The sequence below is a fragment of the Carassius gibelio genome, chromosome B1, assembly GCF_023724105.1.
Source record: "Carassius gibelio isolate Cgi1373 ecotype wild population from Czech Republic chromosome B1, carGib1.2-hapl.c, whole genome shotgun sequence".
In the NCBI taxonomy this organism is placed as follows: Eukaryota; Metazoa; Chordata; class Actinopteri; order Cypriniformes; family Cyprinidae; genus Carassius; species Carassius gibelio.
In genome coordinates, this window is record NC_068396.1 from 7,396,530 (window position 1) to 7,523,794 (window position 127,265).

A 127,265-nucleotide genomic window follows, 5' to 3' on the forward strand; every position below is an offset into this window, starting at 1 on the left:
AGATGAGATGGCTGAAGAACAGACAATCTCAGCTTCACTGCAGCTATCTGATTTACACAGATACACAGACCACATTCACAGGTGTCTCCTCCTTTCCTCACTTTTTTTTGTATCATCCTCAAACTCTTGAATAATATAACTATTATTGCTATCTATTTATTTGTATTATTAATATATTTATAAAATTATACTTCAAGGTGTCTTAATAGTTGTAGAAAATCTCTCTTTAAAATACAACTCTAAAGTGTTATGGAAATGTCTATGTTTTATCAAAGTGTATCCTTGGACAGCCTTTATCAGTCTGTCTTTCCCACTACAGAGCTTCTGTGTGTTGGACTGACCATTCTTGTAAGAATTAAAAGACCAAAGACTGTTTTTTAACTCTCTGTCTCACAAATTATATTTATATTTTTTTTTAATGACACAAATCACTGGACGTGTACCAGACAAGTAGCTATTGCATGAAAATATAACACTTACATTTACTCCTCAATCCTATAAAATGATTTATTGTAGAAAATCTTCTCTCTTCCTTCAAAAAAAATCTGGAGTCAAGAAGTTCCAGATGGCAAAATCAGACTTTATTGTTAGAGAAGATCGCACTTGCAGCTGATCTCACACTTATACAATCAAAAATGAATCATACATTAACAAAATATTCATTATGGAGAATACTCGATAGCTTCAGGCAGTTAGAGAGACTGCTTGTACAAAACCAAAAAACTGTGCCGGGAATATTAGGGAGATTCCAAAAAAAAAAAAAAAAACAAGCACACCAGATCATTGGTTAAGAATGAAGGTGCAGTCAGATTGCAGTCTTGTTGTGCATCGTGGGTTAGTTGTCTCGCCAAATAAAATCTGATTTTGGCATCTGGAACTTCTTGAGCCCTTTTGTTTGACAAAGAGAGAAGATTTTCAGCTTTTGGATTAAGGAGTACATGTGAAAAATCTTCATAGGGAGACACCTACATGTCTGGTACATATCCAGTGACATATTAGCTTACAGAAGTTGTTTTAGTGCTTTAGTTGTTTTAAAATCTGATCCTGGACACTTGGGATTGGCTTGTTAATTAATTAGCTTAAAAATGTTTGAAAACCTCTACTTTTGTCCACATGCCCAAACCAGTTTTGACACGCACAATAAAATTCAAATCCTCCAAATGTGTCAACACTGTCAGCCGTTTCCTAATTCACTTATAATTAATTTCATTTTATTCAAAATATATTACAGAATCATCAATACAGTAATACCCAACTGGCACCAGTAGAACTGATTAAATAAAATATTAATATGATTTTCTTTTTTTATGTTATGACTTTCTGCAAACATCTACCATTAAAAAAGTAATTTATTTAATGTTTAATTTAATTAAGAATGTAGACCTATTCAATAAATACCCTCTCCAACACATATGCACATCAACAAGATTTAACTTATTTCAGAGAAATAGATTTTCCTGTCATCAAAGAAAATCTCTCTTTTTCAAAATAATCTTTAAAACCAATGAGTTTATTGGTCAAAACAACAAATCCCATATGCTCTAACAATCACACTCGCAACTCTCTTATTATACATTTTCAATGGGAATAAAGTTGGGTGGTTCCCAGTTTCTTAAAAAAAAAATCATCCCTATTTACCTGCCAAAATTATTGATGGAATATTTTTGTCTAACATGCAATAACAAACTGTAGAAGTCTCGGAATGTTTTTGTTCAAAGTATATTAAACAAAATTAGTTTGGATTAATTAAAGCCAGAAACAAGTTGAAGGCCTTGAAGCCAGTGTGACAGTGACTGTGATTTAAAGATGGTTAGCACTCAAGAACAGATTGTTGACGAGGATGTGGAAGTAAAAGAAGTCTAATCTGTGTGGTTGTATTAAACATATACACCAGGGCTACTGATATTTAATTGTGGAAAGCAGTAGAGGTGAAACTTGGACAAAAATGAGCTATATGATTATTGTTAACAACTGATAACAAAAATGCATGAAGCTACTTTGTTCAATAAAATCTTATTTTGATTTTCAGAACGCTGAATTCTGAACACAAGGAAGACTTTTCTCCACAAAATTATTTACCAAACTCTTTGGTTTCTCTTTAATGGTGGCTACAAAAATAAAAAATTAAAAAAAATCAAAAAAAAGTCACAGAGTTCCAGCTGAGTGTAAAGCCAAGATACCAGCTGCTGTTTTTACAGAACTGCTTCAGTGAAACATGCAGGGTCACAGTGTACCGAGAAAAATCTCCTGTCTTGTGATTGAAGTTCAAGAGGCAGAAAATGTATTGAGTTAAGCAATAAGGTCAAGATGACAGATGCCTCTGGTCCGTCTCTAATGGTCAGGTCTCAATTACTATTATTATTATTATTTATAATATTCTTCAGTTACTGACCAAAGATCATGCAATGGTCATGCACTTAATCATCACATAACACTTTTAATTCAGTCTTTTCTGATGGAAGTTTAATAAATAAACAAACTGTTTTGTTGTAATAATTTGCTGTTTGATGGAAATCATCCGTGTTTACAGATAGGCCTGCTATTAAGATGGAAATTACCTAGACTTCCAGTCTTTTGTTAGTAGACACAGACACATTTGGTTTTGAAGTACTTACAGTCTAATATCATTCCTTCCAATAACTTCTACAACCGTTTATTGTAACTCAGATAAAATATTACAACAATAAAATAAATTAGTAGACCTGATGTCTAATATTTGCTTTCTTGCTTTCAAAGATAGGATGCCAATATTTTTTTTCAATTACTGATTTTGGATTGTTTTTTATTTTTTTTAATAATACAACAAAAATAAATGCAAATATACAAGACACACAAAATATGCCTCAGAAATTCACAGTTAAGCTTAAGAAATGGTGTCACACAAATGTACTAGTACAGAATACAGAAATTAGATTTATTTAGAAATTGTATTTTGTGAGGTTACTCCATCTTGTTCAGTTTCTGGCTTTGGGGATTGATATTTTTCCCAGGGGTGTGGTGTTTCCTGGCCAGGCATGAACTCCAGCCACTGTTTGTAAAAACCACGGAAGCCGTCTATTTTGTCCAGGTATATGTTTCGTGATTTTAACTGAAGGAAGAAAGATAAAAGGCATAATTAATCCATGGCAGTCCATTACAATCCTGCTCATAGCGCAATTACATGAAAAACATTCACAAAATACATGCATTTGATTTTACTGAACCTAGATGTCCTTTTAAATTAAGTGAATAAATAATAATTTAATTTAATAATTATACTCCTTAATAATCCTTATCATTTTATTAAAATGTATTGTTATTTTCTTAATTCATTATATTTCGCTTACTGTTTTTATCTACGATTTGCTTGATATGAGATTGTCTCATATTTTCAGTTTCAGTTTCTAACCTTGTCATAGGATGGAGGATACTGAGTTGCAAACTCCAGCTGTCTGATGATGACATCATTGGGCGGCACTTGCAGTTTGTGCATGTGTAGAAGAAGTTCATGCAGATAAGCATAGTCCAAACGCTTAACTGCCTGGCTGATCAGGGCACTGTAAACATGAGTGTTCGGCACAAGTCCACAAGACTGAAAAAGAAAGAAAAAAGAACCTTCAAAATATTTAGAAGAAACTTGGAAATAGTTGATAATTCTAATAAGATGAAACCTTAAGTATAATAATAGTGAAAATGAATAATAAAAGGATGATACTGGATTTCATACCTCCATTTCAGTAAGCAACTGCCTTGCATCTTTTTGTCTACGGCAAGCCAGAGCAATACTACAAAATGTCTGTGCATTTGCCACCAGCCCTTTGTTAACCATAAGAGCTTTTACAGCCTAAAAAGAAAGAAATCAGTTATTTATTTATATTTTTACACATTTACATTTATGCATTTGGCAGGCTCTTTTGTAATTGTATTTATTTATTATTTACAGTTATGCATTTTGCAGATGCTTTCACCACTTCAATTTATATTTCACTGCAACATCAGCTGTCGTAGTACAAATTAAAGAATCTGTTCAACATCTGCTGATCCCGTGTCCTATGTTAACACACAATCACTTTTTCTCTATGATGGCACCTCTGCTCGTTTGCCCACTCTTTCTTGTCATTGTTAGTGATCACCAACACTTAAAATGCTTTTTAGCTCTTTATCAGTATGATGTAGTGAGTGGTGTAGTAATACTCATTGAATTAGGCCTGATGAACAGATGAATAATTGCATTTCTAACCTTAGCCCCATCCAAGTCTCCAGCTTTGGCTGCCCTTCTGATCATAATGTTAAAGAATGTCTCATCCAGCGTGACAGCACTCTTTTTGGCCACATTAATCAAACTCTGCACTGATTGGCTGCCGGGTTCCATGACATCAGCCAATAATGTGATGGTTTTGATGTTGGGCTCCAGTCCATCTTTGGCCATTTTCTCTAAAAAACCTTCAAGGTTTCCAATCAGAGCCAGCCTATCCAAAGCACCGTTTACGGGTCCCAAGGAAACCACACCTGAGTGGCAAGTGCTGGGGTCCAGAAGGTTTGGGAGGCGGGAACTTTGTGACTGACATGTGAGAGAGCCACTTGATGATACAGGCAGCATTTGAGTCTCATTTTGAGATGTGTCTGTTTTGCACAGATCTTTTTCCTTGGGTTGGCAGAAATCAGTCTCTTTGGCTTGTCCATGGCTCTGCGTGTGCTTGTCTAAAAGCAGCTCACTCTCAAATGCATCCATATCTAGTGGCTGGCTGGACATCGCTTCTTTGACTTTCATCCTATGGCCTTTCTTTCCACTTGTGAGTTTAGGGATCACTTCCTCTGTTCTCTTCAGTAGTAGCGCAGAAGCCAAACCAGGATCACCTATCCCACAATCCCGTGCTACCCGCAGGAGTATGTTGTAATTCTGAGTGTCTGGTCTTATTCCAATCCTAAGCATCTGGTGCCAAACCTACAGAACAAATGACAATAAAAGAAGTACTTCACAGGATTGTTAACCCAAAGATGAAAAATTGCCATCTTTCCCCTCACCCTCATGTCATTCCAAACATAGAAGAACAATAATGTTAATCTTCGAAACAAGATTACGATATTTTCTTGATGAAAGCGGAGAGGTTCCTGTCCCTTCATTGAAAGTCCAATCAACCCAAATTTAAAAGATCCAAAAAAGTCATAAAAGCATCATAACATGAATTCATATGAATCAAATCTCGAGAAGTCTTGAAAACAGATTTGCATTTGTTTAACATGGAAAGTCAAACATGCATACATATTCTTTCACTTGTGGGTTAATAATCCATTTAAGAACTCAAAAACTGTGCAAATAAGTAAGATGATAAGTGAGTAATATGGATTGAAATTTGGGTGGCTGAAAATTAAATGGTGTCTATTTCACTAAAAAAAAAATTCACGTAATACACACTAACACCAGAGAAGAGCTAATTAAATACCAATTGTGGTAATACTTTATTTTACGGTTACATCAATTAGTTGCTTATTAGCATGTATATTACTAGAATATTAGCCATGTATTAGTGCTAATTAAGAACATATTAATGCCTTATTCTACATGACTTTTTTCTACATCCCTAATCTTACCCAATACCTAAACTTAACAACTACCTTACTCACTATTAATTAGCAGAAAATTAAGAATTTATTGAGAGAAAAGTCATAGTTATTGGTAATAAGAAACGAACAGATGTAACTGTAAAATAAAGTGATACCGGAATTAGTTTTTATGCAGACAAATATTTTAAATTGCTGAAATTTATATCCATATTATTTAGAATGTCACCAAAAACGATGTTAGAGTAGCAATTAGTTTCAGCTGAAAAACTGATTGACTCTACAATTGAATGTCACAACAACTGGTTTATTTAGCACCTTTGAAAAACAACATGAGTTAAATTGCCAAAACTGATTTATTAAAATGGTTTCGGCTAAATGAACTCATAAATAAGTGGTGAATCACTATTAATGTGTGTTTCTAGTCAGGAGGTGTTTAAGTACCTGTAAAGCCAGTCTGAATCCATGCTGCTTGTCCTTCACACAGCTCATGAGCAGATAATGAAATGTCTCTTGTGTGATGGGTCGTCCATTTTGAAGCATCTCCTATACATGTATTTACACAGAAACCAAATGATGTTACTGTGTCGTTAGTGCAATAAGAATAAAAAAAGAATAAATCTTCACATCACTGGGTATTTTGACATTAGTTAATACCCGCAGAATTTGAAAGCACGACTTCAGATCTCCAGCAAGTGCAACTGTTTTGAGCAAAGCATGCTGGGTAATGGCTGTGAGAGGGACGTTCTTCTTGAGAAGCTCTTGCTTCAGCTTCAATGCCTGTTCCAGCCCTGACTGTTTCCATGGAGACTCCGCACAAGCGTTGAACAGCGCAGTGTATGTAGCATCGGACGGCTCGATTCCTCGCTTCTTCATCTGAGTCATAATATTCAAACAGGGTTAATCAAAGATCAAGTGTGTCTTCCATGCATCATCAGCAGAGCCTAATATTAATAATGACAAGTGAAAATGCATTGTCATCTTACATTATTGTAGAGCTGGAAGGCTTTCTTTAGGTAACCGACACGTCCACATGCACCGATGAGCACAGTGTAGTTATACTCCTCAGGTTGTAACCTCTCACCTTTGAGCATATCAGCCTCAAAGAGAACCAATGCCTCAGCCAGCTACACCCACACAAGAAATAAATCAATTAATAAATTAAAATGTCTACTGGTTTATATGGAACAGAGAAACATTTTGATCTACACTTGTATACAAAAAAATGGTGATAACACAATTATTTATTACAAACATTATACACTTTTGTGCATACTTAAGTGTGTATATTATATACTTATGTGTAAACTAAATATAGGATTTTTTTTGACAATTGCATGTTCTTTGAATTTAAGTGAAAATGTATTCTAATTTAAATGTACACCTAGGTACTGCCAAATGTACTGAGGCACTAATAGTAAACTAAGATGTACTTTAAATTTATTTGTATTGAAATTTGTACATCATGTATTATATTATATATAAATGATACTTGAAATGACAAAGTTGTGATTTAATAAAATATATTAACTTTAAATGTAACATTGAACAACACACTACAGTTAAATTATAACATCAGTATGTTAGTAAGTACATCAAAATAAATGTACATTAAATCTCAACAAAAGATTATTAAAACAATTATTATAAATATAATTTCAATTAAAACTTGTAATTTGACATTACTGCAAAGTGATGAAATGAAAAATTCTAATTAATATTCTGCACTGCAGTTTTTTTTTCAAGGGATAAAAGTCTGATACCATCACTGCGTCACAGTAAAGATTAATGTTATTAAATCAGATTTTTTGAACACGTACTTTGTCCTCTTTGATGAGCCGTTTGCACTGGAGGAAATACCAGTATGTCGTATTTTTCCGACCTGTTCTAGACTTGAACTTCTCCACCAGCTGCACATCATCTTCATCCGCATCTTTATATTTCAGATCCAGTTGCTGCTCTGGGGATGTTTTGCGGAAGGTTCGTCTGGAGGAGAACCTTCTGGAATAATCACCAAACACAACACTTGTGTCTTCCTCCTCGTGCACATGCTCAGATGCGTTTGGCTCTCTATTGTTGCTGTCGGTCCACCTTGAAGGTGTTAATTTAGCTGATTTGCTAAAGAATCTCAAGGGTTCGTGATGCAGGTTAGAAGGACAGACAGCTGAGCTGCGCGTATTAGAGGATCCGGCAGCGCACTTTATAGCATTAACACTGAAGTTCCGTGTGAAAATACCTCTCAGAAGTGCAGAACGCAACATTTTGGCCATCTATCTTGAGTTCAAAACTAATTAGACCATTCATATCACCCTTTCAAAACATAAACTGCGGTAGAAACAGGAGCTACAATGCCACACATGGTGCTTCTACTGGAAATCGCCATGATGCTACAACGGAAGACATTATTAATAGATAATATTATGATCGAGATATTTATTTACTCTATTTTATATAATTATATTTCACTTGTCAAAGTGAATTTGAATAATTTTATATAATCGTAAAACTTAGCTGACCAAAACTGTATTCTCGATTTTATCTAACGAAACGAAAAACAAAAATAAAGATGAGCGTGATCGATTAGTAGGGCTGATCGTGTGTTCGTCTTGACGCTGCAGAAACTGAATGTCACCGCTATCACAGAACTGCCATCTAGTGAATAATATTGAAATTATGTCCTGGAATAAAAAACTTCACTTGACAATGTAGTTTAAATTTATATTAAATGTAATTATTTGAATATAAGAATGCTTTTCTGACCCATTTAATATGTCTTTAAAACTGCTTATATATTATATAAAAGTTAATATAAGTTATAAAAAAAAGGCCAATAATTTATAAGTGAAAATATGTCAAACATAATATTTCTACTGAAACTTGCGTGTTATGTATTTAAATATTTTTGTAATGATGAAGATAAAAATGTAATAATTTCTTTAAAATATAATATATAATAATATAATAAAACATAATTATATAACTTAATATGAAATGTAAAATAACTCTACAGTTAAAATTCTAAATTAAAAAGTGCTATATGTTATTCAACATCAAATTAAGTGTAGTGCTTTAAAGCACCCAAAGAACAGTTCAGTCAGTTCATAAAGGAACCATTTTTTTCATAGTGTGAATAACATTTTAATAACCTAAATCAGGGGTTTTCAAAACTGGGGTTCGGGGACCTTGAGGGGGCCGCAAATGAGATGTCAATGTTAATCTTTTATCGTTTATCACCTAGACTAAACTGAGTGTGTTTCATAGCATGCCGTAAAATTTAAACCGCACACGTGCAAAGTCAACTGGCGGGAGAGAAACAACACATTCATGCCCAGATACTTTAAAGGAAAACAGGTGTAGGAACAAATATAGAACAACTGCAATGCCTGGTTGCATAAAACAAAAGAACTGAATTTTCCTGCACAGCATAGCCCAGGTCTATAAGCAGCAATGAGGAGATACTGGGGCAAGATGTCACACTTTTACTCCAGTTAATAATTCTCAGATTAGGTGTATTTTTAATATCAAGATTCAAGTGAATTTAGATATCAGTACATTATTATGTGCAATATGAAATATGAATTAAGTATTTAGATCTGTAAGAGAAAAACATTTGTAAGTCCTCTCTGTACTAGCATCTATATACACACAATTTTTTTAATGTGATTATTTATGTTCATTATTATTAGTTATGTTATAAGCATACATGACAACTCCAATGAATTAATCTGTCTCTTGACAGCATGAATTTTCCCATGTGTGAATTCTGAATTTTTTCCAGATATGTACTCTGACGAGTGGAGCAGGAATTAGCAGGGTAGAGATCTGTGTCTGTCATCACGAATTTCAGCTTTTGTCAGCTTCCAGAGGAGAAGAAGACGGGTAGAATAAAACCTTACAGTGCTCAGGGTGACTTACAGATATTTAATCTTTTTTGGTAATTTTTATTTCAGTTGTTTGAATTTTAATATAATATAAATTATTTAAATTTATTTTTTTCACATTATTAGCTTTTTTTGTCAAGTCACAAATTCCATGCACTTTCCTTACAAACACCCTGGGGTTTGCAAATCCTATTTTGGGAAACCCTGCATTAGTGTAAGACACCATCGTGCACAACACAAAAGAGCTGATTTATATGTATAGATAACAGGCCTTAGCTGCTCTATCATTGTAGTTGCTATTCATATAAGCTCATGTCTTGTTTTCAGACTCAGAGGAATCCATTCCTGAGCGTCTACTTTGCCATGCTGTTGGTTGGTGTCTGCTTTCTGCTGCCATACAATAGGTTCATCACCGATGTGGACTACTTCCACTGAAAGGTTTCTGTGGGACTGTGGCTAACTATTTTAATGGTCCCATGAAGTTGGAATATACGTCAGATTTGATGTGCCAAAACCAGGCACCAAAAGGAGTTGAAGATGAGCGTGAAGGGAAAAATAGGTTTAATCAGAAAATTGTAGCTCTTCATTGAACATACTACAAAATAAAGATATAGTTCACACAAATATGAAAATATACTGAGAATTTACTCACCCTCAGGCCATCCAAGGTGCATATGAGTTTGTTTCTTCAACAGAAAATTTGGAATAATATAGCATTACATCACTTGGATCAATAAATCCTTTGCAGTGGATGGGTGCCATCAGAATGAGATTCCAAACAGCTGATAAAAACATCACAAGATAACCCACACCACACCACTCCAGTCCATCAATTAATGTCTTGTGAAAAAGTATGCCAAAAGTTGTGTTTTTGTAAGAAACAAATCCATCAAGGGATTTTAGCTTATTTTAGGACTGTTGATGTTTGACATAGCATATGATGACTTTCTTACAGAGCTGCTGGGTCAGAGGGTTGCTGCTGCTCTGGTGATCTGACCCTATATGCTCTCAATTTTGGTGACATATTTTATCCATCTGTGTCTGTTTCCTAGTTTGGAGTCAGATTTACAGAATGATACACTGGGTGAATGGCTGCCTATTCTCACCATGGCTCTGTACAACATGTCATACTCATAGACGGGTCACACTTTGTGGGAAAGGGGAAATCAGATCGTTTAAGGCATTCTGCAAGCAAATAGTATTTAGGATTTAAAAATGGCAAATGTTCAAAGCTCTTTTTTCTCTCTTTAGATCTTGGTATACTGTCCATGTCCAGAAAGGTAAGAAAAACATCATCAAAGTAGTCCATGTGACATCAGAGGGTCAGTTAAGGGACCAGTGGATGGAGTTTATTTTTACAGAGCATCAACGGAGTTGTGCAAGTGTTTTTGTTTGTTCCCTGCATTTCGAAGATGCTTGTTTTACAAACAAGGCCCAGTTTGACGCCGGATTTGCATATCGTTTATTTCTTAAGGATAATGCAATCCCAACGAAAAAAACACGATCGTGTGTTGGAACCGCAGGCGGTGAGTAAAACTGCTTCAAATATCTCTGTGTTGTTAACTTAGCTATCGGCGTGTAAGCACATCAAGTAAACAACATGCGATGTTGGCATCAAACTGCACTTTCCACATGTACAGCTTAAATAAAAAAAAGACGACATAAAGTGGAACTTAGTCATTTTCCAAACCCGCTAAGCAAATATATACAGTTTCAGTACATACCACATAGAGACGTCGTTGCTGATGCTGCTCTTGTTAAATTTCAGCCTCTGGATCTGATTCTGGATCATAAATATACGCTGAATCTGACTGTTAGCCATGGTTTGTTTTGGATGATGGTTTTTTCCTCACGGTAATGTCACAGTTTCCAGACGCTCTCAACCCAAAAGCCTACTGGCGCTCGTGATTCTTTAGCTCCGCCCACACGTCACGCCTCCAGCCGGTCGTGTTTTTCCGGGAAAAAACGGTACAGACTATCTTTCTCTTATGAATATAATAAAACTAAAGACTTTTTGGAGTTATGAAGGATGCAGTACTACTCTATAGGTACTCAAGATTAACAGGATATTGAGTGAAAACGAGCATTTAGAGAGAACTGAAGATGAACACCAAGCCGAGCCGGATAACGAACAATAGACTGACTCATTCTCAAGTCAACAGAGAAGACAGTGCTGAATAAAGTTGTAGTTTTTGCTATTTTTGGACCAAAATGTATTTTCGATGCTTCAACAAATTCTAACCGACCCTCTGATGTCACATGGACTACTTTGATGATGTTTTTCTTACCTTTCTGGATATGGACAGTAGACCGTACATCGATTTTCAATGGAGGGACTGAGATCTCTCGGACTAAATCTAAAGTATCTTAAACTGTGTTCCAAAGAGAAACAGAGGTCTCAGTGGTTTGGAACGACATGAGGGTGAGTTATTAATGACATAATTTTCCTTTTTCGGTGAACTAACACTTTAAGTACAATACATATCACATACTTTAAGACTTTTACTCAAGTAATATTCTAAACATTGACTAAACTTCTACCAAAGCCATTTTCTGGTAAGATATCTGTACTTTTACTTTTGGCTTTCAGGTACTTTATACACCACTGACCTACTCTGCATATCAAATGAACTGCTAAGGTTTATATTTTTTCTAAATTAAGCAGTCTTTTTTATTTATTTATTTATTTATTTTTAAAGTTTCTTGCCAGTGTGACTTTACAGAAGTAATGAACTGCACTAAGCACTACTCCAGCATGGTATGTCTCTATAAACTATTTCAAGTCTTTTAGCTGAAATAATGATGTAGAGTGTAATATGTTTAATTCAATTTTAGATGAGGTAATATTTCACTTACTTGGGGTTCAATGAACTAACGTTTTTCATCCGTGGACTTGTGCAGCCCATTATCCCTTCAGTAATATAGGCTGTGTACAAAAGGCCATGTGGATCCTGTTGTCAGTGTCATAAAATGTTGCATAATAAACAACATTATTTCTCGTTGTGCAGATCTGCCTGTATTGTGGTTCAGGAAATCTTGTTGGAGATTTTCCATTTACAAAAAATTGACCACATTCACTCTTTAAAATCCTGCACATTATCAAGTTCTCTGACTGAACAACAGTCACACAATAGCTTTTTTTATATAACTAATAACATTTGAATAACAAACAAACACTTAGATCATGTAGCTGTACAAGTCAAAGATCAAGCTATTATCCATTTAGAGGCAAGAATAAGAAACATGATACATAACACCTTCTGTGTAGTAATTAAAATATCTATTAAAGATGGTCAACTAATACAAAATAAAATTCACCTTTAAAAATATTACAGTACATACTGACAACAAAGGTAAGGAAAAAGTGCTATTGTAGTGAGATGGGGGAGTATTTCTAACATCCTGCTTTGTCATTCAACACATGAACACTTTTTATGTGAATATAAGTTTTATTTAGAATAACTGACGTAAATAACAGAGCAGTACAAAATTACAAAAAAGAAAGGGAAAAGGTGATACATATGTGCATATAAAAACACCTAGGTAAACACGTTAACATAACTAGAGATATACTTGGATACATAAAAACATAATAAATATAGTATGTTATTTGCTGTTGATGAAAAAAAAAAAAGAAATAGATAAGAAATTAACAAATGTGCAGACCATGAAAGCAATTTATCTCAATTCAAAATAATTATTTTAAAGCTTGAGTCATATCACTCCAGCAGGAATGTGAACGCTTTTAAAGACAGACATGTACTATGAGCAGAGGCATACAAACTTGATCCACTACATATCTCCCTATAATACATATTAAAACAAAGTTAATTTAATCTGCCCAAAAAGCTTTTTTGTTGTTTATAAAACCTGAAAGATAATGCTTTGACGTAAATTATTTCTTGTTTGTCGCTACATGTAGAATAAAGTGGCCCTATTTTCTGCTGAAATGGTCTTTTAGCCAAGTTTTAGCAGAAGGGCTGAACACTCACAGCTGATTGACTTGGTGACCATTTTGACATAATCATTAATTTCTTTTCTATTCAAATAAATGTATCAATGGTGTTGTTTGAGCTATGGTTTCAATGACACATCAGGACAAAGGTTTTTTGGTTGTTCGAGATCATGTGCATAAACAACTTTCTAGAGAAAAAAGATCCATATACTGAGCATTAAACCATTCTTTATTCCAGATTAGTGTGATATGATAAAGTTCATTTATACACATTAAAACTGTTTTGATTATTCATTAGAGTCAAACATACAAGCTGTAAGACAATAGTTCTATAATGATTTATTTTGAAAGAGCATTTTTATTTTTGGGTTTTAGGTTTCTTTGCTGGGGGTTCTGTAGAGCTATCAAACAACTCAAAAGATGCAACTTTATAAAGCTTCGCCAACTCTATCTCTAAATTCATCACAGTAGGTTTTTCTTCAGGAGTGATGTTCTCATTCACTCCAATAAATCCTCCTGAAATCTGACATTTGTTATTGTTGTCTAGGCAGCAGTATGCAGTCCAGAAATGACTAGGCACATTCACTCTATTGTTTATTGTATTATTACCTGGTACCACCCCTGTCACAATATAAACAGTATAATTTTTCGGTAGACATTGATCGGACAGATTTTTTGCCATTTGTTCTTCTAGTACCCTCCACTGGCCTCGGTTAAAAGAGGAGTTTTGTGGAGCAGCATTGGTGAGAGTGAAGGTGGCATCCGCACAGCTCTGTGACTGTGCCTGGTAGACTGGTGCCAGATGACCTCTGTCATGGCCAGACTTTATATAATCTTTATTGAGAGCTTGATAGTCTCCAAGTCCTTGTTTTTTCACATCTTTCTCTAGTTTCATGTCTGGTGATGCATTATTGTCGTCAAGCTGCAATAGTGAATCAGTTGAGAGCATGAGTTTAAAGACAGTTCATATGAGATTAACAAAATCATGCTAGTTAATATGTGTCTGCAATCACGTTTAGGTCAAATCTATCTATCTATCTATCTATACTTCTTCCTTCTAGTTAGACACATTAATTACCACCCTTCCATATCACTCCTTCTGCTATTCAGCACTGTAATATGCTACACATGTAATATATTTCATCTGTTCATATGTTTATCTGTTTTAGGTTTTGTTCATGTTTTTATAAAATAAATTTGATGTTGTGTCCATAGTCTAGTGTGCTCCTCGTGTGATCTTGTTATTTGCATTCTTTGCTTCATGTGTTATGTTTTCATTGGTTTGTTGTCCTGTCAGGTGGTTATCAGTTCTCTCTTGTCATTGGTTCGCTTTTTTATGTCTGTTCTAGTCAAGTGCTGTGTCTCAAATCGCTCGCTCGTTCACTCATTCACTAATCTCTATATAATGTAAGACAGTTGAGTTCACTCAGGAAGGAGTGAACAAATAAGTGAACGGATTCGGACGGTGAGGTATACACTGTGCGTGAGACTTGGAGCTGTTGCAAAAACAACGGTGCCATCTCAGTAAATTAGTAAAATATTAAACTGAGTTATTGTCTACATAACATATTTTAATATAAACAATGTATGACAAAAAAACATCAAAACAGAAATAATAAAGATGTAAACGTCATCTCTCTGCGTTGGATTGTGGGACACTGGTTGTACACTCGAAATCAGAATGAATTGTGGGTAAAAAGTAGTGGACGAATGTAGGGAATGAAGTTGTTCTCTCAGAATTCAGACAGTGCTACCAAATGGCTGACACCCGAAATAGTGCACTGTATAGTGGATAGGGAGCGGTTTCGGACACAGTAAAGTTCTCATGTTCAAGTTCCAGTACTCATGTTAATATCAAGTTTTAGGAATGTGTTTATTCAATTTTGCTAAAGATGTGTTGACCTCAGAATCAGATGGATCTGAAGATATTCTACATGTTAGAATGATGTCAATCCCTTGTTATGTTTCCTTCAGACTTATTACACAATTTAAGAGAAGATTTAGAGCTGTTATCATAGAAAATGGAGGATGCACAACATATGACATGATAGGGTGCCAAAGTGTATATAAGAAAAAAGAATCTTAATAATTTTACTTTTAAAGTTATGTGTGAATATTTTGAACAAAATACTGAGAAAATGAGCAGCAATGACATTTTGCTATGGCATGTTTTAGCTTATATTTAGCTTGTAGGCATCAACTTAAATCAACCTTTTTCAGAATTAACTACACTTTTCTGAGTCATGTTTGCAATCGTTTTTAATATGTAGTTCATCTGCAGTTGTGTTAACATGAATATGTTTCTCTGATAGCTGATATGCAGAACAGTTTATCTGTTGATTTATTATCCAACGATTTGTGATACAAAAATAATTTGTGATATTTTGCTTTTAAATGAATGTAACTTTTATTTTCGTTTGAGCTGTTTTTATTATTGTCATTATTATTCATAGAAATTGTTCATTAATAATAATAGTACATTTGCCGTCTCCATCCACACTAAAAGATGAAAAAAACGTAATAAAAAATTCAAAACAATAATGAGATACCAGAAATAATTATTAGAGTAATATTTCACTTACCTGAGGTTCAATGTACCACTTGTCTAGTCTTTCGCAGTCCTTTAGTCCTTCAAACTTGAAGGCTGAGTACACGGGAATCTTGTTGTTAGTGTCATAGAATGTGGCATAATAAGGACCGTTATTATTTAGAGTTTGGCAGATCTTCCTGTATTTTGGATCAAGAAATTGTGTTGGTGGTTTTCCATTTGCAAAAAATTGACCACATTCACTCTCAAAATTCTGCACAACTCTGGCCGAACCACTGGAGAGAAGCGACACAATCAGCACATGAAGAAGCAGCAGCATGATGAAGAGATGATGAATTATCAAGTTCTCTGCAGGAACAACAAGCATGTGAGACTTTTTATTGCTATAACAGCTAAATATCTGCTATTAATTTCTCAACAAATAATAAACAGCTCTATAAATATTATAAATATTGCAGAACATACCAACACAGAAGGTAAGGATGCACTGGTGTTGTAATGAGATGGGCGAGTATTTCTAACATCCCGGTGTCAAACTTTACACTAATTTCCTTAAGTCCACTTAACAAGTGTGTTTGATTAGGAAAATAAACATTTAAAGTAAACAGTGTATGACGTTTGTTACAGGATACAGAATATCACACACTATTGTGGCCCTCTTCAACCAGATACACTTTTGGATGTTTTATTTTTTTGCCAGGTGAATGATCATGGTATTTTTAACTTTTTTTCATACCAAAATGACTGACTGCACCCAAGTCAGTCCACTTTTGTGACCATTTTCTAGTCATACAGATCTTGTTTACTTGAATAAGGAAAATAATTATCTTAAGGTGTTTTCCCAGCTTAAGTATTGATAGTACAGGACACTAAGCAAACTCTTCCTGTTCTTCCACATTTTTTAAGTTGAATTTGTGTGTAAAGTGATAGCAAAAATGAAGATCATACTGTATATCACAGATCTAACAAATTATATAACTAAAAAAAAAAAATGCTATGCTTTGATTCAACCTCCCAACTTTTCTCTTTTAATCAAAATGTTTTTCATACTTTGCCATCACATATTTTGAAAACAGGATGTTTTTAACACATTTCAAAACACATTCTCATGTTAACACAGATTACATTCTCACATGAATTAATTTATTTACATTTCCCAGATTCCCAGAACTGCAAAAAAAAAAAAAAAAAAAAAAGAAGAAATTTTTTTTTAGATGAAATTCATGTGGATAGCATAGCTCTATTCATTTGTTAAAACATATGATGTGCAGTAGGCTATTTGAGTTGATTTCGAAATATCTGAATGTTGGCAAATTGTTTGAGGCTTCAAATTATTGAATTATTTCAAACTGGGAAGCAGTAGACTTAAACTAAATTCTCTATTTGCTTACAATTTAATCTCATTTTTGTCTATGAGATGCAACTGATATATTACAATTTTCTTGTGATTTTTCTTCAACTATTTATTATTTCAATATTTTTTTACAGGGAACACCATGACTGTATCATATACGGCAGGACTGATGCTCGTGTCTGCGGTGTCTTATACAGCCTGACCTCACAGGCACATTCCACTCACACACTGAAACTCACATTACAGAGCTATATGCCCGGCCACTGAGTCTCTCTCTCTCTCACATGTACACTGTTTGTATAGTTGTTAATGTAAGAATAAAGAACATTATCAGAGTCTATCCCAGCTGAAAACACCAGCTTAGATCAGAGTTTATATACTGGTCCAGTCTGGTTTATATAAGGAAAGTCTGCTGGTTAAGTAAGTGAAGAATCCCAGTTTGGGACACCAGCATATTAATTTCATTGTGGGGATCAGCATCTAAAACAGACACATGCTGGTGAGGAGCTACATATGCTGATTCGTTCATTAGGGATGTTAACTTATAAAATGTGCTGAGATATTCATTAGAGTACCATCCAAGACTGTCTGAATAACCATCACCTTGTTAAATAAATCAATGTATGTCTGTTCCTGTCATGTTTAAAAGTAAGGCCAACACGTGAAATTTACTGTAAGCTATGCTTTACAGTTTTACTATATGACTGATGAATATAGTCTTGTTGGTGTCTTGTTTCAAATTATGACCCTCCACTTTAAACTAAGGTTAGGTAAATAGTTTAATTATTCGCAAAACATCTTATTCTGGTCAAAAGATGTTCTTTGACTGACATGTTAAATTGACCAAACTGTACCTGATGAGTTGTGGAGTCCTTTTCCTCTCATTATCCCGTCATTTACTGTTGTTTTTAAACTGTTTCTATCAAATAAAAAAGTGAAAAGGCTAGGAAAAGATTGGAGGTTGTCATTTTAAGAATGGCTATGCTTGTAGGTTTCGTTGAAGTTGGCAGGTTGTTTAGCAGGTTGGCCATGACCAGTTCAGAGTCAAGACCTGTTCAATACAGTGAATAAAATCCAAATTCAGTCATAATGAAATCTGTACTCATTTACTCTAATAAACTAAACTCAAATTCTCAAAATTCTCTTTTTCTCTAATTTTTATTGTTGCTTGTTTTTCTCCATTGATGTTAGTTAAATATAGAGCCCCTGCAATCATCACAAACATCACCTTGGTACAATTTATATGATTCTCCGTATAAAAATAAACAAATAAAAAACAAGAGCAAAGGATTTTCCTTTTTTTATTTAGTTGTACTTCGCTGCATTGTGTTTTATGGTTAATGGAAATGTCCATAACAATGATGACCTTACCTTACATTTTTTAGCGTGCAGTCTGATCTTGTCAGATACCATTTAATTTAACAAAATATGTAATCAAGTGCAAATGCACATGTATTTTTTCTACAAGCTTCCAGTACAAGGTTTGTGGTATGATTTTTATTAGAGATATAAGAGGTTATTAGTTTTACAGTTGAGACATTACAAGGATACAAATTACAATCAAATAATTTTCATTAATTAATTTATGCACTTTATAATTGCTTTAATTATTAATTACAAACAAACATCTAAGAATCTGAAAAATTGGGAAATTACATATAAAACTGGAGTTTTAAGGCTCTATTTATGATTCAGATGACAATTATGAACATTTAGTCAAAAATAAAACAAACAACACAGTTGGTTTCAAAATTCTTCTTAGTCTTAATCTATTCATTTTTTCCCTTTGCTTAGGGTTCTGTAGAGCTATGAAACAACTTAAATGATGTGACTTTATAAAGATCTTTCAACTTTTCCTCTAAATCCTTCACAGTAGGTTTTTCTTCAGGAGTGATGTTCTCATTCACTCCAATAAATCCTCCTGAGATCTTACATTTGTTATTGTTGTCTAAGCAGCAGTATGCAGTCCAGAAATGACTAGGCACATTCACTCTATTGTTTATTGTATTATTACCTGGTACCACCCCTGTCACAATATAAACATTATATTTTTTCGGTAGACATTGATTGGACAGTTTTTCTGCCATTTTTTCTTCTAGTTTCCTCCACTGGCCTCGGTTAAAAGAGGGGTCTTGTGGAGCAGCATTGGTGAGAGTGAAGGTGGCATTCGCACAGCCCTGGGAGTTTGCCTGGAAGACTGGCTCCAGATGACCTCGGTCATGTTTCGACTTTATATAATCTCTACTGAGAGCTTGATGATATCCAAGTCCTTGTATTATGTTTCTTACATCTTTCTCAAATTCCATGCTTGGTGATTTATTTGTATCATCAAGCTGCAATAGTGAATTGAAAATATAATTTTGATAACAGTTCACATTAAAGGAGAAACAAAATCATACAAATTAATAAATGACAGCCACTCTGTCAGACAAAGCTTACATTAAGCAGAGCAAACACTTTTAGGCCAAATCTATTGTTGTTCTTCATTCTATTTAGACACCTTAATTACTACCACCCTTCCATACAGTTCATTCTGCTATTCAGGATGTAATGTACAACACATTATATATTTGTCACGTCAGTGTCAAATCGGTAGTTATGTTTTCTTCAAACTTATTATACAATTAAAGTGAAGACTTAGAAATGTTAATCATAGGAAAAGGAGGATGAACAATGTATTAGATATTATAAGTGTGGCACACATATCTGATTTTATTATTATTATTTTACTTTAGAGGGGTCATGACATGAGAAATCAAATTTGCCTGGATCTTTTGGAATATTCATTAAAAACATCCTGCTAGTTTCATAGCTTAGAGTAATATTTCACTTACTTGAGGTTCAATGTACCACTTGTCTAGTCTTTTGCAGTCCTTTAGTCCCTCAAACTTGTAGGCTGAGTACACGGGGATCCTGTTGTGAGTGTCATAGTATGTGGCATAATAAACATTATTATTTAGAGTTTGGCAGATCTGCTTATATTGTGAGTCAGAAAATATTGTTGGCGATTTTCTATTTGCAAAAAATTGACCACATTCACTCTCAAAATCCTGCACAACTCTGGCTGAACAACTGGAGAGAAGCGACAGCATCAGCACATGAAGAAGCAGCAGCATGATGAAGAGGATGAGATGAAACTCTGCAAGAATGAGAAACACATGAGTTTGTTTTTATAATTAACATCTCTATATTATGTATAGGCTACATAAATAACCTACAAACATTTACCTTAAATGTATAGTAGCACAAGTCAAAGCTCAAGCTTTAAAATTAGGCAGCAGCTATTTGAACTATGTGAAAAGTGAAAACAGCAGTATTTTTAGTGGTATGCTATTACACCAAGTGCAAATAGCACATTGTATTTAGTTACACTATTGTGTACATAATATATCAGGATTTTCAGCTATTTATACTAATATATAAATAGCTGATTACGGCAATAATCCAAATGCAAATAGCGGCAATTATCTGCACTTCAGTATTGTAGTACATTATAAAACAAAATGCAATAATAACTTGTAATTTTAATTCAAATTATTAAAGGGATGCCACCTTTCTTCTTTGGCTCTCAATGGATGCGGAAGCATTTCTCTCCCTCTCCCTCTCCCTCTCCTTCCCTTGCCTTCCCTGCTTGCTCTCTCGTCTTGTCTATTCTGAGAGACTCTCTCTGCACTGCTCTCCAAAACTGGAAAACATGGATTTGATTTGACCGACTGGTCAATCAAAGCAATCGAGATGCTTGGGTTCCAGGGGAACCTGACTGCCCTGCCTGAATGTTCGCAGCTGGCTACTTTCAGAAAACAGGAACAGGTGTCCAAAGCCTCACAAGGCTGCCTTTCATGATTTGGAGACCAGAATGGACAAGAGAGTGACCGTGAAATTGGAATGTGGCTACTCGCCAAAAGACCAAACAATTGTTGACTCTGTCTAGGACCTGACCAAGGCTGTCTCCATGTCAACTTGCTGTGACGCAATCACAATCTGCGGACTGAGATATCTAGACTGAATCACAACTCTCCAGGCCTACAAATACACAAACTCTTACATACTGTACACACACACACACACACACACACACACACACATACATACATATATACAGATATGCATTCAATCTCCCGACCCCCCCATCCCTCGCCTTCGCCGCTTTTTACCGCCAGTCTGACAAGCGTGTCTGTGACCAGCGTCGAGAATGGCTGCAGGACCGGATGGCTGCTTGCCTGCGCTGGATTACCTCGACCCCCCAATTTCCATCCCCTGTTGCAAAGTTGTGTGTTAATGCTGTATTGATTATGTGCTTTTGTTGTTGAGGTGTTTTTCCTGTTCTCACACTGTTTTTTCTCCTCACTTTCCTAATGTTATGCTGTATTTCTTCCTCAATTCCCTGTCTGCCTGTCCTGTCTACCCCCTTGTCATATTGTATGTATGTATGTATGGACAGTTGATGGCTAATTTCGCTGGTACTTGTGACTAGTGACAATAAAGGGCCACTACTACTACTACTACCTTATTGGGACAATAAAGCCCTCCCTACACCTACTCTAACCCTACCCGATACTTTGTTTTCAACTTTGCGATTATTTCCTTGATTTTGTTGAAAATAAATGACTGTCTGATGTAAAATTAGATTTTAAAAGGGAGAAAAAAGGTTGGCAAAAGGACGAGGCGAACCCGGGTGGCTCGCATCAAAAACAACTACGTCATGTGCTTTAGCCTGTAGCATGATGACGTAACTAGACTATATCCACTACCAGTGGTTCTCAAACCTGGAGTACCCCCTGCCCTGCATATTTGGTATTTCTCCCTCAATTATCACACCTGATTCATCTCATCAGCTCATTAGTGAAGACTGCAAGAACTGAAGTTGGTGTGTCAGATATAGAGAGACATACAATACATGCAGTGCTGGGGGTAGACTTCATAGAGAGGTTTGAGAATGTTAAACATTACACAGTACGCGTATGCGCTGTAGGAGATCTCGAATAAATTCATTATTATTTACATTTTAATCTTTTTTGCAGACCCTTTTATCCAAAGTGACTTAGTCTAATGACTTGGTCTACCATATACTGTAAGTGAAGTCTAACGCAGTACATGTAGCAAGGGTTTTTGACATACATTACATGCGATAACCTACATTACATTACAATGTAAAAACTTTAATGTTTAAATTCATCTATTATGTTTTTGTCTATACTGGCAACTTAAAAGCTTTATTTTATTTTATTTTATTTTATTTTTAATAGCTTACATTTCATATGTTATCGCCAGGAGGTACATCAGTGCTGTATCCATTATTATAAGGATACAACAAGCACTGTAATAATATATTAAAAATAATTATATTAAATTAAAAAATCATGGACATTGAAAAAAAATGCAGTTTTGGTAATGTACAAGAGGAAGATTTGGACCATTTGTTTTACAGCTGTGACTCATCTTTAAGATTTTGGTCTGATGTTAGGGTAGTTTTTTTTTTCTTTTTTTTTTTCTATTTGTCCCAAGAGATGTTAATTATAAAATATTTAAAAAAGGTGTTATATGTTCTTACACACACAAAAGCAATATGTATAAATATGTTGTGAACTTTTACATTTGCATGGTAAATAGTATATCCATACACAAAAATTTGCAAACCATTTAACCAAATTGAAACAATTTTTAATAGAGCTGGAATCGTTAAAAAAAAATATTGGTGTTAATTAATTTCGTGATGTCCACCCGCTATGCTTCTCAAATATAATGTATTCTTTGAATATGTCTTCATGGAAAATAAACATCTGTTGTGTTGTTGTTTTTGCTAGTTTTTATTTTTCAGTTCTCTGAATGTTTATGTTCATGTTACAATGTGAACATCCTTTATGCATATATGTTGAAACTTGAAGTTAACTTTGTTTGAATTAATAATAATAATAATAATAATAATAATAATAAACTCTTGGAAGCTGCTTTATGTTTACGTGTATTATTTTAGTCCTGTACTTTCACTATGTTTAATGAAGATTAATAATAATATTAATAAAAATAAAATAAAAACTCTTGGAGGCTGCAGGGAGGACCACTTGTCTGCCAATGGAGCTGTTAGATTATAATTGTCTTTCCTAAGTCTAGTCCAATCACACACTGGTGGGCGGAGTTGGTGTAAATAGCTTCTGCCAACAAGGTGGACTTATTTGAACTATTGTAAAAGGAAGCCTAGTAAACAATATGGAAAAAAGTTACTCTGAAAAATGAATGAATGAAAATAAATATTTGTTATTGATCAGAAAAAAATAACATTAATTGGACACGCATTTAACTTTTTGTTACAGCCCAATAGCAGGTCTAAAAAGTATAACAATAACAAGTGGAATTAAAGATGCATTAAGAACTTCTGTTACTCACCACTAATAGTTGTTCTTCACAAGAAGCGCTTATTCACCCGTCCTTCTAAAATTTACCTCCCTTCACTATCATTTATATACCCTCTCCATTTAGTGAAATGTGCTTTCTCAACAATTTAATTTTAGCAAGTTAGCTAAAATACATAGGGAACTAAAACCCCAGCTTCTTCATGCTTCTCTTTTCATAAAATTGTATCATGTGTTAGCTTATTTAAAATGAGATGGTTTGAGATCATACACTTCTGCTTATAAGTCTACGTACACTTTTCAAAATATGCAAGATGTTAATAATTATTAAAAATAAAAACTGGATGTTAGTTTTTATTTAGCAGTGCCCTGAATAAGCTGTTGACAGATGGTCACTTATAGTAAACGAAATAATACTATAATAATAATAATACCTGAATAAACAAATGAGCCAGTTCAAAATATCAAAACGTAATGTAGTTCAAGAATGGAACACAATGCATTAGGAGAGTGTAAACCCTTTGAATTGGATGATCTTGGTAAGCTGCTGATTTTGTTGTGAATTTAATTTCTGCATTTTCTATTGCATTTCAGGAACGCAACAAGTAATGCTTTTACATTCACATAATTCACATAACATTTTTGTAGACAGATTATTACAGCATTTCAATACATTGTTTATTTTCACAGAAACTGCAATTTTCTGCCAAAATAAAGGATTGTGTGTTGTCGTAATTTTACTACTGTAAAGTAAAATTATTAATATAATTATGAAATATTCATTTTATTATATTTTTATCATATATATATATATATTTTTTTTTTATCAAATTAAATAAAAATGTTGTTAACCAATTAAAGGTCATTTCAATAAAAAATTTCTGTTCAGAACGATTTAACTTGATTTAATTTTCGTCTATGTTTCTACCCTATGAAAATGTTGTTTTTTTCATGTTTGTTTTCATTCCCTGAACCAGTGAAGAGCAGCTTCTCTGTAGTTAAAACAGGAACAAAATATGTTTTCTGTGGAATACTTAAGACTTCCCTTTTTTCCCCACGATCAGAAATTGCGTATTTTATCAGAATAATGCCACAACCATCGATTTAATGAATTCTTGACAAAATACACAAATTATATGATACTCAATATTTTTTACTTTAAATACACTGCTAAAACTGTTGCTAAAACTTGAAGCCAATATCATCTATCATGTATCATTAATCGTAAATTGAATCTTTGATTCCAATACAGAAGGCATTTATGGATGCTTTATTTAAGGTTTTGAGTTTATTTGAATATACAAAGATGGCATTTCAACCTGGTAAAGAGTTTGTTCATACTTTACTGGAAAATGATAACCTTAGTAAATATTGTGATTGTCCGTTTAGCTCAGTGATCTCATGTCAAAACAAATGGTTTTCCTTTCACCAGACTGTGCTTATTTATCAAATGGAGAGTTCTTACAATGCATAATTCTGATAATAATATTATATAAGAAATTCCAACATCCAGCATAGTTCTATTTTAGCAAGGGTCCAAACTGAACACTCACCAATGCCAAATGATAATAAATATTTACATTGATTAGCCAGTTAAGCTATAACATTTTTTGTAATAATAAAATAATGATTAGCGTCTAATGCTATGGTTCTTGCACAACCTTACCAAAAACAGCATAGTGTAGCAGCCTGAGAAGCTGCATTGCTTGTTTTGGGAAAGAGTTCTGGTTTGTGTCATCATCCCATCATTTACTTTACTTTCTACAATGTTTCTGTCAGTAAAGCTGTAAAAAGAGTTTTAGTTTTGTACACAACTCCAAAACAAAGAGCTAATTAAGTCAGAGCAAAGAACTTCACAATTACAATAATGCTTTATCAGTTTGATTAAATACATGACAGGTTAAAAACTAGCAAACTCCCAGAGATTCACTAAAATCAAAATATGACACAACAGATATGATTCATTGAAATATTTTCATGCAATTTAATGCTCTATTGACACAAACTGGTGAAAACAAATTATGAGGTTATACATTTGAGAAGTTTTAAAGGGGACATCAGATGCAAAATTCACTTTTACGTGAATTCTTTCAGTGTGTGTACACAACCACCTCATAATGATAAAAATCCACCCAGTACTTGATGGACACTGGTGTTTTAGCGTAGAGTGGAAGTCCTGACATTTGCCAAGTACGGTAACCCATACTCAATCGGTTCTCTGCATTTAACCAATCTAAGTGCACACACACAGCAGTGAGAAGTGATCACACACCTGGAGCAGTGGGGCGCTAAATATCCAGCGCCCAGGGAGCTACTCGGGGTTCAGTGCCTCGCTCAAGGGCACTTTAGTCATGGGTATTGAGGGTGGAATAGAGCGCTGTTCATTCACTCCCTCCCACCTACAACTCCTGCCAGCACCAAGACTCGAACCAGCAACCTTTGGGTAAATAGTTCAACTGGAATGCCTCCTAAGCAAATTCGATTTTTTTGTTTGTTGGATGTAAAAATGAACATAGCAGTTGTCATTTACTCCCGATATCTGAGCCATTAAAGTTGCAGTGGATTACTTTTGTTTTAAAAGGGAATGGGACCCCCAATCTACCTACAGTAAATGCATCGTGTTTACGTGATTCATTTCAGCAGACTGCTTTGTAAAGGATCGTCAGTACAAAGCAGGTTATGCTTAAAAGTTGTTTCCTGAAGGATGGATTGGTAGCAACTGTTCGTGATCCAGCTTAACCTCAAGAAGTGAGTGTAGGTTTTTTTTTTTTTTTTTTTTTTTTGTGAATGTTTCAAATGGACCTTTCCTAATAATATGCTAGAAAGCAAGTTCCAAGATGAATGTGGTTAAAGGGGGGGTGAAATGCTATTTCATGCATACTGAGTTTTTTACACTGTTAAAGAGTTGGATTCCCATGCTAAACATGGACAAAGTTTCAAAAATTAAATTGTACGTTTGAAGGAGTATTTTTGTTCCCAAAATAGCTACTCCTTCCGGTTTGTCACAAGTTTCTGAAAGTTTTTTTCGAGTATGGCTCTGTGTGACGTTAGATGGAGCGGAATTTCCTTATATGGGTCCTGACGCACTTCTGCCGGAAGAGTGCGCGCTCCCATATAGCAAGGCTGAGCAGCACAGACATTTCACTGATCAGAGCGATTCACTGTTCAGAGCGAGAGCGTCGCGAAAAGTCACAAAAGAAGTGTGTTTTTGGTTGCCAGGGCAAGACAACCCTGCACAGATTACCAGAAAAAAACAGCATTAAGGGGCCAGTGGATGGAGTTTATTTTTACAGAGCATCAACGGAGTTGTGCAAGTGTTTTTGTTTGTTCCCTGCATTTCGAAGATGCTTGTTCACAAGGCCCAGTTTGACGACGGATTTGGGTATAATTTATTTCTTAAGGATGATGCAATCCCAAGGAAAAAGGGTCACGATCGTGTGTTGGAACCGCAGGCGGTGAGTAAAACTGCTTCAAATACCTCTGCCTCCTTGTTAGTGCGTCCCCTCCCATGCCAGAGACCCGGGTTCGAGCCCCGCTCGGAGCGAGTCGTTGCTGCTGCTGCTTTCGTTCAGTTTCAGCCTCTGGATCTGATCATAAATAAACGGCTGAATCTGACTGTAAGCCATGTGTTATTTTGGATGATGGGTTTTCCCTCACGGTAATGTCAGAGCCTTTAATATGTTTTTCAACGGCTCTGGGTAATGTCACAGCTTCCACATGCTCTCAACGCAAAAGCCTATTCGCGCTCGTGATTCTTTAGCTCCGCCCACACGTCGCGCCTCCAGCCGGTCGTGTTTTTCCGGGAAAAATCGGTACAGACTATCTTTCTCTTATAAATATAATAAAACTAAAGACTTTTTGGATTTATGAAGGATGCAGTACTACTCTATATGTACTCAAGATTAACAGGATATTGAGTGAAAACGAGCATTTCAGCCCCCTTTTAAAGTTAACAGTCTCACACCATGTCTACACCGGACACAAGCGGTCAATACTGTTGACCTCATTATAATCAGTGATGTTGTCTACACTGGATGTGGTGCGACACGACAAATCCCTGACAGTGAAATTGTGGCTCTTTCTATTTATGATGTACTGACACAAAGTTTGGATGATTTGAAATGGTTTGTCACATCTCCTACACTACATTAAAGGGGTGGTTTACAATTATTATTGTTTTGTAGGCTTGATTGTGTTTACGGGGTTCAGTCTAACGTGTTAAAAAATTGCATTCCAGGCAAGTCACGCCAAACTGCCTGAGCGCAAGGAATTGTAGCTAAATTATTACATTTATTGGAACATTATATTGTCCTAAAGTCTATTTCTCACCATGTACCACATGCAAAAACACTGCATCCTTTATGCAATATTATCTGTAGGTACTGCTATTGTTATATCAGAGTTCTGAACTGGGAGTACATCGATCTAGTATAGTTCTGGGTGGGAAGTCACAGGTTTGACTGCTGTTCTGGTGCATTTTCACAGGTAGAAGGTTGGAAAAACCCGGGTTACGGGTTGCCTGTAACGCGACTTAAGAACCGCTGTTTTAGAACATTGGTTTTGAAACTTCTAAATCCATTAGAATCGTTAGAAGACAGAATAATATTCTAATATTCTCCCCCAGTTTTCTCTTCCTCTTTCTTTATAACAGGACAACATGGCCTCGTCCCCTTTGGTGTGTGTTCCCGGGGACAGGGTTTATCTGGGTTTGTGATGTAAGAGACCTGGGAAGAAGCACACTGTAGTCCCTTCCCAGCCGTTTTTGTAGGCATTAAACTGCCAGAAATTTAAAAGACCATATCTCCATTCTCATTGAACTTTCAGCACTGCAAATTTGCAGATATTGTTTATACTCAAACAGCAACATTACAAACTAACTAATGTTAAAAAAGTGAAATCGCTTTCAACCACCCCATTAAAGTTGCCTTTGTAGGGGGTTCATAGAGGTGTTTGTTAATGACTAATAAGTTATTTACAAATGTATTTTAAATCATTTTTGAGCAGTTATAACTGCATGAATAAGAATGGTGACTTTACAGCATGAATGGAAGAGAGGGGCGGGGGGCTGTTTTTGACAAGGTAAAATGGGTTTTGTTGAGAATTTTATCCAAACTATGTTACAGACTTTTTATGTAAACCATAAAGAATCGTATCAGCTTGAGGAAAATAAGCATCCATTGTTTTGGGAATCAAATTTGCCTTGATCTTTTGGAAGAGAGGTTAAGAGGCTTTTTTACCTGACAAATTACCAGACGCCACCTGATTCAAATATTCCACCAACGTTAAATAGTAATGACTTTATGAATTTCTTCACTGATAAAATAGATAACATTAGAAATACAATAGCGAATGTAGATTCTACAGCATCTAACACTTCAGTTCCATCCATCGCTGCAGTGCTTTACAACCATAGGACAGGAAGAGCTAAATAAACTTATCACTGTATCTAAACCAACAACATGTTTATTAGATCCTGTACTCACTAAATTACTGAAAGAGCTGTTACCTGTAGCCGAAGAACCGCTTCTCAATATCATTAACTCGTCGTTATCTTTAGGTCACGTTCCAAAACCATTCAAGCTGGCGGTTATCAAGCCTCTTATTAAGAAACCAAAACTAGATCCTAGTGTACTGGCAAATTATAGGCCTATTTCAAATCTTCCATTTATGTCAAAAATTTTAGAAAAAGTTGTGTCTGCTCAATTGAGCACCTTCCTGCATAAAAATGATCTGTATGAAGAATTTCAGTCAGGTTTTAGGCCCCACCATAGCACAGAAACTGCACTTGTTAAAATTACAAATGACCTGCTCCTTGCGTCAGATCAAGGCTGCATCTCATTTCTAGTCTTACTTGATCTTAGTGCTGCGTTCGACACCATGGATCATGACATACTCATAGATCGATTACAAAACTATACAGGTATTCAAGGGCAGGCTCTAAGATGGTTTAAATATGGAGTGCCACAAGGATCCGTCCTAGGTCCCCTTCTATTTTCAATATACATGTTGCCCCTTGGTAATATTATTAGAAAATACGGAATTAGCTTCCACTGCTCTGCTGATGATACTCAGCTATATATCTCAACGAGACCAGATCAAACTTCTCAATTATCTAAGCTAACAGAGTGTGTTAAAAATGTAAAAGATTGGATGACAAATAATTTTCTCCAATTAAATTAGGATAAGACAGAGATATTAATTATTGGACCAAAAAACACTACACAGAATCTTGTAGATTACAATCTGCAACTAGACGGATGTACTGTTACTTCCTCTACAGTCAGAAATCTGGGTGTTATATTAGACAGCAATTTGTCTTTTGAAAATCATATTTCCAATGTTACAAAAACTGCATTCTTCCATCTTAGAAACATTGCCAAGCTACAAAACATGTTATCTGTTTCTGATGCAGAAAAGCTAGTTCATGCATTCATGACCTCTAGACTGGACTATTGTAATGCACTTCTAGGTGGTTGTCCTGCTTCGTCAATAAACAAGCTACAGGTAGTCCAAAATGCAGCAGCTAGAGTCCTTACCAGGTCAAGAAAATATGATCATATTACCCCAATTTTACAGTCTCCGCACTGGCTACCTATTAAGTTCCGTATCAGTTACAAATTATCATTACTTACCTATAAGGCCCTAAATGTTTAGCTCCTGCATACCTAACTAGCCTTCTACCACGCTACAACCCATCACGCACCCTAAGGTCACAAAACGCTGGACTTTTGGTAGTTCCTAAGATAGCAAAGTCCACTAAAGGAGGTAGAGCTTTCTCACATTTGGCTCCCAAACTCTGGAATAGCCTTCCTGATAATGTTCGGGGTTCAGACACACTCTCTCTGTTTAAATCTAGATTAAAAACACATCTCTTTCGCCAAGCATTCGAATAATGTATCTTTTAAATTGTGAGTGTAGTTGCATCTGATCAAATGTGCATTTTTATTCATTACCTTGGGTTAAACTAATTTTACTTTGTTGGATCAGCAGCTATGCTAATGATGTCTCTATTTTGTTTCTATGTTTCGCCACAGGATTTACATCCCGTGGTAACTAGGATTTACACAAGCTCCAGTCTGGATCCAGAACACCTGAGAAGAGATGATGCTGACCCTCAGAGGACCCCAGATGATGCTAACCCTGAATCAACAAACAGAACTAACAATTATTACCAAATGTGTGGCTGCATCATATAATAACTTAATTAATAATATTGATAGTTCATCGTCTAGCTGACTACGTCTTGTATTATTATTATTATTATTTTTATTTTATTTTAAATCCTGTCAAACTACTAGCTACTACTAAATATTGTAGAAACATAATTTTCTGTAAAGTTGCTTTGTAACGATTTGTTTTGTAAAAAGCGCTATACAAATAAACTTGAATTGAATTGAATTTTGTACCATTAAAAGATCCTGTATGTTTCATAGCATGATTCAGGACTGTTTCCTGATCCTGGAAGAGTATACTACAATGCTGGCTGTTCTGACTCACAGTCTGTAAGTACGTTTTAATTTAAAGGATTTTCCACTGATGATTCAAATACGAGTTTTGAGCAATGTAGTGTAGCGCTTGTTGTTTGTCATTTCTCCTATCACAAATGCAGACATGGTTTTATGTTTATGTGGCACGATGCAACGCAATGTGAAAAAAAGACAGTATAAGACATCATAAGCCGTAATTATTTCACCACTGGATGCAACAACTGCCTCACTTATAATGGGTTTTAATGTTTTTGTTTCATCGCTCCGGGTGGGAGACTGCATCACAGTATGGTAAGGGGAGTAAAATTTCTGTTACAAGCTAGAGGTATTCGGCCAATCACAATGCACTAGATAGCAGGCCAATAAGAGCACATCTTGCTTTTCAGACTGCCGAGCTTTGTAAAAAACGACATGTTTCAGAAAGGTGGGCATTGAGGAGAAACAATAATGTACAGTATGTGGAAAATAATGTTTTTTTTTTTAACCTTAAACTGCATAAACACATTTCATAACACCAAATAATGTTCTTTTTAGCAGCATCATATGACCCTTTAAAGGTTATATGTGAATATTTTGAGCAAAAGAGGATAAGCAACATAGACATTTTGCTATGGACTATTTTGCTATTATTTACTGTTGAGGCATCAACTTAAATCAACCTTTTTCAGAATTTACTATACTTTTCTGAACCTTGTTTGCTTTATTCATACACAGGCGTAGTTCATCACTTTAACATGAACATGCTTCTCTGAAGGTTAACAGTGAAGTGTCTTAATTATTTTTGTCTTCAACAGTTCATCTGTTGATATATTATGTGAAATACTTTTGGTTAAATGGTCTGCTTGAACAAAAAAAAAAAAACATATGTGATATTTTGTGGTTAAGTTTATATGATTTGACTTTTTTTTCTGCTGATCTGGTTTTTATTATTATTATTAATATTGATAATTAATTAATAGTAATAGTAGCTCTAAGATGATTGTACCAGTTGTTTAGTCTTGTGTAGTTCTTGATCCCTTTAAACTTGTAGGCTGAGTGTATGGGAATCCTCATCAGTGTCATAAAATGTGGCATAATAATAATCAACATAATTTTGCATTTGGCAGATCTGCCTGTACTTTGCCCCAGCAAATCTCAATGGTGGTTTTTCATTTGCAAAAAATTGACCACATTCACCCTTAAACTTCTGGAGAGATGGCAACAGATTGTTCTCTGCAGGAACAATAACCATGTGATATTTTTTTAAACAGCTAATAACATTGACATTTTTTTTTTACCATTACACATTTTGAAGCAGTCGAAGTCAAAGATCAGGCTATTATCAATGAAGAGAAAATAATGCTGTTGTTGAAAATATATATATATATTTTTTTCCAGAACCAGTGCAGAGCACTGCTTCTCAGTAATTAAAACTGAAACTGAACACATGGTATTTTTATGACTTTTTCTGTGGAATAATACTTTGACTTCCTTTTTCTGCACAATCAGACATTGCATATTTTATGAGCATAATTCCACAATTACTGATTTAATGAATTCTTGACATATTCAGAAAATTATATAATTTTTAGCATGTACTTTAAATACACTAAAACTGTAGTTAAAACGCGAAGCCAACATCTTAGATTTTTGGGTGAACTATCCCTTTATTGACAATCAGCAGCATGAGTACTAACTACACTGTTGTCATTTATACACGATCATGTTTTATGTACCATAAATCAATTCTTTGATTCGAAAACAGAAAATTTATTCAAGGATGCTTTATTTTAAGGTTTGGGGTTCATTTGAATACAAAGATAACATTATAACGTAGTAAAGAGTTTCTTCATTCAGTGCTTGTGTTGGGGAAAAGTTGTGGTTCCCAACAACATTCTCATCATCCCATCATTTACATGTACTTTTTGCAATGTTTCTTTCAATAAAAGTGTAAAAAGAAACAGGCAAAAACATTTTTTTTTTCCGAAGAAGTGTTTGTAGGTTTTGTTGAAGCTTTAAGGTCATGTCAGAGACCAGTTAATTCAACAAAATAAATTAAACATTTACAAGATAAGGAATTAATTTCAAAATAAGGAAAACAGGTTTAATAAATTAATTAAGTCAGAACAAAGAAATTCATAATTACATTAATGCTTTATCAATTTCTTTAAATACATGACAGGTTAAAATCGTTCACTAAAATCAATATATGAAACAACAACAGATACAATTCATAGATGTATTAAGCTCTGTTCCCACATACTGGTCATTACTTCCCCTCCCCCCACAATACCAACACACCCACACACATACAGTATTGTTCAAAATAATAGCAGTACAATGTGACTAACCAGAATAATCAAGGTTTTTAGTATATTTTTTATTGCTACGTGGCAAACAAGTTACCAGTAGGTTCAGTAGATTGTCAGAAAACAAACAAGACCCAGCATTCATGATATGCACGCTCTTAAGGCTGTGCAATTGGGCAATTAGTTGAAAGGGGTGTGTTCAAAAAAATAGCAGTGTCTACCTTTGACTGTACAAACTCAAAACTATTTTGTACAAACATTTTTTTTTTCTGGGATTTAGCAATCCTGTGAATCACTAAACTAATATTTAGTTGTATGACCACAGTTTTTTAAAACTGCTTGACATCTGTGTGGCATGGAGTCAACCAACTTGTGGCACCTCTCAGCTGTTATTCCACTCCATGATTCTTTAACAACATTCCACAATTCATTCACATTTCTTGGTTTTGCTTCAGAAACAGCATTTTTGATATCACCCCACAAGTTCTCAATTGGATTAAGGTCTGGAGATTGGGCTGGCCACTCCATAACATTAATTTTGTTGGTTTGGAACCAAGACTTTGCCCGTTTACTAGTGTGTTTTGGGTCATTGTCTTGTTGAAACAACCATTTCAAGGGCATGTCCTCTTCAGCATAGGGCAACATGACCTCTTCAAGTATTTTAACATATGCAAACTGATCCATGATCCCTGGTATGCGATAAATAGGCCTAACACCATAGTAGGAGAAACATGCCCATATCATGATGCTTGCACCTCCATGCTTCACTGTCTTCACTGTGTACTGTGGCTTGAATTCAGAGTTTGGGGGTCGTCTAACAAACTGCCTGTGGCCCTTGGACCCAAAAAGAACAATTTTACTCTCACCAGTCCACAAAATGTTCCTCCATTTCTCTTTAGGCCAGTTGATGTGTTCTTTGGCAAATTGTAACCTCTTCTGCACATGCCTTTTTTTTAACTGAGGGACTTTGCGGGGGATTCTTGAAAATAGATTAGCTTCACACAGACGTCTTCTAACTGTCACAGTACTTACAGGTAACTCCAGACTGTCTTTGATCATCCTGGAGGTGATCATTGGCTGAGCCTTTGCCATTCTGGTTATTCTTCTATCCATTTTGATGGTTGTCTTCCGTTTTCTTCCACGTCTCTCTGGTTTTGCTCTCCATTTTAAGGCATTGGAGATCATTTTAGCTGAACAGCCTATCATTTTTGCACCTCTTTATAGGTTTTCCCCTCTCTAATCAACTTTTTAATCAAAGTACGCTGTTCTTCTGAACAATGTCTTGAACGACCCATTTTCCTCAGCTTTCAAATGCATGTTCAACAAGTGTTGGCTTCATCCTTAAATAGGGGCCACCTGATTCACACCTGTTTCTTCACAAAATTGATGACCTCAGTGATTGAATGCCACACTGCTATTTTTTTGAACACACCCCTTTCAACTAATTCAACTAATTGCCCAATTGCACAGCCTTAAGAGCGTGCATATCATGAATGCTGGGTCTTGTTTGTTTTCTGACAATCTACTGAACCTACTGGTAACTTGTTTGCCACGTAGCAATAAAAAAATATACGAAAAACCTTGATTATTCTGGTTAGTCACATTGTACTGCTATTATTTTGAACAATACTGTATATAGGGGTGTGGATCACAGCTAACAATGTTAATCGCGATGTTAATCGCAATGTTAAACTATGAAAAAGAAATTCTGTGAAAATGTTTAGTGCAGGTTTTCTCAATTATTTAAATCCAAACTGCTACAAATTCTGCAAAAATGAAAATATAAATGCTGTCATTTACTCACTTTCCAGTTGTTTCAAACCTGAATTAATTTCTTTCTTCTGTTGAACATAAAAGGTATTTTGAAGAATGGATAACCAGACAGTTGCTAGTCCTCAGTGACTTCCACAGTATGTTTTTCTTTTTTTAATGTCTATGGCGACTAGAAACCTAGAAACCCAAATTCTCCAAAAAAATCTTATTTTGTTTTCAGCTCAAGAAAGAAATTAATACAGGTTTGGGACAACATGTTAATGAGTAAATAATGACAGAAATTCAATTTTTGGGAGAACTATCCCTTTAATGACAATCGGCAGCATGTGTAGACTGCGGTCACTTTAAGACTTATTTACTTAAACAGTTTAGACAATCAGACATGAAAGATAGTCCAGTAATTTTCAGAACAGCATGTGAATGAAATGTTTTATCCTGCAAGGCTTCAGAGCACATGCAAATACAGCAGTTCTTACATATTGCTTACTCTTTGTCGATTTTGTTTGTCACATCAATAGTATAAAAGCCGACATGGGTCCAGACTTTGGACATAAACGTGGGGCATCTGCTATTTTACTCGCGCTGCTTTCTGCCATCCAGTTTTAAAATCTTTTTCTTAAGATAGGTTTTTTCTTATGTTTTCCGTCAACTCATATTGACTGAGTGGGACAAGTTTCTAAACAGCAAATGTAAATGTTTTTACATATGGCATATATTTTTCCAATGGTATTTTTGTAAAGTGAATTTATGATCTTACAATGTTATCAAACATTGGGTAAATCGTGATTCAATCCATGTCAATGGTGGCTTAGCTAGCTATAGTGGAAATGTAATATCGGATGTCTGCTTAATTAAAACTTTATTTCATATTGGTATAATATTTGATGCAATTCATTCATACACATTATAATTGTTTTAATTATTAATTATGACAGTCAAACATTTAATAGAGTTCTAAAGAATTTTCTTTATGATTCATCTAATCATTTAGTTAGAAATAACAAGAACACCAAAGAAAACATTGGATAAAGTTTCTCTTTCAGACAATAGCTCATTGGCGCTTTTTTTTTAAAGTTTTCATTGTATTCTGATTCGCTTTGTTTTTTTGGTCGGGGTTCTGTAGATCTATCAAACAAATTAAATGATGTACAATTATAAAGCTTTGTCAACTCTGTCTCTAAATCATTTACAGATATGTAATCAGGAGTGAAGTTCTCATTCACTCCAATAAATCCTCCCGAGATCTTACATTTGTTATTGTTGTCTAGGCAGCAATATGCGGTCCAGAAATGACTAGGCACTGTCACATTCACTATATCGCTTATGTTTTTAGTACCAGGTACCACTCCTGTCACAATATGAACAGAATACTTTTTTGGTAGACATTGATCGGACAGATTTTTTGCAATGTTTCTTTCTAGTTTCTTCCACTGACCTCGGTTAAAAGAGGGGTCTTGTGGAGCAGCATTGGTGAGAGTGAAGGTGGCATCCGAACAGCCCTGTGACTGTGCCTGGAAGACTGGTGCCAGATGACCTTTGTCATATTTAGATTTTGTATAGTTATCATTGAGAGCTTGATAACCTCCAAGTCCTTGTATTGTCACATCTTTCTCTAGTTTCATGTCTGGGGGTGCATTGTTGTCATCAAGCTGTAATAGTGAATCAATTGAAAACATTAGCTTTAGAAGGACAGTTAACCTTAGTCATACTAATATGTGAGACAGACTCTGTAGGCTGAAGTTTTAAATCAGTAAACAAACACTTCTAGACCAAATCTATTGTTGTTTTTTATCCCAGCAAAATTCATTACAAACTCATCACTACCACGGTACCACCCTTCTTTACGGCTACTTCTGCTTTGTACTGTTTACACATAAAAAAAGCAATCTCAATTTTATTTTATTAGCATTTTTGTGATTTAGTATCCTAACATTTCAGCAAAGCTGTTCGACCCATTATTTGTTACTCATAAAGAATGATCTTGAATTACTTGTAGGAATGTAATGTAGAAACATGTGGACCTCGGAATCTGATGGATTAAGTTGGAAATACCTCAGATCTTAATTGATAATTTATTCAAACTTGACACAGTGTAAATGAAGACTAAGAGCTGTTATCAAAGGAGGCTGCACAAAGTATTACATCACCGGGTGCCACATGCATACAAATGAGAAAAATATTATTTAAAAAATTATATATTTTTAATGATTTTAGTTTAAAGTTTAGCTGTGAACATTTTCAAAGTCCAAAAGGATATATAGAAAATAGGTTACTGTTATCAGTAAATTTGTAATAACTCCAGACAAAAAATAAAGATATACAGTTGCAATCAAAATTATTCAACCCCCTTGACCTGCAAGACATTTTGTCGTGGAGAACAGCATTTTATGAATTCAGTTCAACAAAGGCATCAGTAAAGTATTAGAAAAAGTTTGTTAATACACTGTTGAGTGATTCTGAGAATGGAACACTGATGAATCATGATGAAATTCAAATTGGCTCAAAACATTCATATTCAAAATTATTCAACCCCCTTTGTGCAATAAACACTGTCTGTAAGTGCTTAGATGCTTCTGTCACCTCTCTAATACAGTCTTGGACCATTCCTCGCCTGAAAGAGCTTCCAGATCACTGATAATCTTTGGTTTTCACATTGCCACTGCTATTTTTAAATTCAACCAGATATTTGCAAATGAGAATTAAATTCTGGAGACTGAACAGGTCACTCAAGTACATTTTATGACTGATCCCTGAACCAAGCAGTAGTAAATTTGGATGTGTACTTTGGGATGATTGTCCTGCAGGAAAATCTCTGATCATCAGCTTCAGTTTTTGCACCAAAGGCATCACAATTCTTGTCAAAATGGCCTGATACTTCAAAGAATCCATGATGTCCTTCATACAGACATGATTTCCACTTCCTTCTACAGTAAAGAAACCCCATAACAGGACTGATCCACCTCCAAGTTTGAGGATGGAGATGGTGTTCTTCTGCTTATGAGCTTTGCCTTTTTTTGCAGCAGACATACCGCTGATACATGGGTCCAAAAAGTTCCAGTTTGGTCACATCACTCCATATAACATTCAGCTCAGAGCTCCACAAGTCTACACAAATGAACTTTAGTTAGTTCAAGTCTGCCTTTTGTTCTTCTTGATCAAGAGTGGTATTCATCAAGATGTCTCAACATGAAGGCCATACTTGTCTAGTGCTCTTCTTACACACTGCTTTGAAATGGTTTTCCTCCTTTCATCGAGTCATCTTGCGAGTCTTTGGCTGTACATTGCAGGTTTTTTCTCAGTTGCTCTGATTAAACAATTTATGATATTGTGCTTTTTCTTCAACACCCTCAAAGATTTTCTGGTAAAACACACTATAAGCTAAGAAACAAGGCTGAGAGCTGTGTCTCTAGGAACTTTCAATGTCTTGGAAATCTTCATATAGCCTTAGCCTTTCTAAAATAATACAATATTTCTTCTCTTTTACTTTTGTGAGATCTCTGTTGACATTTTTGCTACTCAACTTCAATACATGCATGGGCCAAACTGTGTGTGTAACAGCTCAAGCTAATTCTGAGTTTCTAAAGGCTTAATTGTGTTTTGAGACTGTTTTATTCCCCACCATGCAAATAAGTGATTTAAAACAGCAATGTTGAATAGGGGTTGAATAATTATGACATAGCAGTATTATTAAAAAATCTTATAACTCAAATATATTACATTATATATTGACAATATCACTTTTAATATGCCAGTGAACTATTATGCAAGTTTTATTATATCCTGGATCTTCCAAAAAGCTTGTATTTGTAAAGTACTGCAGTCTCTGAGTGGTTGAGTAATTTTGATTGCAACTGTAAATCCCTAAACTGTAACATGGTACAATTACCTGAACCTATTTGGAGTAATATTTCACTTACCTGAGGTTCAATGTACCATGCATTTGTTCTTGTGCAGTTCATTAGTCCTTCAAACTTGTAGGCTGAGTACACGGGAATCTTCTTGTCAGTGTCATAGAATGTGGCATAATAAAAAACATTATTTAGAGTTTGGCAGATCTGCCTGTATTGTGGGTCATTAAATCTTGTTGGTGATGTTCCATTTGCAAAAAATTGACCACATTCAATCTCAAAATTCTGCACAACTTTGGCTGAACCACCGGAGAGAAGCGACAGCATCAGCACATGAAGAAGCAGCAGCATGATGAAGAGGGTGGATCAAGTTCTCTGCATGATCAAGAACCACAATACATAGTTTACATATAGCATATCTTTTGTAATATTCAAATCACATATAAATAGCATAACTGTACTTACCTCAAGATTTAGAGCTATTAACCATAATTCAATGGAGACATAATAATGTGATAGTGTACATAGCATAACACCTTTAGTTTAGTAATTAAACACAGGAACTAATATAATACTGGAAACTGTTATTAAACCAATAAAGAACAAAATACCTGGTCATGCAGGTTTGCGCTTAACAACAACAGTAAAATCCGGTCCTTCTTATCTCATTTGAAGGCTGGAAAACTGCAGTGCTCTTTTGGCCAGCGTTCACACAGCATGACTAGGCTTTTACAGACGAGCCACAATGTAGCACTGCGTCTGGTCTTTAACCAATGAGCAGGTCTTTCTTACAGTACTCATGGTCTCAATCTGTAATGAGACAACCTCCAATTGATCTGCTGAGACCATCACTACATTCAGAAAACAGCTGGAGACACAAGCATTAGTCTACATCCAAAATTGATTACAGTTACAGTTTTGCAATTAGAAGAAAACTTTCACACAATTTTCATTAAGTATAAGTATCTGAACGTTTGGTCAAGTAAAAAAATAATATGTTTTAGACTAAAATATTTGATTTTGACTTGTTTTGAGATTGTTTATAGTTGTAAGAAAAAGATGAATAATTTCATGAACTGCGTGTTAGCAACCAAGAAAAACTATAAAAACACTATTGAGAAATGATAAGTGAATGACTTTAAAGAGATTGTTCTCCCAAAAACGAACACTTTGTCAAATTTTTTATTGAATTTATCAGACGCTTTTATCCAGCGACTTACAGTGCATTCAGGCTAACATTTTTTACCTAACATGTGTTCCCTGAGAATCAAACCCTTGCGCTGCTAACACAATGCTCTACCAATTGAGCCACAGGAACAAAATTTTGATGCATACATCGTTGTACTCTGATGAACATGCATCGAAGACTGAAAGGGAAGAGAAGATTTTTACTTTTGTTTTCTTTGCACACAAAAAGTATTGTCATGGCTTCATAAAATTACGTTTGAACCACTGATGTCACATGCACATGTGTCACATGTTCTTACAGCCTTCTTGGGCCTTGAACCTGACAGTTGCATTGCTGTCTATGGAGGGTCAGAAAGCTCTCGGATTTCATCAGAAATATCTTAATTTGATTTCTGAAGATGAATGAGGGTCTTACATGAGGGTGAGTAATTAATGTCATACATAAAATTTCACCATATTTGACAATATTAATCTGTGAATGTTTTATTTGTAAAAAATTAAAGGCTTTATATCAAAAGTTTGTTTGAAACTCTAAACAATCAAACACCTGTCTGCAAATTACAGTTTACTTTTGTTTATGTCTTTCCTTGGTGTGTTTATGAGAGAAGAAGCAACTCACTGAAACCAGTTCTGTTAACCATATTAACCTATTCATTGTAAAGATGACTCAAAAAAACAGTATGTTCACAAATCTTAACTTGTGAGAACGAACAGATAATCTAAAGGTCCAACAAAACAGTTGTAAAAGCTGAACTGCTCATTAGTTTCAGATGGCATGTGCCTTAACAGTGGCTATAGCATTTCAAACTAAGAGAGAGAGAATATCTCAGTGAACAAAGCATGAAGATATGAACAAGGTTTTATTTTGGCACATAGTCAAAGATGACATGTCAACCTGATAAAGAGTTTGTTTACACCACCTCTTTACTGAGAAACGATGACCTTATTAAAAGTTGTGATTGTCCATTTAGCTCAATGATTGGTTTTTAAGTGGTTTTCCCAGAAAGTACAGACCAAAAGTTTGGACACACTCATTCAAAGAGAAAACTGTAGAGTCACACTGAAGGCATCAAGGGCTATTTGAGCAAGAAGGAGAGTGATGGGGTGCTGCGCCAGATGACCTGGCCTCCACAGTCACCTGAACCCAGTCGAGATGGTTTAGGGGTGAGCTGGACCGCAGACAGAAGGCAAAAGGGCCAACAAGTGCTAAGCATCTCTCGGGGAACTCCTTCAAGACTGTTGGAAGACCATTTCAGATGACTACCTCTTGAAGCGCATCAAGAGAAGCCAAGAGTGTGCAAAGCAGTAATCAAAGCAAAAGAAGAACCTACAATATGACATATTTTCAGTTGTTTCACACTTTTTTGTTATGTATATAATTCCACATGTGTTAATCCATAGTTTTGATGCCTTCAGTGTGAATCTACAACTTTCATAGTCATGAAAATAAAGAAAACTCTTCGAATGAGAAGGTGTGTCCAAACTTTTGGTCTGTACTGTATATATATAAAATAAAAAAAGGATAATCCCTACAATGCCTAATTCTGATTCCTCTTGCTCAAAGTAGCACAGGTCAAGCATTACCCAGGTTAATCCACCACACGGTTTCCATTTTCTGATTTGATGCGGTCACAGTCACTGTTTCATGGGATCTTCAGCTACGCGGCTTTTGAAAAGTGTGATCTCGTCCAGATGGCAAAGTGGCATACCTCTGATCACATGGGCCAGATCCTCGTGCAGTAAAGGGTATATCACCACACTAAGGGCTGGACGAGATATTGAAAAACTGCAGGAGGTAGAGAAAGTATTGGTAAATATTTGACATACACAGGCTGGAATTATTCACTAATTAAAAGATCTTTATTATCAGGAAATATTTAAAACAACGAACCTGTCCAGCAAGTTTTTCTGCAGTGTTTTACACGCCACCAGGGTACCACCCATGAACATGTGGCACATGATGACTTCAGTGCAGCTCTGCATGAAGGCTGCCACAGCGGCGGGCTGGAAAGTGCCATGTCGAGAAACTAAACACAGACGCTGCAGCTGGTGACACTGACTGAGTGCTTCAAAAAACGCAACGTTTGCATTACAGTAGGGTTGCTCCAGCCTGCAGTATTACACATAGACAAACAATGAATAAATACAAGAGATATAGCACTAAAATAGTCTATTAAAATGTTTAATAAATACATTATTATTTTATTATTATTAATTATATATTAACTATCTCTCCAACCAACATAGTTCTAAATCCAGAATGAACACACGCCAGAGTCAGCTGAGACAAAATATTTACTTTCCAGTAAAGCGGTAACATTTTAAAGAATTATAAATTAATTAATGCAAGATTATAAAACAATATTCCATTTCATTTCACTGATAGAAATACATCAAGAAAATACTAAAAAGCTTACTGTTGTGCTTTGTATTTTATTTTAACCTAATGAAGCCATTTTTTATAAAAAATATGATCAAAAATGTCTATTTTCAAGCAAGTGATTAAAAAAATACTAAAAACAAAATCAGTCTGTGTTATTGTGAAAGATGGCATTTAACTGTAACTTTAATATATGATGGTGTCATAATAGCATTTATTTTTTTCATGTGTTCATGTGATTTTTTTCAAATTTGAATGATATCAGTGTTTAAACATAATCATTTACATAAGGTAAATATTAGAATTTTCTAAAAACTTTGATCCAACTTCTACCATTCCTTCATCATCTTCTACTGTCTGTTTTATCAATTTGAAGTGTTTGCAACTTTTAGCATATTGTTTTCATTTTGTATTTATTACGATCAATGGGTCACTTTCATCTAACCGCACAGATGATATACAAGTGTAAATAATAACTAAATTATTAAAAACAAATAACGAAATACATTTTAAAAATTGCATTAATATAAGAATAAAAGGACCATTTAAACATACAGGATGTACAGAAGTTTTGTCATTATGTTGCTGCCCCCTACTGGTGAGCTACAGCTTTAACATGAAATTATTTGTGGCATGGTTGATAAAATGTCAAAACAAAACAATATAAAATATAAATACATACATACATACATACATGCACATATATGTATATATACATTATATATATATATATATATATATATATATATATATATATATATATATATATATATATATATATATATATATATTTTTTTTTTTTTTTTTTTTTTTTTTTTTTGTAACAAGTCAATAGTGGATTAGATTGTTGACTACATTTTGTGACTGGAGTGTGTAGTGGCATACGTGTTCACCTGAAGTCCCTGAGTTGCGTACAGTAGGGAAGAGCATCCAGCAGGGCCTGTGTGTAATTCATAGTCTTTAAAGATCCAAGATTTGCGAGTGATAACAACCGAAGATCCTTGCACCCCTGAACCAGCTCGATCAGTCCTGTCCCCTTCAGAACTCCCGGTAAGTGAGCGAGGGTGAGCTTGCGCAAATATTTAATCCCTCCCAAAGCAGCTAACTCACCATCTCCGACATTGTAGGACCAGGGGCATGCGGCGGGGTCCTTGCGGATGGCCGGCTCGTTCCGTGGCATTGCAGAGGAAAACCCTGCTCCAATCAGCTCCAGCTCCACTAGATATGGGCAGCCTTGAAGCAGAGGCTGAATGCACAAGCTTCTATCCTGCCGCTCTTCACCCTGACCCACTGTGACCTCTGTTGTTGGTCGATATGTGGGCACACCAATACGGCTGCTCTTTTTAAGCCCGAGAAGTAGTGATCTTGAGAAAAGGTCTGTGTGGGGGTCTTGAATGTTCACAGGTGCTGGAGGGGACTGTGCCAAGGCACACACCGGAAGTGCCAAAGAGCACAAGGCAGCGAGACGCCCTAAAGCACCACACAAGTGTCCATCCTCCCCAGCGGGAAGGTGGTAGTGCGTGGCAGATAAATTAAGGCAAATAAGATGCGGGCAACATTCAGTAAGTGCTTTGACACTCTCTGCATCCATCTCCTCCTCACCCTTCCCACAGCTCTCGGCGAGAGGTCCTCGGCCACAGCCGCGCAAGTTGAGACTCTTTAAGGGTGTGAGGTCACGACCCGCACTAAGGAGCACATGTAGAGGATTGAACCCTGGAGATGAACAGCGTGAGACATTTAGGTAAGAGGGGCAACCATGCGCCAAAACCAGACCAAGTATAGCACCATCCAACCACGTACGTGGAAGCTGGAGGGCGCTAACGGTGTTTCCCACCGTCGACGCCATGCTCTCCATTAACGCCGTCATTGCAACTGGCCTTGGTGGCACGGGGCCTGGAACAGACAGTACCAGTCCCGTAAGACCCTCCGGGACTCTCATACTGAACACAGCCAAGTAGAGTGCCAACAGAGTGCGATTGACTTCACCAGGTGCCAGGCGTGCGGAGAACCAACGCAGGTTCTGATAGTGCGGCACACTGCTCTGGCCCACCATCAGCTGTGTGCAACCGCCCGCTTCCCTACAGCCCTCGCTGGCCTCTAGATAGAGGTGCAGGCGGCGTAAGGCACTGCAGCACGGCACCACGCCATATGAGGGAGTCAGCAGTGTCTGCTTGAGCTCCTGCAGTCGAGCCAAAGCAGACTTACCCTCGGCGCTCAGCTGATGGAGGTCAAACCCTGGCCCCACATCCAATGCCAGTGAGCGTAGAGAACGAAGAGAGGTCAGCAGATGTGAGAGGCGAACTGAAGTCAACTGACAGCCTGAAAGGTCAAGGCTGACCAGAGCCTTACAGCGGGTGACCTGATCCACTGTAGAGCCGGCCAACCAGTAGCAGCTGCTCAAGTTTAAAGTCTGGATGTCACTGGAAAGTTTCTTCAAGAGCTGCTTCACAGCATCATCGTTTGCCTGTGAATAGGAAGCAATGCAAAGGAATGATTTTCAGGTCTTGGTTCCCAATTTTGTTTGTCAACCTTTTAAAACCTGTCAGACATGTAAAATTATCTGACTAGCTAAAATAGATTAGGATATTGGTAGCATATGAATAGGATTAAAATGCCAGGTATGACATTTTTTTTCAGAAAAAGTGTTTATGAATTTATGGAGTCTTAAAGGGGTCATATGATACGATTTAAAATGTTCCTTTCTCTTTGGAGTGTTACAAGCTCTTGGTGCGTGAAGAAGATCTGTAAAGTCTCAAATCCAAAGAGATATTCTTTATCAAAGTTAAGACTGCCACGCCCCCATAAAATGGCTCATTCAAACACACCCCAGATGTCTACGTCACAATGTGGAAATATGTTCGTAATGCCGCCCAAAAGTTCATGCAAAGAAAGAAGGCGTGGTTTCAGTAACTGCAGTTAGTGTTGAAGCAGTCATGTCAGGGAGATGCTGTGTGTATCTAGACGAAAGCAAAAGCTCTTTATTTGGTCTTCCGAAAGTAGATGCATTTAGGAATCTTTTAGATTACTTACAACAGAACAGCAACGCATTTCATAGACAACCGTTTCGTAACGCCAAGAGAGGAGGCAATTTTGAATTTGGTGTAATGCAAACATATAGGAGCTTCATCACTGTCTCTGTCATGAGACTCTGTTCCCTTTTTGGGCTTGAACTGATGATAAAACGAAGGACATTATTAACTTTACATTTATTTTGAAAGAAGAAGCTTGCGAAAGATTGAAAGAGCCGTTACATTTCCGACGAGTGCTTACAGTGTTCGGCCAATCATAATGCACTGGGTCAGTTGGCCAATCAGAACAGACTGTGCTTGTCAGAAGGGGGGACTTTGTAGAAAACAACACATTTGAGAGGGGCGGGGCATAGAGGACTTACAATGATGTACAGTATTTGAAAAATAATGTGTTTTTTTAAGCATTAAAAATTGTCAATATATTGTGTTACACCAAATACACAAAATAACGAGCTTTAAAAAAGCATCATATGACCCCCTTTAATTATACTAATAAAATTATAATATATGATAACAGTATAATTCCTAGTAATTATTGATTTTTTTTTCTATGTCCATTTGTTGTACATGGAATAAATTTAATTATGTGTGAAAAATATTTACAAAAATAATTAACATGTTTGTTAAATGTATAGTAAATGTTATTAATTGTACAATACATAATAACTTGATAATTTGTATAATATATTAAATGTTGAAATATAGATTAAATAACAAACATACAAATTGTAAAATTTAAAATCAGCCAAGCAATATAATAATGTGTACAATTTTAATTCACACACAAAAAAATTTATTTTAATATTGATTTTGATTTGACAATGAAAATGCTGGCAGGACAAGCTGAAAAATACTGGCCCAAGCATACAAGAACTGTTGAACTGATCAGGCATCAAAACATTATAATGCACAATAGACAAGATGGATAACTGTTCAGACGTTCTGGAAACTTAGATGGAATATATTGTTTGGGGGAAAATGTATACTTTCACCCTAATCAAACCTTTGTTTGTAAGAAATACTGTACATGAGAGACAGTAAAAGAGTGTGTGGGTGTGTGTGTGTGTGTGTTTCAAGCTTACTGTGTATTCTTTCTGCAAATGTACATGGGCTCTCAAGCTCTTGTCCAGACAGAGAGTTCGAAGTTTCCGGCACACTTGACTCACATTGAGCATTAAGTCATGGCTTGGAATGAATCGCAGGATATTCAGTAAAATCTCATCTGAAAAGTCTGAGATCGTGACAGAGGTCTGGGAAATGCTGTCTAAGCAGCACAGAGCCTGGAGAGCAGCAAGAAGAAACAGTTATTCATACAAAGCCCTAATTAGACTGGATTTTAAATCAAGAGTTCATTGTTTACTAAATATGACGGTGAAGTCCTACATCCTCAGCTTCTAAGTAATGTAATTACAATACAGATGAGGTCATCACTAGTCAAAACAAATGCCAAAAATGACAGAAAGCTTTCTGAACGCTGGTCAGTTTATTCTAAGATCCATACACCTGCTAGAAGTATCTAACGTTACAGTATTAAAAACTATTTTACAGAAGTAAACCCGTAAGTAATATACTATTAGTACAGGAATTATAATGATCATGTTCTGCTAATCTGCTCGTTAGGAAAACTGAATATCTTCGTGTCCAGATATCAAAAAAAAAAAATGTATCCTAGTTGTTTATAAAGTAATCTTTGCAGACAACATGCAACAGCTAACTAGCAATAGAATGATCAGCTCTCGGATGTAACTTACCGTTTCAATTTGATTATCCATGACGCTTTAGGGAAATCTGTTTGGATATGTATCATTCGGTGATATACAAAAACACATTGTCATCTCAGCAAAAATATAATAATTTATCAATTGAAAATGTGACTGCCACTGTAGGCAGACATATTAGAGGCAGCAAGATGTAGCACCATCGGAACGTTTGAAAGACGTGCCTACTTCCGGTAAGGTCCATCTAGTAAAAAGGTCCCCGGGTGTGGCATTCATTTCAGAGAATATCAAATGCCATTTAAAACCATATAAGTCAAACAGAAGTGGGGATCCCCGAGTGCGTCTAAACTTGAAACACTGAATAGACAAATACATTTATATCATTTTAGTATTCTATCTTATAACGATAAAGATGTTCAATTCATAGAGCCGATTAAAAAAAAAGTGATGGGAGTATATAGACTCGGGACTTATACAAATGGGACATTCACAAATTGACTTGGGTTGGAAACTGTTGAGTACTACCGTAAGTGTTCATGTACATTTTTGTCCATGAAGAAAAAAAATTGCTCCAACTTCAGGTTTCATGGACCCTGCTCTACAAGCTCTTCTGAATAACTGTCTATAGCTAATATATAGGATGTTATGTCCTTCACTTCCAAAATAAACTAAATGCATAAAAAGGACATGCTTGAAATTACTGCAATGTTGCATACTTTGAGGCAAAACATTCAACCAGATAAAGGCATGGAAATGTAACAAGCCCAAAAACAATTAGTGCAAACCATTTTTAAAGGTTTAATTTGTGACAATACAAAAAGCAACATTCGTCATAATTTGACTCATTTAAAGTCTACAAAAATTAAGTAAAAAAAAAAAAAAAGGAATTGGTATGCCTAAGTTTCTAAGGCTTGTTATAACAGGACGTGCAATCAACTACATGCTATTAAATGGAGGCCTTTGACACTGCTGGATCCAGGTTTGATGAAGGCATGCTTCTTGTCAGTTTAGTCCAGTAGACACCAGCTAATAGCAACGATTATAGCATATTGCCCTATTAAAATGTTTGAATGCAAGTGTTTATACAACTGAAGACAGAGACAGTGTGTGGTTTTACATGTGCACGTTTTATTTGAGTTTACTTGTCAGTGTACAGAGACACCCTGGCTTACATACACAAGGGACATCCCTCATTCACATACCCTAGGGGAGTCCTGCAAGATCTTCACGTTTAAAAGGTAAAGCTTTCCCCATCATTGCAACAATAACAAACTGTGCCAAGTTAAGGCTGAAGTACAAAAAGAACAATGCAGCGATTACATAATTTATAAACACTATAACAAAGGTCATGTATGCCCAGTGGTGAGGGCAAAGTGGTAGACGCTTCTGGAATGACTAAAAGAAGAAATGTACATTGAAGTCCTCTTGGGGAAAGCTCTTCCCCCTCTAAGTCAACTAAATCCCTTTCCAGTTTCCGCATCCTGAGTCAATGCGCCAAACAGAGCAGAAGCCATGCTGATGTTATCTTGTTCGAGAGGTTTAGACTGAAACCAACTGCATGGCCATTTATGGTGGCAACAGTTCTGTTTAGAAGCACTTCCTGTGGACAATGGAAGGGCCAGACTCATCATACTCCTGCTTGCTGATCCACATCTGCTGGAAGGTGGACAGGGAGGCCAGGATGGAGCCACCGATCCAGACAGAGTATTTGCGCTCAGGGGGAGCAATGATCTACAAGAGAAGAGATAGGTTAGCGCACCTTTAACTGCGAGCTGCTATAAGAGACAAGAAAAAAAAAAAAAGCTAGGGTCATCACCTTGATCTTCATGGTGGATGGAGCAAGGGAGGTGATCTCCTTCTGCATACGGTCAGCAATGCCAGGGTACATGGTGGTACCTCCAGACAGCACGGTGTTGGCATACAGGTCTTTACGGATGTCCACGTCACACTTCATGATGGAGTTGAAGGTAGTCTCATGGATACCGCAAGATTCCATACCTGTATGAAATAAAGGTATTGGTCTCAGTAAATTCAGCGATAGAGCACAAAACCTATGCATTTAAAATGCACAGCATAAAACTCACCCAGGAAGGAAGGCTGGAAGAGAGCCTCAGGGCAACGGAAACGCTCATTGCCGATGGTGATGACCTGCCCATCAGGCAGCTCGTAGCTCTTCTCCAGGGAGGAAGATGAGGCAGCGGTTCCCATCTCCTGCTCGAAGTCCAGGGCCACGTAGCACAGCTTCTCCTTGATGTCACGGACAATTTCTCTTTCGGCCGTGGTGGTGAAGCTGTAGCCACGCTCGGTCAGGATCTTCATCAGGTAGTCTGTCAGGTCACGACCAGCCAGATCCAAACGCAGGATGGCGTGGGGGAGAGCATAACCCTCGTAGATGGGCACGGTGTGGGTCACACCATCACCAGAATCCATCACGATACCGGTAGTACGACCAGAAGCGTACAGGGAGAGCACAGCCTGGATGGCCACATACATGGCAGGGGTGTTGAAGGTCTCAAACATGATCTGTAGAAACAAATGTATAGAATTAGATCTTGAAGTTTCTAGTGAATACACTAGAAAACCAAAAGGCACTGCATGGTTAGAGGAGCGAAGCCTCCTTGGCACACCATGCTATAACTTCACACTCAAGATAGGGTTAGAAAAGTAACAGGTTAGAAGCTAACATGCAGGAAAAACACTTCAGAGAGGGATAAACCTTTTGAACCTCTATCAGGAGATCATGGCAGAGGACATAGAGCCTGAGAGGGAATTGATAGAAAAAGTGAACAGAGGAAAGTCAAGAGTAGTAGGATTCAGAAGATTTGACAGAGACGCACCTGTGTCATCTTCTCCCTGTTGGCTTTGGGATTGAGGGGAGCCTCTGTCAGCAGGACAGGGTGCTCCTCAGGGGCAACACGCAGCTCATTGTAGAAAGTGTGGTGCCAGATCTTCTCCATATCATCCCAGTTGGTCACAATACCGTGCTCAATAGGATATTTAAGGGTCAGGATACCCCTCTTGCTCTGGGCCTCATCTCCCACATAGGAGTCCTTCTGTCCCATGCCAACCATCACTCCCTAGAGGAAAGAGTTTAAAGATTAGGCACCAGGCCACACAGCAATGAGGATAACACAAGTAACATTCAGAATCTATGCAAAATAGGTTTAAAGAGACCATTATGACTAAGAAACGTACAGTTAGCGCTGTATTAACAGCATTCAATGAAAAAAAATTGAATGGAATAGAGGGTTTAAAAACCCGACACTTATTGAACTGAAAAAGTTGCTGTACACCTGACGCTGCAGTTTAAGGCTTTAACACTTTGCTGTATATTATGGTGAAGAGGCTTTGCAAATTCGTTTTGTATTATACTAAGTATAGCTTAACATTCAAATGAGTGATGAAATCTAGGCTTTTGATGACACATTTTAGCGCATATATATATATATATATATATATATATATATATATATATATATATATATATATATATATATAGTTAAGTTACATACCTGATGCCTGGGTCGGCCAACAATGGAGGGGAAGACAGCACGAGGGGCATCATCTCCAGCGAAACCGGCTTTGCACATTCCGGAGCCGTTGTCAACGACCAGGGCAGCGATTTCCTCATCCATGGCTGTAAAAGGGAGAAATTGTTAATGCAATCGTTAGCATCTCTTGTAAGCGGCAGTGTCTGTCGATTGCCATTTGGCCAGTAGGCGGCGCAAAGGCGCAGGAAAGAAACCAAGCAGTGCGAGACAAAGGAAGTGGTCAGGCAGTCTCACTATTGCCTTATATGGCAATAAGTTCAAGCAGCTCAATGCAGCCGATTCAGCGCGTGGAATCAGACCAACGGACGCGACCACTCCCCGTTCCAAAGGCCGAGATAAGCGCTACGCAAGACGAACAGCATCATGATCCTGATGCTTGTGGTGTTAAGCGTTATCAAGAGACTTTTAGGTGCAGGCGTTTCAGCACAAGAGTGCATCAATCCTATTTAAGTGACTGAACTACAAGCCTGTGAAATTGCATTACAGCTAAGCTTGACTGTCTTGAATAAGAAACGTAATCTTTAGACCTTTCTTAATCAGGTCAAACGGCTCAGAAGAGATGCCGGTTAAAGTGTTATAGTAGCCACACCCACCATTCAAACTGCGAACACTGAGGATACTACTAAACCCACATTTAATTGCTTTATATATTAAATTAAACCGCTTTACATCCGAGAGAATAGATTAAGCCATTGTTTACAGAAAAAAAGAGCTTTAAAAAGTTAAATCCGTCCAGCTAAGAAAACTAAAAGGCTATTGGTTGATACCACAGAGATTAAAAGGAAAATAAGTGTTAGCTTTACATTAGCCTTCAACGTTACAGCTTTAAAACCCATAACGTAGTAAATTACAGTGTTTAACGTTACTCCAGTGGCATTAAAAGTTAAAACACAAGTCGCATACCAGTATACTCTATACTCTGCATAACTTCAACAATAATAAATTAACTTTCAACCAGCGTCGTTAGGGCCACTAATATAATATTGAACACCATCTAGTAGTTATTTAAAGCCAGTCTCACCTGTGTATTAGTAGGTTATTGTTAACAAGGGGTGTGAAGATCTTCTCAGCGTGCACTGAAAACTCACAATACTCTGCGTAAGGTGGAACACAGTTTTATACCCGGCGTTGCTTCCATATAAGGTAAACTTTCGGCATCGAACAATTTGATTGGCCAGCCGTCGTCCACTTGGCGAGTTTCAAGCTAGTTGCTTGAAATTCAAGTTCTGAATTGAAATAATGTATGGCAAGGCTAATCAAGCAGGCAAATTTACTTAAAAAAAAAAAAAAGACAGGAAAAGTAATTTTATTCTACATAGCCATATAAATGTATTACTGAGTAAAACATATTTTAATTTGACATGGGACGCAGTGACATTATCTTGCGATTCGGTGTAGAATGCTGGACTGCTAAGGTTGTAGCTTTTCACTTTGTAATGCATTTAGCGACTGAATAGATCGGTTACTAGATCACGAAACCTCTCGAATACTCAAATACATTTATAAAGTCTGTAATCAGGTTGCATAAACGACAGAAAGAACACTGCAGCCTAGTGCGACATACTGTATTCTCGTTTTAATACATTATTTTAAAATCCTTATAAGTAACATGATTTGTATTTTGTCATGTAGCCTACTGTAAATGACCATAGTGCTGTAGTCTATATGCGAGGTATCTTTATTGGTAAAACGGAGGAGAGTTGCTTTCTTTTTCCCACATTTTTTTTTACATAATCTAGTTAAAAGCGATTCATTTAGCATTAGTTCATAAAATGAAATTAATTGTTCTCCTATGCAAGTTACTCATTGTCAGTTTGTTTTAGATGAACTAATGAACTACGTGGGCGTGGCTCCCATTTAAAGTACATGCATTTCTCATGACCGCTTTAAGTTCAAATATTAATCAGTATTACATCGTATTAATCTGTCATCTGTGACACTATATCACGCAATCACAGGTCGCTTTGTGCAGATTGCTTTGAATCAGTTTGCCGTTTGCAATGCTGTGAATGTAAACAGCTTGCAGGCTGCGGATGCTTCAGAAGCCATTCAGAAATGAATGAAATGTTGAAGATTTCTTATTCAGACCTTTGTGTCATGTATACATAACGGCTCGGAAGTGTATAAAATCAACTAATTTTGAAATATTTTAGCCTTTCGCGCTGTCTGCAATGCAGGGGATACAAAACAATGGCATGCTGCTTGCCTGAAACGGGACACTTCCTGTCAACCCGGATTTTGCGTAACACGTCATAACCGATTACGTTAGACGCGGCTGCATCAGATCATGCATGAGATCAGAAAAAATACTGGGGTTGGGGGTGCCCACGTTACATGCTTTGTTACTTTGCATTAAAAATAAATTAATTCATTCATGAACTTAATAATTTAGCACTCACTATTATAATTCTATTCTTTAAAAAATTCTAACTACCTTTCTAATGTTTTTATATTCTATTCCCTTTTCATTTATTTTACAATTTTATTTGTATGTGTGTGTGTTTGTATGTATATATATATATATATATATATATATATATATATATATATATATATATATGTGTGTGTGTGTGTGTGTGTGTGTGTGTGTGTGTGTGTGTGTGTGTGTGTGTGTGTGTGTGTGTGTGTGTATGTATATGCATTTGTAAATAAAAAGACCTCTAACACTAGCTTGCACTATTGCACTATTCTTTTTTTATTCTATCTGTTTTATTTTTATTTATTATATTATTTAGTTAAGCTAACTGAGACTTGTTATAGATACACTTATATATCATTGCTCTTTTTGTTGTTTTTGATTTTTGTTTCTACTGTCCTCATTTGTAAGTCGCTTTGGATAGAAGCGTCTGCTAAATAACTAAATGTAAATATAAAAATAAAATAAAATAAAATTTCATATTTAAAATAGCAGTGTGCATCTTAAGCGTTTCCTAAATATTAAATGCAGCCGTTTTGAAAATCATATTTCCCTGGGTAACTATAGTTAACATTCAGCATTTAAAGTAAAACTGTGATAAAATGGTATAGCCTAAAATGTTATATATATATAAAAAAAAAATTTCAATGCCATTCTGGAATCTTTTTATACTAATTAAATGAGACCCCATATTAATTTATTATGACGTTACAGTGGAAACTCACTTTGTGAGTTTATAGGCTAGGCTATATTTGGTTCCATAAGTGATAACCACTATGTGCTGCCTTCAGCGTGGGCAATCTGAGACGCGTGGCAACATGTCTTGACTGGGCTGCTCTGCATTTCTTGGCTTATCAGTGTGGAATTGATAAGACAACAATATTGTGTTTTATGTTACTGAATTATTCAGCTGCCGGTTATATCTAAGCATCGGTGTTTCACTGCAGTGAAGCATTTAATCAACAGTCTAGTGTGTGATTTATCTAGTGATGAACATGGCTTGTCATCAGGAGATGGCCTGAATGATTCTTCAGTACAGTAGTGACACATTTACACCCACCTAACCTTAGGCATGCAATTGTATTCATAGTTTTGACTATCCATGTACCGGTTTCCACAGTAAACTCAACAGTGTAATCTTAATATTATACCTATAGTTCAATGAGCCATAAAGGATAGATAAGCTTAATCACAGAGGTGAATGAGTCATTTTTACTGTCTATTGCTACATCATTTTTCACAAAGTGCTTCACATTCCTATTGTATAGAGCATTTCTTCTCTATACGGGGAGTGTGAGTATCAGCTTGATGTTTAGGGTGTGAGAGTCTGTGACTCCATTTGTTGTAACATGCATGTTTATGATGGTGTTTTATCTGTTTTGAAATCTGCATTGTTTCTCTCATCAGCAGAATACTGTAGCCCTTATAAGGATGTTTCAAACAGAAAGAGGAAGAGGAAGAGAAATAGACGACTTAAAGTCTTACACCCCCAGCACATTGTGACAATTCTGAGAGGAAGTCACAAGGGCCTATATCAGAAAGGAAATATAAAGTAAGCCAAGTTTAATTTAGACTACTCTTGGAAATAAGTAGCATATAAACTGTGTGGTAAGCTTGTAAAGAGTGATTGTTCATTCATTTATTAGTTTAAGCAGCTGTTTTGACATATGGCTATGTTTATTGTGATGGAGTGTACCAACACACACGAAGTAACCAGAAATTAAATGTTTTCTCCCATATAGCCATATACAGAGTTCAAACATGTCACACTGCCCAATATAAAGGAAATGAAATAACCTTTGTGTATTGTTTACATAGGCACTATGTTCAGGGCCCCTTTAAGAGAAATTCAGCCAATCTCCAAATAAGGCAATCTCTGGATGAGTCACATGGTTTAGTACTTTGGAACGCCAAGGCGAAGTCACATGACTCCTTAAAGCGGAAATGAGAACTTAGAATGATTGGCACTCTCTGCTTCTCTTCTCCTGTCATTGCATTTATTCTGAAATTTTCGTTTCCTTTTTAAAGCATTATTGTGCTTCTTTACCGTATTTAACATAGGAGAATGTAAGTACACCATAAGATTAAATACAAAAACACTATAAGTGGCCTACTGACTGTCTCCACCCATCAGACCTAAAGGACCCTATATGGAAATACTGACAGGTAACACACACTCACGCTAAGATCTGATGGGATGGACTGGATGTTGCACTCTTTAAGCAATGTGGACAGGTAGACTCCCAATATGGAAATATAACCAAAATGACAAGGCTGACAGAAAGGATCTTAGCATTATAGGTTGTGTGAGTAAACTCCATGACACATGCCGTGATGTAACCCCAATGTTTGTTTTGCACAGGTACAAACCTTTCCCAGGTGTTTTCCGTGTATGGCAATGGATCAGTCCTGCTTAATCCTTCTCAGATCAGTTCAGAGTTCAAGTGCTTTGTATTTAGTTGATATACATGGTAGAAGCCAACTTTATGTTACCTAAATAGGATACAACAGGAGAGTGTAACAAAATAGCAAGGAAGTCTCAAACGAAACACTCATAAAATGCAACACGATTTATGATAAGTTCTCTGATTGTATACTAAATAAGGTAAAGAGGGTGGTCGCTCAAGTGGTTGTTATTTCAGGAATGTATATGTGTTAAAACATGCACAAAAATGCACGAAAAAAAAAAAAAGATTTAGTTTCTCTTTTCACATTGCTGCAAATATGAATGCAACCATGTCACAGGGATTCTTCATTTCAACACAGTATGTCATGTATAATTCTGTTTAGCAGAACATAATTGTATTTATATAATTAAAATGATTCATTATATTAATTATAAAATATTTTAATTCATATTTAATATTTGTAAAATAAAAATGGACTACTTTTCCTAAGTTTGAGGTGAGTAATCTTTTAAAAATAAATTAATTGTTTTATTCAGCAAGGTCATTAAATCAGTTTAATGTGACGGTAAGTCAAATATTATGTAAAAATATTTCTCATTCAACACTGTTCTTTTGAACTTTCTGTTTATCAAAGGACTCCATTCTTTCTACCACAAAAATATTAAGCAGCACAACTACTTTAAATAATAATAAGAGATTCGGGTTGGTGTACATTTTTTTTATTATTATTATTAAATAAATGTAGACTTTGCCTAAAATCTCACCAAACCTTATAAATTCATAAAAATAATGTTTTTCACATATAAAATTAATATAACCTTTAATCACATTTTCTAGGGACAAACTGCAAAAAGAGTTTCCACAACTACAAAATCAGCATAGAGAGTTGCTGAGTCTGAGTAACATAGATCATGCACAATTATGCAAGGATATGTAATACTTTCATGACTCATGGAAGTGTTCGAGATGCCTTGACTTTTTGGAATACCTGCCTTATCATGGGCACAAATCACCAACAGACAACAGGATGGAGCAGTCCAGATGTTACCATGTTTTTGGCTTTCTGTCTTTCAGGTCTTTGGACAAAGAAGGAAATGCAACATATGCCACGTGAGCTGATAAATGTTAAGCCGACAATAGCAGTCTTAACCTCAAAGTGAGAAATATCAGGAAATATGCCATGAGCATCAACAATATTTTAACTGATATCTTATTCTACTTATCTTTGGGGTAATTGGGAAGAAAAAAAAATAATCTAGCTCGCAGCGTTAAATATTTTAGGATTTTATTTTCACTTAATGGTTTCATTAGTTGGATTTGGCAGATGAACCTCACTAAATCCAGAGATTTGCACAGTGTGCATCATTTGACTGCTTCATTAGCGCAGTGATTATGAGTGTATCTCTGTCAATGCTGATTTTCAACTGACAGAGCAGTATGGAAGCAGCTTAACAGTGTGTGGCTCTGGGCCATACATGAGTTTAGCTCATTAAGACAGTAAATGAAGCTTGATTAATCCCTTGTATATGAATGCAATCTCATAACTAAACATCTAGTGTTATTTATCAGTGTATTTTTAAATTTGACATTTCATGTTGATTTTATTTGGAACTTGAATTTTAACTCTGGAATCTGGAATTATAACTTGTGATATAATTATATCTCTTGATTACCCACTTTTGTGCATGTGCAAAAAAAAAAAAAAAAAAGCATATGAGCAGAGAGATTTAATTTCCATCAAACAGTCAGCAGAGCATAAAGGACTCAATCAATATCCTGTCCTTTACAAGAGGAAGAGGAAAGCTGCTGTTTGCCCTGAAAATAACCTGAGCAAGTTCCTGCTTGCTTCATCATTTCCTTATTTCAGTTGAGCAGAGGATATGTTTGGGGAACATATGCATTATTTTATGGTATAAATCCAAAACATGAGCAGTCTGTTCTCAAGCAGACACAAAATACACTGTTAGATCCATGGCATATTAAAAGTAACTGCTGATTTCCTGTGTGCAGGGACTTATTTTACTCTTGTATTTTTCATATTCTTATTGTAATAAAATAATTACTTTTAAGACTCCTAAATAAGTCAATTCAAAAATGTAAATGCACTGAGGGAAGTTTCTGATTTGTCATATTATTTGTGATCTTGACAACCATACTATGTTTCTCTTCTAAACTTAATTTCTTTGATTTTGATTATTGTAATGCTCTAAAATGTGTAGTATATCAAATTATGTTTCAGGTGAATGTGAAGCAATAAGAAATCAAAAATTATTTTCTGCTTGTTCAGCTGATGCCTAAAACTAGGCAGGGGATTTGGAGTTTTCAACATGCTTGGGAGTTGGTTGGGACTAAAACAGCAAATTCACTCACTGAGACATCTTATTACTCAATCACAATAATTAAATAATTATACATTTTGTCATCTTGAAGTTTTTTGGTGGATATCTGGTATTTATTCCACTCAATTTGTAAAAAGTATAGAGACATCACCTTAAGTATAACTAGACTCTCACGCCCCTATATTTCTGAAAAAGACCTATGCGTTTACTGAAAACAGAGAATTAGAACCTTGGCTTAAAATCATATTTGAACAACAGTGCATTTGACATATTCCTATGTAATATTATCACTGTACTGAGAGCGTTAGAACCTGCACAGAGCAGATGATGAGCGCCCCCTTCTGGCCTTCATCCTGCAGCAACCTTAGCTTAGATTTCTCTGAAGGATTCTCATGATGTGATCATGTTCAAGCCCTCAGTGGAAAGCTACAGGTTCATATCTGTTGCAGAAGGTCTCTTCAGTGTCAATAGTTTTACAGTTGTAAACTTCAAATACCACACATTACATGCAGATTGGTAATCATTACTGCTGACTTAAATATTGCTCATATGGTGTGGACAAAGGGATATTCTACATTGTCTGGATTTCACTCATGTACACTAAACAAAAAGTAAAAGTAAAGTTGTCAAAACCAGTTATTTCATTGAACTCTGAAATTTGATGTGTATGGGCATGAGAGGATTTGGTAAACTTATTATTTTTAATTTTAGTGATTCCTTTTGAAAATAATTCATAAATTGTAACGAATATGTAGGCCTATTTGTAGTGTACTTCAATTCTTAGAACTATTAAAAAACTGTATTTTCAAAAAATATATAATAATAATAATAATAATAATTAGTGAAATAAAAATAAAAACATTGTAGCCAACAAGTACACTTATTGACTTATTCTTAATACAATTAAAACACTTTTTAAAAATGCACTTTTAGTTTAGCATAAATGCTTGACATCACTGCAGTACGCTTTAACCATATTTCAAAGACAATATAATTATTCAGTTAACCCTGTTGGGGAGGTTACTTTGGAAATGTAATAGGTTACAGATTACAAGTTACCCTATTTAAAATGCAATAATTTGTAACTATTTCAATTACTTTATTACAGTAATGTAACTATATCAATTTGATCACTTTTTGATTATTTTTTTGATTATTTTTCTAAATTCAAATGTCAATTTTTTTCAAATTTGTTTTTAAATTGTTAATCATTTTAAAACATTTAAAGCATGCAGGGTTAACAGTAGCCTTCTCAACAATGATTACTGTCAAAATCCTTCATCACTTGAATTTTAATAAGCAATTTTAATTTAATTACACATTCTTCTTAACTGTAACATATTTACATTTATTTTGTAACGTAATTCTGTTACAAGTTACATGTTATTACACTTCAATTACACATACATAAAGTTGCTCAAAAACACTATTTTTTAACATAAAGTAGTAAAGGACAGCACATAATTTGTTATACACACGTTTTACACATCTTTGTGCAAACCTTTCTGAAACATTTACTGTGTTAAAATCATCAACACAATAAATGAGTAAAAATTCACACACAAAAAAATGTTGTCCCAGAACTAAGAGTGTATGTTCAACTTGTATTTAATATAAATTGAAATAACAGATTTCCATTCTAATGCACATTACAAGTGTCATAAGATATTACATTGTTCACATTTTAATCAAATAAATATGTACTTCTTTTCACAAGGGAAGGCACTTTAATTTAGGATATCGCCCTACTCTTCCCATAGCAACAGCATCGAGATGACGTGGGGAGGCAGCGGTTCAAACTCTTTGCATTTTACAGTTTACAGGATAGAAATCAAGGGTTGCGAACAGCTATCAAGATCAGTGATGCTTCTGAGAGTGAAATAAAACAGCAAGACCCCTAAAAAGTACATACAACCTACATATCAGCATCACACACACACACACACACACACCCTCTCTCTGTCTCTCGCGCGCACCATCATCTCTCTCTCTCTCTCACACACACACTCGCCATCTCACTCGTCACACCCGCTCCTCGGAACCGCTGCTCACCGATTCTCACCGAACCGTAGCATCCGAACAGCTCCAGCATGTCCTCGGAAGGATTGGGCGAGACTTTGGTGATTCGCTTCGGGCTGATAAACGCCGGAAACAAATATCTGACAGCGGAGACGTTCGGTTTCAAAATCAACGCCTCGGCGAGCTCCATGAAGAAAAAGCAGGTGTGGACCCTGGAGCAGTCCGGTGACCACGGAGACTCCAATGCCGTGTTCATCAAAAGCCACCTGGGTCGCTACCTCGCCACCGACAAGGACGGCAACGTGACGGCGGACAGCGAGCAGCCCGGCCCGGACTGTCGGTTCCTCGTGATCGCCCACGACGACGGCCGGTGGTCCCTGCAGTCCGAGACCCACTCGCGCTACCTGGGCGGGTCCGAGGACCGGATCGCGTGCTTTGCGCAAAGCATCTCGCCTGCGGAGAAATGGAACGTGCACCTGGCCGTCCATCCTCAGGTGAACGTGTACAGTATCGCGCGCAAGCGGTACGCGCACTTGTGCACCGGGAGGAACGAGCTCGCCGTGGACCGCGATGTGCCGTGGGGCGTGGACTCGCTGCTCACGCTCGTCTACCTGGATCACCGGTATCACCTACAGACCGCCGACAACCGGTTCCTCACGTGCAACGGTGACCTGACGACCAAAGCGGGCACGGGCACCGGGTTCACGCTGGAATTCCGCGCGGGGAAGGTGGCTTTCCGGGACGCCACGGGCAAATACATCGCGCCCACGGGCCCCACCGGGACCATGAAGTCTGGCAAGAGCGCGCGCGTAGGCAAAGATGAGCTGTTTGTCCTCGAGCAAAGTCACGGGCAAGTGGTGCTTACCGCCAGCAACGAGAGAAACATCTCCATGCGCCAGGGTGAGATGTGCGACTGCAGCATGCTGATTAATAAATAATGCTCTTAAAAACGGTTATGCATCATATTTGGGCGAATGTAGAGCGAGTTTAAGTGAAATGGGCCAATTTTAGTTTTGGTAAATCATTGCGAGTTGAGTATAGCTGTTAAATATCTCTGCACATTTTCTAGCTTGCTCTTTTTGTGAAAAGCATGCATGGAGCTCAACTTAAGATTTTTAGATTCAGCCTTCACTGTAAAACTGGTGACTTGCAGCTGTTTGTTTCCTGCAAAATGCCTGCAAAATGATTTAATCCATGGAATTTGCTTTTACTGGTATACATTTATGTATTTAGGATTAAGCAATATGTGACCTAAAACCAGTTAACTTAGATGTAACCATTTTTAGGTTACAGTTTTTTCAGTATTAAAAAAACAAGTATTAAAAGCATTATAAGGACTTAAATTTAAATTCAGAATATTTTTTTAATTGTTAGGCTACTAATAAATTATAATGATAATGAAAATTATTATTATATTATTATTTTAATATAAATCAGTTTTTAAATCAGTTTAACATATCACAGAATACAAGTATTAATTTCTTTAAAAAATAAAATTTAAGTGGTAGTGTAGATTGTGTTTTGCTACAAAAGATAGGCCTATCTATTTTGAATAAATGCTGTTAAAATATTAAGCAGCACCACTGTTTTTAATATTGTAAAAAATCTGTTTATTTTAAAATATATTAAAATAGAAAACATTATTTTGAATTGTAATAATATTTCACAATATTACTATTTTTACTGTATTTTTGATCAAATGAATGCAGCCTTGGTTAGCAAAATAGACCTTTAAAAAAACATCAAAAGTTTTTCTAATCCCAAATTTATGAAGGGTAATGTTGTTTAAGGAACGAAGTAAGAGCTCCTGAATGCAACAGATGCAAATTTCACTTTTGTAGTACAGCTTTATGAAAATAAATAATATCTATTGATTAATGTCACTCTTTGGCTAAAACAAGCTCTGACTGAATGACTATATTTTAGGGGTTGATTTATCAGCCAATCAGGATGAGGAGTCTGATCAGGAGGTGTTTCAGATGGAGATGGACTGGGAGACAAAGCGCTGTGCTTTCCGATCTTGCAATGGGAAGTACTGGAGTCTCACCCTAAGTGGAGCGATCCAGTGCTCTGCCTCCACTAAGTAAGAACAATTCAATGTTCTTGAAGAATGTTAGGCACAGGATAGAAAAGTAGATTAGACATTTTGAAAGATTGGTGGAGTGAACCATTTGGCAAGAGGAATTAATAAAGGCAAGAGGGAATGCAAATATAACAGCTTGCCTTGGATAGATGTTTGTTTGCATGGTCATCTGTTTACTCAAGTTGTTAGACAATTATATATATAAAGACTGTACAGTGCATATAGTAAAGTACACCAGCTCAAATGTGCTCAATAAGACCAGAAATGTACATTACCAAATTAAATTTGATTATTTTTCATGTTGATTTTTAAGAAACTGACTGTTTATCCCAGATCCCCCAGTTGTTTCTTTGACCTTGAGTGGAAAGGGTCAAAAGTCGCACTGAAGGCTAGTAATGGTAAATACTTGGCAGCCAAAAAGAACGGACAGCTGGCGGCTTCTGTGGACTCTGCAGGTTTGTGACTGAATGGCTAATTAAATTTTTTGTTGTGCTAGTGTAAATCAATAGCAGCACACCTATCTTTCACGGGTAATGTATGTTGTAGCCGGTGTCGTTTTGTTTAACAGGTGAGCAGGAGGAGTTTGTGTTGAAGCTCATCAACAGGCCATTGATAGTGCTGCGTGGGGAACACGGCTTTATTGGTTGCCGCAAACAAGGAACTGGAACACTGGATTCCAACCGCTCATCCTATGATGTCTTCCAGTTAGAGTACAACAACAATGCTTACAGTCTCAGAGGTGAGTGATAGTGCTAATGCACTTCATGAAGATTTACTAACAGTTGATAGGATGCAAATAATTACTTAGGGTCGTATGAAATCTGTTTTTAAAAAATAAATTTTATTTTTCCCAAATTAATTTTTTCTAATTTTATTTTCCTGGATTTTTATTTTTTTATGATTAAAATAAAAAACAAAATGTAAATTATTTTAATGTTTAAATGTGTGTACAAATATTTTTATTTTTTCATGTCATTGAAAACTGTATGAATTCTGTGGAGCATAAACGCCAGAATTTTGAAGAATATTGGAGCCATTCAATTTTCCCTGAATGGAAAAAGAAAACCTTAAACATTTTTAATCTTAGGAATTTTTTTTTGCAATCAAAAAGACTATAATAACTGTTTTACATTTTCAAAAATTTTAGGCCATTCAGTTCTCATTAAAAATTATATTTTTAATATTATATTTTTTTAGATATATCTTTTCAAAGATACATATATACTGTTTAGTTTAATTTAGTTTTTTTCATTTTCCTGCAGTCCAATTTAATGGTTTATTAAAATGTCAATAATCAAAAGGCATGTGTAAACATTTAAATGTATAAAATGTGTACAATATAATGATTTATTAACATTTATTTAATAATACAGCCCTAAAAATCTTTTTATTTTCATCAGAAACCCTGTGTTGTCTGTTACTCATTATTTCTCTCATTTCTCTGTTCAGACTCAGTGGGGAAGTATTGGACGGTGGAGGCAGATGGCTCTGTGATCAGCAGTAGTGACACACCTGTCTATTTCCACTTTGAGTTCTGTGATTATAATAAAGTGGCCATTAAGACAAAGGAGGGCAAGTATCTTAAGGGAGACCATGCTGGGGTGCTCAAAGCCAGTGGTCAGGGCATTGCTGATGCAACATTGTGGGAATACTGAGAAACATTCAGCAGTCTACACACACAAACTAACATGTGTGTTCTCTAAACCTATACTTAAACATAACACATTCTCTACAGCATAAGCACATGATAACATACAGTCCATATCACACAACATACAAAAATATCTCAACATAATCGAATGGATCAAGGCACAAAAACACATTTGAATGTATAAGTATAAACAAATGCACAAATGATCACAATGCGCAAATTATCTTAATCTTTAAATTAAATTAAATAGTTCAGACGAAGTTAAAAAATGCATTGGACCCTTTTGATTTTCATTTTATAAAGTCAATGGGAGCCAAAACTGGTTAGTTATCAGCATTCTACAAAATATCTTCTTTTGTGTTCAGCAGGAGAAAGAAAGGGATACAGGTTTGGAACAAAATAAATGATGACAGAATTTTCATTTTGGGCTGAAGTGCCCCTTTAAGAAGCACAAGTTGAAGGTGCACTGATAAAATGTTTTTAATAACTGGATAAGTGTTACACAAACTGTTGATGTTCTTTGCTCAAACTCAAGATAGCATTAACACTTTACAATAAGCTTTCATTAGTTAACATATAGTTAACATGAACTACAACACTTCTACAGTATTTATTCATCTTAGTTAAGGTTAATTTGAACACTTACCAATACATTTTTGAAATCATTATATGTATTAACATTAGTTAATGCACTGTGAGCTAACAAACAAACAGTTTAACATTAACATTGACTAATAAATGTTAAATAAACATTATTTCATGTTATTTAATATATCAACTAATGTTAATAAATGTGACTTTATGTAAAGTGCTACCAAGATATCTGATCAATGGGGTTATGAATCTGGCAAAAAAAGCATTAACCAATTTAATGCACATCATGTAGGCTCATTCAAGTAACTGTCATTCCCATAAATGCTTTCATGGCCTTATTTTGCTTCTTATAATATCTGTTTCAATGAAATTTAGAATCTAAATGTGGTATTACATAATGGTAAATAATTTGCATATGCAAACTGGGCATACAGCCGTGTCTCATAAGACGAGCCTTCGGCCATAGGGTTTGTTTCTGCTCCCAAAAACATTTTTAGACTGAACTGGCTTCTGTAATGAGGCCAGGTTTTAAATAGCGGCTCAGAAAACCTGGAGAAATAGGCTTGTTCACATCAGAGAGATTCAGATATCCTTACACTCACATACACAGGCACACAAAGTCATTTATTTGAAGTCAGATTGTTACTTGTGGTGTTTATGGACATTTTGGGTTACATGACTTGTATTCAGCATTATTCTGACTATACTGGAACATCAGTGTTTTTTATGTAACTCTAGCTTATTGGTGATAACATGTTGATTTGCACTTTTTCGGCTAAAGCTTTTTCATGTGAATGTGTTGAAAGAAAAAGACAAAGTGTTTGTGCCTTCTTAGTGGGATAAGATCTCCTAAGGTGTGAAAATGCATTTTTTTTCTTTTTCTTTTATTCTCATTATGTGCCATTTGCAACTAGACATGACAATGAAATAAACAGACAATGTCATAAAGTAAATACCTAAAAAGTGTGCTTTCAGTTCTTCTAAGCAGGTCCGTCTCACAAGTTAACCGATAATTAAAATGTTTTAACTACAGTTTGACATATTCTAAGCAAATGTGAGTAGATTTTGTTTCTTCCTTCTCTTTCTTTGTCTTTCTCCATCATGTGCACCTCTTTTCCTTTACTATTTTCCTCTGAATTCTCTCTACCTCGGCCTTGGAGGCTTTCCAAGATTTTTTGCGCTGACAGTGTGACTCTGAATGAAACCCAAGAAGACTGCACTACACACACAGACACTCTCTCAGACACACACACAACACACATAAGGATTTACTAATATCTAACAGATGTGAATATTCTATGTGGCAATAACAAAGAAATGTCTGCAGCTGCTTTCTGCGGGTTTTAGAGACTACAGCAGGAACTGGAGGACAAATTATATGATGGAGAGATTTCACTTCAAATTGTGTTATAAATAAACGAAGAGAGATGAGCTGAGAACTATATATTTTCACAATATGAACATATTCATTAAATAAATGCCTTGCATGGTCTGTGAGCTATATGTGTATATATGGCTAAAAGACAGAATGACAAATTTCAGTTATTACCTACTATGCTAATAAATTATAATCAAACTACTACTTACAAAAATACAGTTGTGTGTGTAATTAACACCAGGGCAGCGGAAGACATGGAGGAACATGCAAAATGTCAATAAGTGACAACAGTGCCGCCTAGTGGTTTTATTACTTCTTCCGTTTCATGTAAGGAAAACATACTAACATGCACTCTACTAGGCTACACATTTGCATTTTTATTCATGTGATAAACAAACATAGATCAAAATATATGAAAAAGGAATTTTAAAGTATAATGAACTTTTTTTATTTAATAGAGCAAAAATCAATGACCTTGTATTTTTTAAGTACGTGCCTTCCATGGGTACACAGAGCTGAAAACTTAAATTTCATTTAATATATTTATATTTACATGTCACAAAGGTTAAATGTCAGTAACTATGAAGTTAAGGTTAATTTTCCAATTGCACTAACAGTTATTTTGCAAGAGAAACATTTAGTCACTTTACCTTTCCTGAAACATTTTATCGAATAATTTTACTAAATTTTGCAGAAAAGCATTTAAAGAGTTGATAATACATTTTAAATGCAGCATGGCTTTTTTTAAACTTTACAGCACATTTCATATTTCCAAAAATGCTTCATTGTCAAACGCAGTAAGCCTAGATTAATAATTACATTGCAATATAATAATTTACATAGGCAAATGTGAATTAAATATACAGAAATGGACATGGTGTAACAAAATAAGAATTTTATGAAATTACATAATGTGTGTAGGAGTGAATCTTTAATGAAGAACATGCACATTATTTCCAGCGGTTGATCCTGCGCAGCTGTATGTATGCAAACGTCATGCACACCAGTACAATGCCCAGAAGAGCCACTTGGTTCTGCCAGAAGCCCCACACACTGTAGTCGATCCCCTGAGACTGCAGATACATCTCTCCTGTTAGTCTGACCATGAGAAAGAAATCAAATACTGGTAAGTCAAAAACTTCATTGATGAATGGCTCAAGTGAGGGGTAGAAATATTTTGTAACATGTCTGTACTTATCAATTCAAAGCATGCTTGCTGAATAAAACTATTAAGGAAACAATGATGTGTCTGTCATGACGCAAGAGGTTGAGTTATAAAATTTGTGAACTTAACTGAACTGTCATTACACTTTAGTTTGAGCAACTTACGTCGTATTGCCACTGTAGAAGACCTGCCCTTTCATTTCATTTATAGTCACAGCCTACAAAAAAAAAAAAAAAAAAACGACAACAACACTATAATCAGCACTTTTTAAACAACCTGATAAAGATGCAATAAAACAACATATGATGCACTCTTTTAATTTAACAACACTTTTTTGCATTTTTAAACTGTTTTCTCTTCTCCTCCTCCTTACATCTAGTCCATATTTGAAGATACTGGCCCACTTGAGCCAGGACAGCCAGTTGAGCATAGAGTTGAGATTCACCAGGAACCCTCCAAACACCTGCAACAAAGAGACAGAAATAAAGAGTGAATGAGACAGAGAGGATGGTACAAGCACATACTGGTGACATTAGTGCGTATGTTTGAATTCTGACCATCATGAAGACAAAAGGCAAGGCAATGAGGACGTTGGCCATGGCGAAAGTGCTCACGCTGGCGCTGACAAGAAAAGCCAAGCTGACTCCTGCCAGACTGACCATGGACATGGTCAGTGCAAAGCACAGGAAGGTCGTGAATGATGGATTCAACCCTGTTCACAAATATATATAAGTACACTTACAGCGCATATTCATTTTATTTAGTATAGAATAAATGCTACTGACGGTTTTAGTGATGTGCCACATGTTTAGCATACTAATAATGTATTATGAGTGTTGCTAACCCATCATATAGTAAGAAATGCTGGAGAAGATGAAAATCGGCACAATGCGATTAGGTAACAGATCCACAAACACCTTGGACAGGAAATACACAGATGTACGGTAATATCCCCCAGCGTTCTCGTGCCTAAAACACACACATATGAACAGACTTACTTGATTTTGTAAAAGAAACATGAATGAAAGGAAGTTTAATTTCAGACATACAGAAGCTGGACACATAATTGGTTGTTAGCACATAACAATGTTGTTACTGTTACTGCTAAAGCTATTAAAAATCATTTTTGTTAGTTGAAATAAATCTGAAATAAAATAAAATATAATTTGTTTTAACTAAACTAATAAAAAAAACCTGTACTTAATGTTGTCTTTGCAACAAATTGAAGTAAAAGAAGTTTAACTACTAAATCTACTGATACTGAAATAAAAATAAATTAAAGCTAAATATTAAGAATCAATAAAAATAAGCACATAAAGTTAATAAAAAAATAATGTATATATATTTTTAATATAAAAAGTTACAAACTACAAATATTTATAAATAGTATAATATTACATAAATAATACTAAAATAAACACTTAAAAGCATAACTGTATGAATTGTAAAGTTGTTTTTAAACCGTCTGTATTGTATGAAGTGCTATAAAAACAAGGGTGACTTGTCTTGACAAAATTGCTAACATTATACTCACACAAAGATTGCTCTTTCATTAATGAAGAGTTCAACTGCTGATAGGTTGCCAAACACCATGTTGATTATGAGAAAGAAGAACGCTCCAATCCTGCGCACACACGCACACACATACACACAAACTGTAAAGAAGAATGGATGGATTGATGGATGGATGCAGGGATGCATGGATCTATCAGTACCTGTTCTGCAAGGCTTCAGGAAGAGTTAAAGGCATCTGGAAGTAGATGAGTCCAATCAGCAGAGCACAGAGAATGTTCATTGCCATCTGAGCGTATGAGGTCTGAGGATTCCTGACAACGTTCAGCATCGTTCTCCAGCATACCACCTTTAACTACATACAAACACATACATGATTTCATGTAAGCACACGTAGACACACACACACACACACACACACACACACACACACACACACACACAATCATGAATGCAATCAAAAAACCATCTGAAAGTTTATGGTTTTAAGGTTTATGGCTCACTGTTCATTTCACCCATAACTAACCTGATAACAGATATGAGCTTAAGTTGAACAGCAGGTCAAGATAATGTACTGGTTAATTATTTACTAAACACACAAGCAAAAAAAAAAAAAAAAGTTTTTCTTAAGAAACAAACCTGGTAAAAAAATGATGTGGCATAGGACACTGGCTTGCTCTTGGCTTCAGATGAGAGATCTGATGGTCCAGTGATACATTTCAGCTCCTCTTTGACAGCAGCACAGTAGTGAGACTCCCTGTAAAGCTCAGCCAATGACTCCTCTAAACAACAGAGAGAAACTTTTGATCCGCTGAACCACGTGACTGAACAATACCACAAAACATTTACTACTTTACGTAAGTCGATGCCTTAGATAGTGTTCATAATTGATTCACTGTGTATGTGTATCACCTGTTGGCTTTGAAGAAAGAGCCTCCCCATTTGTTATGTCCAGAAAGAAATCTGCAGGGTTGTTGAAAGCCTCACATGTATAACCTAATCAACACAGAAGAAAATAAAAAGAATATGAATAATAAAAACACCACAGATAATTAAATATTATTTTTATATATCATAACAAGAAAATGTATTGAAGATACTAGCCACTGACTGAATATTTTACGGAATACAGCAGTATTTTGTGTTTGCAGAAGCCATAAGGCTAATCATTTTTTGTTCTGATTTAATTTAACTCTGGCAACCATGGATTTTTGTTTAGTGTGGCAAATAATAGGACATTCATCTTTGTTGATGATCAAAAAATAAATTAATGTCAGTAAATAAATACTATGCTATACTACTATATTTGTACATAATACATTCCAGTATTTCTATGGAACTCCAATGTATTTCAAAGAATGCCAGCTTTCTAGTGTCCAAAAACACTGATATTTTTTTTTTTAGTTGGATGAGATCACTCAGATATAAAGTTTCATTCATATTCATATGCAAATATATGTATATATTTTACCCAGACTCTGGAAGTAGTCCATGGCTTTGCCGGCAGGGCCAGCATAAACGGTTTCTCCCTTATGAAGCAGTGTCAGGTGATCAAAGAGCCTGAAGATTGAGTAACGTGGCTGGTGGATAGAGAAAATGATAGTTCTACCACCCCGTGACAACCTAAATGACCGGAAGAGAGAAAGAAGACAGATGAAGTGATAAGACACAATGACGTGAACATAAAGATTTCAAGTAGTTACCAAACAAGCAGGCAATGTAGGCACTAAATGAGGTACATATTAAGTTTGTACCTGTGTAAGAGAGCAATGATGCTGTTAGCTGTATTGGAGTCGAGGCCTGTGGTCGGTTCATCCAGGAACAGAAGAGTAGGAGATGTAATGAGCTCCATACCAATGCTACAGCGCTTTCTTTCTCCTCCTGATACACCTCTTATGAACTCTGTACCAATCTTGAAGAAAGAAACATCTATTTAACGCATTTCGATTAGTGCTGTCAATCAAAAACAAAAACATTCAAATTTGTAATCATATAGTTTAACATTGAATCTCCAAATTAATGTAGAAACTATAAACAAACAGTATATTTTACATTTTTGTTTAATAGCATCTTCTGCAGGGGCATCGGACTAGGGGTAAAACCAGTACTGATTACCAGGGCCCAAAGGAAGACCCTTGAAAAGTCTGGAATATATATTTTCAAGAAGGGGAGGGGGGGGGGGGGGCATTAGGACTGCCTATGCATAGGGCCCGGGATCTTGTGCAGCGCCCCTGATCTTCTGTCTCTATCAATATAATTATAAGTTTATTTTGCACGTACATTTTTATAATAAATAAGAAAATCACGACTAGTTAAAACTTTTGGTAATATTTTGAGGAAGGGAAAAACATGAATGGCCTAGGTGTTTTTTTTATGTATTAAACAGAAAATGTAAATCACAGAAATTAATATTTTACTGTATTTTGACAGCCTTTATTTAAATGACATGTATCATATTTCATTTTTTTTTAGGTCAAAGGATTTTTGAATTATTAATACCATGTCATGAAAATATCTTAATAAAATATATTTGTAACTTATTTTTCGGAACAGATAGTTTTCAATTATAAATATTTTTTTTATAATTAATAATTTCATAAAACAAAAATTTATTATTTCCCTACATCTTATTACTTCCAAAACAAATAAAAACAAAAACAAAAAACAAGATTATACCAAATTAATAAAAACATTTTCTATTTTCATTTTTTATTTTACTTTATTTGTATACAATTTTTTTTCCCTTTTCTCCTGCAATCTCAGGACAGTATATGCCCCACACACACACACAAAAAAAAATCAAAATGAATGAGGGGTTTATTCAAGACAATGTTTATATAATAGATTTTTAACGCCATTAAAAGAGCTTGACCTAAAAAGCATCAATAGCATTTGTGACTAACCTTGGAGTCTGCGCAGTCCTCTAAACCCAGCTCCTGAATGATGCTCTCCACTTTTTTTTTCTTATCAGCAGTGGAACACTGTTTCCTTGGCAACCGCAGATTTCCAGAGAATAAAAGATTCTCCCGCACAGTCAGAGTTCCCATCAGGATATCATCCTACAGAAGGACACAGACACAGAACAAAGAAAAGGTTGAGAATTAAACCAGCTAAATGAATGTGTTTGATTTTAAGGCTAAGCAGAAGACTCTTGAACAGGAGACAAAACTAATTCTGTTCCACAACAATCTTCCCGGCATTAACACTTACATGTGCCACACAACAGAGAAGAATATTATTTCATCCTCACTGCAGACATACGACTGACATTAAAATTCTGCATTCTTACCTGTACAACATAGGCAGACATGAGACGGAGGTCAGAGGTCACGACCTTGTTGTCAACCAGAACTTCACCTGAACGCAAACCTCGTGGATCCTTCCTTCCAGCGATCACGTCTAACAGCCTTCACGCAACAAAAATAAAGGTTAGAAACTGAGTATAGTTGCCAGCTCTTCATCAGCTGTTGATTCTGTGAGCGTCTTACGATGTTTTGCCGCTTCCTGTTGCTCCCATGATTGCATTCAGGCCGGTTTTCATGATTCCACTAAAACAGGAAATAGCAAAACAGTGCACTGTAAAAATGTTTATCAAATAACCTAAAAAGTGCTTTATGTGGCAACATCTAAATAAAATCATTCATATTTTTTAATATGTCTGAACCATTAAGAAAGAAAGAAAGAAAGAAAGAAAGAAAGAAAGAAAGAAAGAAAGAACACTAACACACACACAAACTATGGAGAATTACAACTTCAATTCTTCTTTTTTTTATTTTAATCTCTAAACATCTAAACTCTGGACAAATATTTTAGAATTAGGTCATAAACTTTTATTTTCCAGATATAAAAAAAAATTAAAACACATAGAAAGACAGTGATATACAAATGCAAATTAAATGGATCTGGGATGCTTATCTTAAAGATAAGTGTTATCTGTATCAAAATGATTTGACTGCACAGCAGTGTGTTTTGCTGAATATGGTGTGTGTGAGAAGTCATTGGTATGAAGCATCTGCTTTAACTGTTTCTACAGCACATAAGCACACAGACAGACACTAACCTGACGTTTTTCAGGATTTCTCGCTCAGGACCTCTCTTGCGGCACGGTCCACGGCTTTCTCTAATGCAGTATTGAATATTCTGGTATGTCAGAGTTGGGCCCGGCACCTTTACACACACCTTTGTGCCATCGCTTTCCCCGCCAGGCAACATTTTTAGCTCACTCACATCCATGGAGCCAGAGAGACTGAAGCAGAGAAGAGGAAAGAAAAAGTCACAAGCTTCCAGGTGGAATGAACATTAAACGTCTATTGATGCTCCACCCTTTCAGGACCTTATACTCCAGACGTGAATTACCCATAAAACCAGAGGTCACTGCGCTTCTCCTGTCAAAGTCCTCACACGCCCTTGTTCTACGTAACACTCACTGCTATGTAACTCCTGCAATTATGAAACAACATATAACATAGTTCAAAATATGTTAAAAGTTTATACGTAATAGGAAAAATGGTTTTCTAGCAACATGACAATTTGACTATCATGCTTAAACTTTTTATGAAATGCAATCAAAACCTCCTTAAATATCCTTTTTTTTTTAAATGTCAGTGGAAATAATATAAATTCAGTATATCTCGCTGATGAGTTTTTACTTATTTACTCATTATGAGTATAGCTATACTTATTTTTTTAACAAGTAACATTAACTGGACTGAAACAACTTAATGAATGAAATGAACTTAATGATTAATGAAAAAGAATATTTATTTTTCCCTTTTAACATTTATATCCAGTGGTGGACAGTAGTGAAGTATTTTTACTCTGCTTTAAAAGTAAATTTTTACTTTATCAGGTTGATTATCTTTAGAAAACTTTTACTTCACAACATTCCAAAGCATAATACTGTACTTTTTACTGCATTACATTTCGTATTAAATATAGTTTAATACTTAATTACATTAGAAATCTAGTACTTTCTTACTTTTACTCAAGTAGTTCAAAGTTGTACATGAGTACAACAAAGTACTAAATTTTTAATGTTAGGTAGCCTATTAAAGGTAAAAAACAAAACAAAACAAACAAAAAACTTTTATTCATGAAATGTAGTGCAGTAAAAACTATGATAAAAGCGTAGAATGACCCTATCATGTTTTTTTGGTTGTTGTTGTTGTTTGCTTTTATTTTTTGGAGGGAATGATCTACAGTCTTGTGTTTACACATAGAAAAAGTGTTTTAAAATATTCCAACATGAAACTGTATTTTCTCTGAATTTGTTTCCTAGCTGTAAAGACGTCTGTGAGTTTAAATGGCTTTAAATGGAAAGATGCATGATTGGTGTACTTGTATAATGACGCCCTCTGTAGGCCAAAGAAGGTCATCACAAACAGGCTGTATAATAAAAATCCCTTCTTTGTTTAACAGACGCCTTCTGTAATGAACAGTAGAGCAACAGGAAAAGACTTTGTAAAAGGACACTCGCAGCATGAATAGAGACTCATTATGGGTTTCGCAATCTTGCGTTCCTGTTCAGTGTACTTGAGGCTCAAGTATTTGGTGTAGCAGTTCACATAAACAGGGGCGGTGCCGCTCCGTGACAGATAACAGACAGTTGAAGCATCTAATGAACAGTTAAACCGAAGACGCATAACCACGCCCCTGCATTTCTGTAGCCAATTGGCGTCGAGCATAATCCAAGGGGCGTGGTTTGGGTCTAGGCAACGTTAAGTTGTTTTCATCGACTGTGTGGCGGAGAAGTGCAGGCAACGTTCGCGATGCAGACGTAAACTTACAGCTGTCGATGAGGCCACCGCCGACAACCGATCACGGCCGGGTTTAATCACCACGGAGAACTGTTTAAGCGAAGGTTAGCGCATTACAGCAGCGGTTTAAGTTTTTTTGTAGCCATGGAGGAGAAGAAGAAGGAGGAGGGGGAAGCGGAGATCCAGGAACACGGACCCGAGCACTGGTTCTCCAAATGGGAGCGGCAGTGCCTCGCCGAGGCCGAGCAAGAGGAACCGAGCGAGGAGGACACCGAGCAGAGCCAACAAACACTCTGGCATCTCTTCCAGAACTCCGCCACCGCCGTCGCACAACTGTATAAAGGTGCGAAATATGTCATCAAAAGTAACTTGAGAGCTAGCCTTAGTTGGCCAAACAAAGGACACCAACCAAAAAGCTCTGCGGATAGCCGCCAAACTAAATCAAACGCAACCTAATTAAGATGCCAAGGAGTTGTTTTACACTAAAGTACATATTAAAAGCTCAGTTAAGTTTATTTTGGCTTCTTATTCGACTGTTTTGAAGGTCGGTGGCGTTTGCTGATTAGCATTGATGCTAAGTGGCAGACGAGACACACAGATCAGTTTCTGTGAGGATACAATCCAGAAAAGTCACCGGTTACCCGTCTTTATTTATTGCTAAAACTACTTACAGTACATTTAAACATTTTCCAAGATATTTAAAGCGTCATCCAGCTGATTGTCTTTCAGCAAGACAAAATGGCGAAGTGCAGGGAGGAGTTCATCTGATGAAAATAACTCTATTTGTGATCGAAAGCTCATCTGTTAGAAACTCAGGCGTCCTGTATGTTGACAAAAAGATATAGGAATACAAATTATGATATGAACCGAAGGAAACGTGTGATTTAATCTTTAACATCAATAATACTATGCGACACAAAATGGCGAAGGCAGGATTAGCAGAATAAGTTTAAATATTGCGAGTTGTTGTGCCAGAGCTTGTCTAGTTGATAATTGTTATTAAACAGATAAAACACTATACAGTCGGTTTAATTTGCGACTACATGTTTTTATACACAAAGTTGTGGTTTGAACAAACCGGTACAATCACATACACTAAAGCTACTCAACAAAATGGCGTAGAGACCTCTTGCTACATATCATATTTAGACGTCGTGTAATTAATGGCTGTGTCTCAAAACATAGAGAGCTGCTTATGTAGAGCGCGATTATGGTCATCATAGACGCTTTTAGAACATTCCACGCGCACTAATGTTGTCCAAAAGTGCTGTTTGAGTAACGTTAGGCAGCTCACTATCTCATGACACACAGCCAGTGTGAGAGGCTGAGTTACTAAATATAAAGCTGATGTTGGTTTAGTTGTTTCTTTAAACACTGGCTAAATGTATGTCACATTAAGACGGGAAATGATGTATCTCCACTTGCAACGTAAACATTTCCTGTCTTTTCACCCCCTTCAGATAGAGTATGTCAACAACAGGGCCTTTCCTTGTGGGTTCCCTTTCAAAATGCTGCAACTGCCGTCACTAACCTTTACAAAGGTAAGCTGAGATTGTTTTAAACACACTGTTGAGTTTTAAGTGACAGTTTGTGGTTTGTTGTTAACTGAACTGCAGTTTACTGTATTAATTTGACAACATATTGCTTGTCTTTTTATCACACTCCTCTTTTGTTCACTTTAAGTCATTCCTGCGTTTGAACACAACTGTCCTTTTCACATTAACAAAAATAACTATATTATTGTCCAATACAATACATACCATACCAGTGTCAGTAACAACGGTGACATTCTGTTTATTATAAGCACACTTTTCAGTTTTTAGCCTGTCGCTTTAAATGTTTAAACTCTTTAAAATCAGGTAGAGTCTGTATGGGCAAATGTTTTATCATTAAACATCTGGAGAAAAAATTTGTTCTGAAAGTGATTTCAATGATATCGTTCCTCAACATTGTTCTATTTGTGGTCTTCTCTATTCTCATAGAATAAGAATGATAATTTTAGAATTTAAAATTATGACTTTGTAGTTATTGTTACAGCTGTCATCATCAAAAAATAGCTGTTGAACAGTGTTTAGTAGGTTATTCATACATTTCAGACTAGCAACAACATGGTTGACAGCAGTTCTTAAAATCCTATTGATTTATTCCTCTCTTCTTATTCACAGCCTAGAGTAGTTGTGTTTTATTAGATTGCAGTTATGAGACCTTCAACTCATCACCGACATGTGTACGGTATTGTCTTGAGTCATCATTCAGATGTTCGTCTGTTTGGTTGTGTCAGATGTGTCATGTGGATGATTCGACTCTAGGAGCTGTCAGGAACAGGGAGTGTTTGTTTGTTCAGTTTACTGGCGATCACTGCCTACATATGACTGATTTAGCAAGTTATCCATTGTGAGAAGTTTTCGAAGCATATAGGATGTGTTAAGATAAAGTTTGTCTGCCTGATTTCTTCGTTCTGTATTTATCAATCAAAAGTTTAGTGTGGAAGTTCACAGTTTGAACTTTGAATGAACCAGTCTGTATTTTCGAACCCCCCTCATTTTTCTTATGAACACATTGGTGAGGTTTTATCTCCTCTTGAATCATTTCATGCACCCCATCTCGAGATATTGTAAGCGTATAATTCATTTCAGCCTGGCAGTGGAAACCCTGTCGATTGAAACAAATCTTCCTGCCTGCCAGTTACGGTTGAGCCGATTTATGTGTTGCCTATTGTAGATTGAAAATAATATATTGAAGAGCAGTGGTTGCTGTTCCTGTGGAGATGATGCTGCTGTTTCTGGCAGGATGAAAATTGATGGTGTTGCGCAGTTGCTTTTGAAGTTGATGTAACCTTTACATTATTATGTTATTAAAAACATCCTTTTTTAATTATCAGCAATAATTAACCTGCTGTTCTGTTTCTTCTTCCGCATAAAATCCTTGCTCTCTACTTAATGCCGTAGAACAATTTCTGAACTGAAAAGCCCTTATTAGAAATTTAAAATGAGACTGACATCATTGGGAATAAAACACTAGGAGACATTGATGCAGCTGGGCTGATTCCTGACATGCATACAGAAATACCCATGCCAAGTTTTTTTTCTTCTTTTTTTTTTCATCTTCTAGAGAGTGTTGATGCCCATCAGCGGAGTTACGAGCTGGGTATTCAGATCGGTCATCAGAGACGAAACAAAGATGTCCTGGCGTGGGTGAAGAAAAGGAGGCGGACTATTCGGCGTGAGGATCTAATCAGTTTCCTCTGTGGTAAAGCCCCACCGCCACGTAGCTCCAGGGCTCCGCCAAGACTTGCAATGGTGTCGCCAAGCCGACCCACGTCCTCGGAGACGAGTTCATCTGTAGAGACAGACCTGCAGCCTTTCAGGGAGGCCATTGCTCTGCATGGTGAGTCTGCTTTATATGATAGAATGATTTAGATATGAAGAAAAAAAATTGTGTGTATATATATATATATATATATATATATATATATATATATATATATATATATATATATACACATATATATACACATATACACACACACACACACCAGGGCTGTCAAAAAATTTGAATTTCGAATATTCGTCGAATTTAAAATAAAAATCCACATTTTAGGTGTGCTTGAAGGAGGCTGCTTTAAGGGCAGGCCCGGGTATACTTCACACCGTCCGCACGGTCTCAAAAATAGCCTGCACGCGGGTGGGGTGCGTGGCTGTCTGCGAGCCCACTTGCGTGGATGCGGATGGCCAAAGTTTATTTTGGCCTTTATCTGTGGCACACGAGATGCGATGACAATAAGCATCATTGCATTATAATTTTTTGGTTAGCCTATCCAGTTGAAGCCATTAGATCGCTGCTGCGATGTTCGCTAAAGATAATGAAAAAAAGAGAACATCAATGTCAATGCCAACATCAATGAAGATCTTGTTTACATCGAAACTGAAACCAAGCCATTCACACAAGAATGCATATTTCATGCATTTTTTAGAGGGACATCTTCTACCAACGTTGGACTCGCGTTTTGCACGAGAGCCGCATGTTTAGAAGTTAAACTTTTTAAAAGCATATCTCGAGACTTTATGTTGGGGTTTTCCCCATACCACCGCATCTCATGTTTTTAAATGAAAAATGTACTCTGTGTGATTGGCTTCCCGCCATTTTAATTAAACTATGCATGCATAAATGATGCTGTTTTGTTTATAGTCGTTTAAGCAACTTAATTGTAATTGGTTTATAAACATTATTTTAAATAGTATTCACTTCACAGTCATGTATTCTAATGCTTTGAATAAACATGCATTAGTAATATTTTCCTCAATGCGCCCTCTTGTGGCCTCAGCAGAGAAGCCAAAAGCTTTCATCACTCTAACTGAAATTATGCATTTTAATTTTTAATATAATTCGAATTTAGATTTTCAGCCATTTTGAAAGCCCTAATATATACACACGCACACACACACACACACACACACGTGTATATAGATCTCAAACCTCTTATTCGTGTTGAACAGAAAAGAAACATGTCGAGACGTTCTTTGAAGCGTATAATATAAAGTGCTTCCTTGCTTTGGGCAATATGCATTGTACACTTTTTCACTGCATCTCCTTCTATAGCCTCTAGTATTTTTTTCTTCATAAAAATAGTATGGGACAATACAGCAAAATGTCACTGACAAAGGTTATCCGAGCACACAAACTAGACTCACTAGCCCTGCACATGACATTCGGGCAAAAATATATGTATCGAGGCTACAAATTAATAATTTGTTACCTCATTTTATATTTTTCCCTTGGTTTAATTCAGTCAGGGTCAAAAAAGATCTAAAACCATCTGAAAGCTGAATAAATATGCTTTCCCTTGATGTATGGTTTGTTAGGATCTGACAATATTCGGCCGAGATACAACTATTTAAAAATCTGTAATCTGAGGGTGCAAAAAAAATACTAAGAAAATCGCCCTTAAAGTTGTGCAAAGGAATTCTTAGCAAAGCATATTACTAATCAAGATTAAGTTTTCCTAAGGTATTTATGGTAGGAAATTTATAAAATATCTTTATAGAACATGATCTTAATATCCTTATGATTTTTGGCATAAATGAAAAATCTATAATTTTGAACCATACATTTTTTTTGACAATTGCTAAAAATATACCCCAGAGACTTAAGACTGTTTTAGTGGTCCAGGATCACAAATGAAGAATTTGTTCCCATGACTTCATTGAAATAGCTGTGGATGAATTTATATGTATGTGATGTGAAGCGTTTTGACTATTTTCAACAGCAATTTCTGATTAGATGTTACAAATTTGAACGTATAGTGATTGCATGTTGCCTTTTGTTGTCTTGATGAGTTAGAGGTTGTGATGTATGTTAAGTCATCTGGATTTCATGTTTGTTTTCCTACCTGTGTGTGTTGAAGGTCTAAGTGGAGCCATGGCGAGCATCAGTATGCGCTCCGGAGCCCCAGGTTCACCTACACACCTGAGTGCCAGCTCCGCCCCAAGTCGCCGCCGAAACGGTCTCCACGACGTGGACCTCAACACTTTCATTGCCGAGGAGATGGCGCTCCACCTCGACAACGGAACTCGGAAACGAAGCTCCGCCCAGTGCAATGATGTCATAACAGACTCGCCCACTCACAAACGCAATAGGATGATCTGAGCTCTTAAGAAAAAGAAAACAACTGACGCCAACAACAACTGCGAAATACGAGAATAAAATGCCACTCCTCAGTCATCCTCCCATCTTTATTCAGAGCAGGAAATAAAAGTAGCCAATAACAGTGCTCACCACAGCCCAGCACATTCTCTGATTGGTCTACAGAACCCAGTTGAGGTGATCGGAGGGAGACAGTGTTCAGTGCAGAGGCTTAAGTGCCCTTCCATAAGATCCTGTCGACAAACACACAACCCTCATTCACTATATTGCTGCGTGAGTTGATTGTGTGTGTGTGTGTGTAAGGTTGTGTTATGGCTGAACTGAGATGCGAGCGAATGCAGGAACAAAGAAACATTTTTGTGTGCATGTTCGCAACATAATGAGCATTGTCTGTATGATTGCGTGTGTACAAGTACTTTGTGTGTGTGTGTGTGTGTGTGTGTCTGTGAACGACTGATGAGTTTTGTTAGAGTGTGTTTGTGTGTGGTACCTGCCCCTTCCTCCAGCACCTGTCACTGCCCCAGCTCTCAGTTACCACGCTGCGGCTTTGAAAAGCAACAAAGGTTTTATTTTAATGTTATTGACAATGCTATTCATGATTTTTTTTTGTTCTTTTTTTTGCCTTCTCTTAATTCTGCTCTAGCAGCAGGCACAAGTGATGTGATAGCCATACGTCCGCTGTCATGCACATCTCTCAATCACTCTTGTTTTTCTTTAGTAGTTTCCCTTCAATCTTCCGGAGCATCCATCTTTTTTCACTCATCCTCTCTCGTCACTCTTTTCCCCAGCACCTTTGTCTCCAGTGTAACATGTAATGTAAATACCTGTAGGTGCTGACATAGACTTGTGGTACATATTGTAAAAAAAGCTGTGCAGAGACCATTGAATTGTTAATGTACAATAATGATTCTTGCATTAAAGAAATCAAGCTTTTAACTACCTCCTTTGTCATCTGAGTCACATTTGTGATCAAACAGGATTTTATCCTTAAACTAGATTAAAGTGATAGTATACTGAATGCACATTCTGTTGTATCAAACGTACAATCTATTACTGTTCCTGTGACAATCTGTGAAGAACAGCTGCCAGTAACAATGCTTTCAAACTGGTTGCTTGTGCCCATGTGTTCGTCTGTGTTTGAACACTCAGTGAATGTGTCTCCGTAGGCTGGAGATGCTACATGGCCACACAATACTAGCTACAATCCAACAATTTGTGTAGAATCAAATTTCAATCGGTGACCTTGTTTTTTTTTTTTCTAAAAGAGCTGTTGAAATGTGTTTGGTAGGTGACAACGTACTAAGTGGTGTAAACGGTGTGACATGCAATACTGCATCCTAAACTATTTTAAACTGCTTCTTTTTTTCTCCCTAAAAGAATACTTTGAATAATCATGTGACACAGAACCACAGCCCTATTAAAATAGAAGAAACTTAAAATGGTGACAAGTTGCCAAAGATAAAATCACTCCCTTATAATCAAGTAATTTATATAGGCTTAAAGGGATAAGACAATAAATAGTCAACAATAGTCCTCATTTATAGTTTTGTTTAGAAACTCTGCATTTCTTCTCTTACAGCACACAAAATAATGTATGTTCACTGCCAAACTGTTCTGGTGAACAATTTGCAATTTTGTTTCACACAAGAAAATCATACAGTTTAGGAACAACATTTTGGGGTAAACTATCCTTTTGACTCTCGTAACTTTTTTTTTTTTTTTTTTTGTACTCTTCTAAATTCATTGTTTAATAAATTATATAATAATACATCTACAGCGATGATTATTTCAGAGAATAGGTTTCCGAAAGCTGCTTCATGAACTAAAAGATACCATATTAATGTAATAGTAGTCACAAAAATGAAACTATGGTATTATTTTGTTACCACATAATATTTTTGCCACCAGTGCCATACAAAGTAGGCTAATTAAAATGACTAAAAGACTTTGAAATCTTCTATGATTTCTTATGAACGCAATGGCAATGACTGAAGATTTCAAAATTATTGTTTAAGATACTTGTGCACTATATATTTTTTCTTAATACATTTAATAGAAAATATTATTTTTATACTAATATATATATATATATATATATATATATATATATTATATATGATTTTGCAATTTAAAAACTTCACTCACAATTCAATGTCAGTGCATCTTGTATATTCTTCAAAACATCTCCTTTTGCGTCCCACAGAATAATAAAACCATACGGATTTGGAAAACGAGTAGGGTGAATTTAAGTGATGACAGTTCTCATTTTTTGTGTGAGCTATCTCTTTAAGATGTTTTTCAATTTAACACACCGTTTGACCCATTCCTCACTGTTTCTTCCGAAACCTGTTGTTTGTTTCATTGATAAAAATAAGCGTTGACGCTTCGCACGCGCTCTTCGATCCCCTATTTCTATGGTATCAATCCGCCGCTCACCGTACACCGTCACCGGCTCCGCATTCCTTTACCCTGCTGTCCTCCCAATCATCTTCGCTTCTCAGTAAAGAGGACCGTGAGCCCATCACCATAGCAACACGCTTCATATCTAGAAGTAATATTTATCCTTCCTTGCGAAGACAAACGGAGGCCGTCTTTTTCTTCTTTGGCGTAATGCCGAGCAGTCACCGCTAGGGGGCAGCAGCTAACAACACAAACACGCGTGACGACGAGAGCGTGCCAAATCAAATCCGTCAAAACCACCAAATTGCTCTTGCAGATCGCGTCTTGTAGACAGAGATTGTGTGTAAATGAGGTAAAAGCCTCTTTTGATAGTAGTTTTGGCGTGAAAAAGGTCAATACAAGGTGGTTTTCTGTCTCTTTGAAGAGAAAAAAGATAGGGAGGGGGACTTGGAGAGAGATTTCTGTAAAGAAGATGAGCTCACTGGTGTTGTGCTGAATGAGAAAAATCACAAACAAAGCTTCATGAGTGGGTTGACGGAGAGAGAGAGAGAGAGAGAGAGAGAGAGAGAGAGAGAGAGAAGAAGGAATGAGAGAGAAATAAATGTGTATTGTATGTAGTCTGAAGTCTGTAATACACATCAAACACTTAATAATGCACGCAAAAAAAGAAAAAGAAAACTTGTCATCTACTCACGCTCATGTCATTCTAAACATGAACACTTATTTTCTGTCTAACACAAAAGGAGATGTTAGTCAGAATATAATGAAAATTACAACAGAAATTATTTCCTATTATTATTTTCTACGACATGAATAAGTCAAGCTCAATAGTTACAGAAATAGGCCCAAGTAGCTAATATTTAAAAGAATAATTCACCTTAAAAATTAATATTTGCTGGGAATTCAGGTTATCCAAGATGTACATAGTTTGTTTCTTCAAAAGTCTAGCTTTAGAGAAATGTAGGATTACATCACTTGTCAATGTGAATGGGTGCCGTCAGAATGAGAGTCCAAACAGCTGATAAAAACATCACAATAATCCAGAACTAATCCACTCTACTCCATTCCATCTGTTAACATCTTGTGAAGTGAAAAGCTATGTGTAATAAACATCTATTTGAACCTTAAACCATCACTTCAAAATGTAAAATACATAATGAACAAGCAGCTTCTTTCTTCACAAGACATTAATTGTTGGACTGGTGATGTTATGTTAAATTTTTCCACATCTGTCCGAATGAAGAAAAAACCTCATCTATATATTGAATGGCCTCGGTGAGTAAATTTGCAGCAAAATTTTCGGGTAAACTATTCCTTTAATTGATATCTGAAGGCCACCAGGGAGATTTCACACAAAAACAACTTTAGTCTGTTAATCACAAGTTTATCAGAATCTGAATCAGAAAGAGCTTTATTGCCAAGTATGCTTGAGCATGCAAGGAATTTGTTTTAGTGACATAAGTTTCCAGTAAACAAAGACAACAGACCAAAAAAATAATAAAACTAATTAATAATAATATTTGCAAATAAATAAGTTGTATAAACAATTGTACTATAAATGATAATGGAATAGGATTGAGTAAGATGCAGGGATGTACTAGGATGCAGGGGTTACAAATAAATATAAGGATTACCCATATGAATTACTTTGTAGGCATTTTTGCTATTTTTCTGGAACTTGGCTGCTGAATTGAGGTTTATTGTATAAAAAAGATCAGAAGATGTCAAATCAGAGAGATTTTATATCTATTTTAGGATTTGGATTATTTTGGGTGACTATTCTTTTAATCCACACACAGCCCCTCTCTTATCCCTCAAATGTTCCTCTCTTCCTCTTCCTCTCCCACCCAGAGATTTCTCGTCCACCTTGGCCGTGTTCCACTTGAAAACACACAAACACTTTGGTTCCTCTCATGTATTGAATGGTCTGTGAGACCCAGCCCCGGAGCACTTTCGAAATATTATTACTTCTGTCTAAGGGCAACTCCGTCTGTGCCTCTATCTCTGCCGCACACACAAAGTGAGACCCCGAGGCTGGTTCTGTGAAATTACTTGCATCTCAGAAAAACCTCAGAGTGAACAAAAGCCTATTTTTATCACCAGAATCTTTGTGCACAAATGTCCGTATCTAAAAGACGCCTTCTCAGACAGCGTAATGTTTTTGTATTTGATATATAAACTGCATATATATAATGTACATGAAATCAAAATGGAACATTTACTTTTCAAAACTTCCAAGGTGGCTTTAATATGACTTGATTTGATTATTTAAAATGATCTAAAAATAAGTAAAAACAAACATTAAAATAAGCCAAACCAACTAAAAATCAAGACATTTTTATTTCTTATTTTAGTCTTTTAAAAGTGTGTTTTTAGACATGGAAAATCATTTTTAATTGGGCTGAAATTGAGAGTAAAAATATTTGCAACCCTTATCCTTATCCAGTAGGTAAAAAAAGAGGCTGTCAAATGTTGTGAACAAATGTGGGCTTGTAGTCAAATACATTGAGAACAACTTGTAAGTAATTTAAATTTTGTATATTTTTTTTGTAAATATCTCTTTTACTCTGTATAAATCTAAACTGGGTTTTGAAAGTCATTATGACTTTAAAGGGGTCATATGATGCCATTTCAAGTTTTCGTTTCTCTTTGGAGTGTAACAAGCTTTTTCGTTTATAGATAAGCTCTCTAAAGTTGCAAAGACTAGTCTCAAACCCAAAGAGATGCTCTTTATAAAAGTTAAGACTTGACCGTGCCTTTCTAAAAAGTCTTATTTAAACACACCCCCAACATGTCTATGTCACTGTGTGGGAAGGTTTGCATAACGCTGCCCAAATGTTCACGCAAAGAAAGAAGGTGTAACTTTGATTCTCGCTGCAGTGTGCTTGTTGTTGTCGCCAGCATGTCGTGGAGATGCTGTGTGTTTCGTTGTAAAAGTGAAACTACTTTGTTTAGTCTTCCCTCCTTCCAAATGTTCAGATATGTGCAGTGCATTTTACGGAGGACTGTTTCCTGGGACAGTAACCTACAATGTCATCTACACACAAAGGCTGTTTCTATAAAGTGGGGCAGTTCCAACTTTGCAAGGACAGTCTGCCGCTTCTGACTCAAGAGTCTGTAAATATGTTTTCATATCAAAAGAATTTGCCACTGACGATTCAAACGTGAGTTTTGAGCAGTGTAGAGCTTGTTGTTTGTCTTTTCTCCAATAACAAATACAGACATGGTTTTATTTTTATGCGGCGCGATATGCAACACGTAAAAAGACAGTATAAGTCATAATCAGTAATTATGTTCCTACTGGATGCAACAAATGCCTTGTTTGCAATGCGTTTTATTGGTTTTGGCGTGCCGGGACACGGCATCACAGTATGTTAAGGGGTGTAACATTACCGTCACACGCTTGAGGTATTCGGCCAATCACAACGCACTGGCCAATCAGAGCACACCTCAATTTTCAGAATGATGTGCTTTCAAAAGGCGGGGCATAGAAGAGAAACAATAATGAACAGTTATGTAGAAAATAATGTTTTTTTTTTTTTAACCTTAAACCACATAAACACATTGCGTTACACAAAATAATGTTTTTTTAGCAGCGTCATATGACTTTAAACTGATTTAGCATTTGTGATACTTTGCAAATAAATTTTTTCCATTGTATGGTCACCCTATTTTTGAAAACACCATCTGTTCTGTAGTAAATTCCAGGCATATTCTAGGTTGATTCTAATTTCTTATGCTTATCTTATATTCTTCTCTGATCTGACTAGTTTTATAGTCACAAAGAGCACACAGATGGCTTTCCGTATACACAAACAGATGATGAGAAAGTCAGATTTTCTTCTAAAGACAAGCTTTGCTCTGTCATGCACAGACTTCCCATAAAGTGGTAGCGAAGAGCGGCCCTTTGTCGATCTAAACATCTTTTCATTTTTAAACATTTTAAATCTACAGTTTGCTAAAGTTGCTAAAACTGCTTTGTTAGTTTCAGGCCACTCAGCAATGTTCCATCTGACACAAACTTTTCCTCATCAATCTGGGTTAGACCAGCTGGCCGAGACAAACACACACACACACACACACACACACAAGACGGTGAGCACTTATCAGAAAGGACTAAAATACTAACTTTAATACTTAACTTTAGTAAAGTTTTGCATTCCCTAGACACTCTCACTCTTTTATTCTCAATCACTCCCTTTTCCTCTCCTTCTTCCTCTCCCCTTCTCTCTCTCTCTTTTACCCTCTATCTCTCTCCCTTCATCTCCCGCAGGGTGTGCTGTCTGGGATGAGAGCTTTCACAGCAAGAACATTTTCTCTCTCTCTCCCTCTCTCTCTCTCACACACACACACACACACACACACACACACTCATACAGTCGCAGGACTCAGCATGGACCTATGCACTATTTTGAATAATATATGTTGACCGCAGGAGCAGCTCAAGAGAATCATCCTGTCTTTAGCAGAGTAGTAAATTTAGCAAGTCTGATCTCATATGCTGCAGGGGTCACTGTACGATTCATGCTGACGTTCAGATGGTGTCACCCATTTGCTGCAACTCTGAAATGAGATTGAAATAAAGATTAATCTTGAGAGCATTCATAGTCTTGATGAAAAGCTTTCTGATTCAGGAAAGGCCGTAGGTGTATGTGGAGTGGAATAGCAAAACATCTCAAGGAAAAAGTTATGTTTGAGTCATAAAACAGTGTATATATGGCACAGGCTGAAGGCTGCTGGTGATTTATAAAGGGGTGATTCTAAGATTTTGTGACTCAGAATTATATTACTTTAGAGGAACAGTTCTCACAAAAAATGTAAAAATCTGCCATATTCATTTACTCTCCCTTATGTTGTTGAAGTTAATTAGAATATTTATGCAGATATTTCCATAAAAAACTGTTTGTTGTGACCACATCTGTTTAGCACCTAATGATGCCAAGATGATATGGTCGTGTAAAACTACATTTGTGGTGCTTGACAGTCACTATTACCCTGTTGAAAAAAAAAACAGCATATGCTGGTGAAGCATGGAAGCTGGTTTGAGCTGGTTTAACCTAGTCCTGAGAAACTAGCTTCTGCTCAGGACTAGCTTCTAACCAGCTCAAACCAGCTCATAACTAATTAAGGAGCAGTTTAAACCAGCTTCCATGCTTCAAAGCAAATGCTGGTTGTATAACAGGGTAACTTCAATGTTTTTAAATGTTTATTAGCATCTATGATTCTACAAATAACCTTTAACATCCATGGAAATGTCCATTGCACAAGTGGAAAAGTGTCTTTTGATTTTTTAAATGCTCTACATGCTAAAGTCTTGAATACACATGCACAGATTTTTGTCATGATTTGCGCTCTGGATGAGTCAACGCTTGTTCCCGAAAGAAAAAGCCAGCCTGCAAATAAGGATCAGATGTGACACATTTTGCAGAAAATCATGCAGTATATGATTGACATAAAATCAGTTCCAATTTTAAAGGTTGTGTAGTATATTCCCGCCTTAAAGGAATATACTAGGAATAGACTGATAAACTGCATGCTTGTAAGAAACAAATCCATCATTAAGGTGATTTAACTTTAAACTTGCTTCTGCCAAAATTGGAGTCCATAATATATAGTAATGCTTCCGCCAGTGAAAAAGTCTATCCCCGTAGTCATCGCAAATCAAAATGTACAGACATATTTGTTCAGAACTGTTAGGAAAGAACATTTTATATAGTGCTTGATCTGTGCATATTTCTCTTTTGATTCAGATGGGATGACATGTCACTGGAAAAATCAAAATAATAGATTATGGACCTGGGGGGGGGGGGGGGGGGGTACATTTTCAGCAAATTTGTACTTTTGGGTGAACTATTCCTTTAAGAAAAAAAAAGGTTCTTAAGAGCCGTTCAGTGAAAGGTTCTCTGGGGAATTTAAATGGTTCTTCTAAGAGAGTGGCACAAAGAGTCTGTCTGTGCCTTTTTTGTTTTCTTTTGTTTTTTTTGAGGAAAAAAACCCATACAGATTTGGAATAACATAAGAGTAAACTATGACACCATTTTAATTTTTGAACGACCTTTCTCTTCAGTCTAATGCGGTTTAATGTTTTTAAGTTTAATGACTAGCAAGGGGAAGATTCAGTGTGAAATGACCTGTGAAATAAGATCGCTGTTTTCAGTAAACACGAACGATCATATAATCACTGACTTTTAGGGTGCTGACAGCTGAATTCATTGCTGATTAGATGAAAGACAAGAGGGCTGGAGCCGCTCTAAACAGGCTCTTTAATTGCCTCTGTGATGTATTATCAAACAAAGGCTCTTCTGCAGATTCAGGTGTCCTTATTAGAGCAGAATTTCCAAGATTAGAAGTAATCACCAAAGGCTGTGCCAACCCTCATGATGTTTGATCCGTTTTAATCAAATTCAAATCCAAATGGCTGGAATTAGGAATTCAGATTCTCCAATAATTAGGGTGTACTTTGACAGACGAGGACAGGCCTGTGATTGTGCAGCACCAACATTGTCTATTCCCATTTGCCTATTAAGACTACCTGATGGACAGAATAAAAATGCCTGCCATCAGGGGCTGCGGAGGGATCCGAAAGCAGAGGGGGGACACATCAAAGCACAGATCTTTGAAAAGTAATGATTACCTCCCAAAAGCACCGACAATGAACATTCTCAGTTTCCAAAAATGAGGGGGACATGTCTCCTTTAGTTATAATGATCGCCAGTCTCCTGCCAAAACCTGCAATCTGGAGGAAACAGGAAACACTCTGCTGCATTCGGAAGATTTCCCTCCTTAGATGTAGACGGGGCGCTGCATGACTGATTTGAATATCTTTTTTGGCATTTTTGCTTCTCATTTGGAATGAATGGGAATGCTTTTGAAAGGGGTTTGTGAAATTCAGCCAAACAGCTGGTCCTGGCGAGATGCTGGTGATACTCAGCATGAACCTTCTAGGAAGGAAGACAACTTTTCAAATCATATTCTCCGCTGGAGCTGTGACGCAGCAGGATTTGCACGTGCTCGACGGGACGCTGGTTTGAGTTTGCCCTGCGCTGTGTCCTGATCCAATCCCCAGGGCTCTCCTTTCATGCTGCTGTCTGCTATCTTTGGTTCCTGCATATTAAAGGGAAAAAAATTGATCAATAACCTATAGGGATTGTGAAGATATGGCTTTAATGAAAGAAATACAGAAATCTTTAAAAATCTAATTTAAAACATGGATTCTTAGAAATGTCATGTAGAAAGGCTGTCTCTGTCTTTATTTTGTTGGTTCTGTATTCATGTTGATTTCATATGTTTTTGAAAAACCTGCATAAATGCCATTTTCGGGAAGTTTTGCTTTAATGACTGTGAAATTGCAAGTGGTGAACCTGATAGCCAAGCAAAAAATAAAATTTTACAAAGTTAAAAGTATTTGTATATCATAAACTAACTTTACCAAAAGTCAAATGATCTGTAAGGAGGATCTATTTCTCATCTGTGCTTAACATAAATTCTCAAAATGATTTTTTATTTTTAAAAAACATGTTTATCATGGAAGAGATGTATTGTCTGAGTTTGAATTTTCAATATAAAAAAAAAAAAAAGATGAGATTCGCACAAAGAATGTCATGTCATTTCATTCATTCTTAATTCTTGCATTTCAAATACTAACTTTATTCATGAAATAAAGGAACAAATAAGAACTAAAAGATTGAATAAAGTTTTTAACCCCTAAAATGCTATGCATTTCTTTTATAATGCAAGCTGAGGACATATTCCAGAGTTTAATGATACAATAAACTGCTAAATGATAGATGGATGAATGGATGGACAGAAGTACTTTGCTAAACACACTGTAAAGTGCTAAACTAATGGCCAGTGCATTAGTATTTGGGCTAATGGACAAGACACAAATGTATGTTCATGACACTGCAGATGTGTCTCCAATAAGTGTATGGGAACGTGTGTACCTTTCATAAATGCATTCATGAAGCCTTAGATGGAAGCATGTAGGTGTGGGAATTTGTGTGTGTCTTACATAAATATATAATTACATGTCAAAGTGTGTGTGTATTCATGTATGTGCACGGGGAGCAGGGAGTCCATCATAAATATGTGAATATACAACTAAAATGAGTGTGCATGGCATGATGAATTATGTACATAGCAGGAGTCAAAATGAATAAATATCACTCTGTTAACAGTTCATGACCTCTGAGTGTCTATTTGTCTGTGTGTGTGTGTGTGATTGGTAATGGGAAGTTAGATCAAACTTCAAGAAGTCAAAAAAGAATCTCACAAGATGTTTTATTGTAGCATGTTATGTAAATGTGTGTGAACATTTGGAAGCTAGCGTGAGACCAAAAATGACTTGAGGTGGCGCTCATTACAGAGAGTAAACAGACAAAAAAAATATTGATCAAATTAAATCAGCCATTATTCCCATTCAATTCGGTTAGCTTGTTGCAGCCATGGCCCGGCGGGTAGTAAATTGCTCCTAATGTGTGGGTGATGTGTCGCTGAATCTAACTTAAGTCACGCCTTGACCCTCCCTGCAATGTAATACCAAATTTACAGAAAATAATAAGAAAAAAGTATTAAAAAGCATGCATTTTGCAGTTGTTCTGGCTTGCATCATAATGGCATAGCTCGGAGTCTAGTTGCTGTCACAACTGTGCCAAATGCTCATTTTATGTCTATATACTAACTAGCGGCACAGATGCTGTTTTCTCAGAGTGATAGGAATCCCAGCATGCACTGGGGCATGAATAAATAATACAGTTGTATTGTTTGTCCGTTTGCCAGTTTTATTTGCTTAGCTGCTGTGTTCTCTGTTGATGTCAGGCTGAGTTTGTTCCTCAATTTAAATGATCAGCTGATTGTTTTCCTTTTTGTGTTTCATCTACATGTGTGTGTGGCATTTCAAGGTTTTAATGAGAGTTGTTTCGTTTCATGAATGCTCATGTGTCATGTCAATAATTTAAAACAGCAAGTGCTTTCCTCTCCGTGTGCATTCATTCATGGGGACATTTTATGTTAAGTGAATGTGTTTAATGAAAATAATCAGGTAGACTACATGCAAAAGTTAAAGGGATAGTTCAGCCAATAATGAAAGTTCAGTCATCATTTTCTCACATGAAGTTGTACTAAACCTGTATGAGTTTCTTTCTTTTGTTAAACTACTCTTTGGTTACCAACACTCTTCAACATATCTTTCATGTTCAACAAAAGAAAGAGATTGATACAGGTTTGGAACGACATCCCATATCTTTAGAGTTATCAGTTAACATGAAAATTCATTTAATATTTCAGCTATCCTTTCTTTTTAATGGTTTTTATTTTTATCTACAAAACAGGCAACTCAGCAACAGAAAATAAAAATAATAATAAAAATGGATATTGCATTTTACTTCAGATAATTTTTTATGTTATTTCAAGTAACAGGATGTTTTAAATTTTTGTGAACTATAATTTCCATGGTTTAGTTAAGTTATTTTTTTTATAAGCTTTCGACATATTTCCGTTTAACTTGAATGTATTTTATTTCATGGTCATGGCAACATTACTCATTCAAGTTTTTCTTCTGTGCACATACCGAAAATATTTACATTTAGTCATTTAGCAGATATTTTTATGCAAAGTAACTTACTTAATGAGGACAATGGATGCAATCCAAATCAACAAAAGAGCAATGCTATGTGTCTTAAAGCAGTACACATAGGTTTTATTATTATTATTATATAATAAATAAAAAGAAAACAGATAGAATAGAAAATTAATTCAGCAAGCTAGTTTTAGAAATGTAAGTGTTCGTTTTAGTTAATAATAACAATGCTGGACTCTAGACACAACACATTTAGACAAATGCATGATAACTGCTACATTATTTTAAACCAACAAAATAATCATTACATCAGAAACCCCCTGGCTCAATAATCGGGGTGCCACGTGGCTCAGTCTGAACAAACATCACACTTCTGCCTATCGTAGATCAGTTCGACTTCTACAATGGTGTGTTGTTTGGGATTGGCAGCGTTCATTCTTTGGTTAGCGACAGAAGAGGCCTGCTGGTCTCTACACCCTCTTCCAACTGCTGTCAAGTTGCATGCTACTCCCACGCATTTTCAGGCTCTTTGTTTTCTCCATCCGAATGTCTCCAAAACCCCAAAGTAATTCCAAACCCCTTAATATATGTTTAATGAGTTAGCAAGACTGAACAACCTCTAACTATAGTACAGTAATTGCCCACTGCCAATGAAAGGAGGACAGGCTCCCCTCGGGTCTGATACCTCACTAGGTTTCTGCTCGTTGCGCTTCTCTATGGGAATTATTCCTCCCACAGGTCGCTTAAAGGTACCCTACGGCATTCTCTGAGGGTTTCAGACCCAGCATTCTGTGAAGTTGCTCTCTGACAAGATCCATTTGAAGATGCATCGCAGTAGGAAGAAATTTAATAATGCATGCAGTTGAATTGTTGAAAACCATCAGTGTAAAGCTGCTGTATAGGACTAGACATCCAGTTGAGAAGGTGAAAGATCTATGATGGAGATGGAAAGCTGCTCATCTAGCATAATAGTGCTAACTAAAGGCGGCGTCCAACCAGCTGTCTAGAAACAACTCCATTTACGCTAGGGGATGTCAGACATCCAAAATGTTTTCACTGAAATCTCGCCCTGTTCTATCGAAGGTAACTAAATGACTGCCTCTGACATTTCTGTCCATTTCTCTGTTACACAGAGCTCGCAAAAAATGTGAATGGGAGCACAGCGTGAGCATAAACAACTGTAATTCATGGAGTGACTTTATGCTGTGAATGTGTATGATTATGTATTTGTCCCTTCGGGGAAATTTTTGTGCGCAGCTTCAGTGAGAATACGATTTACATTTAATAAGCAGACTGCTCTCCCTTGACTTTTTTATTTTATTAGTCATTTAAAGTAGTAGATATCCCAGAAAAACACTCTGTGGATGACAAATGGTGGTTGTGATTTATGACTTTGTGTTTGTTGAAAAAATGGTTTAAATGAGATCACAGCATGACACAGTAGCATCGACTCGGCATAGCAACTGTGGCTCAAAAAAATGATGTGAATTCGGGGCAGGACAATCTGTTTTCTGATCAATGGTAGACAGGGAGAGTGTTCAGGAAACCTTTTGGAAAACAATCATTATGTTTGCTGTTCTTCTTCCATGCTGATTTTTTTTTTTTCGTGCCAAATAAATAGACATCTTTTTGTGTTACACACCAGTCTGTTATTGTGGTGACATTTCCATGCCCATAAACTGATATGACACAAAACTTAACATGATTGGTTGCTTTAACGGTCATAAATATGAATTCTTGGGCAGGCCTTGGCCATTAAAAGAGACTAAGTTCCCAGACCTTCTGCCATCACAATAGTTTTTGAAAGAAGTCTGTTATGCTCACCAAGGCTACATTTATTTGATTAAAAATATAGTAAAAACATTAATATTGTGGAACAGTATGGCAATTTAACAATTGTTCTATTTAAATTTAGTTTCCTCTTTTAATATATTACAAAAACAAACAAAAAAAATCTTCCAGCTGCTATTACTCCAGTCTTCAGTGTTCTCACAAAAAAAAAAAAAAAAAAAAAAAAATAATAATCTCAGGGTATTTCCCAGTGGTGATGTCAAACTGTAAGCATCCATGTATTCCACTCAAAGTATTCTACTTATTATTCGAGTTATGATGTTAAATAAAGCATTAAAAACCCTAGGGTATTTCAAAATGTCAGCAGGAAACTTGTACTAATATTCTGCTCTCATGTTTGCCGTTTCTATGACTGTACAACTACTGCATAACTGTACAAGAGGAAAACACATCTTTATAATTTCTTGGGTCAAGAAAGAGTTGAAGTAGGATATATTTCCTCTCCTACAACAAAACATTTACTCTAGCTGGATCTGCTTAAATTCGTAACAGGGATGTTCCCTTTCGAATGGTCTCTCCCACTGCATGAGACACTAAAGGGAAAACTCCTGTTTTAATCTGTACTGAAGCCTTTGTGTAGCTGCACAAACCAATAGGACTTTAGCTCACCAGAAAGGGCAGAGCCGACCCTTTTATAAGTCAGCTTAGAGCGCCATTCATCAGATCATTCTCCTACAGCAACAAGGATCATCTCTTTGCTGACTCGAGAAGAACCCAAGAATAAGAAGCAGAGGATGAAGAAGAAGCTCCAGCTCTGCAAAGACGCCTAAGCAGTGAGGAACATGAAGAGCAAGCCAGAGCGTGAATTTCCTAAAGACCAATGTGTATAACCAAATTTCAGCACATGTTGTTACAAATTTCCATGCCAAGAGGATCCCTTGCATGAGATGGACAGGCACAGTGAGTTGCCTGTCTCGACAGCGCCCATGCAGAGGCTGTGATCATGCTCCCATTGCAAGACTATAAGTCTTTCTAGTCTCCGCTCATGAAGCACCTTTTTTTCACGAAGGCGGTCCCCCTCACTCAGCTCTCCCATTTCCTTTCTCTCCTGAGAGAAAGAAACAGGGGAGCAGCAGGTCCTTCTCAGCTGAACTCATCAGCATCCTGTAAAAGGCAGTAGAGGATCTGGGCCTCTAGTGTTCAGCTCCGGAAGAGCCCGCCCAACAAGTCCTGAGTCCAGAGGTTGCTCAGCCTTATGGTGGCCGCTGCCTCTCTATGTCCTCTGAAACTGCTTCACATGCGGCCCCTTCAGTTTTGGCTCAAAGTCTGCATTCCACCCCATTCCTAGGGCGGCTTCCTGTTAGGGTACACCACCTCTGTATCAAGGCTGAGGCCCCCTGGATGACCTCTTGCCTTTTCCAAACAGGAACAAGATTAGTCCTGACTTCCAGAAGGTAGGTAGACACAACAGATACGTCCAACTCAGATATGGGTTCCCTGTTTGAGGGCAATCTGGCATTCAGCTCCTGCATATAAACTGCCTAGAGATGTGGGCAGTTTTCTTAACCCTGAAAACCTTCCTTACAGCCTTAAAAGGGCACCACGCCTTGGTCCGGTCAGACAGCATGACGGTGATGGCTTACATCAACCACCAAGGTGGTCTTAGGTCACACACTCTTTACAGGATGGCTCATCGTCAACTCCTCTTGTTAAGGACAGTTCATGTGCCCAGCAGATTGAACCTTGGTGCAGACATGCTGTCCAGAGGCAAGGTAGCCCTGGACAACTTCAGGTCGTCAAGGCAGGTCAGAGAGACTAAGTGCTCTCTCCTCCAAGTGGCCCCAAGAGCAAGTGCAGCTCTCAGCAGCAGCCCCTGTGGCCCATTCTGCTGAGGAGGAACATTCTCTCACAGGCAAAAGGCATGATTTAGCATACCCGGCCAAAGCTGTGGAACCTTCATGTATGGTGCCTCAATGGGAGCTTAATCAGCTACCAGCGAGAGTAAGCAATACCATTTTGGAGGCAACAGCATGTTCTACAAGACAACCTTACAGCCTAAAATGGTCAGTCTTCCTTAACTGGTGTTTTGCATGAAGTTTGGACCCAATATCATGTGATGTGTCCCATGTTCTTACTTTTTTGCAAAAGCTGCTGGATGAGGGGTGTAACAACAATGAGTTTTACATAGTAATTAACTCAAATGATATATAGGGAATTTGAATAATTAATCAAGAATTTGATTAATATATATCTCAGATGACAGTTACATTTAATTTTATTGATTATGAAAAATAGCTCAATTGCCAATACCAATACTAATCACAGGGCACTGTAATTTACTCATTAATATGTCAATATTACATTCTTCATATCAATTATTGTGATATCTCTTACTGTAAATTATTGCAGATCAAACCGTGGTATGTCCAGCACACCACTATAGACCTATCAATTTTCAATAAAGTTATCACGCCTTATAATTCAAGGAAAAGTATTCTCTGGCCATGAAAATATTATCCTATCCTTATGATAAATTTAGTTTCTAAATTTAGAGCTTGTAGCTAAAGATCAGACACATCTCAGTGACTCGTAATGTGAGTGGGGTGGAGTCCAAAGCCAATCATTTTATATATGAGCTTTTAATAATTAAACTAGTAATACATCAAACTACAAATCACACAGAGTAAATATGCGTACGACAATACAAACAGTAAGCTTTATACAATACATAACGAATCCAAATAAAAGAGAGAGAAAGAGAGAGAGAGAGAGAGAGAGAGAAAATAGAATGGAATCACATAAGGAGCTCAGGTATGAAAATCATAGTCAGTAACTTTTAGAAGCCAACAACAAATCAGATCATAACAACACTTTAAAGCAGCATTTAAATCTCCATAGAGAAAGTGATACTTGCAAAAGGTGTCCCATGTGAGTGTGGCGTGGGATCGGCGTCGAGCTTGTGAGCTTTGCGCGTTGAAACAGCCATGTGCCATGAAACGGAGGCCATGTGACGCGCGTGCACGCTGCGCTTGGCGTGAGCGTGGAGCACGTGGTCCTTTGTTCTGTCCTCGCGCGGTATTTGAAAGGTTCAACAAACATTGTTCCAGAATTCGTCTTCCTTGCGTGGGAGAGGCGAATAGTTTAATAAACTTAGTAAAGAAAAGAAAAGAAAACGAACGAAACGAAAGCTTCCAAAGGAGCCATTAAAATGGCTTTTTCTCTCAGCCCCTGTGCTGAGGGGGTTCGCGCTGTGAGCGCGGCCTATGGCCGCGCGGAAACAACGTTGGAGAGCAGCGTATCCGAGAACGGGGAAGAGGAAGAAGCAAAAAGAAGAGGTGGACCTTGTTTGGTCAATTCTTATAGCTTGAAATAGTTCACGCCCATTTTCGAGGGAGCATCCAATGAACCTCCGCGATCTGAAGCGGAGGGAAAGTTCCTTTGTCTCGGTTGAGACAAACCCCTGATGATTTAGGGCCTGTCCGATTTCATCAGGAATATTAAAGCAAGTTCATTATTCCAGATTAAATACATTTTTCATTACTTTGCTCTAGATAAATGGGTCTGTCAAAGCATGACGATTAGAACAAGACTAAACATAATAGGTATATGTGATCAAAACATGAAGTTACATTAAATATCTGTAATTCTACATCTGAAAGATTTGCTTAACACATGATAACACTGCAGATGTTGGGAAACATCTAAATGTACCAAAAGGGAATACGTAATACATTTATACAGCATAAAAACTAACAGGTAACAAATTCATTCCATAGAATGCATTGGGGAGAAGATTTGGCTTCTCTCCTCTCCAGTGTGGTCGTAAACTTTACGACCTGCAAAAGTGGGGGTTGCAGAGACATGGCTCTCTTTGAGGAAGTTAAAGTGAGGAAAGACATTTCCTAAAGTATAAGCTTGCAACTTATACTCTTCACATAACAAGGATTAACCATTTTATGCAATCCATAAACATAATTAAAATACATATTAATAATAAAATGAAAGTAAGGAACTTATACGAAAAGTTCCTTTGTCTCCAGTGTTGGAAGAATTTGGGTTGGGGGTTTTCGTTTCTTCTTTGAAGCTCGCATGGGCATCGTAAATAGTTTAAGTCCAGCCAGGCTGGCATTTAGTACCAACAGTCTGAATTTATAAAACAGAATTTAACCCATGAATCCCTGACCTGCATATCTGTTACATCTCCCCCTTTCGTCAGATGAAGTCCCTGTGTGGACATCATCGGACGGCAATCATCAGGATGGGCAGATGAAAGGTGAATCGTGATGGTCATGTAGCAGGTGGGTCATGATGGCAGGTGGTTCCTGAAGCTGAGGACTCCCCTTGATGAGGTTCGGTGTTGTCTTTGACTTGGCACCCCCTTTCCGGGGATTCCATCGGGGACCTCCAGCCACAGTTGTCGTGAGTTTGGCTGTAGAGGTTTGCATCTCGTTGAGTATCCTGTATAGGATGAAGGTCACGCCAAGAGTCAGGGCGGGACCAATGACGGTGGAGATGCACCGTGCAGTGTCAGCAGCAGTCCAGGCTAGGACCGCAGATGACTGGTTCAGAATGGGCTGTCGAGACAGTGCTTGGAGGGCTGTATCGACAGGAGTAATGTCAATGTGTTGGGTGGTACCTTTCAGTACTTGGTCCAGCAGGTTGGCACGGGTGGCGGTGTCATGCTGGTCGTAGGTCAGCATAGCTGAGCGCACAGGAGTGTTGACGAGCCATCTGTTACCCACAATCTCTGCTTGCGTTTCTGTGACTTGTGTACGAGGCTTGGCTTCGGCAGGGCAGCGCGTATCGCTGACCCAGGGTTGCAGCTCGCAGATTCCTTCAGAGTTGTGTCTGAGGAAGGGTTTGCTAAGGCAGAGATAATGAATGTCTTTGGTTAAAGTACACATGTGCATGTTTGGGGCCAGGTACAGCTGTGTGTTGCTGTCGTGGTAGGCCACCACATTTGGAATGTGTGTTTTGGTGTGGGTGTTGCTCTTCCACATCCTGACACTGACAATGTCTTTAGGTCTGTAGACTTGGTTTGACTCGCTGATGAGTTGGTTCAGGAGCACGTTCACTTCTCTCTGTTTGGGGTTTACGTGCCGTAGGAAGGCGCTATCCAGAGAGTTGGCCAGGTGCATTCGTAGCAGGTCAGCTGGCATGGTGATGGCGTAAGACAGCACAGTTAACACAAGGCTTAAGGGTATCATGTATGGTGGGGTTTTACTCGTGGTTAGGCTGTCTTTGGAGGAGCTAACCTCCCACAGCATGGCTGTTGTTAATGCTGTTAACAGCTGAGTCTGGGTAAAGTCCTTCTGGAAGGCAGTAAACAGTGGTTTCAAGGAGTTTACAGTCTGGTTCGCTGCATTGACACTGGACATAACAATGTTAAACATTCTGGCGGCAGCAGCGGCTCTAAGCAAAGCTCCCGGGAACTGTTTGGAGCGGTGGTGGTGTCCACCTAACTCCATTTGTGTAACCGTCACTTTCTCATGTTGGCTGAACAGGTGTTTGACATCGGCCTCCGTGTGAGTGAGGGAGTCCTCTCTCCATCGGAACCTTGTACAACTGTATTTGGTTACAGTGCTGGGGTAGTGTGCCCTGTCATCGGTAGTCAGGAGTCTCAGCGGTTTTCTCGGTGGCAGCTGTCCTCTCTTTGGCTGACAGCACGGCACGGCAAACCACAGCAGCATCCTGGTACAGATAATAGGGAGAGAGAGAGAAAAAGGGGAGAAAGAAACAAACAAGGCCTGTCTTTGGTTGGACAGGACAGTCTCTTTGCTTCGTGGGCGGCGACTGGGTTTAGCTCGCCCTCGCCCATATTTTGCCACATCTTGCTGCTGGCATGACGCTTGCTTCAGTGTTTTGTCAGTGGCTCTGGTGCTGCGTGGTGCAGCACATGCTGCGTCATGGAAATATATTGGCCTTATCCCCCTTTTGCTCCGTGGCATTACACGCCCTGGCATTGTGATGTCAGACGGTGCACAACCCACAATATTGTTCTGTGCACGCAGCATGGTTTGTGTATCATGCAGTGGTCTGGGGCTTTGGTTGTCAGTGACTGTAGACTGGTTGCCAGGGTGGATGGAGGGGTCTGAGAGGTGGTAAAGCAAAGTCATTATCAAGGTTTCAGAAGCCCGCATGTCCGCTATGTTGGTCTGTGTAGACAACGGAGCCTGCGTAAGCGATTCTGAGGTAGGCAGTTTAGCTAGTAAAGTTCTTGTGCTGTGTGTAATCACTTCAACCTTGAATGTGGGTGGGTGGGTTGGGAGTGACCACAGAATGTTGTTTAGTGTGCCAGTTTTGGCAAGGGTGTCAGTGTGATCTTTAAAGTCCTCGTCTAGACTTGGTAGCTTTGAGTGTCCTTTTTCCTTCTTCCAGTACACGATCACATTGTGTGTTTTTGTGATGTTATCACATTGCTGGAACAGGTGTTGGTGTTTGACATGCTTGTTGTTTGCAAGTGTGAGTCCGAGTTCCACACATTCAGGTGAGGATTGGAAGAAACCCAGCGTGTGGTGTAAGGTTTGACCACCTTGCAGGTTGAGCCGAACAGCGACCCCTTTGGTGTAAGCTGGTACCACCGTACCCTGTTTGTTGACTAAGGTACAGAGGCTTGAACTTGGGCCTGTTGTTAGGGCGTTGTACTCATGGCTGGCTGCTGGGGTTCCCGTGACCTCTGTGACCTGACCGTCTGGCTCTGTGGGAGTTCCCGTGACCTCTGCGACCTGACAGTCTGGCTCTAGCAGCCTGTGTGGCTGGAGAGAAAGAGGTTCTCGCACTTGAGCAAAGTCTTTTAGCTGTTTGAAGTTCAGAAAAGGGTCAAAGTGTTCTAGCAGGTCTTTGTCGATGAGCAATGTATGAGTGTTCATTGGTGGGACATACATGGGATGTATTAGACTCATCGGAACGAATGTCAGGTGAATGGAAACAACCTGTTCAAACTGGATGTCATCCTGTCTGTACACCTGTACATTCAGTTCATAAGTTTGAGGTGTAAGAGTTCGATCTTGTCTCTTAGCTTCAAATTGGAGTCTTTTGAAAAGGTAAGATGAGATCACCGTCAGGTTTAATCCTGTGTCGATCAGGTCTTCCCTGTTGACTCCTTTTTGACCCACCCCCTTTTTGACAGGGCTGCCCAGGAATGTTGGCATTAGGGCAGGTGGGACGATCGGTGGGTGATGAGGACCGGTCTTGTGTAGCTCGCTGCGAAGGCAGGTAGTCAAAACAGCATTTTCTGGTACCTTGTGTTTGTGGTACCTGGTGTGAGGACCTGTGCTGTCTCGTTCAGTTAGCTGTAGCTGTGGACTGTGGAGCTCGGGCAGTGTTCTGGGTGCTTGGCTCATCTTCCTTGCGAGTATTCATGTGAAGAAGATCTTTCAGCACCCTCAGGATCTCTGCTGTCTCAGACGTGGCTGCACTGTGTTGCCCTCTGCTGGCTTGGAATGGTATTGACTCTCTGTAAAGATGTCTGTGACTGTGGTGTTGTAGAGCGCCATCTAGGGTTAACTCCAAGCAGTGCTCAGAGACAGAGACGTTGGGGTTTTTCACAGTCTTTTCACAAATAGTCTTTTGCTTGGTGCAAGCTTTGTGGGCTAAGTTCCGTAACTCTTGTGTAGTTCTGTTACGGGGACACGCTGGGACTCTGAGATGAAAACTCCAACTGGCATGTAGGTTTGGGAGGAACAGAGTTTTTAAGTTGAAATCCTGTTCCATACCTGGTTCGTTGCATGCTCCGAAGTAGGTGTTTCGTAGCTGACTACAGAAAGTCTGTGGGTTTTCAAATCGGCCCTGTTTGAGGTCCATAGCAATAAGGAGCCCATGGTCTGAGTTTGGATCAGAGAATTCAAGAATCAAAGTCTGTAGCAGTTGCTGGTAGTACGCTTTGACAGTCTCTGGTTGACGATCCAGAAAGCAATGCACATCACGGCTGGCCGTGATTTTTAACAGGTACAATGTGTTCACATCTGTCACGTTGGCGACAGTTTGCAAATGAAAGTCAATGGCTTGTAAAGAAGCATGAACATCATGTCCTCCTGCAGGATCTGGAATGAATGTAGAGATGCTTCTGGCTAGCTTGTGAAGTTCTCTGTGAGCAGTGCAGGGTTTGGTGACATGCGTTCTCTGGAAGGGTTCTCTTCCCTCCGTTGTTGACAGATGTTCTTGTAAGCTGGTTCTTGTTACACCCCCTTTTCCAGCTCTGGGTTCTTGGCTGAAAGGGTTGGAGTGGCGGCCCGGGAGAAATTTTGTGGTGTGCGTTTCTCCGATCCAGCCACTCTGTAATCTGTGAGATTGTCTCAGTTCTGTGTGAACAGTGTCAAGTTCATCTTGGAGCTCGTCTCTCTGCAGAGTAAGCTTGTTGAATTTAGCTCGGGCCGCTTGCAAGTGTGTTTTGCAGGCCCAGGTTTTATAGTCTCTTTCTTTCAATTCAGTCTCTGCTCTTTTTAGGAGAGCGTCACCTTGCTGGAGTTTTTTGGTGAGGTCTTTTCTGGCTTCTCTCTCCAGCTGTTCTCTTTGATCCGTGTCGAGGCGAAGATCTTGCAGGGCATTGTGAAGTCTTTCAACTCCTGTCTGTAGCTCTGGATCTGTGTCGTCCTCTTTCTCGCGCTGGTTCTGGGTCTCGAGGAGGAGCTGATCGCGATGACTCTGGGTTGGGGCCTGGTCCTTCCAGGCCTCCTCCGCGATGTTGCTCCGTTCACTGAGCCGTGCCTGGGCGACGAGAATGTGAACTAGGCTTCCGAAGATCCTGGCGAGTTCTCTGTAGTAGTCGCTTTGGTTTGGATCGCGTGCCATCAGTTCATCTAGCTCGGTGTCTAGTTGCTCTGGGTGCTGCAGGTTACTGGCGTCCTTGGGCAGGAAGGGGGTCGTCACTGCTTTCAACCATGTCGAGAGGTGGCCCCCGTGGACTGCTGGACTGGATGCCTGGAACATCCTGATTCTCTGTCGGTGAGAGAAGCACAGCACACACACACAAAAAGACCAATGCAAGTTCGTTCTACATTTAACGAGCTATATTCATACGGGCTGTGCCGTTTATGAGAATTTTGGGGCTGACTGATGCAAACAGTCAGACAGTTAAGTAGCCAATTAACTTGGGTCAACGAAGGACCTGAAATGGAGATTTGACAGGCAGTAGCCTAGCGGGTCGTATGATGACACCGGCTGCTGGTGGTCGCTCTACTATTTAACTTCGTTGGTGGCTCCCAGGTTACTGTCTCTATGTGAAATGAAAGAAACAAATCACAACAGAACAGAGGGTAGAAAAAGATCAAAGTGAAGCACAACACTTGAAATGAGATGAAAACAATAGAAACACAATGTGTTAGTGGGAACAAGGAGGCCTGAGCCTACTGCTAGGTTTTAAGATAGGGCCAACAGGTGAGTGGGCTATCTGGGTAGGAAACCTAGAAATATGGTGTGGCTTAAAGAAGTAAAAGGGTCAGAACACTTAAAATATATCCGGGGGAATATCTAATATTCTGTGGCTTATAATAAGTGGATAGGTTTTATCATTTTTGGTTCACCTGGTTGAATTGAAGTCATTCAGGTGGGAACCAGTGGCTTGGTCAACCTCCCCGGTGCTCCCCAAACACTGAACCGCAGTGTCCCCGGTCCTCCGTTACTCTGGCGTTGCGCCCTCTCAAACAGCTTGTGACTTTTAACACAACCGGCAACACCAAGATGTCAACCGCCAGACAGCACTACAAAATTGGGCTGTTCCCCAGAACCCTCTCTTCGAAAAGAAAGTGGGCCCCGATTTAGCCCCCGGTTTAGGTACTGGTCCCAGAGATTGCGTCGTGTGTCGGCTGGACTGATTGATCACCGTTGGAGTGCCAAATTGCTGATGTCTCCACTGCGTGCCGCAAACGAACAGAGATAAGAGGGACCGAGTTTCACTCACAGCCAGTGTTGGTAACGCCGGTCGGCCCCCTTGCTCACTGGAAACCTGAGATGATTGTCCAATCACCAAGGGAGTTCTACAATCAAATACACAAAGGATGAACAAAGGAAACTTTAAGTTAATTAAGGTTTGGTTTGTTTAACATCAATTGATTAACTATGTAGAAAGGAAAGGTAACAGCTTTACCTAATAATGATAAAACAAAGAAAGGGAATTATAATAATGGTAATTATTAAAATAACCTAAATCAAAAGAGAGAAGAAAGAATAATACAAATCAAAATAAAAGACAGGAATGAAACAAGGGAGAATAGCTGGTTTTCACCACAAGGTGGGGGTAAGTACTGCTTCTCTGTCTTTAACCTGCTGAGCAGAAAACTTAATTCAAATTAAAAATTCAAAACTGGTTTAAATCAAAATTTAAAATAAGCATGTATGAATTAAAAAGGAAAATCTGAATAATATCCTATAATAACCATTGATAGCTTGTAAGTTATCATTAATGATCATGAAATTAATCAAACAGTGTGAGATTAATCAAAGAGGGTAAAAGTGGACATGCAATTTCAAAACAGAATGGAAAAGACAGAGGTCTGTTAGTCGATTTAACAGGAGACTGCCACTAGATGGCTTACCTTCTAAGTGGGTCAATCAGTAGTTGACCTGAAACATCTAGATTTCCACTATTAACAATTACATTTTAATTCAAATCATGTTTGAACCAAACTCAAAGTAAATGTAAACAGTCAAAGGCAGGGAACATTCTTTTTGTTTCCCTGTAATACTATTCGCACGAGCAAAGCTGTAAATGCAAATAATTATCGAGAATTTAGACATCCAATTCAAATATACATCACAGGGGATTATAAATTAGCAATCAGAGTGCATTATCTGAAATGGCCACAGGTTGGCAGCTTTGCACTCATGCAAGCTGGAATCAGAAAGCAGGGTGTACCCTGAAATTTCTAACCCACACGTTCCCTCTAGTGTTTAGATAGAGGAATTACAATTTCAATATGACTTAGAATTTATCTGATCGTTTGTCAGGCTGATTTTCTGCATCAAAAATCACCAGTAACAAACCAAAGGTTTTAATCTCTGAGGTGCTATATTAACATAGGTTGAAGAAGGATCCGTTCACTTCCAAAACACAACTGTAATAAAAACAGGAATTTTCCAACTGTTGACTCCAATAAACATTTATCAAAATAGCACTTATGATTTAAATGTTTTAGGTTTAAAAATCGGGTAGCTAAGCCAATTTTAGACCAGGAGTTTTTATCGTTTTATTTTTGAATATTACTGTGGTTTACCACGAATTCAATAACGATATTTAATAACAAGGCCTTTTTACTGAATCAGAGGAACATCGCTCATGTTCAGATTTACATGTTGCAACTAATAAAAGATTTCTTCATCTTTTAATTATTCATATTAAAATGTTCTCACTGTAAAAAGATTTTGGTCTTTCTTAACAGGATACTTTTAACATTATACTGCAGATTACTTTCATTAAAATTAACAGTGACTATACTGTTAAGTTTCTATAAATACCTAGGTGCTTACTGACCAGCTTTTTGCCTCAGTCAGTTAGGAGTGAGTTCGCGTCTTGCGACTCATCTCACAAGTAACGTTACATAATTTCATAGCGCACGTGCAGAAATTATTAAAAACCATATACACAGATTGATTGCTCACAAAACGAAGTTTGAAATGCCCGCGTTCCTCCACCAAAATGTAACAACAATGAGTTTTACATAGTAATTAACTCAAATGATATATAGGGAATTTGAATAATTAATCAAGAATTTGATTAATATATATCTCAGATGACAGTTACATTTAATTTTATTGATTATGAAAAATAGCTCAATTGCCAATACCAATACTAATCACAGGGCACTGTAATTTACTCATTAATATGTCAATATTACATTCTTCATATCAATTATTGTGATATCTCTTACTGTAAATTATTGCAGATCAAACCGTGGTATGTCCAGCACACCACTATAGACCTATCAATTTTCAATAAAGTTATCACGCCTTATAATTCAAGGAAAAGTATTCTCTGGCCATGAAAATATTATCCTATCCTTATGATAAATTTAGTTTCTAAATTTAGAGCTTGTAGCTAAAGATCAGACACATCTCAGTGACTCGTAATGTGAGTGGGGTGGAGTCCAAAGCCAATCATTTTATATATGAGCTTTTAATAATTAAACTAGTAATACATCAAACTACAAATCACACAGAGTAAATATGCGTACGACAATACAAACAGTAAGCTTTATACAATACATAACGAATCCAAATAAAAGAGAGAGAAAGAGAGAGAGAGAGAGAGAGAGAGAAAATAGAATGGAATCACATAAGGAGCTCAGGTATGAAAATCATAGTAGGGTGACCACCTGTCCCGCATTTTGCGGGACAGTCCCGAAATTTGAAGCTTTGTCCCGCGTCCCGCAAATCATAAGCAGTGTCCCGCATTTTAATTTTGTCTTCGTCATTTTATTAAATCTTCCTTTAAATTACAATTCTACAATTAAAAAAAAATGTTAATAAAAAAAAAACACTGAACATGCGCAGCGCAGCCGTTATTATTGGTTCTAGCGGCTAGCCAGAGCGGGAAAATAAACACTGAGAAAAAAAAAAAAAAACACGCAAAAGAAAAATGGATCTATCCGGAGCTCCCGAGAAGAAAAAGCGTCTTTGTTCGTATAATAAGGAATGGGAGAAAAAATATGCATGGTTAAAACCAGTTACAGGTGACCCTAAGAAAGGAGATTGCAGTGTATGCCACCGAAGTTTCACCATCACGCATGGAGGTGAGGGGGATGTAAGGAGGCACGGAGATGGGGAAAGTCACAAGAAAAATGCACAACAAAGAAATGCTAACGCTAGCATGACAAGTTTTTTCTCTCCACCGAAAGATGGGAACCAAAATAAAATCACAGCAGCTGAAGTGACAAGTGTCTACCATAATGTGCAGCATGGTTTATCGTATAGATCAGGTGACTGTACTACTAAACTAGCCCCAGTCATTTTTCCCGATTCAGAAATAGCAAAGAAGCTGGCTTGTGGAAGAACGAAGAGTGCATCTATTGTTACAGGTGTGCTTGCACCAGCATCTTTAGAAACATGCTTGAAACAGTTAAATACGCCAATGATTGCAGATAGACCGGATTCTCTTCCACACTTTTCCATTGCGTCTGATGCATCAAACCATGGAACAACCAAGTTATTCCCGTTAGCATTAAGATATTACACACCCGACCTAGGAGTGCAGAACAAACTGTTGGACTTTTATGATGATTGCAATGAAAACTCTGATGCAATTTTCAACCAGGTTGTTTCAAGGCTCGAGGAGAGAAACCTGGGGTTAGAACGGATCTCTGCATACTCAGCTGATAACGCCAGCGTCAATTATGGTGTGCATAACTCTGTGTATAAAAAACTGACGGACAAGAATGCATCAGTTATCAAGGCCAACTGCGTGGCCCATATTCTGCACAACTGTGGGAGGTATGCAGGCGATAAGCTCAGAATTGACATTGAGAACATAGTCACAAAAGTTTGCAACCACTTTTCGTCTTCAGCTAAACGTGTGCAAGAATTAAAGGAAGTGTTTGAGTTTGTGGACGAGGAGTACACGGCTCTTTACAAGAATGTGCCGACACGGTGGCTAAGTTTGTGGCCTGCTGTCAAACGTCTGCACGACTCCTGGCCAGCTGTCAAAAGCTATTTTTTATCTCTTGGAGAAGAGCGCTGTCCATCAGCACTTTGGAAATTGCTCGCAAATTGTGAGGATGGAGAAGACGTGCCCTGTGAACTCCAGGCATACTTGCTGTTTTTGCAAAATAGCCTCAAAGTTTTTTTCGACGCAGTGCTTAAAGTTGAGGGAGACGAGACAACTGTGTGTGAACTTTTCGAGTTAATGACCAATCTCAAATTGAAACTAGAGCAAAGGAAAAATGATCGATTCTTTGGATTCGAGACCAGTTCTCTCCTGCAACAGTTTCCCACCGCACAGGTTGCTGTTATAGAGCAGGACTTTCTTATGTTCTATGAAAGAGCGCTTGCTTATCTACACAAGTGGTTTGATTTCACTGATGGCAACTACCTAAAGCACATCTCATGCCTGGCTATCAAGAGGGAATTTAGCTTCCAAGACCTCCGTGGAGCAGCTGAAGCATTAAAAATGAGCTTTAAACTGGACATGAACCAGTTGTATGATGAATTCTGTGTTCTTATGCCGCACGTAAAGGAAATCGCAACAACAACAAATCCAGTTGCATCTAAGTGGACAGTTCTGTTGAAGCACGTCCGTGCCCCAAACATAACAGCTCTGGTATCTTTGGCTTTGAGCATTCCTGTCACCAATGCGTTCGTGGAGAGGGTGTTTTCTCTCATGACTGCTGCGTGGACAGAGACAAGGAACCGCGCAACTGTGGACCTCATAAAAAGTGAACTCCTGGTGAAAGTGAACTACAGCTACACCTGCCAGGAGTTCTACAGACACATAATGAATGAGAAGGCCCTACTCGAAGCTGCCAGATCAGACAAAAAATATAAATTCAAGATGCAATGAATCCGGTAAGAACGCATTTAATCTTAGTCTCTCCTAATGGAATTTATGTGCTTATTTGTAAATGTGCTTTGTAGCGATTGGATTTTTATTTTCACTTAATTATTTGGATTGAATAGAGACGTGCTGTTAAAATAATTTTTTACTGATATTACTATTAAATATTATTAGTGACGTTCACAGCGCCGTCATTAACATTTTTATAAACCCTTTTAGCAATTTAAAACATGTTAACATCACTGCAAAAAGATATCTAATAAAAAAATAAATATTTATTCACCTAGTATAATAATAGTAATTTCTCTCCCTCGTGTCCCGCATTGTCCCGCAAAATCAGGTCTGCTGTCCTGCAACACAGCAATAGCCAGGTGGTCACCCTAAATCATAGTCAGTAACTTTTAGAAGCCAACAACAAATCAGATCATAACAACACTTTAAAGCAGCATTTAAATCTCCATAGAGAAAGTGATACTTGCAAAAGGTGTCCCATGTGAGTGTGGCGTGGGATCGGCGTCGAGCTTGTGAGCTTTGCGCGTTGAAACAGCCATGTGCCATGAAACGGAGGCCATGTGACGCGCGTGCACGCTGCGCTTGGCGTGAGCGTGGAGCACGTGGTCCTTTGTTCTGTCCTCGCGCGGTATTTGAAAGGTTCAACAAACATTGTTCCAGAATTCGTCTTCCTTGCGTGGGAGAGGCGAATAGTTTAATAAACTTAGTAAAGAAAAGAAAAGAAAACGAACGAAACGAAAGCTTCCAAAGGAGCCATTAAAATGGCTTTTTCTCTCAGCCCCTGTGCTGAGGGGGTTCGCGCTGTGAGCGCGGCCTATGGCCTATGGCCTATGGCCGCGCGGAAACAACGTTGGAGAGCAGCGTATCCGAGAACGGGGAAGAGGAAGAAGCAAAAAGAAGAGGTGGACCTTGTTTGGTCAATTCTTATAGCTTGAAATAGTTCACGGCCATTTTCGAGGGAGCATCCAATGAACCTCCGCGATCTGAAGCGGAGGGAAAGTTCCTTTGTCTCGGTTGAGACAAACCCCTGATGATTTAGGGCCTGTCCGATTTCATCAGGAATATTAAAGCAAGTTCATTATTCCAGATTAAATACATTTTTCATTACTTTGCTCTAGATAAATGGGTCTGTCAAAGCATGACGATTAGAACAAGACTAAACATAATAGGTATATGTGATCAAAACATGAAGTTACATTAAATATGTGTAATTCTACATCTGAAAGATTTGCTTAACACATGATAACACTGCAGATGTTGGGAAACATCTAAATGTACCAAAAGGGAATACGTAATACATTTATACAGCATAAAAACTAACAGGTAACAAATTCATTCCATAGAATGCATTGGGGAGAAGATTTGGCTTCTCTCCTCTCCAGTGTGGTCGTAAACTTTACGACCTGCAAAAGTGGGGGTTGCAGAGACATGGCTCTCTTTGAGGAAGTTAAAGTGAGGAAAGACATTTCCTAAAGTATAAGCTTGCAACTTATACTCTTCACATAACAAGGATTAACCATTTTATGCAATCCATAAACATAATTAAAATACATATTAATAATAAAATGAAAGTAAGGAACTTATACGAAAAGTTCCTTTGTCTCCAGTGTTGGAAGAATTTGGGTTGGGGGTTTTCGTTTCTTCTTTGAAGCTCGCATGGGCATCGTAAATAGTTTAAGTCCAGCCAGGCTGGCATTTAGTACCAACAGTCTGAATTTATAAAACAGAATTTAACCCATGAATCCCTGACCTGCATATCTGTTACAGGGGCGCGTCTCCTCCAATCTCAAAAAGTATGTGGCAGCCATCGCAGCGAACCATTCTCTCGAAGCTGGCCATTCGATCGACAGAAACGTCTTGATCGTTAAGTTCTTGAAGGGTGCATGCAGGCTGAATCCTCACTCTCAGACTGTGTCGACTTGGGTCTTGTCTATCGTTCTGTAGGCCTTAAGAGGTACTATGCAGGTTGAGTGGGATCTCTAAAATTTTACATGTTCTGTGCCAAAATCAGAACAAATAAATGTATTCCAAATTATATTTTGTGCCATTTTGTTAACTTGTTGAAGAGCACTCTGTTCCTCTCTTTTACCAGGATGTAATGTCAGTACACTCTCCAGTCTCCACCAGAAGTTTCTAAATAAATAAATAAATAAATAAATAGATAAATAAATAAAATCTTACTGAACACAAAGTTTTAAAAAATATATGCATTGGCTATATTTTATGAGTCTGCAAAGCTTAACCTTGCCAACATTACCTGTTATTCATTTGAATTACTATGGCAAGCCATATTAACATTTAATCTTTAAAACTGACAAGTATTTATTTTCAAGCTACTAGAGCTTTTTAGCACCTTTTTACTACTAGTATCTCTTCAAATAGGTGCTATTATTATTTTTCTTTAATCATAGTTTATTAGTGTATATATACGAAAGTGGTTAACATTCAATCCGTTCTTTTTTCATCAGTAGTATTATTTGTGATTTTAATTTTGTGAACGGGAGTTATGTTATAAGCCATTTTCAAATTCATGATCTTGTTGTCATGTTTTACAAGAAAAGATAATTGTTTGTTTTGAATACATCAATTTACCTTTAACTTTTTAAGACTAAAACAATAGATGGATTCATTGTTATCGATAATTAAAAAGAAGGACAACAATAAAACAGTAGGCTACAAAGACAAACTAGCTTAAAAAAAGTTTACTAACAAAAACTAATAAGATAAATCATGGCATACGCCACATGTTGTATTATATACAGACAAAAATTACAGAACGTTTAGCAAAAATTGAGCAATCAAATAAATAATAAAAAGAGAGCGTCCATAGTGTTACATGAGGTAAACAGCAAATATAACAAGCTTTTCAAAATGAAAACAAAAAGAAAAGTTAAACTAAACTAGCTGTCAGTGACTGTACTTGCATACATTTTTCCCACAAGAATACCAACATTCACATTCTCTGGTTTAAGAAGCGACCTTTCACTTTCCTCAATGTTGGCATCATTTCAACCGCACCTTGCACATACCTTTGCTCTCGTGCTAACATGACACGTATAAGCCAGGTTCTACACTCTGAGCACTGCGCAGTTTAAACAAGTAGCATAGTTTCGTTATGCTTTCTGTTTCAATTGCCATTTGATGATTCTCATCTGCAACAGAAATGGCAGGGCTTATGAGTTGAACAATGCTGTGATCACTCCAGTGCAACCAAACACAAAATTTAGTCACACTGGCAGAAAAAATGGTCACAGTCTGGAGCATCAAATTAATAAGTACCAGTATCTAATAATAAGAACTAGTATCTAATGAATAAAATCTAGTATCTTTTAAAAATGAACTATTACCTAAGGAATAAGCCAGCAGAAAAAAAAAAAAAAACTAGTATGAAAATAAATACTAGTATGTCTTAAGGATTTAATGTTTAAATGGCTTGCCATAAATGACTGCACTAAAGTACCGAATGCAGGTCTAAGACAAAGCCTTCATGAAACTGCATGGGAAAGCAATTTCTTGAAATAACAGAACTGTGCCTGTTCAAATACACATAATTAAACACACAGATTCACTGTAAGGTCAACACCCGCCAAACCAGCAAATGTGCTGCAAAAGTTTGGCAGCTTAAATTTCTAGTGTGTGTTCTCATTTTGGTTCTGTCGTCAGGTTGCCCTACTTAAGTGTCTGTATGCGTGTGTGTTTATGGGCTAATATTACAGGCCGGCTGGAAACTTTGATCCATCTGTTACTAAAATGTGTCCTCTACACAATTAGGTCTAATGGAGACTCCCTGGTAGAGAAGTTCTAAGTGCCGACCTCGTCCCCAGCCTAATAAAGTCTGCTATAACACACACACCAACAGAGGTAATTAACTGTGACCGGCGCTTCACACTCTTCAAATTACTGATAGACCTTTATTCCATCCTGTGCCCGAGGAATGGATCCACTCACAGTAGGTAAGTCTACTAAGCGAACTAAAAGTAAAAATTATTCAAGGGTTAGATATCCACCCCCCTGGAGAGCAATTAGTGAGACTTATAGGGTATTTTAAGAAGAAATCACAGGGTGGGTATTTGAGAAGGATATAATCTGGATCAAAAGTGAATTACTTGACTGGATATTTCCAATTTACAGTGACATTTGAGTTAGAAAGTTTCTTTTTCGCTTCCCACACACAGGAGCCTTAGTGCTGTAGCAAGCATGCATGTTCAACTTTGGTGAATCTGAATCTGTGCTGTATTATCATTTAAATGGGTTTAATAGAATTAATAAAAATATTAAAATAAAATTACATTTATTCTAAAATGTTGTAAAAAATGTTTTTTTTTTTTTTTGTGGTGTGATGCCTTCAATGACCTTTTGACATTTGACCCTAAAACATTTGCCGATAAAACACATGAATGTAAGAGTAATGGCACAAAACCTGTTTTAAAAATCTGTTTCCTGCAATGGCTGAAATATCTAATAATTGAAATCCCCATATCTGAATTTCAGATGGTGAATGAAATTACAGTTTCAGTTCTGATATTTCAGGCTTGAGGTGCAAAAATATGATTTCCTGCAAATTCAGCAGTAACATTTTCAAATGAAGCTGAACTTCAGGCACAAATGACACCGTTTTCTGAGAACGACCCATTTTACAATCTTGTGACTGATAGGTACTATGCGTGAAGCTGTCAGGATGTCATGTATCATTAGGTACTATCTTGAACCTGGGGGCTTGGAGACAATCAAACAAACGTTGTCAGCCATCAAACAGCAGCTTTTGTCCCAATGACCCAATATTTTTTTAATTGAGATGTTCTTTGTGTGTGTTGCTTTTGAAGTTTGCTCCATGGGTAGTCAGGATGACATCATCGCTGCATCCCACACTCTGACAAGTCAACACTCAAGAGATACATATTAAATGTTAAGATATTGCATTAAAAAATAAATATATAACACTCGTCATGAATTAAACATGTAGGGGGCCACCTGCGTAATGTTCCAGACTTACCACAGTCTTGTCATCCCCATCCACGTTCCTCTCGCTCACACACACACACACACAAACACACACATTTATGAGGAGAAAGTAGGTCTTTGCATCTACTGACAGCTACATGAAATGCCCAGCAAAACACGAAATGTTCCTTCTTTATCCCCAAAAGGCAAAAAAGAGAAGCTCGAGCAAGCAAGAGTAATGAAGTGTAAATAATAATTTCAGTTTTAATAACTCTACAAATCATAATATCTCATTATTTTCCATCCTTATACAATCATACTTTGCACTCTAAAACTAATGTAATTGCATACTTTTGGAGGGTACACCCGTTTTACACTTAAAGCAATAGTAAATGCAAAAATGAAAAATGTACTCACCTGCACGAAAGCTCATAGCCTTCGACGTGGTCACCAAGGTCCAGAATTTTTCATGTTCAAAAATAAAATTTGTTCTCTGAACGACAAATTTGTGGTTAAAACTCTCATATGAATGCCTGCATGACATGTATAATTCAGTTTAGACCGTTTGCAAGAATATTTAGCGCATGTGGAATGAAAATGATCGCTGTGAGATGCTGGTGGAGTCTCCGCTTCTTGATTGAGTTGTGAGTGAGGGCGCGGGCGCATCGTCACTGCCAGATCCACATATAATAAGCATTTTTAGGACTTGTCTTTTCCACTTAATTTAACATTTAAGAAAGTTAATAAAGTACAAAGTTTCAGTTTAGGATAAGCAAGCAATATCTTCATCTTATCTGCAAAAGATTTTAAATAATTTTGGTTTATTTTAAGGCCTATTTATTTGTTTTTGTTTATTTTAATAGCAATATCTGGCAACACTGCATCGCTGGCACTTAAACTGACAATAAAAAAATGTTCACAGCAGTTCAGTCAGTGTACTGTTTGAATACATGAATTACTCCGGGATATTGGTTTGTTTTAACTCAGAGGGAGTGTCAGCCACATTAAACAAGTTAACAGCTTAAGTCATTTGTGGATTAATGCGTATTGGAGACGCGAACCGTTAAAAATTATTCAGCTTGATTTGGTGAGCTGGTTCAAAAAGATCCGGTTACATCGAATGATTCGTTCGCGAACCGGATATCACAAACTGCTTTGTTTTGAACTCTTTCACAACAGACACGGAAGAGAAGACAATGCTGAATAAAGTCGTAGTTTTTGCTATTTTTGGACCAAAATGTATTTTCGATGCTTCAAAAAATTCTAACCGACACTCTGATGTCACATGGACTACTTTGATGATGTTTTTCTTACTTTTCTGGACATGGACAGTATAGTACCATACACATAGCTTCAATGGAGGGACTGAGAGCTCTCGGACTAAATCTAAAGTATCTTAAACTGTGTTCCGAAGATTAATGGAGGTCTTACTGGTTTGGAACGACATGAGGGTGAGTTATTAATAACATAATTATGATTTTTGGGTGAACTATCCCTTGATGAGTGAGTCTTTGAGATTCAACCGATTCATTCAGAACCAAAGCAATTGACTGTGTTAATGAGTGAATCACTGAATCATTTATTCAACCAATTTGTTCAAAAAGCTTATTCATTCAATAAATAAACACAGTCCATTGCTCAGAGATGCAAAACAGTGCTGTGATCTTTGTTTGGAACTATTTTCGTTGGCAAAATTGATTAATAAAAATCAATATTATGTTTAAAATGTAAGTCACTTACTGCTTTACTGAACTTGTATACAATTATTATTAAATCTGTTTATGCAGAAAAACAGTACTCTGTGTTATATAGATTAAGTTGGCTAGGCCTACATTAAATTATATAAATATAACAAGCATACAGTACCCAGCAAGCAATAGCCGTCATTTCAACGTCTGGGTTAAATATAGACCAGATATAGTCCGGCTATGTGTAACCCACTTTTAGCCCAAATAACATTTAATCTGGATAAATGTATTTTTTTTTGCAAAATAACTTGTGAGATGTATGATATTCCATCATGTACGCAGAGTCTACCCTGATTACAAGTTGTTTGGTTTACTTTATTTTACATGTTATATGTGTAGGCTGTGCGTAGCCACGATTTAGCTCGTATTCAGACCCGGCTATTGTAGCCCACTTTTTGTCAAAACTGATTAATTGTATTTTTTTGCCAGGCAGTGCATGAAATGGTTAATATTCAATCATGTTCGCATTGGTATACGTCATTTTACGGCATGGTAGATCACGATTTAGCTCCGAATTGGACGGGCTATATGCGGTCTGCTTTAGCCCACCTGGCGAAATCATTGCAGTCTGGGCTCAGATTTAGACCAGCGACCTAGAATATTAGTCTTTGAAATGTTTTCGCTCACACAGCTTAATATATATTTTCTGTCAAACATTCATACACAATCTACGATAAAAATATCTAATCAAATGCAATTGCATTTCCCAACCGCTAGATGGCACAATTGAAACACTACATGTCTACTGGAACTAATGCCATTGCGTGACTAGATCACTTTAGCCAAATCTCGCGATAAACATTTCCGCCATTTTATTTTACACGAGGCAGCTGTCGGAGAGCAACGGGTGAGCAACAGTCTGAGTGAAAACCTTCACATTTCTACTTCGATCTTGTAAGTATGCGTGTTATTTTTGATATGTTTATTGTTTAAATTAGTTAGCTGTTATAATGTGTAGAAACCGTGACATTTTAACATTAACATTGCAGAGTACTACTTTTCTCCAAAAAGTTAACGTTACCTGCACGTGTTATTGCAAATGTATCTAAATTCAATGAATGTGGTAAGCATGAAACTATGAAACTTATCATTACTATTTTTTTATTATTATAAAGATACCAGTATATATTTGTATTTAAATTAGAGTTGATTTAGAGCAAATTTTGTAAGTACTTTACATCAAATTTAACAGCAGCATAGTGCAACATGAAAATAAAAAAATAAAAAAAATCCTCTCCATTTAATAAAAGGTAGTGGCAAACATAAAGTCTTTAAACTTGTTTGTAAATAATTAAAATATGCAGCATACATTCAGTTTTCAGTGAATTTGAATGCTGCTTCTCCATGTTTTGTTTTGACTTTGGAGATATAAAAGTAGCTGGGTACTGTCCCAGATGTCCTGAGAGGTCTGCTCTGGATGGTTCATAGTGCATCAGAAGATTAGAAATTTACTTTGGCCTTAAAATGTTAATTTAATAACCAACTGTAGTTTTTGGATATTAATTTTTTGACAGATAGCCAGTGTAAAAACCTCAGAACTGGAGTGATGTAATCCACTTTATTTGATTTAAAGACACTGTTTATTGGAAATCATCCTGCAATCAGTCAACAAAGTACAGCAATTGAATATACAGAATACTTGTCAGTGACTACCATTACATGTCTTGTTACCAACATTCATCAAAATATATTTTTTTGTGTGTGTTCAACAGAAGAAAGCCATACAGGTTTGGAACCAAGTGAAAGTGAGTAAATGATTACATGTTGTTGTTTTTTTTTTTTGTTTTTTTTTTTTTTAAGTGAACTACGCCTATAAGTATTTTTTATGTTTATTAGAGTTATATGAGTAAGTGATAAAGAATGATTTATAATGATAGTTAAATGTTTTAGCTTACCTTATGGGCATCCAAGATGTAGGTGTCTTTGTTTCCGCAGTAGTTTCAATTTTTATATTTTTAGGTCAAACTGTTCTTGTCTGTCAGTCATATAATGCAGGTCTATATGGTCACCACCTGAAAGAGCATGCACAGAGAAGTCCAAATTAAACAATTCCCCACCATACACACTGATAGCCTAAGACACGAAACAAGCGCTTTGTGTCAGAAAACGAACAGTATTTATATCGTTTTACCTCTTATAACACAGCAACGTCGAAGTGATCTGAGGGCGTGCGTTCTTCGGTGTGTGCGCATTCTGGGCTGGCTTAGTCTAAGTGCGGCGCTTGCGCAAATTAAGCCAGAACGCGGACGCATCACACACCTGGAAGCACGCGAGCCCTCATATCACTTGGACGTGGCTGTGTACAAGAGGTAAAAACGATATAAATACTGTTCATTTTCTCACACAGACTGCTTGTTTCGTGTCTTAGTCCATCAATGTGTACTTACGATGGGGAATTGTTTAATTTGGACTTCTCTGTGCATGGCCTTTTTAGGTGGTGACCATAGACCTGCATTATATGACTGACAGACAAGAATAGTTTGACCTAAAAAATTGAAACTACTGCGGAAACAAAGACACCTACATCTTGGACGTCCTTAAGGTAAGCTAAAACATGCCAAAATTTAATTTCAAAGTGAACTATCCCTTTAAACTTGAGGGAAGAACTAAAGTAGAAATGAAAATAAAATCTGTTTTCACCTTCATTAGAATGATAATTAAAAAAAATACTGTATTTCAGTTTCAAAACACATTATGATAGTAGTCAGACATGTCTTGGGATAACAGTGTTACATAATCAATTATAATGTTAATTTTATTTCCATATTCAGAAGTTATGGATCCCAAATATCTAAGAGAATGGCGTCGCTTGAGAGATCGAGTTAATGCTCTTGCTGAAAATTAATAGGTCCTTTTCATTGCCATTTAAGTGAAATTACAGAACTTGCATATATGAGCTTGATAAAAATGAACATTCGAGAAGAAAATTTCAGATATATATGTATATGTGTGTATGTGTGTGTCTATATAGCCTATATATGTGTATATATATATATATATATATATATGCCTTGTACAGAATTGTTCAATACGCGTATCGTTACACGCCGTATTGCATCACCACTACGCGAGCAAAAATGTTCAATTATTGATATTAATTATAATATTGATATAAATTATTGTCTATATTGATATAAATTATATAGTCTCAATCTATATTCTGTTAACTCTATCTATTAAATCATCCTAGCAAAAGTGATTGACTAATTAGTTAAATAGGATTGTCAACAATATTTTTCTTGAGCAATAATTCTTTCCTTTTTCTCATTTGGCAGACGCAGTGATGACCAGCTTTCCATGAGCTATGGAATGTGAAATAAAAAATGCTATTTCTAATCATTTCAAACAAGCACCAGGGAGGGCAGGGGGTGGGGGTTATGGATCTAAAGTAAACAGTTAATTCTTAAAAATTAATTGTTTTACATATTTTTCCAATGTTTTTTATTAGTTCATTTTTATGTTTGAATGTTGTCCAAGTTATTGTTGTCTATATAATTGTTCAAAATAAATCCCTTTATATTCAATTAGTTTGGATGGATTTTCATTTATGAGAACCTGTTATATTTGAGTGAAAAGAATCCTTATGCCTCATTTTGTTGTCTATTACATGTATATGTAGTGTAATGGATGACTAGTCTATTCTTGGGCTATGGTTAGACGTCTATTAGATTTTCACTGATAGCCCAAAATCAGCCTTGTTTTAGCCTAGACCCATATTGCCTGTCTATTAGACTTATGTAGTCATTTAGCGGTCTAATTGATGACTAGTCTATTCTTGGGCTATGGTTAGACGCCTATTGGACGTATATATGTAGTCATTCAATAGCTGTCTATTCTTGGGGTATGTTTAGACGTCTATTAGATTTTCACTGACAGCCCAAAATTAGCCTCGATTTAGCCTAGACGTCTCGGCTGTGTTTAGACGGCTATTAGACGTCTATTAGACGCAAAATTGCTTGCTGGGTAGCATTTTTGCCATCTACAATTTGCAATGCCTGGAATTTTGAGTTTTAATAGACTAATAAATCAATATGCGTGAAAATGAAATCCAACTTTGGGGCAGTGGGGCAATTCCAACTTTGCAAGGACAATCTGGCACTTGACTTATAGTCAGTAAGTAAATTTTCATATGTAAAACATTTGCCAATGATGATTCAAACGCGAGCAGTGTAGAGTTTGTTGTTTGTCGTTTCACTGATCACAAATGCAGACATGTTTCTATCTTTATGTGACGTGATATGTAATGCAATGCATCGCAACCCGTAAAAAGACAGTATTTGTCATTATAATCAGTAATTATGTCCCCACTGGATGCAACAAATGCCTCGTTTGTAATGGGTTTTATTGGTTTTGTCTCAGCGAGCTGGGACACATGGCATGACAGTATGGTAGGGTGCGTTACATTTCCATCAGATGCTTGAGGCATTTGGCAAATCACAACGCACTGGATAGCTGGCCGATCAACATACACCTCGTTTTTTCGAATGATGAGCTTTGTAAAAATCGATGCGTTTTAGAAAGGCGACGTGTTTCTTTCTTATTGAAAGAAACAATTATGCTTAAACCACATAAACACATTGCATTACACCAAATGCACAAAATAATTTTTTAGCAACGTCATATGACCCCTTTAACTAATTACTGGGAAAGTTCTGTGGTGATCAGGATTGCCAGGTTTTTACAACAAAACCAGCCCAATGGCTACTCAAATCTATCCCAAAACTAGCCCAGTTGCCCCGGTAAAAGTAGCATTGCAGCGGGAAAAAAATACATGTTTTTTTGGCAGGGTTCCTCAGGTAAAATTAGCATTCCAGGGGCTAAATATGAAGTTATTTTTGATTCAAAACAACTGAACACCTGTGGCAGTGCGATTTGTAAAAACTATTATTTTATAGCAATGGTCTAACATTATGGATAAACTATTTGACATGAAAAACAATGTGAATATGACACCATGAGTCTATGCTCAGCAACGAGCCAAAGTAGCTCTTCTGATTGGCTGAAATTCTCTAATCTCTAAACTGTCCCGCCCACTACCTCTACAGATGCACAAATCACTTTTGAACCAAATATCTCGGTGCAAAAGGGAGAGCGTGAAACTTGTCACTTGAAAGCGAAAAACAGTGTTTGAGATTCATCGCAGCAGATTCAAGCAGCTGTAGTTATGTACTTTGTGTTTGTGTTAGAAAAATATACAAGACATTTCTGAGAAAACATTCAACAAGTGTGCAACTCTCATTTGATGAATCCACGTATTGATTTGCGGATGTTCAACATTTCTCCACGACTTCACATTTCTTTATGCGGGTGTGTAAATGCGTTTTGCACCACATTCACTGCAGCAATTGTTTCAAAAATGTGAGCGTACGAGTTTCTAAATGTGTGATTTGTAGAATAGGATTTGTGCACCTGCAATGAAGAATTTGAGAAGGTGTAACTGTTGTGTTGTGTTTGTGGGAGAGAAAAAAAGTCTACAGGTTTGCAACTCTTAAAACATTTCTCTGTGACTTCAAATTTATTGATACACATGTGTGGCTTTTCTTTACAACTACAAATCGCACTGCCACAGGTGTTCAGTTGTTTTGAATCAAAAATAACTTCATAATAAATGACATGAAAAACAACCAGCGGCAACAGAGTTAAAGTAGCCTAATTACACAGGAAAACCGCAGACTTGGCATTAATTGCTTTCTCTAATGAAAACGTTTGTCTTGTCTGTATCAGGAGAAATATATGCACAGATCCAATAGTACAAAACAGTTCTAAACAAATGTCAATATTTGATTTGGTGTAAGAGGCCATAGGATTTGGACTTCAAACTTGAGCAAATGTTATTATAGATTATTTGATAATAGATTGTGGCCTGATGTGATGGTTTAAAATTAAAACACCTTCGTATCATTACAATAGAATGAAAAAAAAAAAAACATTAAAGAATATTGATATGAACCAAGTAAAAATTGTAGTTCTTGTAGTATTTCTCCATTCTAAAATATTTTTATAAAAAATTTCAACAAATATATCTTATCTTAAAAAGTATATCTTAAAATATTATTATGTCAATTAAAAATAAAATGTACATTTTAGAAAAGAGTTTAGCCACTCATTTTGGTATGTCCAACACAATCATTCATTTATGTCATATTCAGAGATTTTAAGGTAGTTATTTGTGTAATATTTACTGTACATAGCCACTGAATTATTTTTTTAAGTGTAGGCCATAAAATCTGTGAACAGCAGAACATCTCACCCATATGTGCTTGCTGAACATTTTACAGCTTCTATTCTTCTGGGAAGACTTTCCACAAGATGTTGGAACATGGCTGCAGGGATTTGCTCCCATTCAGACATGAGCATCAGTGAGGTCAGATACTGATGTTGGATAACGGGGTCTGGCACACAACCTAATTTATCCCAAAAGAATTGAGTAGGATTCAGTTGTGGACTTTGCAAGAGTTCTTTCACACCAGACTCAGTAAAATGCTTTGTGCACCATCATGTTGGAACAGAAAAGGGCTCCATTACACTGAAAAGGAGATTCCTTGGCTGCACAAGTGATTTTATGCACCTGTTAATAACATGTGCAGCTGAAATATCTAAACCTGTTAATTCAACCACAGTGTTCACATACTTTTGGCCATGCAGCATGTTTATTAGATATACTTCAGGCTTACTGTTCAAATATGCATCTATTTATGTCAATTCCATTCCACAGTGTATTAGTCTTTTATTGTATCGAAATTAAATTTCATCATGTTCTGCTTGACGGCATGTCTAATGGCGCTATATTTAATCTAAACATTTTGACTTCTGGCTCCAACTGGGAACTCACCTAAAATAACATTAATTTGCATGTGCATTTGCATAAACAGCTTCCATTTGGTGTTTTTGAACGCATAATTAGAGTCATAACTTTGCTTTATATGTGCAGTCTCTTTCCCAAGTGACTTTATGAATAAACTTATTCTCATAGACTGACACTCTCTGGGTGCATAAGAAAATTTGTAAACTCATACTCTCTCACACAGAGAGAGGCACACATTCACACATTATTGGGTTCACATGCAATATACTGGGTTTAATATTGTTCACTTGATTAGTTTCAAAATGCTTCCAAAGTTAATGTGAAATAACTTGCACTGCACATGAAGCCTATATGCATTTATGATGGTATTCTTAATGGACTATAAATCACTTTTTATGCTTTATAATACACCTTATTCTATGTTAAATACATAAATACACTGTAAAATCATCTTTTGAACCACTGAAATCACATTCAAATGTTATGATAAATGCAAAATACATGGTTATGCACCTTAAAAGTATTAAATGCATGTAAATGTTTGATAACCAACTTTGTGTGTGTGTGCGTGTGTGTATGTGTGTCTATATATATATATATATATATATATATATATATATATATAAAGCATTATTAAAACATTCATTACAAATACATTAGAATGTATGTGTAATGAATAATTACGATACCATATAATGTCTTACAATGTGCATTATAAGGCATAATGAAAATAAAAGACTGAAGGGCACTGATGGGCACAACATGCTATGCACTAATAAATACAGTAGCTGAGTGAACAGCTGTGTATCATTATAGCTGTTATTTTGTATTTTTTTTAATCACAACTGGAATATATTGACCAATCCATATCCAGCATATATATGTTTTAAAGTGCATTATTCATTATAAGAATATGGCTGATACAGATCAACAGATAGTAGTTGCAATATTAATTCAATTCAAAATTTATGTTACGTTATCTAAGTAAATTATTAGCACTTTTTAAAGTGTTAAATTAAATGTAACTAGGGAAGTGCACATTAAAATATCAAATTTCTCTAATATCAGCTGATAATAAGGTATTGATAACATGGACATACCTTATTACTAATAAATGAATAATAATACAATTATCATGTAAAATTATTTTGCATAAAATGTAGATTGGTAATTAATTATATTATATATATATATATATGACCTGGACATAATTGGATGATAAAAAAATGGGTGATGCAAATGGGAACTGGGCAAAACTAATGTTACTAAAATTCTCTGGAATTTTGATTACAGATTAAAAAGACAAAATAACAATGTGGAATAACATGCACTGACGAAGCGCTCACAGTAAGCCCCAAATGATAAGTAGGCTCCATTTGAATTTCATGTCAACTTCAAACATACATCAGCTTCAATATCCTGTACTTTGATTCACCACATGATGTGTTACATGTGGTGTTTTGGTCACACCAAATATGGATGCCTGGAAGGAAAGTCTCACACACACGCAGACAATCATAAAAGGTTGCGACTCTGAGAGTGGAATTTGAAAGGAGAAACCCTTGCATGGTGCACCACGTGTGTAACGCTCCCCTGCTCGCTGAACGTCATCCTCTTCCTCCTTCTCTCTCTCTCTTCCTCCCTCCCTCTCTTGCCTCCAACTATCTTCCTCTGTATTTTTAGTATTGGAGAGTAGGCGTCGCGCCCTTATGAATTTTCATGGGTTCTTCTATGTGTAGGCAGAGCGCGCTCTTCTGGCAAAAGCTCAGAAATACTCGCTCACAAACACATGCACACAAACATACACTCATTCTTTCGAATCTGCAACCTAAAAGAAAACTCATCAGCATCATCTCCGATCCTCCCGTTTGGCACAAGCACACACGTATACACCCACACGAGCGAGATACAGTACACACCTAACACTACATGAACATTCAATGTCTCACAGTAGATTAAGCCAATGAGAAATGACTTACATCTAAAAATGGATAGATCTGGGTCTCTCGCTTTCCTTGCGAGCCCCACACAGATCTTCCAAGGAAAAAATCCCTCGACTTCTTCACAAGCTCCATGTTAGTGACATGATAATACAATGTTAATCTGGTTTTATGGCAGGCCCGCTTCTGAGATTTATTTGGAGTCCCTGACCTCTCCATTTAAGCTCACACGAATGTGTGCTCACACGCTCGCAGTCGTGCGGCGGAACGCACACGCGTGATTACACGCAGACTGAACTTCTGCAGTACTTACTGACAGCAATCCAGCGTATGAAAGTTATGTGTGAGTGTAAATGCTAATGAGTGAGCATATTATAGCCCTTCTTTTGCTGGAGGGAACGGCGCATATGTCCACATTAGGGCCCTAATTATGCTAATTCTTCAAATTTGATTCATTTAACGGCATTCTTTTATTTTTTTGACATGTGCTTGCATGTGTGTGAGTAATTATCTCCAGCTCCTATCTCTTTCTCTGATAGGCATCAATGTAAACATGGCAGAGCCTGTGTGCCATTTTACTGCAGGCTATATAGTTGTGCATATGGATCATGGCATGATTAATTAGATTAGGACGATCTGAATGCAGATTAACGCTTGTGTATTTGAGGCTGTTTGTTCGAAGCAGAATAAATGATGGAAACTCGTCTGATAGACTCTCATCTGCCCTCCGCAAAGACTCCTCTCAGCCTCACCACAATACATCTGGACCTTTTAGTGCCCAGTGATGAGTAAAAGTAATGCTTTCACCCATGTGCATCACTAAACACACTTTGACAGATGCATACCCACTGAGACGCAGAGTCCAGATTTCCAGAGTGGAAATGTATGGAGGCATTTGGTCCTTGATATTTATTAAAACATAACAGATTTTATAAATATAACTGTCAAAAGTAATTAATAAATAAGGAATAAAAAAACTTTAGCTTAATCTATATATCTATCTATCTATCTATCTATCTATCTATCTATCTATCTATCTATCTATCTATATATATATATATATATATATATATATATATATATATATATATATATATAGCTCAGGCATATTAATGGACATGTATTTTTGCCCATTTCACTAGAACTGTAACATGCTTTGTATAATAAGTAATATGGGCTGGAACTATATAATGCTGTGGTATGGCCTAAAAAAATGACAACCCAAGTCTTTATAAAAGCATCTAAATTATAGCATTGAAAATCAAACAGTTCTGTAGTGCACTTACATTCTCCCAATGAGGTTCTCTCATGAAGTTCCCTGCCATTAAAGTGCTCTCAAGAAACAGGAGGTCACATCTGGTGGAAATCTGTAAAGCATGCAAAGTGGTCTTTTAACCCTCCATGAAGAACAGGGATGGAGTAATAAAGCTTAATAGAAAACCAATAGAAATTATAGCTATCCTTTATTTCAGACCACAGGGTCTCAGTGGATACAGAAATCCATGATAAAACAAGCATGAACATAATGAAATAGCACTAAGGGGGAAATATTAAGAAACAGAGAAATTATTATGTCTTTATATGATACCATTCAGCAAGTAAATGCTTAAACCAAGTCTAATTGCCTTTTTCTGAATTTTACTAGACATTAAGAAAAAAAAATATTATTGGATTGTGTTACATTATGCATTATATTAAATATTGATTTTTTTTAAATCCCAGAAAATTTAAAGCTAAAGTGTGTAATTTCTGCACCACCAAATAATTATTATAGAAATGGTTGCCAAACAGGATTTCTGAACACTCCTATATTGGTTGGATAAAAAGTCTTTGGTTTGGTCAGTGTTGTGGTGTTGGACTGGTTGTGATGCCCAAACCAAAAAAGCAAGGTTTTGACAGCAGTTTTAATGTCTAATGAAGTTACACACTTCACCTTTAACCAAGACAATTGGACTGTTTAGTGGTAATAATCCAAATGAATAATCAGATACATTGCCTACTAAGACACACTTACCCACAGTAGTCACACACAAAGTCCTCATACATGCATCTGTGACAACAGTGAACATAAACAGCATTTGTCTATTCCCAGTGTACACAATCACACACACACATTAGTCTATTCACAGTACATCAGCCTACGTGTACTATATAGTCAACCTTGCACAAATTATCTGTTAGTGTGTGCTATGGCAAGGACTGATATCTATATATACAGTATAGCTACCAGACACAAGTTTGGACTAATTAAACATTTTTAATGTTTCTGAACTAAGTCTCTCATGCTCACCAAGGCTGCATTTATTAGAATACATTAGAATGATTTCTGAAGGATCATGTGACACTGAAGACTGAAGAAGAAATGACTGCTAAAAAATTCAGCTTTGCCCTCTTAGGGCTAAATTACATTTTAGAGTAGAAAACGTTCTTTAAAATGTTTATATTTCACAATATTACTGTTTTTAATGAAATAATGCAGCTTTGGTGTTACAAAACCTTAGAAAAACCTAATTTGTGTGGTTGTATCCAGATAAATGATATCTGTAGACTTCTGCAGAAATCGGTGTAGAATAATGCAGCTATTATATTAAATTCTATGAATAATAAAGTAGTTCACCCAAAAATGACAATTTGGTCATCATTGTTCCAAAGTTGTAGGATTTTCTTTCTTCTGTTGCATGCACACACACACACAGAAAAAATATTATAGTAAATTTGGTAACCAAACAGTTGCTGGTAGCCATGGACTTCCATAGTATATAGAGAATGAGAAGTCGTAAAATAAAAACTATAATTCAACTGTTTACCTACATTCCTCTAAAAATCTTATTTCGTGTTCAATACAAGAAATAGTTTAGAACAACATGAAGGTGAGTTAATGATAACAACATTTCCATTTTTGGGTGAACTATCCCTTTAAGGACATGAATACTAGTTGTGCTGAAATAAGAGCATTTCTTCCTTCTCTGAGCCAATTGCAGTGCCACGAGATGGCACATTTGTCAGGGTCTTTTGGCAACTACAAATTACAGGAAAAAAGAATACAATCCAATGCAAAGTTGTTTTGAAAGATCTGCCAGAAGCCCATCATGTAGCTGCTATCAACACCATTATGTTTCATTTAAAAGGAATGGGCTTTTTCATATGTTTCTCTGTAGCAACAAGACCAGGCTTATGACAGAGACACTGTTGATATAGAAAAAAATGCTGCAAGTTGTCAGCATTAAATATAAGTTACTGATACTACCTATACATTAGCCTTTGTCAGAGGTTCCCTACACTTGTGTTATGGACATTAATTATATACCTCAGATCTTTTGGCTCTTTGGAGAGCTGAATTATTATTATTATTTTTTTTCAAAATGGTCAGGCCTTTGGTCGATTAGCAACCATTTTACAACAGTGCAACATTGTGGTGCTGCTGTCTGCATGAATATGCACTACACAAGATTGAATGTGTTTGCTAGAAGATTGTTCAGTTGTTACTTGACAAGTGGTAATGTAATCAGCAATTTTCCACTGATTATAAGTTAGCTGATTAACTTAACAAAAAGCAGACTTTTTTTTACAATTAGGTCAGAGAAAACAAATCAGCTTTACACAACAGGAGCCATTTCATATGTACTGTAGCTTAATTCTATAAAGCAAAAATTTGGCCAAAATATGTGAAGAACTACCGGGTTAAAGCTTCACTACCACAGGTCTACTCCTCTG

The 127,265-nt window shown here is 36.9% G+C and overlaps 9 protein-coding genes and 1 long non-coding RNA gene across 11 annotated transcripts; 3 read left to right on the forward strand and 7 right to left on the reverse strand.

Moving 5' to 3' along the window:
* Positions 1 to 2,887: 2,887 nt before the first annotated feature.
* On the reverse strand, positions 2,888 to 7,941 carry ptcd1 (pentatricopeptide repeat domain 1). The gene is made up of 8 exons (XM_052545754.1): positions 7,362 to 7,941; positions 6,528 to 6,668; positions 6,199 to 6,417; positions 5,986 to 6,087; positions 4,220 to 4,924; positions 3,707 to 3,823; positions 3,389 to 3,571; positions 2,888 to 3,088 (listed from the first exon to the last, which is right to left on the reverse strand). Exons 1-8 carry the CDS (start codon positions 7,809 to 7,811, stop codon positions 2,915 to 2,917), a joined length of 2,091 nt encoding a protein of 696 aa, XP_052401714.1. The 5' UTR covers positions 7,812 to 7,941; the 3' UTR covers positions 2,888 to 2,914.
* A 5,657-nt stretch (positions 7,942 to 13,598) lies between these two features.
* On the reverse strand, positions 13,599 to 16,244 carry LOC127948617 (endonuclease domain-containing 1 protein-like). The gene is made up of 2 exons (XM_052545187.1): positions 15,960 to 16,244; positions 13,599 to 14,299 (listed from the first exon to the last, which is right to left on the reverse strand). Exons 1-2 carry the CDS (start codon positions 16,242 to 16,244, stop codon positions 13,736 to 13,738), a joined length of 849 nt encoding a protein of 282 aa, XP_052401147.1. The 3' UTR covers positions 13,599 to 13,735.
* Positions 16,245 to 18,780: 2,536 nt separating this feature from the next.
* LOC127949685 (endonuclease domain-containing 1 protein) lies at positions 18,781 to 23,702 on the reverse strand. Its single transcript, XM_052547145.1, has 3 exons — positions 23,664 to 23,702; positions 20,114 to 20,418; positions 18,781 to 19,612 (listed from the first exon to the last, which is right to left on the reverse strand). Exons 2-3 carry the CDS (start codon positions 20,393 to 20,395, stop codon positions 19,070 to 19,072), a joined length of 825 nt encoding a protein of 274 aa, XP_052403105.1. The 5' UTR covers positions 20,396 to 20,418; positions 23,664 to 23,702; the 3' UTR covers positions 18,781 to 19,069.
* Positions 23,703 to 35,573: 11,871 nt separating this feature from the next.
* On the reverse strand, positions 35,574 to 39,720 carry LOC127949717 (endonuclease domain-containing 1 protein-like). The gene is made up of 3 exons (XM_052547203.1): positions 39,637 to 39,720; positions 39,095 to 39,400; positions 35,574 to 36,826 (listed from the first exon to the last, which is right to left on the reverse strand). The coding sequence occupies exons 2-3, from the start codon at positions 39,374 to 39,376 to the stop codon at positions 36,161 to 36,163; spliced, it is 948 nt and encodes a 315-aa protein (XP_052403163.1). The 5' UTR covers positions 39,377 to 39,400; positions 39,637 to 39,720; the 3' UTR covers positions 35,574 to 36,160.
* A 473-nt stretch (positions 39,721 to 40,193) lies between these two features.
* Positions 40,194 to 47,540, reverse strand: fbxl18 (F-box and leucine-rich repeat protein 18). Its single transcript, XM_052544766.1, has 5 exons — positions 47,374 to 47,540; positions 46,705 to 46,902; positions 43,487 to 45,057; positions 42,105 to 42,323; positions 40,194 to 41,999 (listed from the first exon to the last, which is right to left on the reverse strand). The coding sequence occupies exons 1-5, from the start codon at positions 47,392 to 47,394 to the stop codon at positions 41,849 to 41,851; spliced, it is 2,160 nt and encodes a 719-aa protein (XP_052400726.1). The 5' UTR covers positions 47,395 to 47,540; the 3' UTR covers positions 40,194 to 41,848.
* A 906-nt stretch (positions 47,541 to 48,446) lies between these two features.
* On the reverse strand, positions 48,447 to 52,076 carry actb1 (actin, beta 1). Its single transcript, XM_052545185.1, has 6 exons — positions 51,913 to 52,076; positions 50,853 to 50,977; positions 50,178 to 50,417; positions 49,425 to 49,863; positions 49,157 to 49,338; positions 48,447 to 49,071 (listed from the first exon to the last, which is right to left on the reverse strand). The coding sequence occupies exons 2-6, from the start codon at positions 50,973 to 50,975 to the stop codon at positions 48,928 to 48,930; spliced, it is 1,128 nt and encodes a 375-aa protein (XP_052401145.1). The 5' UTR covers positions 50,976 to 50,977; positions 51,913 to 52,076; the 3' UTR covers positions 48,447 to 48,927.
* A 7,756-nt stretch (positions 52,077 to 59,832) lies between these two features.
* On the forward strand, positions 59,833 to 65,354 carry fscn1b (fascin actin-bundling protein 1b). The gene is made up of 5 exons (XM_052547181.1): positions 59,833 to 60,973; positions 62,000 to 62,156; positions 62,490 to 62,611; positions 62,725 to 62,895; positions 63,606 to 65,354. Exons 1-5 carry the CDS (start codon positions 60,145 to 60,147, stop codon positions 63,809 to 63,811), a joined length of 1,485 nt encoding a protein of 494 aa, XP_052403141.1. The 5' UTR covers positions 59,833 to 60,144; the 3' UTR covers positions 63,812 to 65,354.
* An 857-nt stretch (positions 65,355 to 66,211) lies between these two features.
* On the reverse strand, positions 66,212 to 72,761 carry abcg2b (ATP-binding cassette, sub-family G (WHITE), member 2b). The gene is made up of 15 exons (XM_052547180.1): positions 72,517 to 72,761; positions 71,945 to 72,004; positions 71,746 to 71,863; positions 71,360 to 71,515; positions 70,211 to 70,368; positions 69,928 to 70,079; positions 69,369 to 69,452; positions 69,096 to 69,238; positions 68,660 to 68,811; positions 68,479 to 68,568; positions 67,789 to 67,913; positions 67,502 to 67,656; positions 67,318 to 67,407; positions 67,109 to 67,161; positions 66,212 to 66,877 (listed from the first exon to the last, which is right to left on the reverse strand). Exons 1-15 carry the CDS (start codon positions 72,687 to 72,689, stop codon positions 66,730 to 66,732), a joined length of 1,857 nt encoding a protein of 618 aa, XP_052403140.1. The 5' UTR covers positions 72,690 to 72,761; the 3' UTR covers positions 66,212 to 66,729.
* Positions 72,762 to 74,166: 1,405 nt separating this feature from the next.
* On the forward strand, positions 74,167 to 80,794 carry hapstr1b (HUWE1 associated protein modifying stress responses b). Its single transcript, XM_052546257.1, has 4 exons — positions 74,167 to 74,555; positions 75,673 to 75,753; positions 77,324 to 77,599; positions 79,617 to 80,794. The coding sequence occupies exons 1-4, from the start codon at positions 74,357 to 74,359 to the stop codon at positions 79,856 to 79,858; spliced, it is 798 nt and encodes a 265-aa protein (XP_052402217.1). The 5' UTR covers positions 74,167 to 74,356; the 3' UTR covers positions 79,859 to 80,794.
* A 34,760-nt stretch (positions 80,795 to 115,554) lies between these two features.
* On the forward strand, positions 115,555 to 118,189 carry LOC127949358 (uncharacterized). Of its 2 annotated transcripts, none has more exons than XR_008152290.1 (3): positions 115,555 to 115,700; positions 116,519 to 116,551; positions 118,082 to 118,189. It is a non-coding gene; the product is annotated as an uncharacterized LOC127949358 (long non-coding RNA). The 2 variants fall into 2 exon arrangements; XR_008152289.1 differs by lacking the exon at positions 118,082 to 118,189 and adding an exon at positions 117,241 to 117,703.
* The last annotated feature ends 9,076 nt before the right edge of the window (positions 118,190 to 127,265 follow it).

Bases quoted from the DNA above. Each gene is read 5' to 3' on its own strand.
- ptcd1 (XM_052545754.1), bottom strand. From the start codon at position 7,811: ATGGCCAAAATGTTGCGTTCTGCACTTCTGAGAGGTATTTTCACACGG. The intron at 6,418-6,527 runs GTAAGATGACAA...ATTATGACTCAG, and splicing joins CCTTCCAGCTCTACAATAAT to ATGAAGAAGCGAGGAATCGA. The intron at 3,572-3,706 runs GTATGAAATCCA...TTTCTTTTTCAG, and splicing joins AGTTGCTTACTGAAATGGAG to TCTTGTGGACTTGTGCCGAA.
- LOC127948617 (XM_052545187.1), bottom strand. From the start codon at position 16,244: ATGCTGCTGCTTCTTCATGTGCTGATTGTGTCGCTTCTCTCCAGTGGT. The intron at 14,300-15,959 runs GTAAGTGAAATA...TCACTATTGCAG, and splicing joins AGTGGTACATTGAACCTCAG to CTTGACGACAATAATGCATC.
- LOC127949685 (XM_052547145.1), bottom strand. From the start codon at position 20,395: ATGCTGCTGCTTCTTCATGTGCTGATGCTGTCGCTTCTCTCCAGTTGT. The intron at 19,613-20,113 runs GTAAGTGAAATA...TCACTATTGCAG, and splicing joins AGTGGTACATTGAACCTCAA to CTTGATGATACAAATAAATC.
- LOC127949717 (XM_052547203.1), bottom strand. From the start codon at position 39,376: ATGCTGCTGCTTCTTCATGTGCTGATGCTGTCGCTTCTCTCCGGTGGT. The intron at 36,827-39,094 runs GTAAGTGAAATA...TCACTATTACAG, and splicing joins CATGGTACATTGAACCTCAG to CTTGATGACAACAATGCACC.
- fbxl18 (XM_052544766.1), bottom strand. From the start codon at position 47,394: ATGGATAATCAAATTGAAACG. The intron at 46,903-47,373 runs GTAAGTTACATC...GCTGCTCTCCAG, and splicing joins TGGATAATCAAATTGAAACG to GCTCTGTGCTGCTTAGACAG. The intron at 42,000-42,104 runs GTTCGTTGTTTT...TACCTCCTGCAG, and splicing joins CAGAAAAACTTGCTGGACAG to TTTTTCAATATCTCGTCCAG.
- actb1 (XM_052545185.1), bottom strand. From the start codon at position 50,975: ATGGATGAGGAAATCGCTGCCCTGGTCGTTGACAACGGCTCCGGAATG. The intron at 49,864-50,177 runs GTGCGTCTCTGT...TTGTTTCTACAG, and splicing joins ACAGGGAGAAGATGACACAG to ATCATGTTTGAGACCTTCAA. The intron at 49,072-49,156 runs GTGATGACCCTA...CTTCTCTTGTAG, and splicing joins CATCCACCATGAAGATCAAG to ATCATTGCTCCCCCTGAGCG.
- fscn1b (XM_052547181.1), top strand. From the start codon at position 60,145: ATGTCCTCGGAAGGATTGGGCGAGACTTTGGTGATTCGCTTCGGGCTG. The intron at 60,974-61,999 runs GTGAGATGTGCG...ACTATATTTTAG, and splicing joins AAACATCTCCATGCGCCAGG to GGGTTGATTTATCAGCCAAT. The intron at 62,896-63,605 runs GTGAGTGATAGT...TTCTCTGTTCAG, and splicing joins CAATGCTTACAGTCTCAGAG to ACTCAGTGGGGAAGTATTGG.
- abcg2b (XM_052547180.1), bottom strand. From the start codon at position 72,689: ATGGATGTGAGTGAGCTAAAAATGTTGCCTGGCGGGGAAAGCGATGGC. The intron at 70,369-71,359 runs GTTAGTCACAAA...TCTTTCTTCAAG, and splicing joins AGGACTGCGCAGACTCCAAG to ATTGGTACAGAGTTCATAAG. The intron at 69,239-69,368 runs GTGATACACATA...TCTGTTGTTTAG, and splicing joins TCTTTCTTCAAAGCCAACAG to AGGAGTCATTGGCTGAGCTT.
- hapstr1b (XM_052546257.1), top strand. From the start codon at position 74,357: ATGGAGGAGAAGAAGAAGGAGGAGGGGGAAGCGGAGATCCAGGAACAC. The intron at 75,754-77,323 runs GTAAGCTGAGAT...TTCATCTTCTAG, and splicing joins CGTCACTAACCTTTACAAAG to AGAGTGTTGATGCCCATCAG. The intron at 77,600-79,616 runs GTGAGTCTGCTT...TGTGTGTTGAAG, and splicing joins GGAGGCCATTGCTCTGCATG to GTCTAAGTGGAGCCATGGCG.